Source organism: Pseudonaja textilis, chromosome 5 (genome assembly GCF_049901715.1).
Source record: "Pseudonaja textilis isolate UNSWEBS1 chromosome 5, rPseTex1.2, whole genome shotgun sequence".
In the NCBI taxonomy this organism is placed as follows: domain Eukaryota; kingdom Metazoa; phylum Chordata; class Lepidosauria; order Squamata; family Elapidae; genus Pseudonaja; species Pseudonaja textilis.
In genome coordinates this window covers 70,369,599-70,512,141 of record NC_141994.1, presented here as the reverse complement: position 1 = coordinate 70,512,141, position 142,543 = coordinate 70,369,599, and the positions used below count along the sequence as shown (strand labels likewise).

The window sequence follows — 142,543 nt, the reverse complement described above, 5'->3', positions numbered from 1 at the left end:
AAATCCAATCACCAGTAAATAATGCAAGAAAAAAAACAGATCCAGAAACAAATTAATCACCTTACCTAGAAAGCCGGCTTAGCAAGGCTGCAGCCACACCCTGCTGGTCACACACTGTGGTGGTCTCTCATGGAAAAGATGAGACACAAGCGAGTGTTCTCGGGATGAGAGCCCAGAGCAAAATCCACCGCTCCCTTTTATTGAGATTTTTGTACATGGTAAACGTAGCAAGCATAATCACATGATGGGTTACAATAGTTCAGATATAGTATAGACTTGTGTATTGCTGTCTGAGCTGTTTCCTAGTTCCTTGTGTTTATTCTTATCGTTCTCATTGTGAAATTTCCTTACACTATCTCAGTGACCTTTAAACAAGCATGTATGTACGAAGTATTAGATTGATCATTACCCAAACCCAAGCCAAAGTTTTATTCCCACAACACACCAGGTTTTGGACCTGCAAACAGGTCAGAAAGGCACCCACGCATTTTCCTCAGTGCTGGAATGCAATGCAGCACTGGCAATGTGGCCGGTAGCGCCCTCAGGTGGGGGTGATCCCTGATCAAGCGGCTGCTTTGCTTTCTCCAATCCTTCTACAAAGCTCTCCTGCTCTCCAGTCTTCAAGCTGCTGCTGCAGACTGCTGCGCTGTGCGTTTTGCATCCATGGCGATCCTCTCAGAAAAGCAGGAAAATGAAAGAGAAACCGCAAGCGGTTTCTGCTGCTGCCATGCTGCCGCGCCAATCAGTTGGTTGCCCTTACTGGGCTGATTGCCTGGAGCTGTCCCACATGGTCCTGGCTCCACGCGTTGTGCCTAAAGCTTTTCACACGATTTGGAAGCTCTGGGAGCAGTTTCCAAGCCCCAAAGGTGCCTTTTAAAACTTTTTTTCCTTTCACAATCAGTTCCACTTAAAGCTATAGTGGAGCCCTGTAAAACATGTCTAGTCCTGACTAAGACTGTGTCAAAAACTGGGGAGTGGCCATAGAAAAGGAGTGGAGCTTGAATTTGAATAGATTCGGTCCAACCAGTTTAAGCTGATACAACCCATCCTATCTGGACTCATGTAACCATAGACAGGAAAATGGCAGTGATGGCACCAGAGAGGGATACAGAGATAGGCCTCCATAAGGTCTATGGAGGAGACGAGGTTGCCCTCCCAAACGCTCCAGGATGGGAATGCAAAGTTTGCATTTTAAAACACCTGTATGGGATGAACCTGTTCAAAAACTTCAGGTTGAGAATGGCTCGCCATTCCCCAGATGCCTTTGGGGATCACAAAGAGCCTGGAATAAAACCCAAGCCCCTGTTGGTTAACTGGAAGCGATTGAATGACCCTAATGTCAATAAGGTGTTGAATAGCCAGTTCCACAAGGACCCATTTTGCACTATCCCGAGACACAGGGCAGGTCATAAAATGCTGACTCTAGAAACACCCAGCTGACTCTAGAAACACCCAGGAGTCCAACAACGACGCAGCGTCCACACTAAGGCTGAAAACACCAAACCCCTGTCACGCTGAGGCCATGCAGGACTTAACCTGTCGGGCTCCGCCAGCAGTAAAAGACACTAACATTGGATCCCTCCAGCATGCAAAGCCAGTCTCGTTCAGAGACAATGCGATGGCTATCTGGGGATCCCCTATGACGCTACCTCGCAATGTTAACCAGGAGTTGGAGGCTGAATGGGGGATTCCCAGATGACGTGGCTGCAGCACTCTGATTCATGAACACTTTGGGGGGGGGGTGCCAGCTCCTACTGAGGGGGGATTTATACATCTTATATTACAGGATGGTCACGAGGAGTAGAGGGTGGTAGGTAGAGTGCAGAGCGATCTAGGCAGTGGGACGCAGGATATACAGGAAAAAGTATAATTGGCCATATTAGGAAATGAGGGATAAGTGGGAAACTAGAGTAGAGTGGCGCGCAGGAGTTAGCAGCAATTAAATGGGTGGGGTAATGCTATAAATGACGCCGGAAGGCAAATGCTCCCAGCACTGACCTGGATTGGAATTCAAACCATTATCGCTGGATGGGATGTGTGTTACATGTACAAATAAAGGACTTCAAACCTCGATGTTTGTAGGTTTGTGACTCGGAACTACGAACATCCAAAAGAGCAGCTAACATTACCTTTGCAGCTGGAGCCAGGCCTTTTGGAGCAATCCGACGGCGATATTCTACTTGCCACTATTTCCAGAACTCCCAATAGAGTGGAAGCCTCAACAGGAAAAAGCCACAGGGGCCCAGGTATCACCTGGAACTCTCTACCGGTGGTGGGAAGTGATTCAAACATTTTTACTACTGGTTCTGTGGGTGCAGCGTGGCTTGGTGGGCATGGCAGGCAAAGGATACTGCAAAATCTCCATTTCCTCCCCACCCCAATAACCTGCTTTCCAGTTCCATTCTCCTGTGTAGGGTAACAAAAGAAGACACAGCCAATCAGCTGAGACTGAATGGGAGGCAGAGAATAGATGGGGGTGGGGCCAGTAAGAGGTGGTATTTGCCAGTTCTCCAAACTACTCAAAATTTCCACTACCGGTTCTCCAGAACTGGTCAGTAACTGGCTGAATACCACCTCTGCTCTGAACCATACAACAGGCATTATCACACAAATGAAAGATGTGACATAAGATAAAGTTTCATTAACCTCTGTTCTTTTCAGGTTCAACTCCCAAGAGGTTTTCTAATGCTAATTTGATGCCTGGCAGGTGGGCTACAAAGGGCTTTATACTTTCAACACAATTGTGTATGACCGTCGTGTGTTAGACATGCCGTGAAGCCAATAAACTTCTGCAAGTTTTCTCATCACTGGACTAGAACTAAACAAGTTGTAAACAGTTTGTCCAGTTCCAAAGTTATGGCTTCAGGAATGCATTCTATGGTATCATTTCCACATAAATTAAGTGTGTGACACATCCATGGTCAAAATAAAGTTGTTTCACGTTGCTCAAGTATAGAGCATGAAGAACTGTATATATCCTATATTTTTTTTCTTTTTAAAAAATTTGGTTTTGTAAAAAAAGTTTTTAAGTCTCCCTTTCATGAGCTCCCTGGGCCCCAGAACAATGTACCAGCTGCACACACACCCTCCCCTCAGGCCTGCATCCAGCAGTTTAATAAACATGTCTCACAAGCAACAAAAGGTATCTGCAGCAGTGGTGGGATTCCAATTTTTTTACTCCTGGTTTTGTGGCGTGTCTTGGTGGGCGTGGGGTAGTGGGTGTGGCTTGGGCATGGCAGGGGAAGGTTACTGCAAAATCCCCATTCTGCCCCTACCCCACTAACCTATTTTCCAGCTCTGTTCTGTGCAGGGCAACCAAAGAAGACCCAGCCAATCAGCTGGGACTCAATGGGAGGCGGAGAAGAGATGGGGGCAGGGGCAGTCAATGGTGGGATTTGCCAGTTTTCCGAACTACTAAAAATTTCCGCTACCAGTTCCCCAGAACTGGTCAGAACTGACTGAATACTACCTCTGATCTGCAGTCATAGATTATCCAAAGCTGGAGAAACAGTGCTGTTGGATCCATCTTCAGTATTTCTTTCAAAGATGCCACAGATCTCTCAGGCTTATCAATTCCAGTAAAGTTATTACTAAATCCAATCAAAGCACTAAATGTATTTTTTACTATTGTAACTTTTCAAGCAGGGGTAGGATTCTACCAGTTCGCACCTATTCGCTAGAACCGGTTGTTAACACTCTAAGCAGTTCGGAGAACCGGTTGTTAGAAGAAATTACTGGCCTAATCCTGTAAGAAAGGCAGGAAGGAAACATTCTGGTGTTGCTTACAGAAACTGCCTCTCTGTTAACCCTTATTACATTCTTGGCAGGACTAGACTTCCTGTCTCAGGAACTTCTCTGAAGTTTTTTTCCCCTCCTTTGCTGGTACTTTACTTGTGTGGAGTCACCATTCAAAGTTACAATGGCACTGAAAAAAGTGACTTATGACCATTTTTCACACTTATGACTGTTGCAGCATCCCCACAGTCATAAGAGGCCAGGCGAGGAGATGCGTGCCTCGATGTGATATTGAGTTGGCCACACCCAGCCAATAACATGACCACCAAGCCATGTCTACCCAGTCACATGACCACCAAGCCACGCCCACCACCTAAGCCATGCCCACAGAACCGGTTGTTCAAAAAATTTGAATCCCAACCCCTGCTTTCAAGATACAATCCTTATCAAAATGGCTTAAAAGTAATGTCTATAATACTATCCACCTACCTGCCTATCACTTTTTAAAGTTAGCAAGAAATATAGATGGTTCCCTATGTAACCAAAGTTAACGTTTTGTTCAAAATAAAAAAATAAAGCACTATTATGTACAAAAAGCTACTTTGGAGGATTTAATAACATTTTATTGCTTTTATAATAATAGAAAAAAGACAAAATCTATACAAGCCAATCTGCTTAGAGGGAGCAAGTGTAATCAGATCTTCAAATCATTGATTAAATAGGGTGATACATTTATCTTTCCAATGTTACCTGTAAAATCTTTTAAAAATGCTTCCTTAAAAAGAGAATATGATACTATTGATTATTTGATTTATATTTTTGTTTTCCTCAAATTATCCACCAACACACTTTAAAACACTGATCTCCAAACTTGGCAACTTTGAGACTTGTGGACTTCAATTCCCAGAATTCCCCAGCCAGCCAGCATGGCTGTTTGAGGAATTCTGGGAATTGAAGTCCACAAGTCTCAAAGTTGCCAAGTTTGGAGACTTCTGCTTTAAAAAATAAAAAATAAAACCCACCTTTGCACATCACTGGGAGGCTTTTAATTGGTCCTGGTTTTTGAGTAATAAAAAGGAGGCAACAGATGAAGAAGAGGATTGGTTAGAAGGAAGGGCGGTTACTGAACTATAGATGGTACCTGTCTATAAAGATAGGAAGAATATAGAGAGCAGCACTTCCCAAAAGAAGATGCATACCAACCACGCTATTTTTCCCTTCCAGGAACTACCAGGCAAACCAAAGAAGAACAGGAAGCTGCAATAATCTCACACACACACAAAAACCGTTAAAGATCTTTATGGGCGACCATTCCGTGTACAAAAAGAACTGGGGGGGAAAATAGCATGGGGCACCTCTGCAGTTTCATATCTCTCTTTGCTGGACTCGGGGGCGCGGAGTTTCTCGCGAGAACACCGGCGATTCTCTCTTCCGCTTCAGCTTTTAAGCTGCGGTGGCGGCGTCTCGAGCAATGGGAGTGGGGAGGTGAGGCGACCCACCGGAAAAAAAAGTGGGGGGAGAAAGGGATGGCGCGCGGAGGTGCGTGACGCCCTTCTGCAGCTGTTCTTGCGCGTGCTTGCCAACCTCCCCCGCTTTCCGGCCCTATGGTGCCGGCTGCTCTTCCCCCTCTAGGAGGGCGGCTGGGGGGTGAATGGAGAGGGGAGTGGGGTGAGAAAAGAGCGGGCTGCTGTAGCCACGCCCCATTTATGCTCTATGCTCCCCATTTCCCTCATACTTTTTTTTTGGGGGGGGGGGGCATGTTTTATTTGTAGTTTTTTTTTGTGGATAATGACTGGATTAATATATTTTTTTCACACAGTGCTCACAGTAATAATACAACGACATCTTCAGAGTTTTTATCTTTTCTTAAAAAAATTATTGGATTTTTATTTTTAAATAAATATACATCAGTATCAATACATGGACAGTGTGGCCTCTGGGTATAATTCATTTTTGATACAAACAGCACTAATAATAGTTATTACATTAATCAAACTTATATAATCCTAGTATTGATACAGACATGATTTTTTTGGAGTAGTTACTCAATATTTCAGTGTTCCATTTTTAATGCCAATGGTATTATTTAAGCATACATAGTAATACCATCTTTCAACCTCCAATCTTTCCATCTAATTATCAATTAATGTTCTATTATGTAAAAATTATATCTGCTAATATTCCCCCTATTTCTTATTACTACCTCTATTCTAGCTCCTAGTCAGATCACCATGACTAATCCTAGTATTAATATACATGTTTATATTAAGACATAGTCCTTCATCATTTGGTTGTTCAAAGTCACAATAGACCATTCAATTACTAGTCGTCCTATTATTTAAACATACCTGATAATATCAACTTTCAACCTCCAGTCTTTTCAGTCTTGCCTATTCAAAGCAGAGTTTTAATAAAATGCAAAGCCAGTCTTGGAACTGCAGCATCAGCGGTATTTAAAATGACAGGCAACATGAAGGTCCAAATAACCTTGAAGTGTCTTGCCAACATGACTTGGTTGTTAGCAAGGCGAATTCTTCCTCCTAAATTTTAGGCTTCCTTAAATCTGAATTGCACGGAAGTTCATTTTTAAAAATTAATGATAATGCACGTTGTCACACCCAGGGATGATTTTCGTATATTAATCTGACATTGCGTACAGTACATTAGCAAGCCTCGGAAAAAAAAATAGTTCTACTCTTTTATTTTTATCAAAAACATCCCAAAATTTACAAAATGTATAAAAGCACAGTATATGTCAAAATATTCAGCTTCTTCGGAGTCTTAGTTTCATAATCCTGTTGAAAAGATAGAAGTCAAAGTTTCCACAATTTGCTGGTGTATTTTGCAAAGCCAGAGTAATGGATGAACAATATTTCCGGCAGCTAATTAATACAGTGATTTCAGTATCCTTCCATTGATTAAAATGTAGCTTTAAACCAGGGGCATCAAATTGGCAGCCCGTAGGCCAGATGGTCACATGCAGGCTATTTGCAGGCAATGCCCACCCCAGCTCCACGAAGGGGAAAAACATCATGTAATGGCAACATGACATGGCGAGTTTGACACCCATGCTCTAAACCATTCTGTAAACTAAACCTAGTTCTGCTTTCAACAGTTGTTGGTAGAGAATATTGAAACTTTAACCGAGTTCTGGAGTCTTCTGGGTACCTGTTATCTCTTAAGAAAAAAACCTATGACTTGATCCTCAAAATAGTAGGAGTTACATGCTATGGAGTTTTTCTTTTTCTTCTTGCAGATGCCCCGTCACTGCTCTGCTACTGGCTGTTGCACTCGTGATATACCTGAAACACGCAACCGAGGCATTTCTTTCCATCGGTGAGAAATGGTTTTTATTCTTTGCCTTTGCAGACTCCTATTCCCATGTGAAGCTGAAAGTTGGTAGGATAAAGAATGTAAGTGTCAAGACATAAAACATTTCTATGCATGTTTTAGAGTTGCCATGAACAGAAAGAGGGGGCAGGAAGGAATTGAAAGAGCAGTGCAGCAGTTTGGAACCGAAAGTACATTCCATTTTTATCTTGCAAAGATTATAACTAAGCCACCGGTGCAAATCTCTAATTGGCTATGAACGTGTTTCCTTGGAGAATATGAAGTATGATACATCCAGAGGGGTGGCTGAAAACCAGGGTCAAGGGTGATAGTGAATTACATGTCTCAGAATCAGCGAAAGTATAGGTCATACCGACATGTTAGCTCCTAATAATTCCTTTGACGTTTTTGAAGCTTGGCTCATGATTTAATTAGGGAAACTGCTGGAATCCTGATAGTAAGAACATACACTGTGTGGCCTGCTGGATCAGACCCCAGGCCCACCAACTATACAAGAAAACCACTAGTCTCTCAGAAGATGGCCTTCAGAGGTAGCCACACTGCCATCAAAGCTATTTTACTTGAGGGTGGGAGAGAGATATGCATAATCTTGCATGTGACCTCTGATCTCCAATTAATTAATCACTTAATATCTCTTCTCACAGATTGCCAAAGGACAATCCACGGAGAACCACATGGTTGGAGAATTGTCAGCGGAAGGACATGAGTGGGCAGGGTCTCTGGGACCCTGCCTCTAAATATGTTTATTTTTGCTCCAAGCACTTTGAGAAGAATTGCTTTGAACTAGTGGGCACCAGGTAGGTAATTCCAATATTTGAAAAACATGAAAGAGCATGCAGAGTTAAAGTAGACAGTTTGCAACGTAGACGATATCAATATAGATGATATCCTTCCCATGGAGAGGAATGGTTCTTCCAGTATACCTGTTCCATCTGACTTTCGTTCAGTTTTAAAACACTACGAATATGGGAAACAATTCACTCACAACCCCTTTTTTAAAAATAAAAAGCCTGGAAGGTATAGCCCAGTGCTTTCTCTAGAAATGCTTCCCTACCTTACTGCCAGGAGAAAAGACAGGGTGGGAGATGTTCTGAGTTTTAATCTCATCAACTTTCTGACCAATTTGTGAAAACAGGGCCAGCAGGATATTACCATTCTAAAGGTATGCATCCACCCAAAGGATTACCTTGAGCTGCATTTTAAAGCTGAAAAATTAATAGTCTCGTTCAAGTTCAGCCTCTGGTGATTTTTGTAGGTATGTCAGTGTAATTTTCTTAGCAGCGGTTTGACAGTAGCAATAGCAATAGCACTTACTAGATCAGGGGTGTCAAACTGGATTTCTTCGAAGGCCAGATCAGCATTGTAGTTCTCCGTGGCCGGGGGGGGGGGGCAGAAGAGGCAGAGGGGTGGCTGCCTCCTACAGCATTCTACCAGCCAAAATGGGGCATGGCGGTCCACGCGCAGCCCCCCTGCACCTTGCTTTCATTCTCCATGGCCTTCAGCACTCTGCTGGCCGAAAACGGGCTGCACTCGGTCCCGTTTTTGACCATTTTGGGGGGCCCGTTTTCAGGACAGTTTTGGGCGCGTGGCCTGTTTCAGGCAGTTGGGGGGCACTGTTTTTGGCCTATTTTGGGACCTGTTTCCGTCCTGTTTTGGGGTGGTTTTCAGGCCCATTTTTTATCCATTTTTGGGTGCGTGGGCCCATTTTTGACTCATTTTCTGGCCAGTTCATTGTTTGGGGCCTGTATTCAGGTGGTTTGGGGGCCCATTTTTGGGTGCACGGCCCTATTTTTGGACTTTTCCAGGCAATTTTCGGCTGGTTTTTGAGCTGGTTTTCAGGCCCATTTTCAGGTGGTTTCTGACCCATTTTCAGGTGGTTTGGGGGGCTGTTTTGGGGCCATTTTCAGGGTTGTTTTTGAGCCTTTTTTTGGCCAGCAGCGTGCTGCCCACGGGCCTTGAGTTTGACACCCCTGTACTAGATAGTATTGCCAAAACAGATCATATTGATTATAACTTAACTTGACTTTATTTCATTGTAAGACTTCTGGGTTGTAGATATCAAACAGAATTAGGAAAGGAAAGGGCTAAATATAGGTGGCCAAAATTAATTACTTTATTTAATATGTCTGTACATGAAAAAGCTGGACAAATAATACTCAAAATAGAATGTAACTGGCTAATTCCAAAGCCCTCAGAAGATCTGCCTTCTCCTCCAGCGATCCACAGTCCAGATCCCAGGCTTTCTGAGCCAGTAACTACTTTGATATCTGGGGTTTGTTTCCTTTGTAGCGGCTATCATCGCCTCAAGGAAGGCGCAGTTCCTACGATATTTGAGCCTCAAGCAAAGCCACGCCGGAAGCCTAAATTAAACAGTTCCAAATTTGCAAAATATCAACAGAAGCAGAGGTGAGTCCCACTCTTCTGACCTCATGTTCTCTGTAACCCTGTGCATATTTTATTTAGAAGTAGGTCACAGTACATTCAGTGATGCTTACTTCCTAATAGAGTAAAAAACATAATCTATAGATTAATGTCATTAGTAAGTTTAAAATGAATTTTGTATATAACAGAATGGAATTGTGGAATCTGAGATTGGAACCAGAGAGAAAACTATGGGTTAAGTTAAGAATATTAAAATGTGAAAAACATCAGTGTAATTTAGTGGCTTAATGTAATTTAGTGGCTTAATTGAATCACCTTTTTCTTCTTTTTGCTATATGTATCCCCATCTTCTTATGGTAGAATATAATAGAATTATTTATTGGCCAAGTGTGATTGGACACACAAGGAATTTGTCTTGGTGCAAATGCTCTCAGTGTACATAAGAGAAAAGACACATTCGTCAAGAGTCAAGAATCATCAGGTACAACACTTAATGATAGTCATAGGGTACAATAAGCAATCAAATCATACTAGGAAACAGTCAATGAAAATCGTTAGGATACAAGCAACAAGGTTACAGTCATACAGTCACAAGTGGGAGGGGATGGGTGATAAGGAGTGATAAGATTAATAGTAGTGCAGGCTTAGTAAATTGTTGGACAAGGTTGAGGGAATTATTTGTTTCTATTCTATCTTCTATCTTCTTTTTAGGCATTCAGGCCTGTTTTCTGGGCTGTATTCGGGTGGTTTTCGGCTCAATTTTGGGTGTGCAGCCCTGTTTTTGGCCTGTTTTGTAGTGGTTTTCAGGCCCGTTTTGGGGTGCATGACCCTGTTTTCAGGCCTGTTTTTGGACCTGGTTTCGGGTGGGTTTTGGCCCATTTTTGGGTGTGCGGCCCTGTTTTTGGTCTGATTTCTGGCTGGGGCGGTTTTTGATCCATTTTTGGGCACATGGCTCCATTTTCAGGCCTATTTTGGGGTGGTTTTTGACCCGTTTTCAGCCCGTTTTGGGCACCAAGCTTCACCTCACAACCTTCACTCCATGTTATCTCCTTGTAGTCTATGGGCAGAATATATTCTACGTGGGCAACCTGCACCCGCAGTCATGTTTTCCTCTGCTGGTTACTGTGTGTCACACCTTATGTTAGGTAGCTGTTACTCCTCAGCTGACCTCGATTCTGTCCCTTTTTCACAGCCGTGGCTGCTATCCTGCCGAGGAGACCACTACACTGTGTATGGATGTCTCTTGCTTCCCCATGCAAGAGCTGCCAAGTCCCGGGGCTGCTCCCACTACTGGTGAGCTTCGAAGCCAGCCCAATCTCCCAGGGTCAGAACCAGAGAATTTGGCCACTCTGTCAGACGTACCCCTGGAACGATCACCCGCTGCCACTGGCCAAGAAGAGGCCTCTCAATCTCCGGCTCTCCCAGAACCTGTAGGGGATCCATCTCAACCCGTTTCTCTCTCCCTCTACATGCTGCGACTACCACCCCCGGCTGGTGCCTACATCCAGAATGAGCACAGCTACCAGGTGGGTAGCGCCTTGCTCTGGAAGAGGCGGGCTGAGGCAGCACTTGATGCTCTAGGAAAAGCACAGCGGCAACTGCAGGCTTGCCGCCGACGCGAACAGAGACTCCGCCTGCGCATCTGCGAGTTGCAGCGTGAACGGCGGCCACACGGTGCCGAGACGCACCGGCGGTTTAAGGAACACCTGCAGGTCTTTGAATTGCAGCTCCTGAATGACACTGAGTGACTTGAATCAGCCCAGACTTACCTCGTTTTGTGTGGTGGTGAAGGCAGCGTTGCAAACTGGGGCCGTCATTATTTTCCATCTCCAAGGTGCGTGGTAGCAAAACCTGGGGCTCTACGAACTTGGAAGCCTCTTCGTGCAACCCTGTTTCCCTTTCACCATTCCTGTTTATATCTGTAAGTGAATATTTCTGATTGCCGGAAGACAGATTCAGGAAAGACATTTATTTTGATGATTTCGTTATGGTGCTGCCCTCGAGGGTCATAATACTTCTTTTTTTAAAAGCTGCTTGATATATTGAATTTAGAGCTTGTCATGGTTGCCCAACTGAAGAAGAATCTTTTTGATGCTTTAAGTTATAAGGCTGTATGATAAAGATATTATCACAAAAAAACCTTTTTCCTAGCATATTCCTGCAGGTGCAGGGTCCGCTTATGGTCACACACAAAAAACTCCCCATCAGAACTCAACAAAACCAATATATTTGCATGTATCATATTGCCAGACAAATACGGTAATGGTTTAAATCTGAATTACATAAAGAGAAAAAGTGGCTCTTTATTTTTGGACCTCTGAAGGATAATTTTGTACAAAACATTTTAGCTGTTTTGGTATGTAAGCGGCTAGGCCACAAATTTAGACACGGTTTGAAGCAAAAGTTAATTGCTGGAGCTGAGAGAACGTAAATATGAAATTTCAGGAGAATACTTTAATACTGAAATAATGAAGAGAAAGTTTTGGTTCACAAAATTATGTCAACCCTGTTATGTTTTGAGTAAGAACTTTTCTAGATGTGTGCTCCTCACATAATACTTTTCAGAATATTTTACTCACTATACAAGATGTTTTGGATTCTCATTCTGTTTTGTAATTAGGAAACTACTTGTGTGCAAGAATCTCTTGCTGGATCAAGGGACTGATATTCTGCTCTTAAGTAAAATCATTTTAATATAATTTTATTAAGAAATGTGATTACAATTGTAATAAGTAAAATTTCTGTGGCTTAATGTACAGTTAGTCCCCAAGTTACAACCACAGTGGAATTGCTAAGGGAAACCTGTGTAAAATGAGTTTGTTCCCATTGTACGACTTCCCTTGCCACAGTTGTTAAATGAATCATTGCGTTTGTTAAATTTAGTAATGTGGTTGTTAAGTGAATCTGGATTACCCATTGACTTTGCTTGTCAGAAGGTCACAAAAGGAGATCATATGACCTCGGGACATAGCAACCGTCAAAAATATGAAATAGTTGCCAATTTTGGAGTTTTGATCATGTGACCAAGGGGATGTTGCAGCATAAAAGTGTTACACTTTTATGTGTCACATTTTTGTGTTATGACACAAAAAGTGTCATGTCGCTTTTTTCAGTGCTGCTGTAACTCGAGGACTACCTGTTCTGAGATCAGCCAAGGTTCTGCTGTCTCAAGAGAGCCATCAATATTCTGTCAATAAATAAATGCCTCTCTTTGATTGCAGTTTACTTTTTAAAAGCAACAGCTAAGCCATTTTTCTTATGAATGGAAAATTGGACCTGTAGAATTGTACTCAGTTATATGATTATAATATTCTTGTTGAAGAATGTATACCATAGGAAAATTGTGGGGATTTATAATTTGTAGATTTCAATGTACTAATATTTAATACCATAAAAAAACCTGAACATTGGAGTATCTTCATTTTAGCTAATATGCATCAATTTTCTTTTGTGAAAGTTTTATTTTGCATAAAGATCCTCAAACGAGTCATAATAGTAGAGATTATTTTCAATTAAGAGAATCTTAACAGAATTTTTGACATGATCTCTCCCATAATTTTGAAATTACCTAATCTTTTTAAACCCGTGCAAAAAGAAGTTTGTAGCCTCGTGGATATTGAATTTACTTCAAATTATTATAAATGACAAGGGAGTATAGCAGTATAGCTATATGTAGAAAATCATAAACTATAAACCGTGCTTATCACTGCTGTAGAAAGTGACCCGGTCAACCAGAGGAAATGCTGTGCTTAGCAAATACCAGAACACTGAAGCAAAGACAAGGTCTTTTAATCCATAAATCAATTAGGGTAGTAAACGTTCTCTACATTAAAAAAAAAGTTTCCAGGAAAAAAAGCAAAGTTAAATACATACCAGGACTTAATCTAGAGTAGTCAGACCCAGGAAAAAAGACAATTGGTTTTGCAGCTGCTCACACAGGATAAAGACATTATTTTCCGGGGTGAATTATTTCTCAAAGGCCAGCCCTGGAGGAATTATGACACAACCAAGCTTTCTCAGCTTGAAGTGTGAGTCACCATGCCCCCGTGAAAATACCAGATGTAGCTTCGCTATTTGTATAGCCACCTAAGCTTTAACTGTGTTTCCCCGAAAATAAGACCCACCCTGAAAACAAGCCCTAGCCTGATTTTTGGGGGTGGGTGTAATATAAGCCCTATCCTGAAAACAAGGATAGGGGCTATGGGTATGTTAATAGGAGAGGTGGCAAGCATGCAGGGGCTGACTGTGTCCAGCATCAGCCACAGCACACTGGCTCCTTGGTGCAGCACAAATAAGTGTGAGCGTGAAAAGACAGGCAATCTGGCACGGCTGCCTGACTCATGGGAGGCTTGCATGGCGGCACTGACAGCAGGTGAAGGCATAGGAATAAGGGGAAACAGGCAATCCCAATGCCTTGTGTGGGCGTTTGGGTCAGTGTGACCACAGAAAAGCCAAGAAATGTTGGGATGGCGTGGGCAGCACGTTGGGATTGCCTCTGCCTCCACCTGTCTCTGCTGCAGTTTTCTCCCAGAAGGAGACGAAGCTTTGTCTACTTGCAAAGCTTTGAGTCTCTGTCATTTCTCCGTCCGGGTGAAAAGTGTTTCGCTGCCTAGGGGGTGCTTGGGAATGGAGCTATTAGAGTCCCCTTTGCAAGCAAAGTTTTATCTGCCTCTGGGGGGAAAATGTATGGGCAGCTACCATCAGCCCCGCCCTCTCCGTCCCATAGTCTACTTGCCCACGGCCTCAATATGGGCCAAGGTCTCGGCATGACCTGGCCTCCCAACCGCCCTGCCAGGAGGGCAAGGAGCCCCCATGAGGCGCCATGGCTGAAAAGTGTCATAGCAGCAGCTGGGCCAGCAAGCAAGCAGGGCATGTGGAGGCCAGGCACACCAAGAGCTTGGCCTGTTGCGGCTACGGGCAAGCGGACAGTGGGACAGAGAAGGCAGGGCCAACAGTACCTATGCTCCCACTCCCGTTGGCCCCTGTGCTCGCTGCCTCCTGCACTTAAAAAAAATAAAAAGACCTCCCTGAAAATAATCCCGAGTGCTTATTTTCAAGCCCCAAAGAAAATAAGACCAGGTCTTATTTTCGGGGAAACAGTAGTAGTAAAGTATAAAAAAGGTAAAGGTTCCTCTCGCACATACGTGCTAGTCATTTCCAACTCTAGGGGGCGGTGTTCATCTCCGTCACAAAGCTGAAGAGCCAGTGCTGTCCAAAGATGTCTCCGTGGTCATGTGGCCAGCATGACTAAATGCCGAAGGCGCACATAACACTGTTACCTTCCCACCAAAGGGCTCCCTATTTTTCTACTTGCATTTTTACATGCTTTCGAACTGCTAGGTTGGCAGAAGCTGGGGCAAGTAACGGGAGCTCACTCCGTTACGCGATGCAATAGGTTCCTTTTGTCTGTACCCAATTCAGTGGGCTCTCACCCGCTAGACTGAGGACCTACCTCAGTCTCCTTGGCCTTTAGGCAACCCACACACCTTGGGTAGTAGCCCCAGTTTGTTTTCATACTCTCTCCTGGTCCATTGATGCCCCTTATTATCAGGAGTAAACTACAGTTCTCCTTAATTTCAGGTTGCTTCCCTATACAGAATAGCAAAACCCACAAACCTTTTCACTTCCAGCATCCTTCAAGGTTAACTGCTTCACCACAACCACACCCAGCTGTTTTGCTGCAGGGCTGCTGTTTGTGCTAAGCAGCTAGGTTGGCTGGGAAGAGGTCTTAAATGGGGCAGGACTCCATCAGCTCTGCTGCTAGCTAATCTCAGTCTTTATATTTCCCACAAACATATTTTATTATTGTACTTTCTTTTGCCAGACTTGCTCTATTGTTGGCATTTGCCACCAATGAGATTGGCCAAAATGTATCCTAACATGAATCCAACATGCTAGAAATGCAAACGGAACCAAGGTACCTTCTATCATATGTGGTAGTCATGCTCAGAAGCCCAAAAGTACTGGACCAAAATATGGAGTTGGATAAAAAAAAATAGTGGAAGATCAAATAGAATTTAAAACGGAGTTGTTCCTTTTGGGAATAATTAAAGGGAAATATAGGAAAAAGATTAAATATATTTTACTACATATTTTGACAGCAACAAGGAAACAAAATAACATGCCCTCGGAGGAATCAGTAATTCAGAAAATTCTAGATTGTGCTGAAATGGATAAATTGACGTTAAAATTAAAAGATAAAGAAGAGTCGGAGTATTACAAAATTTGGGATAATTGGTCTAAATGGTTGAACAATATAAGGATAAAGGAGACAAGAAAATTATAGATAAATATATATGAATGCATATAAAGGTATATAAATGTAGATGTTTACATGAGATTGGTTTGTATAATAATTTGTATAATGATGACACAGTACTATTAAAATTAAGATCAATATGTGTAAAAGGTGAAAAAAAATTATTGTTATTAAAACAATACATTTTAACCCATTAAAAGTTCCCAAGAGTACAAACACTAATAGACCCACAATGGGATGTGGTAGCCCTATCTATGTTTAACAATAATGTCCTTTGTTGTCTTGACACCAAGAGCTGTCAGTGGAAGGAGTTACCACAAGGGATGGTTTCTTCCCCTTTCTTGGAAGTTTTCAAACAGGCTAGGCTAAAAAGTCATCAGTTGGAAACAGCACAGCAAATCCTGCAGAGGGTTGGGCTTGATGACCTCTTGAGGTCCATTCCAACCCTGTTTCTAGGAATGCCATTTTTATGCATTCCGCAAATGTTTTTTTTTGTTTTCCTTGGTTATTATTTTTAATTCCCCGTTTCTTCCAGTCTAGACTCCTGGCAGGTGGAGAGCTAGGATAGCAATGAAATAATGATGGTAAATAATAATATGGTAATAATAATGGTTAACATGCAAACAATGCAGTACCATACATCTCAGAGGCAGAAATATGAAATATAAACTACACTCCCACTATATTATCAACCAATTTGTGGAGCCAACCTAATTTTTTCACAAATGGTTTATTTACAAGGGTCTTCAAACGTGGCAGCGTTAAGACTTGTGGACTTCAACTCCCAGAATTCCTAAGCTAACATGGGTGGAGGAGGAATTTTGGGAGTTGAAGTCCTCAAGTCTTAAATCTGTTAAGTTTGAAGACCCCTGATTTACAATGATGGTTCAAAATAAGTGAGAGGAAAAAAGTTTGCACGTGAAGCACTTACAGTCCTTTGCATCATTAGCCGGTTTAAGCGTCGCGCGCACACAACCACATGGCAGAATAAACACATTCTCCGCAGCTTTTCCTCCTACGCCGTTTGCGTAACACCGATCGGGCCGTAACGCCAGCAAACCTCGCCGTTTGCGGCAAGAGCGTTACGGAACATCTTTTTCTCCGCCGTAATGCGCATTGCTACTGAGGGTGGAGTCGGAGTAGCTCCGCCCCTACATGGAACCAAGCTCCACCCACCCCCGCGGCCACCACGGAGTTTGCGCACAAGCGGCCTCTAAGCAGCGGTGGCGACGGTGGCCAAAAAAAGCGAAGGCGCTTCCCGGGCGCGCGCTGAGGAGGAGGAGGAGCCTGATTGGTTCCCGTCGGCCGTGACGCGGGAGCTTGGCTCGGCCGACCAAGAGGCGCTCTTCTCGGCCTCGGGTGCTACGCGAGGCCCCGGTTTGCGGCCCAGACGGAAGGGTAAGAAGAAAAACCACTCTTGCGATGGGGAAGGGCTGGAGGCCGTTTTAACCGAGTCCTGCTGTCAGGAGACTCGCCCTGAATGTTAAAAAAAGGAAGAGGGAAGAACGGAGGGGATTATTCGCAGGTGTGTTGCAGCCCCTCGTGACGGGAATCCTTCCCTCCTCAGAAGTAAGACCTGGTTTTTGCTCCCCAGTTTGGTCCTCCCGGCGACCCAGCGCGTTCCTGAGCGTATGCAGAGAGCCGTCTGTGACAGCCCGCCCCCCACTCCATCATCGACAACGGGGTGTGTGTGTGTGTGTGTAAGACCCCTGACTTTTTTAGAGGGCTGATTTTTAGGAATCTGGGTTAAAAGAAAAAGGGGGAGACTGGATTTATAGTATATTTATTTTTAATTTTTATAAAATTCATGTATTTTTCCTGGCATTGATTGCTAAATCTCTCTCTCTCTCTCTCTCTCTCTCTCTCTCACACACACACACACACACACACACACACAAACAAACAAACACAGGTTCATACTGGTAGATCTTTCCTCCTATCTGGGCTAAAATAAAAGGGAAAAAAATCCAGGTTTCTAGTATATTTATTTTTAATTTTGATTAAATTATGTATTTTTCCTGACATTGATGGCCAAATGACACACACACACACACACACACACACACACACACACACAATGAAGGTTCAAACTGGCAGCTCTTTCCCTCTTGTCTGGGCTTAAAAAAAATCCAGGTTTTGAGTTCATTTATTATTAATTTTGATAAAAAATGTATGTATTTATTTTTCCTGGCATTGCTGTGCTGGCCAATTCTCTCTCTCCCCCCCCCTCCTCCCTCTCAGACAGACAGACAGATTCAAACTGGCAGCTCTTTCCCTCCCTCCTGTCACTATGAACGAATGAGATCCTAACCTTTCGGCTCAACCATAAGCGCCTCCAATCATTTAATTTTAAATTTGGGGCTTCAGGAAACGGGGACTTGGGATGGCGGGGGGTGGGGGCTTTTCAGAGAGAGTCCCAGGTTCAAATCCACCTTTGAAGTAAACAAATTGGGTCCGGTTGCACTAAGCAAGTGGGATGTATACAGGCGTGGGATTCTACCGGTTCTGTCCGGCTCTACAGAACTGGTAGCTCTGAAGAGCAGCAGACATAGAAGCGGTTCTATGTTTGCTGCTGTTTTGGCCCACCCATCTGCCCAGGCTCTTATCTGATTTTTATTTCCTGCTTTTTCAACCTCAGTTGCTTTGCGCTTGAAAAAGCAGGAAAATAGTGCTTTCTGCAATAATGCATGCTGCACGCCCATGCATAGCGCTGCTCAGCTGTCCAGGCAACAAACTGATAAACTTCCACACGAGCGCGCAAAACGTAAATCACCAAACCAGTAGTTACACCGGTTGGATCCCACCGCTGGATGTGTATGAAGAACAAATCAAGCTAATTTCCCTGCAAGGCTACCTTGCTGCAAAATCTTGGTTGCTTTGATCCATCCAGGAAGATCCTTTTAAAAGAACCTGAGCTAGGGGCTTCGGTACGTCCTACAGGAAAAGGAATCCATTTAAAATATTCCAAAATTATAATTGCTTGGAGAGAGTCAGCAACCCAGGGAGGGAGAGAGAGGCGGGGATGGGTGGGAGGAAGGAAAGAAGGATGGGTGGGTGGAAGGATGGATGGATGGGGTCTCCTTGGTGCTGTATGTGCTAGGTGATATTCTTGCAGACATTTCATGAACCAACTAGGTAACATTTCCTAGCGCTAGAAGGGAGTGAACTTTGTGGAGAAGGAGGAGGAGACAATGACAATTGTGGGGTCCTTGGTGCTCTCTGAGCTTGGTGGTTTTCTTGTCGAAGTTTTATGACCAAACTAGGTAACATCATCAGTGCTAGAGTAGAGCGGGATTTGCTGTCATTGTGTATTTATATTCTAGAGCTTGCCTTGTTAGTGTTGATGGGAATGGTGGTGGTGGTTCTTTGGTTGGGCTGTTAACTTCCTTGGCAGTTCCTTGATTGGGGTTTTGTTTGCTATTTGACTGTTAGTCTAGCTGGGTATTAATCCCTGCTCATCTGGGTGTTGATTGTTGTGGAGGTGTTTTGGTCTTTTTGTTCCTTTTCGGCTTGTCAGTTGTCTCTTTTAAATAGTATGTTCGTGGTTGTGTTGTCTGTATGGCCAGTTCCTCAAATAGGTAGTTGGTATGAAGTTAAATATTTCCTTTTTTTGTATTGTATTTTGTATCTGTTGCAATTTGGGGTGGGGAAAAAATTCTTTGGGTTTTTTTTGTCCTGAATTTATCTAACCCATGCCTATTTTGAATGTTTTTAATTATATGTAAATAAAGAAAGGTATATATTTCAATTCTGTATCACATTCTATGTGGTATAGATGAATTTAATATGGTTGATCAAGTAAGAATACAGCTTAGTGCTACTGATGTTTTGCTAATGAGAAAATGACATCTTTTCTGTAGCATAGATTTTAAAATGTCTTGTAATGTTCTGAGATAGTTTCAGAAATTTACATGATGTTTAAATAAGCCAGCTGGGTGATGTTGGGCCGATTTCTCAACCCAGTTCACGTCACAGGTTTCTTATGGGGAAAATAGGAGAAAGGAATGTTATTTATCACAATAATAAAAGCAGGAAATAGATAAAATAAATAAAAATAAAATAAGTAATGTATGTAAGCAGACACTATCCCCCTCTATGGTTCTTTTGAATGTTTTTTTTTCTATTTTCTGTTAAACTTGTTAAGATAAAATATTTAAATGAAAGTATAAAAAAGAATGTGCTGTATATATACACAAAATACAAACCCCTTTTTTTCTGTTTCTTGGTTTTGAACAGGAAAAAAAATGTCCCTCTATGATGATCTGGGAGTAGAAACCAGTGATTCCAAAACAGAAGGCTGGTCCAAAAATTTCAAACTTCTGCAATCTCAGCTGCAAGTGAAAAAAGCTGCTCTAACTCAAGCAAAGGTACGGTAAAAGTCTGCAGAAAAATGCTTATTTTTTGTTTGTTTGTTTGTTTTAATTGTCAACTTCCCAGGGAGCATCACTGCTAAATAAAATGCTTCGTTTAGCAGATAGCTTTGATTAAGGCACTAAGCTAGAAATCAGGAAAGTGTGAGTTCAAGTTCTGCCTTAAGCATGAAAAGCAACTGGGTGACTTTGGGTCAGTCACCAGGAGACGGTGAGTTCTAGTCCCACCTTAGGCATGAAAGCTGGCTGGGTGACTTTGGGCCAGTCACCAAGAGACAGTGAGTTCAAGTCCTGCCTTAATATGAAAACCCAATTGGGTAACTTTGGCCCAATCACCAGGAGACAGTGAGTTCTAGTCCCACTTTAGGCATGAAAGCTGGCTGGCTGACTTTGGGCCAGTAGCTCTCTCTCAGCCCAACCCACCTCGCAGGGTTGTTGTAGGAAAAATAGGAGGAGGACGACATGTTGGATATATTTGCTGCCATGAGTTATTTGTATTAAATAATAAAAGTGGGACACAAATTAATAATACTTCTCATAGATGTTACTTCCAATACTGATTGATAAAAAATAAACTTTCCAGGATTTTTTGGAAGGGGTTCTTATTTGACCCTTTAAGCTCTAGGCACATAGGTCATTTAGAATCACATCATGAAAGACTTTTAACCATCTATGTAAGCAATGGTGGGATTTGGTTTTATTTTAAATTTAAAAATAATGGAACAAGAAAAAATGGGAAGGCCTTCATTGGAGCAGTTTTTTTTTTCTCAGGAATTCCAGTATATTCCAATTGTAGAAGTTTATGAGGTTATTTTTTTCTCAAATGTACAGCCATTTTATGTAAACTCCGGTCTTTCTGTGTTAGGTATCATTGAATTCGTTCATATATCTAAATAGAATATGTTGTATAGTAGCTGGAACAAGATTTCACTTACTTAAGGGGAAAGGATGATTAAATTAAATATTTAAGAGATTATCTTGTCATGTATAGGATTGTATCATGTATCAGTAGGATTCTACTGATGTATCTTTAAATTAAAATATATTGATACACCTTTTGCGATCAAGCTTTTATTTAAATATCATTGTGAATGAACTCAATTTACATGCAATCAAATTGCCTTTTTCTGGTGGCAGTTACTTAGAAGCATGCGTTGTCCTCTTGATGTTTCAATAGTAGAACCTTTGGACTACATTTCCCATCTCCAATGTCTGCCAAATGGGGAAGATAGAAATTATAATTGAAGCTATCAATCCTGTTCTATTCTATTCTATTCTATTCTATTCTATTCTATTCTATTCTATTCTATTCTATTCCCTTTCCTGTTATTCTCTTCTCTGTCTGTGTGATTTTGTGTGCCTGCCTGCCTATCTATCCTATCTATCTATCTATCTATCTATCTATCTATCTATCTATCATGCAATATTGCAGGCTGACTCTGCCCACGGCCAGGAGTTCGATCCTGACCATCTCATCTCAAGGTTGACTCAGCCTTATATCCTTGAAAGGTCGGTAAAATGAAGACCCAGATTGTTGAGGCAATAAGCTGACATTTGTAAACTACTCAGAAAGCGTTGTAAAACATTGTGAAGCGGTATATAAGTCTAAGTGCTATTTCTAAATGCCATTGCTATCTATATCATATTATCTATCTATTAAATTGCCCTTTATAATCTCAGGTTGTGTTGAGAGGAACAAAACGCGGGTCATAGAATAAAATTCTTGGAAGCCCTCTGAAACGCGTGTTTTATTTTGGGGGGGCATTTCATTTTAGAGCCAGAGGTCAAAACAAAGCACAGTCCTTGCTCCTGTCATCGACCTGAAACGAGGCAGCGCTTCGGATGAGCGCCAGATAGCAGACACCCCACCCCACGTGGCAGCTGGCTTAAAGGTGAGATGGGGCTTATAAAATGGGCCACGCAGTATCCTGACCAAGAGGTTGTCAGCCCTTTGAAGGCAGCCTTCCTCTGGAGAAAAATATCTCCCACCAGGACCAGCTAGGGCAGTGTTTCCCAATCTTGGCGACTTCAAGGTGTGTTCAACATCCAGAATTCCACAGAATTGTGGGAGTTGAAGTCCACACACATCAATTGTGAAGTCCACACATTCTGGGATCCTCGTCTGCCCATTGCCAGGAGTTTGTTCCTGACTGTCTCAAAGTTGACTCAGCCTTCCTCCCTTCTGAGGTCGATAAGATGAAGACCCAGATGGTTGAGGGCAATATGACATTGTAAACTGCTCAGAGAGTGCTGTAAGCAACAACTGAATGAAAAACTGCTGGTGACCTTCTACCGATAGAGAGTATTTTAACTTACTGCGTCTCTGTATGGTTTGCTAATCGCACAGTGGCAGATAGGACAGCGCTCCACAGGGTTAACGTCATTGCCCAGAGGATCATTGGTTGCCCTCTCTCCTCTTCAGAAGAGCTTTATAGCTCCCACTGCCTTAAGAAAGTTCAAAACATTCTCAAAGATCCATCTCATCCTGGGCACCCCTTTTTTTGAACTACTACTATCTGGCGGATGGTACAGAATAATAAAAACAAGGACAAATAGGCTAAAAAAACAGCTTCTATTCCAGGGCAGTAGCTCTGTTGAATTCTACTGCATAGTGCAATATTCATGCGATATCAGGGGTTTTCAATTCAATGTATAGAATGTGAAGGATGCGTGTTTGTGTTTATTTTCATATAATGTACACCGAAGATGGTATTTAATTTCGTCGTACGAGGTGCAATGACAATAAAGTAAACTAAACTAAAGCAACGGCCCCCAACCTTTCGGGCACCAGGGATTGGAGAGAGGTTTTATGGCAGACCAGAGAGGACAGAGTTTCGTGTGCTGTCTGCGTCCCACGGATGGAGCTTTGCTTGCTTGCATGGCCCAGTTTCGAGCATGCTGTGGCCCAATGACGACCCACAGAGCAGGTGTCCGGAACCCCCTCTATAAAGCACTGTGGAGTGATATATAAATCTAGGGGCTATTGGTATTGCTGTTGATCCTGGCCTTCCCTAATAGCTTAAAGGCCTGGCTGTGCCAGTTTGGCTTGGGGCTTTAATGCAGGGGCTTCATGCTGAGGGGTGGTTGATTGGTTAACAACAGATCCCACCCTCTTGCCCTCCCATCATATTCCCTCTCCATCCCTTCCCCTCCCCATCTTTTTAGCTGGCTTGATTTTATAGCATTTTATTTACATTATTATAAATTATGCATAATTATCTTTTTATGTTGCCCATATTTACCATTGCGGCAAGATGGGAAGCTAATACATTTTATAATTAAACTAGCAGGGCACCCGTGCTTCGCTACGAAACTATGTGGTCGGGCTTAGTTTTTGAGGAGGGAAATAAGGGTGGGGAACTTCTGCCTCTGCCTTACCAGCATCCCTCGATATTCATCTGGCTAGCGTCCTGTCAGTGTGTGAGAGAGTGGAGGGCTGTTTGGAAACTGAAAGAGTATTTGCTGTGTGAGCAAGAAGGAGACAGCAAGGAGCCTGGGCGTGGCTTAGCTCAACTGCAGTTGGAACAGATTTTTTTTTTCAGGTGGGGACGGGGAGTAGAACTCCTTAGCATCAGAGCGTGTTAATAATAATATAGGAAATACTCTAAATACTCTGATGGTCATTTTAAAAAAACCTTTCTTAATGAGCCCCTAGAAACCAAGAGGAACATATATGCCAAATTTCAAGGTTTTTTTACATACATATATATATACATACATATATATATAAAATATATATATTCAAGGTACCCATATAATAAATATGGGCACCTTGAAATGAATCCCGAAAAATAAATTAGCAAGTGCCATGAAGATGAGGAACTGTCTCCTCAAAAGCAGGATGTCAACCCTGAAGCTGATCTGGCCGCAGCCGTTTTGATGCTTCAGTGTTGCCACACTGGAGCTGAGGGATAGGGAGGGGGGATTAGAGATAGCTGGAGTTGTGTAGTCAAAACAAAATACTTTTCCCCGGGAACCAAGGACGTTCTCATGTCTGGCCAGAAGAAGGAGGAGTGATGTTATCAGACCAGCAGATGCTGCAGTAATTGGGCCATGTGACTGTTTGAGGGAAAAACTTTTACTTTTATTTAGGTGAAAACCAAGGGGCCTCCCAGAGTTGACTTTCACCAGCTATGTGCCAATTTGATTTTTCCAGTAAAGCTATTCTTTGAGGAATCTACCTGCCTCGGGAGTCTTCCTTGCAGTGGATTTATTACTTGGAACCCTGATACTATTTTAGTATTAAAGTACTTTAGTATTAAGTATTAGGACTATTTTAAAATAAAACAGCTGGCTTGAACTAGACAGTTCTGGCATTGGTGCACAGTCTTTTCACTTGAGCACCGTTTCCATCTCATTCTGGCAAATAAACAGAGCATCTCCTTTTAGGCAAGAATTGCATTGGATAATTTTTGTTGTTATGTCTTTCCATGTTTCATCCCAGGATCCTGTCCCCAGTGGATTTTCAGCGGGGGATGTATTGATCCCTTTAGCGGATGAGTATGATCCAATGTTCCCGAACGATTACGAGAAAGTTGTGAAACGCCAGCGAGAAGAACGGCAAAGGCAACGCGAGCTGGAGAGGCAGAAAGAGATTGAAGAAAGGGAGAAGTGAGTGGTTGGTTCTGTCAGTGTGTTGACTTGAATTGTATTTGCACAATATTGGAAAAATGAGGGACCTCCTACAGATGAAAGCATAATTTTAAAAAGTATTAGACCGTGTGGAAATGTTTAATAGTTAAGGATAAAGAGGATACAGGATACTTTTTAACATGGGATTTGTTTTACAAATGGTTAGATCAGGGGTCTTCAAACTTGACAGCTTTAAAGACTTGTGGGCTTCATCTCCCAGAATTCCTCCTCCAGTCATGTTAGCTCGGGAATTCTGGGAGTTGAAGTCCGCAAGTCTTAAACTTGCCAAGTTTGAAGACCCTTGGGTTAGAATAGTAGAAATTAGAAGTTGGAAGAATACTAGTATATACAAGTAAATCTTGTTATTATTATTGATATTATGTATAGGTAAATTGACCCAGACAATACACTTTATTAAGCACTCATGAATGTTGAAGAAAAATGTACAAATAAAATTATTTTTTTTAAAAAAAGTAATCACTTGGCAACAGCTGACTCTACTTTATGGCGATGATCCCCTTTAGCAACTTTCTGATAAGCCGAGTCAGCAGGGAAGCCAGAGTCACTTGATAGTCATGTGACTAACTTAATAACGCCAGCGATTCACTTAACAACTGTGGCAAGAAAGATCATAAAATGGGGCAAAATTCAGTGGAAATTTTGGGCTTAGTTGTAAGTTGAGATTTTGCCTATACGCGCGTATAAGCAGAATCAAATTTTGTATATAAAATCCTTTTTATGAATTGGAACTGTATTTTATCTGATTTTTATGAATGGCTAGTGCAAATAGGCTATTCCTCAGAAACTTTTGAAACACATTGGAATAAACAGTTTAAATGTAGATAGTGGAAACGAAAAGAATTAAGGGCAGAGTTCACTAAGAATTTAGCCAATGTTTGGATTTATTCTATCCAGATTTCCTTTGGGGACAATTGTCATCTTATTTTCTGTTTCCATTTCAAGGAGGCGCAAAGACAGACACGAGGCAAGTGGGTTTTCCAGACGGCCGGATCCAGATTCGGATGAAGATGAAGATTACGAGAGGGAGAGGCGGAAACGAAGTGAGAAACTCTCTTAGTTACCAAGGGCATGCATGAATCAAACTCTCTTGTCTCACGTAACCCGTGGGTGTCTGGTAGCATCTTCTCTAAACAATAAATTTTATTTAAAAGGTTTTCGTGAGCTGCAACATACTTTGCAGAAGATGTCTGCGTTTTAATAAAAAAAAATCTTAGAAAATGTACTACCAGGCTCCTCCTGATTTTGGGCCACCATAGATTGTCTTCCTAAATTTTCTCAAGTGGAGATAGATGAGATCTCCCCTTTTACTGTGGACTTCTAACCCATCTACATCCACTTGAAGCAGCAGAGGCCCATCAAGCTAGTACCTCTCCTTCCTGGCCTGATTTTTATTTGGTGCCTTCTCATTTATGGAAGGTTTTGTCTGACTACATCAGCAGCACTGCAGTGCACCAGCTTATGGATACAATAGAAACCCAGAAAAGCTGGCTTCCCTACTCCGCTCAAATCAGGGATGGTCAAGCACAAAGGATCAGGAGCATTGGCAAGGTGGCAGCGTAGAAGATTTGATTTAGCCAATCTTATACACTAGAATCTGGTTAACTAAAGTTCCACTCTGAATTGGTGCCAGATAAGGGTTAGCAGAATTCATGAAGGACCAGAGTCGGATTGTTTGTGGCAACCCAAGGACTCTAAGCTCATGACTTGTTTAACTCTGTCCCCACCAACTCTGCCTGCTCTTCTCTTACATCGCTAACCCGTTCCAAAAATTGTGTTCTTTTTCAGCCCAAAGCTTAATGGCCCATTTATGGCTACCATGAGAAACAGCTATGATTCACAGCAGGGTGAACCCTGGAGATTGTCAATCATCTCAGGGGCCTGCTTGGGAATTGGTCATAGACCCATTAATTTTTTTGAGTGATCTAAGTGTCTATGGAAGAAGTTCTCATTATTCTAACTACCTAGATTTTTAATGCAGCAAGCTTTGCAGCACAAAAAACCCAAACAAACCACAACCAAGAATTGTGGCCTTTAAAAAAAAAAACTTTATTGAATATACAACTAAAATAATGAACAAACACATACACAACATAGAAAAAAAGTGGGAAAAAACCCACAGAAAATAAACAAAAACAAGCAATTCCGTTATCGACAGTTTGTGGTTCCTTATTTGTTATCATTATTGGTGTCATATTTACGAATAAGTCTTAATGCGAGTATGTACCTACCTCCTTTACAATTTAATAATATTTACTAATATATTCTCTATCTTTGTTCTATCCAGTTATACCAACATTCCCAGCTTTTGTAATATTCTGATGATTCTTTATCCTTAAGTGCTAGGGTCAATTTATCCATCTCTGCACAGGTTGCTATTTTCCGAATAATCATTTCCTCTATTGGAATGTCAGCTTGTTTCCACAGTGTTGGAAACAAGAATTCTGGCCTTTTAAAGATGAATACATTTATGATGCAATAGCTTTCATAGACTAATTTTATTTTACTTCTCCTTTTTCTTATACAGGTATGGGAGGAGCTGCCATTGCGCCACCTACTTCTTTGGTTGAGAAGGACAAAGAACGTACGTACGCATGTAGATAAATTTTTCTTTAAATTGCAGGTAGTCCTCGACTTAGGACCGTATCAGCCTAGAGTCACCTCACAGTGAGATGGGCAGCAAACAAACATAAATAAATAAATGGACCCTGGAATTTCCAGCGTAAATCTTTATGGTCATAAGTCGAGGCACTTACATCACTGGACCCATTTTATGACTTTTTTTGTGACATTAAGGAAACACTATGGTTGTTATAAGCAAATCCATGTATTTGCTATGAGACTTTTTTTGCTAGGAACCAGAAACTTTGGGGGTGGGGGGTTGGAAATTAACTGTCTAAAGATAAGCCAGTTGCCAAGTGTCCAGAATGTGGTTGTGTGACCCTTGAGATACGTGCAGCCATTGGAACTCTCGAACCAGGTCATAAATAGCTTTTGATGAGTCCATTGTAGCCGTTCAGTCGCTAAGCAAGAACTACCTGTCGTCATTCTGGTTTTAAGGATCCAGTTCCAAAATCATGCAATTGCTTTGGACATCTGCCATGGGTCGATTAATTGGCATCCAGCAATGCGAAGAAGCAAATTGCAATGTTTCATAAATTCATAGTTTTATTTAACTGTGGGAACGCTTGAAAGGGATCCTGAGTTCCGAAGTACTCTGGGGTTAATAATTCTCAGACTGAAAAGCAGGCGTGAAACATGCCTACAGATTTGATCGTTGGAAGGACACGAAGGGATGCAGGAATGAGGTAGTGGGATCCTGAAGTCAATTTTAACTGCTGTCTTGCGTTTTATAGCTCTTGAGAGCTGCTTTGTTAGCTTGCAAAGAGTGTGTTAGCCATAAATTAGACAAGAGACAGAAGGAAAGGAAAAGAAAGAAAGGAAAAGAGAAAGAAGGAAGGAAAAAAAAGAAAGAAAAAGAAAGATAGAAAGCAGCTGTGACTAAAGGGATTCTGTCCAATAGGGCAGTGTTGGAGGCCCTTAAAATAAACCTGCTATTTACCAGGGAAAGGGAGGGAGGGAGGAAGAGAGAGAAAGGAAGGAGGGAAAGTAGGTAGGTAGATGTTGTGACTGATTAGATAAAGGGATTCCATCTCATAAATAGGGCAATGATGAAGGCCCTTAAAATAAACCTATATTTTTGTAGAAGAGAATAGAATTCTTTATTGGTCAAATGTGATTGGACACACAAGGAATTTGTCTTCGGTGCATAAGCTCTCAGTACACATTAAAAAAAAATACATTCATCAAGAATCATAAAAAACAGCACTTAGTGATAGTCACAGGATACTAAATAAGCTAAAATCATACTAGGAAACTAAATAAGAACAATATAAATTGTAAAGATATTTGCAAGGTCAAATAAAGCATCGGAATCGATGTTTAGAGATTTTTGCCTTGATGATGATAAAACGTCCCGTCTTCTTTTCCACAGCTTTGTCCCCCTACGAGGAAGAGTCAAGGCCTCGTGGTTCATCATCCAAGGCTGCCATTCCTCCCCCGATGTACGATGAGCCTGAGAGACCTCGTTCCCCAACCGGGCCCAGCAATTCCTTCCTCGCAAACATGGGGTGAGCCTCGGGCAAACTTCCCGCAAAAGACCACTAGGGGGCAGTAGTGAAACGCACTAGGAATTGAGAATATTTTACCAGAGGTCGGGATTCTGGGCATCAGGGCGGTTGTGTGAATTTAAAAAGTTCAGGAACACTTTCTGCTAACCGGGGCTTGGCCTGCTGCTCTCCGAGGTACTGTCCTGGGGCAAGCGATTGGACTGAGATCCCTAAGATTGTTGATGCAACTAATTGCTACTCTCAAGCCATTAAAATGTGGTGATGCAGTTAGCTCACAGATTGGTCTTATTTGCCCTCATTTCACTCGAGACCCTGGCTAATTCTGGAGGATGCACTGAGTCCAGAGATGGAAATTGCATCTGGGCTCTTGTAAAGGAGGAAAGGGAGAATAGCAACACAATGAAGAAGAGATTTTAAACGTTTTAAATCAAAGTTTACCCTTGGCAAGCAAACCCTTTAAAAGGTCCCCAAAGGAGATCACACGATGTAGGGACACAACAACCATTTTATATAGAGAGATACAGATATAGTCAGTTGCCAAGCAGCTGAATTTTGATCATGTGACCGGGGGGCTGCTGCAACAGTTTTTAAAACACCCATAAGTCCCTTCTTCCAGTCGCCATTGCAACTTTTTATTTATTTATTTTATTTATTTATTTGTCAATCACTTACAAGAAAATAGGTATAAGTATAAACATGAGTAAGACAGGAAATAGATATGAATAAATGGGGACAATAGGACAGGGACGGTAGGCATGACTTTGCCCTTATGTATGCCCCTTATAGACCTCTTAGGAATGGGGTGAGGTCAATTGTGGATAGTTTGAGGTTAAAGGAGTGGGGGGGTTAGAGGATGTAACAGCAGAGTCAGGTAGTGCATTCCAGGCATTGACCACTCTGTTGCTGAAGTCGTACTTCCTGCAATCGAGTTTGGAGCGGTTTACATTTAGTTTATATCTGTTGTGCGCTCTAGTGGTGGTGGTGTTAAAAGCTGAGATAACTTGGAACAGTCACTAGAATAACAGAATTGGAAATGACCTTGGAGGTCTTCTAGTTCCAACCCGCTGCTCAAGCAGGAGACCGTATACAATGTCAGGTACTTGTTTGTCCAAACTCTTCTTAAAAACTTCCAGTGTTGGAGCACCCACAACTTCTGAAGGCAAGCAGCAAGCAGGTTGATTGTTCTCCCTGCCCGAGAAGTTTCTCCTTAGCTCTAGGTTGCTTCTCCCCTTGGTGAGTTTCCATTCACCAAACGAACTGTTGCAAGTCGGGGACTCCGCTGCCCTTCAGAGAGCCCTCCAACCACGCCCGCGGGGCTTGACCTCCCACGGGCTCAGCTCATTCTCCCTTCTTGTCTCCAGAGGCACGGTGGCGCACAAGATCATGCAGAAGTATGGCTTCAGAGAAGGGCAGGGCTTGGGGAAGCACGAACAGGGCCTGAGCACCGCCCTGTCGGTAGAGAAGACCAGCAAGAGGGGAGGCAAAATCATCGTTGGAGACGCTGCCGATAAAGGTAAGTTGGAGAGGCCTAGTGGGGTGAAGTGGGAGAGAGGTATCCAAGGTGACCTTTTAACTACCACGTCTCCAGGGAAGGCGGTTGCTATAGGGCAGGGGTGTCGTCAAACTCAGTTTTATCGAGGGCCGCATCAGGGCTGCGGTTGACCTGCAAAGGGGTTGGGGGGCAGGGGAAAACAACTGGGTGGGTATAGCCAGCTTGATGCCACTTACCAAACTGCTGGCATGTTTCCTCTTTTCATTGGGTAGACCGGGCCAAAACCACGCTGGCCCCAATGTGTCCTCTTCACAATGGGTAGACCAGGCCAAAGCAATGTGGGCTGGCCTCTTTAACACTTTCCAGAATGGCCTTGAGTTTGACACTCTTGCTATAGGGATAACACACAGAGTGCTGGACCAATCTTGGCCGTTTTAACTATTAAAGGCTCCATGGTTCCTTCGATCGGTCTTAAACATTCACTTCGTGTCCTCATGTAACTGTCCTGACCAAGGCTTCCCGAGACCGTAATTAAGCACACGCACGGTTAAAACAACTCTTGTTTTACTTCAGCGTTGGGAATCACGTTCGTTCCCAGCCTGTAATGAGTCCCAAACAGTCCCTTCGAGATAAGCACTCACCTTTTGCTCCTTTGAATTGCTGCCAACAGCTAGGGGACCAAATGAATTATAAAAAACCAACCAAAGTACAAAGAACTTCAAGGATTAATCCGAAGAGTGATCGATGTTGCTTCCTACAAAGCTTTCTTCACCTTTGCACTTCCTTTATCACTTAGGGGAAGGGCAATCACCTCCAAGCCTTACTCCCGAATCGCCCCTTTTGTCTCAGCTGCTCTCGCCTTCTGGCAGCTCTGCGCATACGCGCACTGGGAACAGGCTCCCCTTGTTCCTCTGCCTCGCTGCTGCCAAGCTCCGAAGGCTACACTCCACTCCCAGACGGTCCTGGCCCCATCTCTGTATCGGACTGTCCAATTCCGCTGCTGTCTACACAGGCTGCCGGTGAACCACAACAGTAACAGGTTTCAGCAAGCTTGATCTGCTGAAGCCTTTTTTGTGAGTTGTGTTAATTGAAAGTTTGGCCTGTGAGTGAAATTATAATCCTTTCCCTTTGGCCCCTCTGGAAGTTGTAAATCTTTGTCTTGACAATCCAGAAGGCTCCTAGCTTCACCGCATGGAAAGAAAGTTGTCGGGCTTTTGTGCCTGACAAGAGGGCGACAGCGGTAAAATTGGGAGCGATTCCCTCCTTCCTTTTAAACAGATGAACAATTTCTTTCTGCAGTTCCTGCTTTTATGTAAGGAGGAAGCCTCGGCTCAGGAACTCTGGTTATTTACGATGGCTTTTCAGTGCTGCTAAGCTCTAACATCTGCTAGTTAGGTTATATCATTTCAGCTTGATGTATCAAATCGTATATTTTCCCAACTCGGAAGGACATCGGGGATTATCAGAAACAGCTGGGTTTTTTAAAATCTGGATTCTGCCCTGCATTAAGTGCTGATATTAATTCCCTGGAAGGAAAATGTCAGATAAAATGCAGACAATTCATTGTCAAAGTGATGTTAAATGGGATTTTTAAATAACTTTGCCATTATCTATATATATATATAAAAGCAAAATACCATTCATGCATTATCACAAAATCTCCACAATTGTAAAGCCTACAAACTTGAAGTGTGACACGTATGTTCCTCTTGGCTTCTAGGGGCTCACTAAGAAAGGATTTTTTGAAATGACCATCAGAGCATTAGTATTTCCTATATTATTATTATTATTATTATTAACACGCTCTGATACTAAGGAGTTCTACTCCCCCTCCCCACCTGAAAAGAAATCTCTTCCAAATGCAAAACACAAGCAGAGCAGAGGAGTTTTAGCTTCAGTTTTAGTTTCACAGCAGCAAGCAGCTTTAGTACAGAACAGTTGAGCTATGCCACACGCAGGCTTCTTGCTGTCTCCTTCTTGCTCACCCAGCAAATACTGGTTCAGTTTCCAAACAGCCCTCAACTCTCACACACACTGACTGGATGCTAGCCAGATGAATACCAGTGGATGCTGATAGGCAGATGCAAAAATAAATTCCCTTATTTTCGTCCCCCCAAAACTAAGCCCGATCACATAGTTTCGTACTGAAGCACGAGTATCCAGCTAATAGTTAAATATAACAAAGTTTGTGCAAGCTTTTGTTTTGTAATAAAATGAACAGCAAAGACCCTGTACTTACTTTGGTTGTTCATTGGTGAGGGGGAGTTCTGCACAAAATTGGTTTTAGAATGTCTTAAATCATTTTTAATCTTTTTTTTATTAGTTTATAGTATAAAATACAAACGCAAATAGTAGGACACAGAGGGAAGGGGAAGAGAGAGGAGAAAAAGAAAAAAAAAGCCATTGAGTTCTGGCTCCCTCTGTTGCAGTAAAATAAGGCATTAACATTGAACCTCAACTTTTAACTTTTCCATAATAGTATAAACTAGCCATTTCTATAACAACAAATCAATCTAATCAGTCAACCCCAAAATCAGAGTTTTATTTATTTGTACCTCAAGAACAAAAGTCCAGTATTATAACTAATCTGAAGAATCTAGCAATTTGTGCTAGATTTCTTTGGAATCACCAATGACCTCTGATTATCAGCCTTTGATAATCTAGTACTATACAGTGTTTATCAATCTTTGTGACTTTAAGATGTGTGGACTTCAACTCCAATTATGGGAGTTGAAGTCCACACACCTTGAGAAATATTACATTTAATATAAAACCATTACCGCTTTCTTTTCTTTTTTTTCCTCTTCGGGATAGGAGATCCCTCGAAGAAATCGGATTCAAACCCTTTAACAGAAATATTGAAATGCCCAACCAAAGTTGTCTTATTGCGGGTAAGTTTCCCCTGTTTTGGTTCATCAGCCATCGTGAATTGTTGGTTTTCAAGGTTTGGGTTGGCATTAAGCCTGGAGTTTTTGAAGAAGAGATTGGACAGTCATTTATCTGAATTCGTATAGGGCAGGGTCGTCAAAGTCTATTTCATTGAGAGCCGCATCAGGGTTGTGTTTGACCTCGGAGGACTGGGGGGATAGCTGGCATGGGGGTGGCCAGCTCAACATCACTTGTGTCAGGGGTGGGGGCACCTGTGGTAGCTAAGTGCTAAGGCAGGACTTCCCTGAGACCCTCTCTCACTCTCATCTTCTTTCCTGTCATGCCCCTGTGGGAATTTGACTCAGAGAGGGGAGCCGAACAGCTGACAGGGAGTGGGAATGTGGCTCCGTTGGCTGTGGAAGAAACTGGGGAAGGGCAAAGTCCGACTGGGCAGAGCAGGAGAGGGGGAGAGCAAGGGAGAGGGAGTTCAGAGGAAGACCCAGGCCCACCCCCTCTTCATCGTAGGGCACTCAGGGAGGGACAGAGAAGGGAGCAACATGAGTTGCATGGCTTATGGGGGAGGAAAGGGCCCTGATTCCCTTCATTAGCTGCAGCTGGGAACAGAGTGTATAAAAGAGGAAGCTTCGCACAGCAGGATGTGTCATCGTCATGGCTTATCTGTGTTCCTGGCGTCTTCCCAACTGTTTAAAGGCCTGGGAGAGTTTTTCTCCAGCCGAAGGTAACCTGGACATTGGGGACAAAGATGGAGATAATAAAGGGATCCTTATTGCTTATTTGGCTGTGTACCATGCCTCGGATCATCACACTTCCTTTTTTTCTTTTTACGTCCCCTTCCATTCTCCTTTCTTCTTCCTTCCCATCTTCCCATCTTGTTCTTTGCCTTTCTCCTTTCTTGTCCCTTCTTGCATGCTCAAATGCAAAAGGGGAAACATTTCTCCTTTTGTTTCCTTTTTAGTTTGTTTCGATAGTCCTCTGCCAGCGAAAATGGCAGGAGGCCACTGTGGCCGAAAACGGGGCACGGAAGGGCTGTTTGTGGCTCCCTGTGCTCCGTTTTCGCTAGCAGAGGCAGCGTGGGCCGGTCCTTTGCTGTTTCTAAGCACCCTGTGGGCTGAATCTGGCCCTCTGGCCTTGAGTTTGACATCCCTGGTATAGGATTTCCTGCTTGAGCAAAGGGTTGGACTAGAATACCTCCAAGGTCCCTTCTGACTCTGTTATTCTGATATTTTTAGTTTCGATTAGCTGGACGAAGTGACATTAAAATGATCAGAAAGATAAAAAGGACATGACTACGGATATTCCATGATGGCAAATATGTATATTTATTCTCTGAAGCTCCCAAGAGAGTCTCTGATTTCAGTGGAATAGAAATGCGTTTAGTAAATAGACATTAGTCAGAAAAAAATCTCTCCGCATTTAAAGGAAAAGTTTTTAAGTCCAGGAGTAAAAAAACAAAATTTGCATTTCAAACGTAGAGTCTTTTGTTGTTGTTGTTGTTGCAGAATATGGTTGGAGCTGGGGAGGTTGACGAAGACCTTGAAGGCGAAACAAAAGAAGAATGTGAAAAATATGGCAAAGTTGGGAAGTGTGTGATTTTTGAGGTACTGACTGACATCCATTTCACCCACATTTCTTTTTTAAAAAGCAGATTTAAAATATCATCATCCTCTTTCTGAACGAAACTGAGTGTTTACTGGCCGGATGCCCTCCCTGTCGCCAATGCAGGCTTTTTCTCAGCAGATATATTCTCATTGTGTCCAGAGAAAGTAATATCTGCCTCTACCTAGGATCGAACTCATAACCTTCTGCTAGTGAGGCAAGAGCTCCACCTCTAGGCCACCACACCACTCCAGATTTAAAATATCTACATGCAAAAATATATTTAAAAGCAGATTTAAGATATCATCATCCTCTTTTAACGACCCCATAATCCCTTGCGGGGTGGAATCTGGGCAACTGAATGGAACTGAGTGTTTACTGGCCAGATGCCCTCCCTGTCACCAATGCAGAGTTTTTCTCAGCAGATATACTCTCATTGTGTCCAGAGAAAGTAATATCTGCCTCTACCTAGGATCGAACTCACAGCCTCCTGATTGTGAGGCGAAAGCACTACCGCTAGGCCACCACACCACTCCAGATTTAAAATATCTACATGCAAAAATATATTTAAAAGCAGTTCTTCGATGGAGGTTACAAAAATTGGGACATATGGACTGGAAAGAGGAAATCCCTAGAAATAGATTCCAAGCTAGCACACCTGCGTAACGGCTTTATTTGGTTGTTTTATCTGGAAGATTTTTTATATGGCCACCTCCCTTGACACGTTTCTGCCGCTCTTGGAAAACACAATAGCGAGTGAATGAACTTGGCATCTGGTTCAGTGAGGCGAGAACCGTCAACCTTGTGGAGAACAGCAGATGGGCAAAACCCACCTGGATGATGTAGCCTTGAAGATAATCCCGCCTCCACAATTTTCAGTATTTGCATCACCCTGCAGCCTTTTATCTCAACCGATGAGCTCCCTGATGAGGGATAACTGTCCATCATGACTGCTCGGGAACCAGAATGGGACAGTTCGCCACAGGCAACTCCCCAAGGCCAAGCTGCTGCAGGACAATTCAACAGTTCAATTTAATCCTTTAAAACAAAATTTTAAAAACTACTCTTAATTTTTGTCATTCACATTTCTTTTTGTCCTTCCTCTGGCATCCTCTCTTTAATGATTCTATCTCTCCCCTCCCCCGTTTCTTCGATATTACCGTAACTCTTGCCCTGCGATGAGTTGTCCCATGGCTACCGTATTTCTCAGAAAATAAGCCTTAGCATGATTTTTCAGGATGCTCGTAATATAAGCCCTGTGTCAGGATTCCAGCAATCGCCCTAATTAAATCATGATTCTCGAGCCAAACTTCAAAAAAACTTCAAAGGATTTATTAGAGGAGACATACTGGCACTGTTTCCCTCTTCCTCCCTGTGTGTGTCATAAATCACATTCTCCAATTGAGCACGTTCACCCACTGGGTGTCATCATTCACGTTCTCCAATTAAATATATTCACATTCAAAAGCTCTGGTAGTTTAGCTAGAATCTTTTAAAGGTAAGAGTTGGAATGTACTTTCGGTTTCAAACTGCTGCACTGCTCTTCCCAGATTTCCTCCCCCCCGTCCCCACGCCCCATTTTTTTTAATGGCAATGACTAAAACCGGCATAGGAATGTTTTACGAGTTGACGCCCTATCCCGAAAATAAGCCTCCGGTAAAATCATCAGCCAGATGGATGCATTTGCCATATTCCCCCCGCATAATAAAACCTAACCAGAAATAAGCTCTAATGAGTCTTTTAGAGCAAAAATTTATATAAGACCTGCTCTTATTTCTGGAGAAATAATGGTAATTGGTTGCAGCGAGTTGGCCGTAGCAAGTGGACTGCAGCAAGTTGTCCCAGACCGTCAGGGACAACACACAAAAGAAAAGCGGTTATCGCAAAAGCCTAGACTATAAAACATGTATACAAAATAGAGAAGGTGTATTTCATACTTGGCAACTTTAAGGGGAGTGAACGTCAGTTTCCAGAATTCTTCGGCCAGCATGCTGGGAGTTGAAGTCCACTCCCTTTAAAATAGCCAAATTTGAAAAGCGCTCCTCTAGAGCTGCACCGTATTATATTTATACTGTGCTGTAAAGGCCCTGATCTTTGCTGTTTTTTTTTTGATTCAAGATTCCTGGTGCTCCTGATGATGAAGCCGTGAGAATATTTTTGGAATTTGAAAGAGTGGAATCTGCAATTAAAGGTAAAGAATCACGTCATCACTACTTCCTGTAAATTTCGAAACCTGTACAGGTAATTGTTCGGCTTACAACAGTTCCTTTAGGGAACCGTTGAAAGTTACAACGGCACTGAAAAGAGCGGCATATGACTGTTTTTTGCAGTGACGACCCCATGATCAAAATTCAAATCCTTGGCAACTGGTTCATACTTACGATCATTGCTGTGTCCCGGGGTCACGTGACTCCCTTTTGCGACCTGACGAGCAAAACCTGATTCACTTAGCAACCGGCTTACTAACTTATCAACCGGGTTACTAACTTATCAACCGCAGCGATTCACTTAACAACGGTGGCAAGAAAGGTCGTAACATGGGGCAAAACTCATTTAACAAACATCCCACTTAACAGAAATTTCGGACTCAATTGCGGTCGCAAGTAGAGAACGACCTGTATTTGATTGCACAAATGGGAGCAGACATGGATATATACCCAGTGTGATGATCCCAGGCGTGGCACAAAGGCAACCCAGTCAGATAATCAGTAGGAATCCCTTTATTAGCTCCAACCTTGCATCCAATGTCCTGGTTACCTTCTGGTCTGGTGAAAAACTCTCTCAGGAACAGCCTTTGGCTGCAGAGAATCAAGTCCAAAACGTGGCCAACAAAAACAGTAACTATAAGTCCAATCAAGGCAAAATGAAGTAATTAGTCCGGCAGGGCAAGAGAAGGAATTCCAGATGTGGTTGTACGGTAGGAATTCAACACGATTGGGAGGATGCTAGGAACACAGATAAGCAAAGTTAATACAAGATTAACTCACGTTTGTTCCCAGGAGAGCCAGGACTCAGCTTACATCTCTTTTAAACTCTCATTCCCAGGTGTGGCTAATGAAGGGAATCAGGGCCCTTTCCTCCCCCGTAAGCCATGCAACCCACGTTGCTCTCTTCTCCGTTCCTCCCTGCATGCCCTAGGATGAAGAGAGGGTGGGCCTGGGTCTTCCTTTGAATTCTCTCTCCCTTACACTACCTCTCCCCTGCTCTGCCCAGGTGGACTTTGCCCTTCCCCAGTTTCCTCCACAGCCAACGGAGCCACACTCCCACCCCCTGTCAGCTGTTCGTCCTCGGATTCAGACTCCGATAGGGGCACGACACCCACTGCTTTTGTATAGGAAGCCTCCAGTTGTAGCTAGTTTTTTATGTTCTTCTCTGATTAACCTGGCTTGCTTGATGTTAATCTCTCCTCCCGTCCCGTCAGCCCAATGCTCCTGTTTCATCCTTCCTGAAACCTTGGCAGCCCTCGACTTATCATCGCAATTGAGACCAAAACATCCATCATAAATCATGTCGGTCTTAAGTTGTAGTCTTACCCAGCTTAAAAGCGTCTCTGGTGAGAAAAATTGGCCTGCTGGGGAATTCTGGGGGTTGAAGTCCACCCATCTGAAGGCTGCCAATATTGAGAAACCCCTTGTTACCCCCTGCCTCCCCATTTTGACCCAGTTGGATATTCCGCTTACCGTAATTTAAAAACTGTAAATTTAAATTTAATTTAAAAACTGTAAAAACTAAAAACCTCCCCGTGTTTCCTTACCTGAGAATGTGGCTAATTTCCTATTTTGCCTGGGTTTCAGCGGTGGTTGACCTGAATGGAAGATACTTCGGAGGACGGGTGGTCAAGGCCTGTTTCTACAACCTGGATAAATTCCGAGTCTTGGACCTCGCGGAACAAGTCTGATTCTCGTTTCGTCAAACTGGGACACGTCACCATCTGGTGATCTCAAAGAGTTTTCACCTGCATGTGGAGAGCATAGAGGAAAGAGGCGATGTGACGTCTTTTCCGACAAACTGGAACTAATCCTTGATCGGCCTTGATCGGCTTATTCCTTGCAATGGACAGATTTTATTTGTATTTTTATTGTAGTATAAAATTCCTTAAAAGATGCCTGGTTTATTTGATTTGATTCGATTTGATTTTTTCCTTTTAAGAGTCCAGCCTCTGCCTCTTGACTGCTCCACAACGCTCTTTTGATTTGCTGATGGTAAATCTGGATATCTTTCTGGGGTTTTTGTTTTTTTTTCCTTTCTCATCCTCTGCTTTGATTCCCTCACTCAATGCCTGATTTAATGGCCAGCCACAATTTACTTGGTAACCGTGATTTGCCGTTAAACCAGTAGAGAAAATGCAATTTGTTGCTAAATCAGAAATGGTAGAACATTGAAAATACCGAAAACAGGAAGGAGACAACTAATAGTTTGAGCTAATTCAGAAGGTGGTATTCAGCCAGTTACTGACCAGTTCTGGAGAACCGGTAGCGGACATTTTGAGGAGTTCGGAGAACCGGCAAATGCCGCCTCTGACTAGCTCCGCCCCCATCTATACTCCGCCTCCCACCTCTGACTGGCCCCACAACCCCATCTCTTCTCCGCCTCCCATTGAGTCCCATCTGATCAGCTGGGTCTTCTTTGGTTGCCCTGCACAGGAGAACGGAACTGGAAAGCAGGTTAGTGGGGTGGGGAGGGAATGGGGATTTTGCAGTATCCTTCCCCGGCCACGCCCACAAGGCCACGCCCACAGAACGGTTAGTAAACAAAGATTGAATCCCACCACTGAGCTAATTGGTATGGCTAACATTGACAGTAATGAGCAAAGCATCAAAAAGCTGAAACCCCTCCCAAAAATTCTGAATTTTAAGGATGGTTCTCCCAGTGCAGTTGTCTAAAAGGTGCACTAATATATCTATCTATCTATCTATCTATCTATCTATCTTTCTATCTATCTATCTATCTATCTATCTATCTATCTATCTACCTACCTACCTACCTTATTAATCTGGTCAGCATTGTTTGACAATCCAACAAGAGACAAATCATTGTTTCTTAATGACCCCATAGTCCCTTGCGGGGTAGAGTGCGCAACTAAATGTGTTTACTGGCCGGATGCCCTTCCTGTTGCCAGTGCAGAGCTATATATTCAACAGCTATAATCTCAACATGCCCAGAGAGAAAGGGATATATATCTGCCTCTACCTAGGATCGAATTCATAGCCTGATTGTGAGGCAAGAGTTCCGCCTCTAGGTTAGCACACCACTCAACAAGAAACATATCTCTGGTGATAAAAGAAGATTCTGTCTTTTGTTGAACTCTTCAGGAAATTCTTGTTCAAACTTTAGGGAAAAATTTTTTTGTTCTGTGACTAGCTTAGTGCTATTCCCACAGTTAAGTCAGCCACAAGGTAGTCAATCAAATTTGCAACCTGGGTTTGCAAAGCAAGCCAGCTTCTGTGGTTGATTAATTGCACCCTATATTCTGCAGATCCAGAAAACGAGAGTCAATTGAGTAAATTACCATTATTTTACTCACCAAGCATGTTGCCTCAACCCCACATGACTTCCCACACTGGCATAAATGTCTGGTGGTTTTTATAGCATACAAGCCCATGGTTATTTGATTCATGCTTTATTTTTTCAATGGTCGGAATTGCTATTATCCCTTGTCAATAACTCACACTAGCTTTGCATAATAGGATAAGCTAAGATTGTGATTACGTGTGTGGTGTGTTAATGCATGTTGGTGGTAAAGGATGACAATCTCAAAAGATTGTTGGAAGAATAGAAAATCTTAACCCGTTTATCGAGCACAAGAAATCAAATCCTGGATGATTTTAAGCCAAGCAGAATCAAAGCAAAACCTTTTACTCTGCCTAAAAATCATTTTTTTAAAAAAAAAACATCACAATCAAGCTTTTTACGGCAGGATTAAAAAAAAAAAATCCAAACCATGTTTGCTTGGAAGGAAATGTCTTGAGAAGAAATTATTTCACATTAGTTTAGGAGAGCAATGCTTCTCAAATTTGGAAACTTTAAAGATGGGTGTGGACTTCAACTCCCAGAATTCCTCACGCTGGCTGGGGAATTCTGGGACTTGAAGTCCACCCAAATTGCTGAGATGGGGAAATGCTCTGTGCTGGAGTAAAACAGTATGCTACTTCATCTCAGAATGTATGGGTTAGTACTTGGATGGGAGACCACTAGGAAAGCCATTGTTCAGCTTACACAATTGGGTAGCGGCATAGTGCCTCAAGCAAACTAACAATTTATAATTCCAAACTGCAAAAAAAACACCGCATCGCAAACTTCCTCCCATCCTTTTCCCATAGTGCAACTTTTTTTCCCCCAAACCAGGCAACTTCAAGATGGGCTGGCTGAGGGAATTTTGGGAGTTGAAATCCATTCATATAAAAGCTAACCAAGTTTGAGAAAGACCGATGAGCGCAGGGTGTGAATCCAGCCACCAGCTTGACCCAAATAGGAATTTCACAGCTGGTTTCCCATCTCCAATGAGGTAGCCATCTAAAGGCACCCCTAAAGACACCCCCCCCTTGTCTCCATCTATGGAGCCCTTCCCAAGGACCTGGAATAGTCAGGTATGGCTGTTTGCTGGTATTACAGATCAGTCACCAGACGTAAACCCGTTCTAGTAAACCTGCCGTTTGCAATTGACTAATGGTGAAATTGTCAACACCCCATGCCCATTGCTGAAAGATGGTAGTCCAGTCTCTTCTTGAAAGCCTCCAGGGATGAAGCTCCCCCAACTCCTGAAGGCAAGCTGTCCCATTGAATATAGAATAACAAGAGTTGGAAGGCACCTTGGAGGTCATCTAGTCCAACCCCCACTCCCCCCAACCAAGAAGGAGACCTATAGCAGTTCTGACAGATGGCAGTCCAGTCTCTTCTTGAAAGCCTCCAGGGGTGAAGCTCCCACAACTCCTGAAGGCAAGCTATCCCACTGAATATAGAATAACAAGAGTTGGAAGGCACCTTGGAGGTCATCTAGTCCAACCCCACCACCCAAGCAGGAGACCTATAGCAGTTCTGACAGATGGCAGTCCAGTCTCTTCTTGAAAGCCTCCAGGGATGAAGCTCCCACAACTTCTGAAGTCAGCTTCTGTTCCGTGGGTTGATTGTTTTCACTGTCAGAAAAATTCTCCTTATTTCCAGGTCGAATCTCTCCTTGATCGGTTCCAAGGGATGCTCTAATTTCTTTAGGATTGCACCCGAGGATTGCACTCGTTACTATTGGTACCACCTTGCTTACTTTCTATTACTTTTGCGTTGCGTTTCTTCTTCTCCTCCATCCCACGAGGGTCAGGCTCCTCTGCGTGTCACCCCCCCACCCCTGGCGCGCAGAAAGCTCTACCTGCAGCATCTCTGCCTGGCGCGCAGAAAGCCAGGCAGGGAAAAGAGGAAAAGGTACCCGAGCCTGCGAGCTCCTGGGCGGGGCCGCAAATCCGCGCGCGCTCTCGCCGCGATCCAAAGCGGTGACGCGCCGACAGAAAGAATTGACTAAATTCGTCGATTTCCTTCCCGGCGCTCCGGTTCCTTTCTAGGCGGGTTGCGCAAGAAAGGGAGCGGCCGGCCCGGATTCCAGCGGCGTTCCCTCCCCCACCCCCGAAGGCAAAACACCGGTGGGGTTCCACGCGCGACCGCTTCAGCCATGCCTTTCCGGAAAGGTAAGGCTCTCACCTGGGCGGTGGGGGGGGAAGAGGCTGCTCGGGTTGGCAAGGAGGCGGACTGGGGGCGGGGGGCTTTTGACTTCTTCACTCTTCGGTCCCGAAACTGTTAAAAAGCGGCTTCACTTCGTGCGCGGAATTGACTTCCTTCCTTTTTGCGCGGTGTCACTTTGGATTTGGAGCTGCGGGGCGGGCAGTGGGGAAAGCTGACCATTTTCTCTGAAGCGAAAGAGAAAGTTCCTTCCTCTTCTTTAAAACCAAAACAAGACAAGGCTGCCGTGACCTGTAACACACACACACACACACACGCACGCACGCACAGACACTTTTCTTCCTTTCTATTCCTTCTTTTTCTCGGTCTCTCTCATCGTTCTCGCTCTTCCTTTCTTTCTCTCCCTTTCTCCCTCCACCTCTTTTTCTCTCTTCCTCCCTCTTTTCTTTTTCTTTCTCTCTTCCTTCCTTCTTCTTTCTTCCTTTTTCTTCCTCCTTTTTCCTCTCTGTCTCTCTCTTCCTTCCTCTTTCTCTTCCTTCCTCTTTTCTTTCTTTTTCTCTTTCCTTTTTCTTTCTCTTTTCCTCCTTTTTCTCTATCTCTGTCTCTCTTCCTTCCTCTTCCTTCCTCTTCTTTTTCTCTCTTCTTCCTCTTTTTGTCTCTTCCTTCCTTTCTCTCTCTGTCTCTCTTCCTTCCTCTTTTTCTCTTCCTTCCTCTTTTCTTTTTTTCTCTTTCTCTCTTCCTTCCTTTTTCTCTATCTGTCTCTCTCTCTTCCTTCCTCTTTCTCTTCCTTCCTCTTCTTTTTCTCTTTTTCTCTCTTCTTTCCTTTCTTTCTCTCTCTCCTTTTTCTGTCTCCCTTCCTCTCTCTCCCTCTCTTCCTTTCTTTTTATTTTTCTGTCTCTCTTCCCCCACCCCACCCTCAGTGCCTCAGATAGAAAGTCCATTCAGAGAGTGGTAAGGACAGCAGAGAACATTATAGGAAGCTCTCTTCCTGTCACGCAGGATACTGCTTATAAGTGCTAGGTGCTTAGAGCTCAAAGCCTTGTTAGAGACCCCACACACCCACTTCACGGTCTGTTTTTGTTACTTCCCTCTGGAAGTTTCCAAGTATTTCTACCAGGACTACCTGATTATGTAACACTTTGTTCCTTGTGCCATCTGCCTGGTAAACTCCCAAGATTCATTTCTCTCACCATGTACATGCATATATCCGAACGAGACTGTGTTGTTTTTCTGTGTCATATAATATACGTGGGTACGTGCATAATTTTGTATTTATTTATCTTGTGTTTATGTTTATACTAGAGGTGGAGCTGTATGCAACGTAATTTCATTTTAATGTATGCCGATTAGTGTACATTCAAAGTGACAATAAAGCTATTCTATTCTCTTCTCTTTTTTTGCTTTTTTCTTTCTTTTTCTTTCATTTTCCTATCCAATCATTATATTTTTTTATCGTGGCTAGATTTGTAAATCTAGCTGCGATATTATAAAAGATGTTGAGACTCTAGAAAAAGTACAGAGAAGAGCAACCAGGATGATTAGGGGACTGGAGACTAAAACATACAATGAACGGTTGCAGGAACCGGGCCTGGCTAGTCTAGTGAAGAGAAGGACCAGGGGAGACAGGAGAGCAGTCTTCTAATATTTGAGGGGCTGCCACAGAGAGGAGGAAGGGGGTCAAACTATTTTCTAAAGCACCTGAAGGCCAGAGAAGAAGCAATGGGTGGAAACCGACCAAGGAGGGTCGGTGAATGTAAGTCACCTAACAGGTATTTGGGTAGGAAATATATAAACCAGGATAGACATTTTAATACTGTATCTTTAAGAAAATGCAAAAAAAAGAAGCTGTAATTGGGTGTGGTTTCTCAAATGGTCATAAGATGGAGCCAAAAACCTGGGTTGTCTTAATCTTAGTCTCAGAAGAGAATGTGTCTCAGTGAGTCTCTGTTTCCTTCTGTTGGAGAGTATTGCCGTTCCTCCTAATTGACTGCTATTCTTGGATTTGATGTAAGTCTGTTACTGAACTGTTTTTGATACTGGACTTTGTTATTGGGTTATCCCTGGACTGAAAACTGACTGATTTTACCTGTGAATGACTTTGGACTGCTTGTTTGAACTTTGCTTAAACGGTTTGGGAAGTAAAAACCTACATTTACTGTACAGTGTATCTGTGTGCTGTGTGTGTATTATTCAAACACTTCTCTCAATACGTCTCCCTGTATGCGCTTATTCTCCTAACGAGGAATTACCTCAACAGAGAGATTCAACCTGGAAATAAGCAGAAACTTTCTGATAGTGAGAACAATCAACCAATGGAACAGAAGTTGCCTTCAGAAGTTGTGGGTACTTCATCACTGGAAGCTTTCAAGAAGAGACTGGACTCCCATCTGTCAGAAATGGTGTAGCATCCCACTTGGATGGGAGGTTGGACTAGATGACTTACAAGGTCCCTTCCAGCTTTGATTATCTGTTGTCTGTTAAAACGATTTCTAAATGCAGGGAGGCCCATTTTGTCAAATGCAGGTAGTCCTCAAGTGACACCCAGCCACTGAGCCCCAAATTTACGTTGCTAAGTGAAAAAACCTTGATTAAGTGAGTTTGTCCCGTTTTACGACTTTTCTTGCCACCGTTGTTCAGGGCCTCAATTCAGTTAGCAACAGGCTTGTTAAAGCAAATCTGGATTCCGCCTGACCTTAGTGCTTTGTCAGAAGGTTGCAAAAGCGGATCATGTGACCTGGGACTCTGCAACCGTTAACTATGAGTTGCTGAGGGTCTGAATTTTGATTATGTGTCCATGGGAATGCTGCAAAGGACGTACATGTGAAAAACGGTCGTAAGTCACTTTTTTCAGTCCAGTTGTAACTAAAGCCACAAACTTGGCAAGTTTAAGACTTGTGGACTTCAAACTCCCAGAATTCCTCAGGCAGGCAACTTTAAGACTTGCGGACTTCAACTCCCAGAATTCCTCCTCAGGAATTCTGGGAGTTGAAGTCCACAAGTCTTAAACTTGCCAAGTTTGAAGACTCTTGGAGTAGTATAATGTTTTTTAATCCCTGGTGAACTTACTTAAAGATCTTTTTCAGCCTCTGCAGTTTATCTTTAGCAGGGAAATAAAAAGGAGTGTTTATTTGCACAAATGTAAGTTTTTTTTCCTTGTTTTTGCTTTCAGTGCTTATGAAACCATAACAGGAAGCGACATGTCCACGCCCCAAATTCGTTCTGCATTTGGTTCTCGCTCTTGCTGTTCGAAACAAAATTTTAAAAATTAATTTAATTACAGGTTAGCTGAAAGTCAGGCTTTCATGGCAAAATGGTATTACATTTCCCTGAGAAATACCAGCTGCAATTAATGTACTTACATTACTCCTTAATGTACGACCGCATTTGGAGAATGGAATTTCTGTTACTAAGCAAGTTGGTTGTTAAGTGAGTTATACCTTTTTTTTTTGCCATGGCTCAGGAATTCTGGGAGTTGAAAGTCCATAGCTTAAAAAGGGGTCATAGTTGTCCACTTCTGATCTAGATGGATTTTCTTCTGTATAATTCCCTGGTTTTAGGGAAATGGTTCTTTATTTTTACTTTACTTTTAAAACCTGGAGGCTCACTTTCATACCTGAGCTTTTCTCCCATCACTTGGGGTCAGTTCAGACTTCTGGTTTTCTCTTCCTTAAAGTAAAATAAGTTGATATCTCTCTTTCCCCTGCTGGAGGACATCATTGGATCGTTAGACAAAGAGGATTCAAAAGGCGTAGTGTCCTTGGTACTCTCTGAGCTTGATAGTTTTCTTGCAGACGTTTCATTACCAAACTAGGTTACATCATCAGTGTGTTTAAAGGGTCTGTCCCGGGGTGGGGGGATTCAGCCGATTCACGCAAACTGGATGTTAATTTTACATCTGGTTCGGCAAAACAGTAGTTCTGACGACTGGCTGGCCCTGCCCTGCCCCTCCCAGGAGTCCCCACATGGCCTGTTTTGGATCCCAAGTAAGTGCAGGTGGCATGTGGAGCTTGGGGAGGTGGAAAACGGGCCTCTCAGAGGCTTGGGAAGGCCAACCAGGGGCCTATTTCCGGCCTCCACAGAGCCTCCGGAGCCCGGGGAGATGGAAAACGGGCCCTCCACAGGCCATTTTCACTCCCAGGATGGTGCAGGAGGCTGAGTAGGCCCCGCCCACTCAGCAACCAGGCAGAATTGCTAAATTATTTGAAGCCCATCCCTGGTCTGTCCCAATTTGGAAAACCTTTCTTCTAAAACAATGCGGGGGGGGGTAGAAAAGTTTTTGTTGCTCGCTGTTTTCCTGTCACATACAACCTCTCTTTCTCCCGCACACACTCACCGTTTGTTTTGTTTTGTTTTTTGTTTTTGGGTGCAATAGCTAATCAGAAGACCCGTTGTGGGAATTTTCTTTATATTCCCCATCGCTTGACTCATGCTGGCTGGGTTTCCCTGCTCAGACACGTCCCCTGTAATGTTGACAAATACATTCTTTTGGTATGTGCTAATAATGTTGGACGGGCACATGGACGTGGGTCTCCTCCTTCTCCTCACTCGCCCACACAGATTACGAAAAGGGAGTTTCCTTTCTCCCTTCTCACCATGCAGGTGCTCCTGGACTTACAACCGTTTCTTTAGGGACCCTTCAAAGTTCCGACCGTTCAAAGTTACCACGGCACAGAGAGGAGCGACTTGCGACCGCGTTTTTCACACTTAACGCCCACCACAGCATCCCCGTGGTCACGGGATTTACATCCAGATGCGTGACGACAACTGACTCACATTTATGGCGGTTTCAGTGTTCAGGAGTCGTTTTTGCGACCTTCTGACCCACAAAATTAATGCGGGGGAGCCAGATTCACTTAATAACCATGTTACTCATTTAACGATGGCAGAGGCTCACTTAATAAAGGCGGCAAGAAAAGTCATACAACTGGAGAAACTGGCTTATCAGATGTTCCCCTTAACAACATAAATTGTGGGCTCAATTGTGGATGTATGTTGAGGACTACCTGGACAGGTGCTCCTGGACTTACAACTGTTTGTTTAGTGACCCTTCCAAGTTACAACAGCGCAGGAGGCGACTTATGACCATTTTTCACACTTAATGACCATTGCAGCATCCTCACACTGTGCCACGCTTGGGCAATCTCCGATAAGCAAAGTCAATGGGGAAGCCACATTCACTTGACCACCATGTTACTAATTCAACTGCCGTGACTCACTTAACAACGGTTGCAGAAAAGCTCGTAAAATGGGGCAAAACTCCCCACGGTGCAGAATAATTCGTTTCTGAAATGTGACTCAACCTAAGTTAACTTTTAAGATACGTGGACTTCCGTCTTCCAGAATTCTGAAAGTTTGGCTGGGGAATTTTAGCAGTTGAAGTCCACAAGATCTTAAAGTGACCAAGGTTGAGACCAGTGGTGGGATTCAGCCAGTTCGCACCAGTTTGGTAGGACCGGTTGTTAACTTTCTGAGCAGTTTGGTGAACTGGTTGTTGGAAGAAACCGTTAAGGCGGAGAATCGGTTGTTGAATTATTTGAATCCCACCACTGGGTGCTGGGTGCTCAGCTCCGTTACAAAGTCGAAGAGCCAGCGCTGTCTGAAGACGTCTCCGTGGTCATGTGGCCGGCATGACTAAACGCCGAAGGCGCATGGAACACTGTTACCTTCCCACCAAAGTGGTCCCTATTTTTCTACTTGCATTTTTACATATTTTCGAATTGCTAGGTTGGCAGAAGCTGGGACAAGGAACAGGAGCTCACTGTTACACAGCGTAGGGATTCGAACCGCCAAACTGCCGGCCTTTCTGATTGACCAACTCAGCATCTTAGCCACTGAGACACCACTGGTGTTCTTCTTTTATTTTCCTTAAAAACAAGCAAATGCAAAGCTACGGTTAAACACCTCTGGGGGGAAAAAACCCAGGCAAATAAAAATTAAAGCTTATTAAAGCAACTTTAAAGATAACGCTACTGGGAATACTGGTGAATTAAATAAGAGGCAAGCATTTGGAACAATATAATAAAATAGAAAATGTATAAAAGCATTAAGATAAAAAAAGTTGAATATAAAAATTGAATATGTAACTATGGTCATATTTGTATGTAAATGTGGAAATCTGTAATCATGCTGTTCACTAAAAAGAGACGTTTTTAAAATGTGGAAAACTGAAATAAAACTTGTTTAAAAAAAAAAAGTAACACTAAACCTCAAACGCCCAGCTCATGCCACCTGTTGCAAGGGCTGGAAGAATGGAAAACACCAAGATCTTTTTGCACTCCAAGCTAGTTTCAATTTAGTTTCTGAACATCATGTTACCAGAACTAAGTATCGTCATCATCAGGATTTTCTAGTTCCCATTCTCCTTAGCTTATAAATGTCTTGCCTGCCAGTTAGGTCAGTTGGCCATATGACGGGTTGTTCATTTGCAGCTATATTTAAAATTAACACCGAGTACTGCCTCGCAGACGCTTATCATAACTACGAACTCACCTGCTGCTGCCATTTGAGCCCGGGCACCCTTTCCCCTGAATGACACAGTCCCTGTACAGTATTTTTGCAAATCAAATAAACAGCTGTGCAAGGAAAAGAATCTGTTAGCTGGCATGGCAGGCTGCCACTAGGGGGTGGCAAAGGAGAAACCAGAGTGCTGCCCTCTCGTGGCCACTGTCAGATGGCAGCCGAGATCTGCAGGATTTTGCAGCACTTGGCAGAGGCGTGGACTTTTGCAATGCGGCCGGAGGCGATTTTGTGAGATGAAATCCGCGCATCTGCAAGCACCCAAGAAGCTTCTTCAGCTCTGACTGGATGGTAGAGAACGGAAGGGTTTATACTCCTTGCAGATAGCTGGTCATTTGCATCCTTTTAGAGGGTCCTCGAGGGACGCGGTGGCTCAGAGGCTAAGACCCTGAGCTTGTTGATCAGAAAGGTCGGCAGTTTGGCGGTTCGAATCCCTAGCACCCTGTAATGGAGTGAGCTCCCGTCACTGGGCCCAGCTTCTGCCAACCTAACAGTTTGAAAGCATGTCAACATGCAAGTTTGGTGGGCAGGTCACAGTGTTCCGTGCGCCTTCAGCGTTTAGTCATGCCAGCCATATGACCACAGAGACATCTGTGGCTTTGTAACAGAGATGAGCACCCTAGAGACGGAAACGACTAGCACGTATGTGCAAGGGGAACCTTTACCTTTAGAGGGGTCCTCGAAGCACTTCTAGTCTAGTGAAGAGAAGGACCAGTGGAGACAGGATAGCGGTCTTCCAATATTTGAGGGGCTGCCACAGAAAGGAGGAAGGGGTCAAGCAATTTTCTAAAGCGCCTGCAGGCCTGACAAGGAATAATGGATGGAAACTGAACAAGGAGAGATTCAACCTGGAAATAAGGAGAAACTTTCTGACAGTGAGAACAATCAACCCATGGAACAGAAGTTGCCCTTGGAAGTTGTGGGAGCTTCATCACTGGAGACTTTCAAGAAGAGATTGGACTCCCATCTGTCAGAAATGATGTAGGGGGCTGGAGTAGATGACCTAGAAGGTCCTTTCCAACTCTGATTATCTAATTTTTTAAAAAACAAAACAAAACAAAACCTTGGAGGTTTATCTGTGTCCTCAGGGTCACCTGAGTAGTGCAAAGGGTTCCTGTAGTTTGCATTTTTTCCTCTGGGAAATCCATTCCTCCTCCCGCACCATTCCAAGGGTGTCCATCCCAAATTGTACAGCTAAAAGTCTGTAAAGATTCTCAGTCATCCCAGGTCAGGATTCTCCCCAAAGGTGCTTTTTTTTCAGGAGGCAACTGGACTTTTTAATTTTTTTTTCTTTTGAAGACATTTCGCTTCTCATCCCAGAAGCTTCTTCAGCTCCGATAGGATAGCGGGGATAGTTCTCCTTCCTCCTCCCCCCACCCCGCAGCGTGCAAACCTGAGGAGGGGACATGCCACCCCCTCCCTCAAATGCAACCCTCTCCCCAAGCCCTTTCAAACGCGGATTTGTTTGGAGAGAGAAAGAGAGAGAGAGAGCGATCCGGATTCCCCGCCTCCCGTAGATGGGCGGGAATGCTCTTCCACTCGCCGCCGTTAGTGGTGGTGCCCTGCCAAGGGACCTTGCACGCGTCTGCTGCATGGCCCGAGCACGTGCTTTTGCGTGTCCCGGAGAACCCGTTCGCGTGTCTGCTCCGTGCCGGAGGGTGGTTGTTTTGCCCCGAGAAGCCTGAGGAACAAACGCGGAGCTGATAAACAAGCCGAGCGCGGGGCGTGGACCGCTGCAGAGAGCAAAACATATTTTTTGCGAAAGGAGAAAGAGAGAGGGAGAGAGTTTATTTGCAGCTGCCGGCTGTTTGTCTGCGTGTCTGTCTGGTGTGTGTGTCTGTGTGTGTTTAACCACTCCCCGGTCGGTCGAAAATCCTTGCTTCGCGTTTGCGGACTTGGGATCAAGCGGGTTGCAAAGGGTGCAGGGGATGGGGGGCTTTGGATCGCTGCGCGTGCAATAAATTCGTTTCATAAACTGGTAATAAATCTATTTCATCAACTGGCCAGAGGATCGCTTCCCGGAACGGCACGTCCAGTACTCCAAAACTTGTGTACACACAAGCCTCGGCAGTGTGGGTTCCCCCCACCCCTCCGGACGCGTTTTAAACAAGACGGGCTTGAAAAAAGCCATACCTGTTATTGCCCCATGTGGAAAAAAATATTATTTGGGGTGTGTGTGTGTGTGTGTGTGTGCAAAAACCAAAATCTTCTCTAACCCTGGAAAAGTCCTAGCAAATCGAGTCTGGATGGAGTCTCTCCTCGTTTTTCAGACTCAACTTCTTTGTGCATTATCTTTCTTGGTTGCGGGGGCCGAGGTGCGTTTTAAATTCTCAGGACATGCAAAACCAGGATTGGGGCTTTGCCTTCCTAGTTTCGTGCCTTGAGGGAAGGACTTGATCTCAACTGCAGGGACTTCACTTAACAACGGTGGCAAGACAGGTGGTAAAATGCGGGCAAACCTCACTCAACAAACATCTCGTTTAATAACCGAAATATTGGGCTCCCTTTTTGGTTGTAACTTGAGGACGACCTGTATTTTGGGATGAGGAAGGAACTTGGAGTTTTGCAAAAACCAGGAAGGAGGGTGGGTGTCTTCTGTAACCCTGGAAAAGCCAACAGGTGCAAATTAAGTCTGGATGGCCTCATTTTTCAGACTCGCTTCTTATCATTTTTTGGGGTGCATTTTAAATTCTCAGGACATGCAAAACCAGGATTGGGGGTTTGCCTTCCTAGTTTCGTGCCTTTAGTCTATCTGTCTGTCTGTCTGTCTATCTTATCTATCTATCTTATCTTATCTATCTATCCATCCATACACACACACACACACACACACACACACACACCTGTATTTTTCTGCCCTGTCTATATTTAGTAGAAGCTGTAGGCCTCGGCTTACAACAATTCTCTTGGTAGATTGTTCGAAGTTAGAATGGCCCTGAAAAAAAAAGAGACTTATGACCATTTTCCACTCTTATGACCGGTGCAGCATCCCCCATTTAAATTCAAATGCTTGACAATTGGGTCACATTTATGACAGTTGGAGTGTCCTGGGATCCCCTTTTGCGACCTTCTGACAAGCAAAGTCAATGGGGGAAGCCAAATTCACTTAACAGCTGTGTTACTAACTTAACAGTGGCAGCGATTCACTTAGCAACAGTGGCAAGAAAGGTCATAAAATGGAGCAAAACGGGGCTGTCTCATCTTTCCTCAAAAAGTTCCTTTAAAACTTCCAGTGATGGAGCCCCTAAAACTATATATTCAGGAGAAACTTCCTACAGTAAGGACGATTAATCAGCGGAACAACTTGCCTTCAGAAATTGTGGGTGCTCCAACACTGGAGGCTTTTAAGAAGAGACAGGGCAGCCATTTTGTCCAGAATAGTAAAAGGTCTGTTTGAGCAGGGGGTTGGACTAGAAGACCTCTAAGATCCCTTCCAAGTCGATTATTCTGTTTACACCCAGATGGGAAATATTTCTGAGGCTGAAATTCTACAGCTGGCTCCTCAGGTTGAAAAACAACAGTGCTGAATGAAAATGTTTTTAAAATGTTTTTTAAAAAAGAAAAAAAAACCTCGTGAATTCAGTGGGTTTTAAGTTTAACAGCCATGGATAGATTTGTGTTGCCATTCTAGCAACCTACTACCGGTAGTACAAGAAAAAGGAGGCTTTATTCCCAACCAATTAGCATTTAAAAACTATTTATGGTTGCTGGCGAGAAAAAGTGTAAAGCTGGGACAAAGTTGACTTGGCAACTGTCTCTCTTAGCGACAGAAATGTTGGGCTCCATCATGGTCGTCCGTCAAGGACTACCTGTAATGTATCCGTGAAGTCGCCAAGAATTGGGCACAAACTTTAGTGAGTCTTATCTATGAAGATTCTCAGTCCTTCAAGTTTTGATTGCTTTTCCAAAAGGCAACTAAACTTTCTTGTTTTTTCTTTTCTTTGAAAACATTTCACTTCTCATCCAAGAAACTTCTTCAATTCTAAAGAAAGATGGGTAAAAGAGGCCATTTATGTTAACACTGAATAGTCTTCTCTCAAAAGAGATGGGGTGTGGGGGGGGAGATACCACTTATCTTTAGTCTACAACTAGAACTTTGTAGTTCTACAACAACAACTACAACTAGAACTACAACTTTGCAGCAGTTCAAAAAGATTCCACAACCAATTGCACTCAGATTCAGCACAGATAAACCCTCAAGTGGCTTCAAGAGCTCTCAGAGAGAGTACTAACGACCAGATGACTACGTTGACTCGTATCTCTAGATTCAAGCAAAAGTCTTAACATACTGTATTTATAGAGGTGTGAACATCTAGACACACCAATTTTGGAAAATAAAAATAATATTCTTCCTTACCGGGAACTTAGAAGCCCATTTCCTGGATTAAATAGAAATCTATTTTAAGAAAGGGCTGTTTCTTGAGGTCTGCTTTGTTTTTCCTTCTTATGAATTGGGTCAATTGTAAAAAAAAAAAAAAAAAACCTCCAAAATTCATTGCCTAAAAACCATTTGTCACTCTTTTCTAAGAGAAAGGTCCCTGTGGTTCATATTTTTTTGTCTTAACAGAACGCAACTTCCTTTGGAATAATCATGAGTGGTCAAATAGAGTTCAGAATATGACAAGAAGGGGTCCGTTGCTTTGGTGGCTGAGTGAATTGGTTCACTGAGTGACTTGGTTCATTGGAGAACCTCAAGAACATAAATGGAGACAGGTGGCAAGGATCTTTCTCTTCAGCCCTAAATCATTGGATGCCCAATATTTTATTTGCTTGGTGGATGGTTCTTTGCCAAGAGCAGAGAATATTGGTAGCTCAGGGTTGAAATGAGGGCTCCTTGATACTCTCTTGAGCTTGTCTGTTTTCTTGCAGATGTTTCATTATCCAACTAGGTAACTTCATCAGGGATAGTATGGAATGGGCTTTCCTCTCATTTTATAGTCCAGTGGCTTGCCTTATCTGTGTCGGTGGGAGTAATCCTGGTGGTTTGTGGGATGAGCTGTTTACTGTTAGCTTTTTATTTATCCTATCTGATTGTTGCCTGTATGACAGGATGAGAGAGAGGTCTATATACTAACTAAATGAATGACCCATATCAAAACAAATTATCTTCTGTGCAGCCAGAATCTAAAAACAACATTTAACACGGCACAGTACTTAAGCAAAATGGATCGGCTGAGATCAGCATATGTGGGACTGATTGGAATACATTGTGGGGGTGACAAATATGCTATGATTTTAGCCTATATTATTTATCTGTGTATTAAACTAGCTCGATACCTGTGCTTCGCTATGAAACTATGTGATCAAGCTTAGTTTTTGGGGAGGAAAATAACCGGGGGGGGGGGCAGAAATTCTGCCTCTGCCTACCAGCATCCATCAGGATTCATCTGGCTAGCATCCTGTCAGTGTGTGAGAGAGCTGAGGGCTGTTTGGAAACTGAAGCAGTATTTGCTGTGTGAGCAAGGAGACAGCAAGGAGCCTGGGCATGGCTTAGCTCAACTGTTCTGTACTAAAGCTGCTTATTTATTTTATTTTATTTTATTTGGTTTGTCGATTGCTTACAAGATAATAGGTATAAGTAAAAACATAGTTATGAATACATGGGTGCATATAAGAAAAATAAAAGAAACAATAGGACAGGGATGGTAGGCATGTTGATGCGCTTATGCACACCAACATTATGCACAGCTTGCTGCTGTGACGGGTGGCTGCTGTGAAACTGAAACTAAAACTGAAACTCCTCCGCCGCTTGTGTTTTGCATTTGGAACAGGTTTCTTTTCAGGTGAGGGGGAGTAGAACATCTTAGCATCAGAGCGTGTTAATAATAATCTACGAAATACTAATGCTGTGGTGGTCATTTTGAAAAATCCTTTCTTAGTGAGCACCTAGAAGCCAAGAGGAACATACGTGCCAAATTTCAACTTTGTAGGCTTTACGGTTCTGGAGATTTTGTGAAGATGTGTGAGTGGTATTTCGCTTTTATATATAGATAGATAGATAGATTATTATTATTTTTTATTCCAATTTCATTTGAAGTTGTATTTTGTCCAATTCCATTTTAAATTGCTTTTATCAGATTTTAGTCATAATTTGGATGTGGAACGCTGCACTTTGACACGGCCCAAGGGCTAATCAGTAAAGTAATCTGTCAGCTTATTTGACAGTTCCTTAATTGGGGCATGGTTTATTTCTTGGTTGTTAATCTTGGTGTTAATCTATGCTCATCTGGCAATTGATTGCTGGTGGTTTATATCTGATGATTTAAGCAAGGGTTTTCCCCGCTTATAGAGTTGCTTTCCTAGGAATGAGCAACTCTTCTGCAATTCTAATGTTATTTCAAAACGCAATAGGAGAAGGAAGAAGCAATCAAAATGTTCCCTCCGTGGTTGCATTGTTTAGAAATAAAGAGGAAGGAAGTCAGTTTAAGCATCAAAGCTCTTTAGCTGCAGGAAGATTTCAAAACTGGGCACTCAATCTTTCTAATGCTCAGCCTTATGGAGCCCTATCTACTTCTCCTTCTGATGGTCTGGAGATGCATTATAGCTAGTCCTCGATATATGACCACAATCGAGCCCCGAATTTCTGTTGCCAAGTGAGACATTTGCTCAGTGAGCAGTATTTGAGGGGCTGCCACGAGAAAGGGGGTTCAACTTATTTTCCAAAGCACCCAAAGGCAAGGCAAGAAGCAACGGATGGAAACTAATCGAGATGGAATTAAGGAGAAACTTTCTAACAACGAGGACAATTAACCCGTTGAACACCTTGCCTTCAGTGGGTGCTTCATCACTGGAGTTTTTAAGGAAAGGCTGGACAGCCACCTACCTGAAATGGTATAGGATCTCCTGCTTGAGCTGGGGCTGGACTAGAAGACCTCCAAGGTCCCTTCCAGCTCTACTCTGATAGTTTTGGCAGAACTGTCTAGCCAGAGAAAAGAACAAAGCATTTGGCACGTTTCCACCAAGTCAGGAGCTTTGGAAATCTTCCTAAATGTTGAGTTCTCGGACTAGACGTCAGAGAAGCTACCTTCACACTCTCCTTCTCCACTGACACCTCTCAATTTCAAGCTTTTTCAAACAAGGATGTAGAGCCATCGACTCTAGCAAGATGACCTGCCCCTTCCCAGCCTTGGGCACCTACCATGTTGTTAAGCTTGTGTAAAGTGAACACAACATTGTGCTAGTGTCAGCCTTTTCTGCGCATGGATAAATGCTCTTTCTCAGCATGGGATATTGCTGGAGAATCAAAATGCTTTGACTTGTTTGTGTGTCTGAGAAAATGTTAGAGAAGATGCTCAGCGTGTCCCACCTTCCAGCTACCATCTCGGGGCCATTGGCAAAGGGGCCCAAAAGGAGCCTAAATGTGGGGCAAGAACGTCCAAGCCTAACACCATAATATTATCCAAAGGAGGAGAAACAACCCTTCCCCTTTAATTCTTATCCTGGACTGTTCTTATGCTGCACTGATGGTGTTACCTAGTGTGGTAATGAGACATATGTAGGAAAACAACCAAGCTCAGGAAGCAAAGGCCACTCCCTTCTAGCACTGATGATGTTACCCTATTGTACAAATGAAAATTGTCTGCAAGAAAACAAGCAAGTTCAGAGAGCAACCCCACTCCTCCTAAGCACTGATGATGTTACCTAGTGTGGTAGTTAAAGGTTTGCAAGGAATCAACCAAGTTCAGGGAGCACCCCACTCAGTTGAGGTTGTAAGTCAAAGACTGCCTGCTGTATTTCAGCTCAGGCAGTGGTGGGATTCAAATAATTTAACCAGTGGTTCTCTGCCCTAATGACTGGATGGGTGGGTGGGCATGGCCAGGGGTGTGTAACAGGCAGCACTCGGTCTCCTACACCCACGTGGGAGCAAAAATGGTCCGGGGGGGGCACGTTGTACCCCCCCATGCCCCGTTTTGGACCTGTAGGCCTCCTTTCAGCCCCCCGGGAGCAAAAATGGGCCACGGGGGACCACACCACACATCCCTTGCCCCGTTTTGGGCCTAGTAGGCCTCCCTGCATCCCCCTGGGACCAAAAATGGGCCACGGGGGACCACACCACACACCCCGTGCCCCATTTTGGGCCTAGTAGGCCTCCCTGCATCCCCCTGGGACCAAAAATGGGCCACGGAGGGCCCACACTGCACCCCCTGTGCCCCATTTTGGGCCTATAGGCCTCCCTGCAGCGCCCTGGGAGCAAAAACGGGCCATGAGTGGGCCATGCCGCACCCCCCCCGTGCCCCATTTTGGGCCACGTTGAGCACAGCTGATGCTTTGGCAGAAAGTCCCAGGCAGCTGGCCTGGGTCCCAACTGAAGGTGCCCTTTGCGCTGGCTGGTAGAGACGTCTCTACAGGTGTGTAAGATTTACTCTAAGCAAATGGGTTGCACTGACCAGACCTTTGTAAATAAAAAAAAAACCCTGTGCTTGTTACTTAAACTAACAAAAGAGGTATAAAGAGCTTAGCTTCCTTCTCATTATCCCAAAGGTGCTTTTTTCAGGAGGCAACTAGACTTCCTTGTTGTTGTTTTTTCTTTTGAAGATGTTTCGCTTCTCATCCAAGAAGCTTCTTCAGCTCTGACAAGACGGTGGGGAATGGAAGGATTGACACTGTCCTTCCTGTCTGAGCTGAAGAAGCTTCTTGGAAATAAGATGGAAAATATATTTGTGCAAAAATGAGAAGGCAGAGAGAAGGAGATATACAGAAAATAAAATATATGTCATAATATTAGAAAGGGGATTTAGTAGGGGATAATACAAGCTAAGAGGAATCTTTGAATGATTAATGAAATGATATGAATAGATTAAACTAAACATATTGAATATAAGTATATGATCAAGGAAGATAGAGATTGATGGACTGATATAAAATAATTTATGAGAATGTAAAGAACAAAATTTGGCAATAGATAATGATGTGATGTTAGAAAGCTGTATCAGGGACTATGGATATGACTGATTTGAAATGTAAAACACCTGGAACCACACTGTTCTTGCAAAGATGTATTTAAATAATTAAAAAAAAATTCAAGAAAAAGCTTCTTGGATGAGAAGCAAAACGTCTTCAAAAGAAGAAAAAGCAAGCAAGTCCAGTTGCCTTCTGAAAAAGCACCTTTGGGATAACCATGACCTGTATGACTCAGGATCTCTACAGACTTCCTTCTCATTACCAAAGTAGGTCACATCATCAATGCTAGACAGCAGCGGGGGTGTCTCCAACCTTGGTTGTTGTCTTGCAGACGTTTCATTATCAAACTAGGTAGTATCATCCATGCTAGAAGGGAAATGGGTTGTTTTTTTTTCTGAGTTTGGTTGTCTTCTACCTGAAAACAATGGGCTGTGTTTTCTGAATTTAGTTGATTTCAGTGGTGGGATTCAAATCATTTAACAACCAGTTGTCCTCAGGGTCAGATTGGCCATCGTGACGTGGACAATCCCCGTCCTCCAGCTCCGCCGCACATTTGGGATGAGCCTTCCCACAACCGCCAACGTAGGCGAATCGGCTGTTAAATTACACACACACCCGACTACCAGAGTGGATCCTGGGTGCTGCACTGCAGTGGAGAAACAGGCAATGGAGCGGTCAGCATGAGGAAAGGAGGAGAAGCAAGAAGAAGTGGCCTTCTCCTTCCTTTGCGCATGGTACTTTAATAGCGGGGTGGTGGAGGAAGATAATTTAACAACAGGTTCGCATGAACCCGTGCGAAACAACTGAATCCCACCGCTGCTGTATTTATGTTACAGTGTCCCAGAGTCATGTGATTGCCATTCCCAGCTGGCTTCTGACAAGCAAAGTCAGTGGGGGAAGCCGGATTGATGTAACGACCCGATGACTCACTTAACGACTGCTGTGATGCGCTTAACAACTGTGACAAAATAACTGGGCACGACTCAATAACCACTTTGCTTAGCCACAGAAATTCTGATCTCAGCTATGCTCATAAGTCGAGGACTACCTGTAGAGAAATTCACTGGAAAATACCAGTTGGGTGAAAATAATCATAATTGCTTGTGGTCGACTACAGTTCAGGTGCCCAGCAATGCGCCAGCCAGAACCAGTTAGGACTAAATTATTTTTCACCTCCTGCCTCTCTCAACTTCCTCCTAAATATAGCTGCGGGGTAAGCAAATTATATGTTATTCCAGCACAGTCTCTTCATTAGCAGACTCTCGTCTTCCTTTTTCCCCCCTCTTTCTTTTAGCTGTGACCCAACTCTGTTTTTTCTGAGTTTAATTATGCCAGATATTTAACGGCAACCTGGTGCTGTAAAAAGTTTGTTTACAAGGGTGAATTCCCGCTGGCAGACAAGGGATAGTTCCTTATTGCAGTTAAGAGACAAAGTGTTCGGAATGGCTGTTACTCCTGTTTCCAGGAATTGGGTTCCTAACATTTCCTGGTCAGAATTCCAAATAGAGACTTGTCCCCAACTTACAACAGTTCATTTAATTACCATTTGAAGCTACAATGGCACGGAAAAAAAGGGACTTAAGGACCATTTCTCACACGGCTGTTGCGGCGTCCCCATGATCGCGGGATCAAAATTTGGATGCTTGGCAACGGGCATGGATTTGTGACTGGTCGTAAATATGTCGTGTCCAGGGATCATATGATCCCTTTTTGTGACCATTGGACAAGCGAAGTCAAAGAGGAAGCCAGATTTCCTTAATGACTGTATTACTAACATAACAATTGCAATGATTTAACAACTGCAAGCAAGAAAGATTGCAAAATAGGACAAACCTCACGTAACTATCTTGCTTGGAAACATAAATTTTGGGCTCTGTTGAGGACTATTATACTCTCTGCTTCCAAGAGAACATTGGTGGATTTCTGTTCTTAATTTATTTTTTTGCACATCAGTAAGTTGCTTTCTTTCTAATTGCAAAGATTTCTAAAGGTAAAGGTTCCCCTCGTACATCCGTGCTAGTCGTTTCCGGCTCTAGGAGGCAGTGCTCATCTCTGTTACAAAGCCAAAGAGTCAGCGCTGTCCAAAGACGTCTCCGTGGTCATGTGGCCGGCATGACTAAACTCCGAAGCCTCACGGAGAGCTGTTACCTTTCCCACCAAAGTGATCCCTATTTTTCTACTTGCATTTTTTTACGTGCTTTCGAACTACTAGGTTGGCAGAAGCTGGGACAAGTAACAGGAGCTCACTCCGTTATGCGGCTCTAGGGATTTGAACCACCAAGCTGCCGACCTTTCTGATGGACAAGCTCAGCATCTTAGCCACTGAGCTAACGCATTCCTTATTTCTACAGATACTTTAAAAAGAGATCACGTTTCTCTTTCTCTCTTTCCAATCTTCTCTTTTTAAAATCTTAGCTCTCCTTGTCCTAGACATTTTTCCAGCTCTCTGGCGAGTCTTTCTTTCTTTCTTTCTTTCTTTCTTTCTTTCTTTCTTTCTTTCTTTCTTTCTTTCTTTCTTTCTTTCTTTCTTTCTTTCTTTCTTTCTTTCTTTCTTTCTCAGCCTGAGGCTATTATTAAAATGTAGGATGTTTGGCACTTTCCCTGGCCCCTACCAGGCGATTTTATAAAAGAAATCTAGGCTGGATGACCTTCGCATCTTTTATCGTTTCATTATCTCACCCGTGAAGGCGAAAGATCATTTATTTGGTGCCCTCTGAAGAACCGTGTCCAAGTCAACTGTGCTGGGCAAACTGTCAGCCGGGACTCCAAATTGGCGCATCAAAACCCTTTTCAGCTTTTCATTTTCCCATCGGCGTCAGCTGCTTTCCAGGGCTTTACAAAGCAAACTTTTGGCCCGGTTGGAATGACCGAAAGCTTGGCCCCCTCTGCTTTTCATGAGAGTCTCTAAGCATTGGGACGAGCTCCAGAAACCAGTTCTTGTAGGAATCTCAGCCAGATGGAGGGTACTTTCAGACAATGACCCTGAAAAATATATTCTGGAGCTTCACAAACTTTTTCCTGAAAGAGCAGGTTTAAAGTTTAGGACATGTTTTAACAGAACAGAATATTTAAGAGAGTAACAGAGTTGGAAAGGGACCTTGGAGGTCTTCTAGTCATGCAAGGAAAACAGCAGAAGCAGCAGAAGACTTTCTTTCTCTCCCCCAAATTCCTCCAGAAATGAATCTCTGTGGACTTGTCATGCTGGCACAGCCTCTTGGAGCAGGATGCCTTGAAGGGTCCCAAAGACTCATTTCTGGCGGAGTTTTGGGGAGAGAAAGGAAGACTTTTGCTGCTTTCCCTGTGTCCAGCCAAAAGCAGAAGAAGAAAGAAGCGGGAAAAAAGCAGCCCGGTGGCCAGGTGAGGCGTGTGGGGTGAGTAGGGCAAGTTCCCCCACTCCGCCCTTTCCCTCCTCCCCTCACTACCTCGTGTTGTTCACAATGCAAGTGACACAAGTCTTGTGTTCCCATGGGCCGTGTGGGCGGTGCGTGCAGACTGAATTAATTGTTTTGGGGGGTGCTTTGGGGTGACATTTCTCGGCAGACCACCAAAATTTTCTCGCGGACCACCAGTGGTCCCCGGCCCACTGGTTGGCGACCACTGTTCTAGTCCAACCCCCCACTCAGGCCTATACCATTTCAGACAAAGGGCTGTCCAATCTCTTCTTGAAAGCCTTCAGTGCTGGAGCACCCACCATTTCTGAAGACAAGCTGTTCCACTCACTGATGGTTCTCACTGTCAAGAAATTTCTTCTGAGTTCTAGGTTGTGTCTTGTTTTGGTTAGTTTCCATCGGTGGTGGGATTCAATTTTTTTTTTTTTACTACCAGTTCTGTGGGCATGGCTTGGTGGGCATGACAAGGGAAGGATATACTACAAAATCCCCATTCCCTCCCCACCCTACTAACCTGCTTTCCAGCTCCGTTCTCCTTGTGCAGGGCAACCAAAGAAGACCCAGCCTATCAGCTGGGACTCAGGAGGTGGAGAATAGAGAGGGGCAGGGCCAATCAGAGGTGGTATTTGCCGGTTCATCGAACTACTCAAAATTTCCGCTGCCGGTTCTCTAGAACCAGTCAGAACCGGCTGAATTCCACCTCTGGTTTCCATCCACTAAAAAGAACTCTTGTAACTTTGTTCAGTTTTCATCCATTGCTTTCTTGTCTTGCCTTCTGGTGCTATGGAAAATAGGTTGACCTTACTCTCCCTTGTAGCAACCTGTGAGATACTGTGAGATTCTATCGCATCACTTCTAGCCTTTCTTTTCATTAAACTAGACACACCCAGTTCCTGCAACCGTTCTTTATATGTTTTAGCCTCCAGTCCCCTAATGATCTTCTCTGCACTCTTTCTAGAGTCTCAATCATCTTTTTTTTGCACCGTGCGAACCAAAACTGGATGCAGTATTCCAAGTGTGGCCTTATCAAGGCATTATAAAGTGATATTAACATGTCACGTGATCTTGATTCTATCCCTCCGTTGATGCAACCTGGGGTTGCGTTGGCTTTTTTGGCAGCTGCAGTACATCATCTTCCTCACTTCAAAGATGCTCAACGTAGAACAGAGAATGACATGGTTGGAAGGGACCGTTGACTTTGCTTGTCAGAAGGTCACAAAAGGGGATCACATGACCCTGGGACAATGCAACGGTCATAAAGATGAGTCAGTTGCCAAGCATCTGAATTTTGATCATGTGACTGAGAGGATGCTACAAATGGATGCTAGGAATGTTAGGAGTTGAAGTCCATGAATCGTCAAGGGGCTAGGAATTGTGGGAGTTGAAGTCCGCAGGCTGTAAAGGGGCCATAATTGTCTGCTTGGTATGTTGTTCGTGTATCCATGGTCTATTTGATTACAATTTTAATTATCCATTGAAGTCTGTGTCTGACTTATTGGGCTGCAGATCCAAACCAGAGAGTTATAGAGGTGAAGATGACAGACTCAATGATTCTTCTGTAGAACTGAATCAGCAACTCCTTGGCCAGTTTGAGCTTTCTGAGTTGGCGCAGGAAGAACATTCTTTGTTGTGCTTTTTTGATGACATTATTGATGTTAGGTGTCCATTTTATGTCTTGAGATATGATAGGGTACCAATCTGAAAAGCAAAAGCATTTTAGAGTTTGGGTCAGTGATCATTGGCTCACAAGCTACCTGGATCAATAAAACAGAATAGAATAGAACAGAACAGAACAGAATAGAATAGAGAAGAGAAGGGAAACTTTTTATTGGCCAAGGGTGATTGGACACACAAGGAATTTGTCTTTGGCGCCTATGCTCTCAGTATATATTAGTCAAGAGTCAAGAATCATCAGGAACAACACTTAATGTTAGTCATAGGGTACAATAAGCAATCACGTCATACTAGGAAACCGGCAATATAAATCGTAAGGATACAAGCGACAAAGTTACAGTCATACAGTCACAAGTGGGAGGGGATGGGTGATAAGGAGTGATGGGAAGATTAATAGTAATAGTAGTGCAGACTTTGTAAATAGTTGGACAGCGTTGAGGGAATTATTTGTTTAGCAGAGTGACGGCCTTTGGGAAAAAACTGTTTTTGTGTCTAGTTGTTCTGGTGTGCAGTGCTCTAAAGCGTTGTTTTGAGGGAAGGAGTTGAAACAGTTTATGTCCAGGATGTGAGGGGTTTGTAAATATTTTCACAGCCCTCTTTTTGACTCATGCAATATATTGGTCCTTGATGGAAGGCAGGTCGGTAGTTGTTTTTTCTGCAGCCTGCTGGCTTAGGCTAAAATGATACTGACTCTGCAATGAGTCAATGGTCATAAAGAGAAGTCAGTTGCCAAGCATCTGAATTTTGATCACGTGACCATGAGGAATGCTGCAGCTATCGTAAGAGTGAAAAATGTCATACGTCACTTTTTTTCAGCGCCCTTGTAACTGAACGTTCACTGAACAAATGGTTGTAAGTCAAACACTACCTGGGTAAAAACCGAAAAGGGAGTTTTACTTCTTTTAAACTCTTCGCGTCCACATCTCTTGACCCACTTCTGATCATCTTGGAAAATCTTTCAGTAGTTAGAGTGAGGAAAAAAAAAAAAGACGACTCCATCATGTGATTCCAGAGTCGATCCAGGGCTTCTATTCACATGTAAATTGCTACCGCTTTAATTAATCAGCTGAAATCTCAGGCATTCCATCAACTGAAGGTCCGGGAATTAAGGAAGAATGATTCCCTCTTTAACATGCATACAGCAAAATCAGAAAGCCACAAAACGCCCTTTAAGATTCACCCCGCATTTAGGTTGCTGGATTTATTAGATAGATAGATAGATAGATAGATAGATAGATAGATAGATAGATAGATAGATAGATAGATAGATAGATAGATAGATAGATAGATAGATAGATAGATAGATAGATAGATAGATAGATAGACAGATAGACAGACAGACAGACATCTCAAAGACTTTTGTTCCTCAAAAACATATTCTTTTGGGGCGCTTCCTTGTTCAGATCCTGTTGGAAACCTGCATTCCGTTTTTCTGAGAGTATTTTTCTCAACCCTGCCAACTCCAGAGCCCTTTGCCATGGAAATGAAAATCTGGTGTTTTTTTTTTCTTTTTCTTTTTTTCCCCCATATTCTTCTGCTCGCTGATTGAGATGCAAAGAGTTCTGTGCAGTTTGATAGTCTGCTTTTTTGAAGAAGAAAAAAAAATCTGGGTTGCCTGCTGAGGTGAAACGAGACCTCTATGGAGTTGTTGAATTATCACACAGCGGTGCCTTTGTAAGCCAACTTACACAACCCAGCTTCATGAAAGCTACAATTGCACGTGTGAAGCTTGTGTGTATGTGTGTGCGCGCGTGTGTGTATTTTGCCTAGTGCAGGAATAGACAGCTAGGGCCCTTTACGGCTAGCTCAGGAATTCTGGGAGTTAAAGTCCACAGGTCGTAAAAGGAGCTAGTTATTCTGGGAGTTGAAGTCCATGAGTTATAAAGGGTCAAGGAATTGTGGGAGTTGAACTCCACAGGTCGTAAAAGGGGCCAGGAATTGTGGGAGTTGAAGTCCATGAGTTATAAAGGGTCAAGGAATTGTGGGAGTTGAACTCCACAGGTCGTAAAAGGGGCCAGGAATTGTGGGAGTTGAAGTCCATGAGTTATAAAGGGTCAAGGAATTGTGGGAGTTGAAGTCCACAGGTTGTAAAAGGGGTCAGGAATTGTGGGAGTTGAAGTCCACAGGACATAAAGGGGCTAGGAATGCTGGGAGTTGAAGTCCACAGGTTTTAAAGGGCCCATAGTTATCTACCCCTGCCTTGGTGTGTTGTTCGTTTATTTTTATTTATTTTTATTTGTCAATTGCTTACAAGATAATAGGTATAAGTAAAAACATAGTTATGAATACATGGATACATATAAGAAAAATAAAAAATATATATAAAAGAAACAAAGGGACAGGGACGGTAGGCACGTTAGTGCGCTTATGCACGCCCCCTACAGACCTTTTAAGAAAGGGGCGAGGTCAATAGCAGACAGTCTAAGGTTAAAGTTTTTGGGGTTTGGGAAAAAAAACCACAGAGTCAGGTAGAATATTCCAGCCATTGACTTCTCTGTTGCTGAAGTCGTATTTCCTGCAATCAAGTTTGGTGCGATTAACCTTGAGTTTGTATCTATTGTTTGCTCTTGTGTTGTTATGGTTGAAGCTGAAGTATTTGTTTGCAGGTAGGACATTGCAATGTATGATTTTATATACTATACTTAGATTGGACCGGAGTCGGCGTAGTTCTAGGTTTTCTAGGTCTAGAGTTTCAAGTCTGGTGGCATAAGGTATTCTGCAATGAGTAGAGGAGTGGAGAACTCTTCTTGTGAAATGTTTCTGGACTTTTTCAATTGTGTTAATATCAGGTACGTAATGTGGTTCCAGACTGATGAGCTGTATTTGAGTATTGGTCTAGCAAATGTTTTCTATGCTGTAGTTAGTAGTGTAATATTACCAGAGAAAAAGCTACGTAGGATTAGGTTAACAACTCTTAATGCCTTTTTGGCTATGTAGTTACAGTGGGCTCTAGCACTTAGGTCATTAGAGATGAGTACTCCAAGATCCTTGACAGAGTTTGGATCATCAACAAGGTCTTGACTATTCAGCCTGTATTTTATTTTCTGATTTTTTTTGCCAATATGTAGGACAGAGCATTTATTTGTTGAGATTTGAAGTTGCCATTTGTTTGACCATTCTGATATATAGTCAAGGTCTTTTTGAAGGGTAGCAGTATTGTCTGTAGTATTGAACAGATTTACATCATCAGCTAAAAGAATGCAGTTGCTCTTAATATGATCACAGAGGTTATGTAGCGTATGAAAAGAGTTGGTCCTAGAACACTGCCTTGGGGGACACCACTGTTGACAGGTACAGAATTTGATATGACGCTCCCAATTTTGACCTTTTGTTGTCTGTTTGACAGGAATACTTCTATCCAGTTATGCAGGCATCTAGAGATACCCTAAGATTTTAGTTTTAGGAGTAGTTTGTCGTGTACCACTGAATCAAAGGCTTTACAGACGTCTATGTAGATTGCGTCTATTGCTTTGCCCTGATCAAGTTGTGTAGTCCATATGTTTTTATAGTGTAAGAGTTGCAGATTACATGATAGTTTTTTCCTAAAACCAAGTTGTTTATTAGAGAGTAGGTTGTTTGTCTCTAAGTGGAGGATGATGGATTGGTTAATAATTGATTCCATGACTTTACAGGTGACACAGCATAAAGAGATTGGTCTGTAATTTTCAACTAGGCTGGGGTCTCCTTTTTTAAAGATGGGGATGACCGTGGCTTGTGACCATAGTTTCGGCAAGGAGCTGGTCCTGAAAGATTTTTCAAAGATTATGCTTAGAGGTTTAGCTAAGGCAATGGATAGCTTTTTCAAGAAGTAGGCACATATTCCGTCCAGTCCAATAGATAGGGATGGTTTTAGATTGCGTAGTGCTTTTTCAACATTGTCTTCTGTAAAATCAATATGTATTAGATCATTGTAGTTGTCTGTGATTCAACTAGGAAGTACTGGGCATGATCCATTGCTGTTTACAAATACTGAGCCAAATAATATGTTAAAGAGGCTGGCTTTAATAGTGTTGTCGTTGCAGTCTTTACCATTAGGTCCTTTCAGGGGTGGGATGGACCTTGAGTCTTTTAGTTTGTTGTTTACAAAATTGTAAAAAGCGCAGGTGGAATTGGTGTGTAGAAGGTTTTCTTCTTGTTTAATGTGATAATTAGTGCATTCAGTTTTTATCTGGTGGCATAAATTTTTGTATCGGCTTTTGAAGTTGGCAATGTGACCAGATTTGTTTTTCCACCAAAGTGATTTCTTTTTGGATTGAAGCTTCCTTATTGTTTTGGGTATCCATGAACTATTTGATTATAGTTCTAATTATCTATTGAAGTCTGTGTCTGTCTTGTTGGGTTGCAGAATCAACCCAGACAGTTATAGAGGTGCAGATGACAGACTCAATCATTCTTCTGTAGAACTGGATCAGCAGCTCCTTGGGCACTTTGAGCTTTCTGAGTTGGCGCAGGAAGAACATTCTTTGTTGTGCTTTTTTGATGACGTTTTTGATGTTAGGTGTCCATTTTAAGTCTTGAGATATGACAGAACCTAGAAACTTGAAGGTTCATGCCAATCTGCAAAGAATAAGCATTTCAGAGTATGGGTCAGTGATAATTGGCTCACAAGCTAGCTGGATCCATACAACCTGCTGGACTCAGCTAAAATGATATTGATTCTTTTGTGGCTGAGCGTGCAATGGGAATTCAACCATGGCTTAACGTGAAGTCATGCGGTGTTAATCCTATTAAGCCATCATACCATCTTTCTGTTTGGGGGAGAACTCCATTTCCTGCAAATGCAAGAGTTTACATATTAATGAGTTGGAAGGGACTTAGTAGGTCATCTAGTCCAACCCCCGCCCAAGCAGACCCTACACCATTTCTGACAGATGGCAGCCCAGTCTCTTCTTGAAAGCCTCCAGGGATGAAGCTCCCTCAACTTCTTAAGGCAAAATGTTCCATGGGTTGATTGTTCTCACTGTCAGAAAGTTTCTCCTTATTTTCAGGTTAAATCTCTCCTTGTTTAGTTTTCATCCACTCTTCCTTGTCTGGCTTGCTTTGGAGAATAGCTTGACCCCTTCCTTCTCTCTGTGGCAGCCCCTCAAATATTGTAATGCTGCTATCCTGTTTCCCCTGGTCCTTCTCTTCACTAGACTAGCCAGGCCCAGTTCCTGCAACCGTTCATCATATGTTTTAGCCTCCAGTCCCCTCATCATCTTGGTTGGAGTTCTGCGTGGTTAACACAGGTGTGAGCTTTTAGCAAATTGTGTGAACAGAGCTACAAAGCGGCAGACAAAAAGAAAAGTGCATTTGTTCACTAACAAGTAGTCCTCGACTTACAACAGTTCATTTAGTGACCATTCAAAGTTACGACAACATTGAAAAAAGGTGATCGGTGACTATTTTTCAGACTTACGAGCTGAAGTCCACCCACCTTAAAGCATGCTGCCTGAGGAGTTCTGGGAGTTGAAGCCCAAATCTTAAAGCAGGGGTCTTTAAACTTGACAGCTTTGAGGCTTGTGGACTTCAACTCCCAGAATTTCTCCTCCAGTCATGTTAGCTCAGGAATTCTGGGAGTTGAAGTCCACAAGTCTTAAACTTGCCAAGTTTGAAAACCCTTGTCTTAAAGCACGCTGCCTGAGGAATTCTGGGAATTGAATTCCACCCTTCTTAAAGCAGGCTGCTTGAGAAATTCTGGGAGCTGAAGTCCACCCATCTTAAAGTGTCCCAGCTGGGGAATTCTGGGAATTGAAGTCCACCCATCTTAAAGCATGCCAGCTGGGGAATTCTGGGAATTGAAGTCCACCCATCTTAAAGCATGCCAGCTGGGGAATTCTGGGAGTTGAAGTCCACCCATCTTAAAGCGTCCCAGCTGCGGGAATTCTGGGAGCTGAAGCCCATCCATCTTAAAGCACGCTGCCTGAGGAATTCTGAGGACTGAATTCCACCCGTCTTAAAGCATGCTAGCTGGGGAATTCTGGGAGTTGAAGTCCAGAGTCTTAAAGCACGCCGGCTGGGGAATTCTTGGAGTTGACGCGCACCCATCTTAAAGCATGCCAAGACTGAGAAACCCTGAGTCAGCTTAACTCTGTGCACTCCCTTGATTTCTCCCTGCCTAAAGTCCAGAGTGATCCTTTCCCGTGGGACGTGCACTTCAAAATGAAGCTGCTTTTCTCTTCCATTGCATCATTTTACCTTAAGTGACACAGTTAACGGGCAGTAGAAGCTCTGAGCAACAACCTCTTGCGGAGTAAGACTCATTGGGGGGGAAGTTCCCTTTGAGGAAATGAACTAATGGAATGAACTTGTGACCTGGGGGCAGAACTGGGGGACAGCAGAAGATGGTTCAGCTCCTTCTCGCTGATCTCGCAGAATAAGAGAGTTGGAAGGGCCTCGGAGGTCCTCTAGTCCAGCCCCCTCCACAAGCAGGAGACTTTATACCATCTCAGACAATTGACTGTCCAGTCTCTTCTTAAAAACTTCCAGTGAGGGAGCGCCCACGATTTCTGGTGGCAATTTTTGCCGATTAATTGTTCTAACTGTCAGGAAATTCCTCCTTAGTTCTGGGTTGCTTCTCTCCTTGATGAGTTTCCATCCATGGCTTCTTGTCCTGCCTTCAGCTGCTTTGGAAAATAAATTGACACCCCCCCCGCATTCTTTGTGTTAGCCCCTCAAATATTAGAAGGCTGCTATCATGTCTTCCCTAGTCCTTTTTTTCACTACTAGACTATAACCAACTTCTGCAATAGTTCTTCATATGTTTTAGCTTCCAGGCCACTAATCAACGCCTTTCAGATGGGCCCTAAACTCCCTCTCTTTGTATATATACTTTTCTCTCCCAGAGGTGTCACTTCACAGTGACAAAAAAAACCTTCCCGGGGTGTTGGTGCTTTTGGTCTCTGCTCCCTTATATTGTGGAGTCTTAGTGGACAACCAGCTAAATATGAGCCAGCAGTGTGCAGTGGCAGCCAAAAAAGCCAATGCAATCCTAAATTGCATTAACAGAGGGATACAATCAAGATCAAGGGAGGTACTAATACCACTCTATAAAGCCTTAGTAAGACCACACCTAGAGTACTGCATCCAGTTTTGGTCACCACACTATAAAAAAGATGTTGAGACTCTAGTAAAAGTGCAGAGAAGAGCAACCAGGATGATTAGGGGACTGGAGGCTAAAACATATGATGAACGGTTGCAGGAACTGGGCTTGGCTAGTCTAGTGAAGAGAAGGACCAGGGGAGACAGGAGAGCAGTCTTCCAATATTTGAGGGGCTGCCACAGAGAGGAGAAAGGGATCAAGCTATTCTCCAAAGCAGCTGAAGGCCAGACAAGGAATACTGGATGGAAACTGAACAAGGAGAGATTTAACTTGGAAATAAGGAGAAACTTTCTGACGGTGAGAACAATCAACCCATGGAACATTTTGCCTTAAGAAGTTGTGGGAGATTCATCCCTGAGGCTTTCAAGAAAAGATTGGACTGCCATTTGTCAGTAATGGTGTAAGGTCTCCTGGTTGGGCAGGGTTTGGACTACAAAGTCCCTTCTGGTTCACTTCTAGAATTCCTCGTTATCTTCCTGGATGCTGTCCTTTCGTTGGTAGTACAGATGAAAAAGCTACTTGTGCATGTGGACTGATAACTGTAAATTGGCATTGTCAACAGCATTTAAAGAAAATCAATACAAAATGTTTTGTAGATGGCACTTAGCCCCAGCAAGACTGGCCAAAATGTATCCAAACACAAAAGCAGAATGTTGGAAGTGTAAATATAAAGAAGGAACATTCTTCCATATGTGACGACAGTGTCCAGAAGTTAAAAAATATTGGGTGAGGGTACAAAGATGGTTATTAGAAATTACAGAACCCAAATTAAAACTTGAACCAGAAATATTTTTATTAGGAATAATTAAGGGAAAATTGAGCAAGGTCATCCGATGCATCATTATACATATCATAACGGGAGCGAGAATAGCCTTCACACAGGGATGGAACAAAGAAAAGATATCATCTGAAGAAGACTTGACACAAAAAATAATGGATTGTGCAGAGCTAGAAAAATTCACAGTGGAATTAAGAGGCAAGGATAGGTGGTACAAATGGGTGGAGGATGGAAATAAGAGTTGATGTTTAGGTATAAAGGGCGGTGTATGTATTAATAACGACACAAATCCTGTTAATGGGAATAGAGATTTGTATTTTTATTTTTTTTTAAAAAGAAAATATTAAAAAGAAAAAAAGAAAAAGCTACTTGTGCACCTAAGACCTTGACTTGCTTGCCTAGCTGCTCGTAATCACTCAGTATTATTTTCAAGTCCTTTTTTGTGTGTCATTCGTCCCTAAGTGTAGAAAAGGGTAGTAATCTATGGGCCTAGTAATTTGGGTTATGGTTAGGCACAGGAAGATCTTTTACCCAGACACAAATGTTAAGAAAAATGGGAATTTAGAAGTAATAGAATTACAGAGTTGGAAGGGATCTTGGAGGTCTTCTAGTCCAACCCCCTGCTTAGGCAGAAACTCTACACCAGTTCAGACAAATGGTTATCCAACATCTTTTAAACAACTTCCAGTGTTGGAGCATTCACAACTTCTGGAGGCAAGTTGTTCCTCTGATTAATTGTTCTCACTGTCAGGGAATTTCTCCTTAGTTCTAAGTTGCTTCTCTTCTTGATGAGTTTCCATCCATTGCTTCTTGTCCTGCCTTCAGGTGCTTTGGAGAATAGCTTGACTCCCTCTTCTTTGGGGCAGACCCTGAGATATTGGAGCACTGCTATCATGTCTCCCCTAGTTCTTCTTTTCATTAGACTAGACATACCCAGTTCCTGCAACTGTTCTTTGTATGTTTTAGCCTAGAGTCCCCTAATCATCTTGGTTGCTCTTCTCTGCACTCTTTCTAGAGTCTCAACATCTTTTTTTACATCATGGCAACCAAAACTGGATGCAGGGTTCCAAGTGTGGCATTAACAAGGCCTTATAAAGCGGTCTTATGAACACTTCACGTGATCTTGATTCTATCCCTCTGTTGATGCAGCCTAGAACTGTGTTGGCTTTTTTGGCAGCTGCTGCACACTCGCTGGCTTACATTTAAATGGTTGTCCACTAGGACTCCGAGATCCCTTTCACAGTTACTACTATTGAGCAACGTGCCACCTATACTGTACCTGTGCATTTGATTTTTTTTGCCTAAATGTAGAACCTGACTTTTTTCACCATTGAAAAAAGATTTTTGGGAAAGAGATGTTTTGCAAAAAAAGTAAGGATAGCAGCGGCAAGGTTGAAACTGCCTTTTTGGGGGGGGGAGCAGAAATAAACAGAGGACAAGCCCATCTCTCCTCTAGGTGGGTTCAGTCGTCCCTGTTTGTTTTTCTAATTTGCACCTTTTCACCCCAGAGCCATTGCATGATCTCCTGCTTGGCTGAAGCAGCTTAACATGTTGATGCTTCAGCAAAATCAGTTTATTTCGAGCTACGCTGGGTGAGTCATAAGAGGTTTCTGGACACCTTGCCAAGGAATGTCTGCTACTCCCAGCCGAAGGCCGCTTCCGTGCACAAGAGGAACACATGGTTGCATGGTGATTAGACCGAGAACGGCCGCCTGTGCGCTGATGGCTGTCTGTGTGTCTTTGCAACCTGAGGTGAATGGCAAGCAGGCTGGAGGGAACGTGAGGAACATGCCACAGCCACAGGGGAGAGCAGCTGATAGCGTAAACCTTTCTTCTTTTGTTGGCTTGTTCCATCTTAAGGGTTTAACTGATGGGGTGCTTTCACTCAGAGCCGGTAGTCTGACTACACCAGAAGAAATTCTGCAGAAAGGAAGCAGTAAGCCGGAAAGCAAGTCCTAGGCCGCGTTAACAGAGGGATAGAATCAAGATCACGTGAAGTGTTAGTACCACTTTATAAGGCCTTGGTAGTAAGGCCGCACTTGGAATTCTGCATCCAGTTTTGGTCGCCACGATATAAAAAAGATGTTGAGACTCTAGAAAGAGTGCAGAGAAGAGCAACAAAGAGATTTAGAGGACTGGGGGCTAAAACATACGAACAACAGTTGCAGGAATCTGATATGGCTGGTTTAATGAAAAGGACTAGGGGAGACATGATAGCAGTGCTCCAATATCTCAGGGTCTGCCCCAAAGAAGAGGGAGTCAAGCTCTTCTCCAAAGCACCTGAAGGCAGGACAAGAAACAATGGATGGAAACTAATCAAGGAGAGAAGCAACTTAGAACCAAGGAGGAATTTCCTGACAGTGAAAACAATTAATCAGTGGAATTACTTGTCCCCAGAATTTGTGGATGCTCAAACATTAAGAAGAGATTGGATAACCATTTGTCTGAAGTGGTGTAGGGATTCCTGCCTAGGCAGGGGGTTGGACTAGAAGACCTCCAAGGTCCCTTCCAACTCCTATTCTACTCTATTCTGTTCTGTTCTATTCATTTCTGGTTGTATTCTTTTCTACTCTACTCTACTCTACTATTTCTATTTCTATTCCTTCCAAGTTCACTATTTTGTATGTTCTTTAAATGAAAAAGGGTACAAGACGTTTTCCCCACTACAGTATTAGTATTAGTATACACAGCATGTCGCAATCCTTGGACTTCAGGCTATGCGACATGTACAGCTGGATTTTTTTCCCCTGACAAATTGTTGTGAGTCCTGTTGCTCTTTAGATACTTGCTACAGAGCCATCAACATACACACTGCGGGGTTTTTTTTTTTTTCAGATAGGAAGCTGAGATTGGTCTTTGCAGCCAAGAAATTATTTTAGACTGCAATCCGAGCAGTCTGTTGTAATCCTCCCATCAAGTCAATTGTGCAAGATGAAGTTATGGTTTATCCAACTGCTATAAGACTTTGTTCTGGTGAAAAACAGGGCGAACTTTCTGATTTGGGGCAAGTTTTTGTCTTCTCAGCCATATTTGGTGTCTGAGAGAATGGTAAATATTTAAGATTTGCATGTGGAGTTCCGCCATTTTCTATTCACCATTTTTTTTTATTTCCCAGAATGCTCTAGGGTGATCAGATACTGGGAGGCATGATGGGAGATTTTAAATCAGCAGTTGGATTGGTGCCCATATTTAGGTTAAAAGGTTGGGGGAAAGACGCGGGAAGGACCCAAAGCACCTGAGGGCCCAGCTAAGGTGTATGTCTTAGTAGCCACTGTTGAAAGGCTGTCAAAATGCCTTTCTTCTGAGGATTCAATTTTCCCGCTGGGAGAGCTCCGGCGCAAGGATACGGACAACTCCTTGAAAGCTGGATCTTTTTATTTTTCAGGAAGGCGAGAGATAGCAAGAAGTCTAGCTAGCTTTGTATGATAAGTCCCTGATTTTTTATACCTTTTCTCCTTTTGTGTGTGAGTGCTTGTGTTTGTATTTCTTAATGTTTTAAATCCTGTCAGGGGTTGTCTTCATTTCTGCCGGAGGGTAAACTCGGTGGGGTGCGGAAGGCAAACTTTGCAGGGTGGTTTGATTGGATTATCGGTTTCGTCCTATTCTCTTTTAGCTTAATGGTTTCTTATATTTGTTTTGTGGCAATCTTCTGTCTGTCTCCTTTGCAATATATTTTGTGTCTTTTGTCTGTTTGTTTTGCTGATTTGGCATGTCTTGTGTTTGTAAGGGTTTTCTTGTTTCCTTAGTTTTCTTAATTATTTGGGCTTTTGTCTAAGGGGCTTCTTTAATACCTTTTATTTGATTCCTTTACCTATGCAAGTTTGTTTTATGGCTGGCTTGATGTTCCCTTTGGGCTTTTCCTGCTTGGGTGACACCACTGTCCTCGTGAAGTTCCCTTTCCACACCACTATGATAGGAAAGCACTGCTATTAAATAATCCCTTCCTTCCTTCCATCCATTTACCCATGCAGTCATGGACAAATCTGTTCAGATTTTTGGAAGTGGTTTGCCATTGAATGAATCTTATGTCACCCACCTGGCTTTCATGCCTATGCCTGGACTAGAACTCACCATCTCCTGGTGATTGGCCCATCCTCAACCAACTGGCTTGGATGCCTAAGGCAGGACCAGAACTCACCATCTCCTGGTGATTGGCCCAGTGTCAGCCAGCTGACTTTCATGCCTAAGGAGGGACTAGAACTCACTGCCTTCTGGTGATTGGTCCAATGTCAACCAACTGGCTTTCATGCCTAAGGAGGGACTACAACTCACCATCTCCTGGTGATTGGCCCAATGTCAGCCAGCTGACTTTGATACCTAAGGCGGGACTAGAACTCACCCCCTCCTGGTGATTGGCCCAATGTCAACCAACTGGCTTTCATGCCTAAGGAGGGACTAGAACTCACCACCTCCTAGTGATTGGCCCAATGTCAACCAGCCAGTTTGCATGACTTTAGGCAGGACTAGAACTCACCATCTCCCAATTTCTAGCCCGATGCCTTAACTGCTACACTAACTGGCTCTTGTGTTTTGCAATCCCAGTGCAAAACGTTACCCTGGAAAACCACTAGCTACGGCAGGTGACTTGCATGCCTCCTGTCTATCGCCCCTGCCCACGCTGAGTCCAAAATCTCTAAAAACGGACAATTTCAAGTATCTTGAGATGCAAGGTTGGACTAACACCTCATGCACATGGAATTAGCTCCAGGCATTCCTCGTACAGTTAAATGACCTCTCTGGGCGGTCTTAGGATCCCACTAGCCACGGTGGTGACATCACTTGGGAGTTCTTGAAAATTTCCCACCCTGTAATTTCTCTGGTGTAAAAGTTGCACCAGGTTTCTTGAAAGCCCTTCGGGGGCAGCCATCGGCAGCGCTGATAATTTTCCAGAAGCAGCCTGCATTTCAGTACCAAAAATGTGTTATTGTTTTTTCTCTCTCCCTCTTGCCATTTTTCTTCAGGGTAACTTTCCAAAACTATTTCCTTCATTTTTGATTTGAAACTTACGGGCCTTTTCTTCTAGTTTCTTGAAACTAGAAAGTTTACTTCCCTTTGGAAAGGAGAAAAATAAATAGTCTTGTTTTTCTCTCTTCTCCCGTTTCTCCTGTTCGCTTTTTCAGACTTTTTTTTTTCCCATTCTTTCCTGTCTTTGTGGAGAGTGATGAGTTTTGAGGGAGCCAAAAATCCCTCAAAATTTATGTTCCATCCAAAATAGTTTGTACAGAAATCCCTTTTCCTGAATCCAGTGTTCTTATTTCCTAGAAAACACTAATATTGGGGAGGGAGATATTTTACAGGCTCACATGATGTGACATTCCAATTTGTTTACAAGTAGCTTGTTGAATGAGCTACTGCTGGTCAGGTTCTCACAATGCACCACCAGGCCATAAGGTGGGCCTGCAAACTACGATGGCTGTGTTCACGCAGTTTGCCAAGTTATTATAGGACAGGTAGTCCTCTACTTATGACCACAAGAGAATCCCAAATTTCCATTGCCAAGCAAGCCAGTTAAGTGAATTTTCTCCTGTTTTGCAGCCTTTCTTGCCAAAAATTATTCACAGGTTTATTAAGTGAATCTGGTTTCCCCATGGATTTTGCTGGTTGAAAGGTCATCAAAAGTGATCACATGACCCCCAGGACCCAATCATCATAAATAAAGGGATGCTGCAATGGTCATGATGTGAAAAATGGTCATAACTCAGTGGGTTTTTTTTCCATTGCTGTTGTAGCATTGGTCACTAAACAAATGATTGTAAGTCAAGGACTATTTGTATAACATTCTCTGTGAACCTGGCTATTCATGGCATAAAATTAGATACTAGCCAAAACGCCATTGTCTATGCCAAGGGCCTTCAAACTTGGCAAGTTTCAGGCTTGTGGACTTCAACTCCCAGAATTCCTGAGATAACATGGCTGGAGGAAGAATTCTGGGAGTTGAAGTCCACAAGTCTTCAAGTTTGAAGACCCCTGGAATAGATGAAGAGAGGTAGAATAAATAGAGACAAAGATAGATAGAATAGAGAGGGAGGGAGGGAGAAAGATAGAATAGATAGATAGATAGATAGATAGATAGATAGATAGATAGATAGATAGATAGATAGATAGATAGATAGATAGATAGATAGATAGAATAGATCAAGGGTCTTCAAACTTGGCAAGTTTAAAACTTGTGGACTTCAACTCCCAGAATTCCTGAGCTAACATGACTGGAGGAGGAATTCTGGGAGATGAAGTCCACAAGTCTTAAAGCTGTCAAGTTTGAAGACCCCTGGTCTATGCATTCCCTCTGTATATATACTGTCCTATTTCTGTAAGTTTCTCATAATTTCCTTATTTCACTGATGGGTGTGGCATGGGGTGGTATGATGGGGATCAGTGCAGTGGCCTAGAGGTGGAGCTCTCGCCTTATAATCAGGAGGCTGTGAGTTTGATCTCTGGGTAGAGGCAGATAGTTCTCTCTCTCTCTGGGCATGATGAGAATATATCTGCTGAATATAACTCCGCAATGGCAATAGGAAGGGCATCCGGCCATTAAAAAACTGCTATCTCAGTTCAGTTGCAAGGGATTAGGGAGTCATTAAAAAAAGATGGCTGGTGGTTACATAGCATGAAAGTTCAGTAACATAATGCAGTTTATTGCATTTTTTTGTATCCTTAAAATGTGCAGCCAGGCATCTGCCCATCGGCTGAAACACCTTGACCCAGACAGGTGAACAGTATTGGGAAAAATATTGATTTAATGGCAGTGTTTCTGTTTTGCAACAGCTCAGGTGGTCATTGATTTAACAATGGCAATTGGGACTAGAATTTCCAAGGGAGTTTATTAAGTGATTTGTGCCTGATTATTCTAGGACCTTGTTCGCTGGGGTTGTTAACCGGATCCCTGCAGTTGTTAAGTGAATCACTGTGGTCATTAAACGAACCCACCTTCCCCCAGTGACTTTGCTTGTGGGAAAATGGGTGATCAGACAGCCCCGGGATTCAGCCGGGTTTGTCCAGAGTATATTCATGAACTGGAATAGAGCATGGTAAGAAGGTCAGCCAGTGAATAGGCACAGCAACTAAGTCAGCCAATGAGGACTGTTTGGAAACTGAAACTAGAAATAGTCTAGCCGTGGCTTTATATTAAGCTCTGCAGCTCTGTTAAGCTCTGAGTCTGCCTGTTGAAAATGAAACCGCTTCTCTCCTCTGCTGTGTGTCTTGCTTGCCTGCTGAACTAAAGTGAAACTGATGCCTGTTTCTGAGTTGCTGTTCTGCTCTGAACCTGTCACACGTCTGCTTCTGTTTGAGTTTGCTCCCTGTTGGAGAAATCCACAACTGGTATTGTAAAACTTGTTTAATGTGTTTATAAAGAAGTTAAATGAAGCCTCAGCCATCTGTGTTGACTCTTTTGGCACTGAATTAATGCTGCAAAACTAGGAACAGGGGCCAAATTCTGATTGGCTACTCGTGTGATGGTCCTAAGTGTGAAGACCAGACATAAATCGCGTTTTCCAACGCTGTTGTGACTTCAATTGGTGGTTGAATGAATGGGTGTAAGTCGAGGACTACTTGAAGCCTTAGGGATGCTAGAGGAGGGAGATAAGAAGGTAACGCAAACACTTTTTGCTTGGGATCTGCAGAGAGGCAAATCCAGAGGAGAGAAAAAGAAAGTGACTCGATCTAAGGCAGCTCCTGGCGATCCCTGAGACCCTGAAGTGTGTTCTCTTGAAAATAGAGGTACTCCTCGAGTTACAACCACAACCGAGCCCAAAATTTTGCTAAGCGAAACGTTTTGAGTTTTGCCCCTTTTACGACTTTTCTTGCCACCGTTGTTAAGTGAATCATTTAGTAACACGGTTGTTAAGTGAACCTGGCTTCCCCAATAATTTTGCTTGTCAGAAGGTCGCAAAAGGGGATCACGTGACCCCCACCCCCGAGATGCTGCGACCGTCATAAATACGAACCAATGGCCAAGGATCTGGATTTTGGTTGTGTGGCCACAGGGATGCTGCGACCGTCATAAGTGTGGAAAATGGTCATAAGTCCCTTTTTTCAATGCTTTGGTAATTTTGAACGGTCACTAAATGAACCGTTCTAAGTCGAGGACTGCCTGTATGTAGAGAATGGATCAAGAACCAACCGTCTTCTTTAGGCTGGCCGGAAAGGAGGTTATGTGGCCTTATTCTAGAATGCCATATATTCTGTGTAGAGAAAGAGTAAAAGAGAAAGAAGAGAGGAAGAGAGAGAAAAAGAGGGAGGAAGAGAGAGAAAGAGAAAAGGAGGGAGGGAGAGAAAGAGGAGGAAGAGAGAAAGAGAAAAAGAGGGAGAAAGTGAGTAAAAGAGGAAGAAGAGAGGAAGAGAGAAAAGGAGGAAGAGGAAGAAAAGGGAGGAAGAAAGAAAAAGGAAGAGAAGAGAGGAAGAAAGAAAAAGAGGGAGGAAGAGAGAGAGGAAAGAAGGAGGGAGAGAGACAGGGAGAGGAAAGAAGAGAGAGAGAGAAGAGAGAAAGAGAAAAGAGGAAGGGAGAGAGAGAGAAAGAGGAAGGAAGAAAGAGAGAAAAGATAAAGAAAAAAAAGAGGAAGAAGAGAGGGGAAAAAGAGGAAGAAGAGACAGGAAAGGAGGGAGAGAGACAGGGAAAGGAAAGAGGAAAGAAGAAGAAGAGAGGAAGGGAGAGAAAAAGGAAGAGGAAGAAAAAGAGGAAGGGAGAGAGAGAGGAAGCGAGAGAAAAGGAGAAAGAGAAGGAGAAGGAAGAAGGAAACGAGAGAGAGAGAGAGATTCTTGCGCCCGCGGGCGCCCCTCAGTTCAGCCAGGCGCCTGGCGGGGGCAGCAGCGGGAAGCAAAGAATCCCGCCGCCCCTCCCAGCGGCTGCGGGGGGGGGGGAGCGGGAATAGGTCTGGGGGGCGGGGGCGAAGGCAGGGCGGGGCCAGCCCCGTGACGTCACAGTGCCGGCCGGCTCCTAGAAAAAGCAGCGCCGGGGCGGCCGCTCTTCATTTCGCCAGCCACGCCGATCCGGTTTAGCTCCGACGTCCGATCTCAGCCCGGGATAAACCGTGTGGTCGGCGCTCTCCCCACCCGCTCCCTCGTTCGGCGTTTTTTTCCAGAGATTGAAGCCGTTGTGGGAGGCTCCCTCTGCTCGGGACCCCGATTTAGGCTTGGGATTGAAGGGGTCGCCCCCACCTCTCCGCTCGCTTTAGAGCCCCGCCGAGAGCCCCCTCCGGTTCTTGCAAAGGAGAGCAAAGGGAAGGACAAAAAAAAAAAACACCCCGAAACCGACCGAGCGGCCCCTCACTTTTTGTGACCCTCCCCTCCTCGCCCCGCATCCGCAACGAAGGTGGAGTCGGAGCGCGGCGACACCTTGCTCGCCAAGATGCCCATGGAGCTGACGCAGAGCCGGATCCAGAAGATTTGGCTGCCGCCTGACAATCACCCCACGTTGCCGCGCCGACGTGAGTTAAGGGAGCGGGTGGGTGGGTGAGGGGCTCAAGCAAGAGGGGGGGGGGAGGGTCCCGGCCGGATTTGGCTGCAGCGATGGGCGAAAGAGAGAGAGAGAGATGATAGAGAGAGGAAGGGAGAGAGAGAGATGGGGAGAGAGAGAGAAAATGAGAGAGGAAGGGAGGAAGAGAGAGAGATGAAAGCGTGTGTGTGTGAGAGAGAAAGAAATGGGGAGAGAGAGAAAATGAGAGAGGAAGGGAGGAAGAGAGAGAGATGAAAGCGTGTGTGTGTGTGAGAGAGAAAGAAATGGGGAGAGAGAGAAAATGAGAGAGGAAGGGAGGAAGAGAGAGATATGAAAGCGTGTGTGTGTGTGAGAGAGAAAGAAATGGGGAGAGAGAGAAAATGAGAGAGGAAGGGTGTGAGAGGGAGGAAGAGAGAGATGAAGAGAGTGTGTGAGAGAGAAAAAGAAAGGGGAGAGAGAGGGAGAGAGATGATAGGGAGGAAGAGAGAGAGATGGAGAGTGTGTGTGTTAGAGAGAGAAAAGAAAGAGATGGGGAGAGAGAAATGAGAGAGGAGGAAGAGAGATTGTGTGAGAGAGAGAAAAGAAAAGGGGAGAGGGAGAGATGATAGGGAGGAAGAGAGAGAGAGGAGAGTGTGTGTGACAGAGAGAAAGAAAGATGGAGAAAGAGAAATGAGAGAGAGGAAGGGAGAGACAGATGGAGAGTGTGAGAGAGAAAGCGATGGAGGGGGAGAGAGGGAATGTGTGTTAGAGAAAGGTGGAGAGAGAGAGAAAATAATAGAGAGGGTCCAGGGAGAGAAGGAGTGTGTGTGAGAGGAGGGAGGGAGAGATGCCGGCTTTGCTGCCAAGCCAAGCCTGGGGAGGAAGGGGAAGAAGCAAAGCCGGGGAGGAATTGCCGGGAAGAAACGCCGACCTCGGGAAAAGGAGCGCCGATCGGGTGGGAGGGAGGGAGGCCGGTCTCCTGAGGCCGAATGCTCGGATCCAGGAGGGGAATCCGGGGATCTCGGGGCGCGGCGATGCCCAGCGCGAGGGACGGGCGGACGGAGCAGCGACAGCTCCGATGCCGCTGCAGCGTCTCCAGCGGCCGCTTCCTTAGAGCGAGCGGGCGGGCGGGCGGGGGCTGTTGCTTGCAACCCCGAAGCGAGCTCGGGTTTTCCAGTTGCAAAGAGCTCCGTAATCGCCGCCGCCGCCGCGCCGTTGTTTTTGTGAGAAGGGAGGCCGGGGCTTTGCAAGCGAGCCCGGCCGGATCTGGCTGGCGGAGCGCGCGATCTCTGTCTTCTCTCTCTCTCTCTCTCTCTCCCCATCCTGGGCGAGCGTGGCGATGCCGGGCATGGCACGCAGAGCATGGCGGAGGGAGAGGCGGGTCGTCGTCAGCCCTCTGCCGCACGCGGGGGTGGGGTGGGGTGGGGTGGGGACGGGCGGTGCAGGAGGGCTGCCCCGGGCTTCCCCAACCGGCGCCCTCCCCTTCCAAGGTCCTCGCGCTGGAGCGCTGCTTCTAAGAAAAGGAGAACGAATCTCCGGGTGGAAAATGAGGGGGCCATTGGCGAGCTCGGAGCTCGGTGGTTGTCTTGCAGGTGTTTCGTGGCCCAACTAGGTACCATCATCAGTGTTACGAGGGAATAGGGTTTAAGGAAGAAAAGGAGAGGAAGGGAGAAGAAGGAATGAAGGGGAAAGAGGAGGAGGAGGAGGAGGAAGCAAAGGAGAAGAAGAATTGTGTGGCCCTTGGTACTTGGTGGTTTCATTGTAGGCCTTTCATGGCCCAACTGGGTACCATCATCAGTGTTAGGAGGGAATAGGGTTTAAGGAAGAGAAGGGGAAGGGAAGAAGAGGAAGGGAGGAGAAGGAATGAAAGGGAAGGGAGAGAAGGAGGAAGCAAAGGAGGAGAAGAAGGGTGGGGTCCTTGGTGCTTTCTCAGCTTGGTGCTTTTGTTGGCAGATGCTTTCATGACCCAGCTAGGTAACACCTTCAGTGCCAGAAGGGGTTTGAGGAAATGGGAGAAGGAGGAAGAAGAAAGAAAAGGAGAAGAACTGTGGGGTCTCTCTCAACTTAGTGGTTTCCTTGCAGATGTTTCATGACCTAACTAGATAACATCACCCGTTGCTAGTGACGAGACTAGTTTGGGTTTATGAAACATCTGCAAGAATAATCACCAAGTTCAGGGAGCACCAAGGAAAGTGCTCCTGGTTGCTGGACGCGCAACCGTCATCCCTTTGGACGGATGCTTTCAGATTGAGCGAACTGCTGCAGCTGTGGAGGGCCCACCCACCCAAACTCCAGTCCCGGCCGGTGGTTTCTCTTCCCAAGATCCAGAGATGTCTGTGGGGAAGCTGGGGGAAAAGCACACTCTGGGGTGACCGAGTTGGCAAGATGCCCTAAAGAGTGTTGAAAGGGACCTTGTAGGTCATCTAGTCCAACCCCCCGCCCTACACCATTTCTGACAAATGTTAGCCCAATCTCTTCTTTAAAGTCTCAAGTGATGGAGCTCCCACAACTTCCGAGGGCAACTTCTGTTCCATGGGTTGATTGTTCTCACTGCCAGAAAGTTTCTTTCCTTATTTCCAGGTTAAATCTCTCCTTGTTCAGTTACCATTCATTATTCCTTGTCTGGCCTACAGGAGCTTTAGAAAATAGCTTGACCCCAACAGAAGAATTAATTTTACAAAAAATAGCAGACTGTGCAGAAATGGATATGCTGACACTAACAATAGGGAAAAAGAAGAATCTGATTATTACTCAATTTGGCATAGATGGTGCGTGTGGCTTGAAAAGAGAAATAAGAACTGATAAAGATGATTGTACAGGAGAATTTTCAAGAAAGTGATACACAGATAGGTAGATAGAGAAAATAGATGAAGATAGATAATAAATAGGAATTATAAATAAAGACAATAATTACTAAGGGTATATACGAATAGATGATGGAAATATGGATCAATACTGAATGTTGATGCAAATGTTGTTGAAAATGTAGCTACGATTTGTACTGGTGGAAAACAATAAAAATTATTTGGAAAAAAAAAGAAAATAGCTTGATCCCTTTCTCCTCTCTGTGGCAGCCCCTCAAATATTGGAAGACTATCATGCTATCCTGTCTCCCCTAGTCCTTCTCTTTACTAGACTTAGCCAAGCCCAGTTCCTGCAACCGTTCATTGTATGTTTTAACCTCCAGTCCCCTCATCATCCTGGTTGCTCTTCTCTGTACTCTTTCTAAAGTCTCAACATTTTTTTGGTAATGTGGTGACCAAAACTGAATGCAGGACTCTAGGTGTGGTCTTACTAAGGCTTTATAGAGAGGTTATTAGTACCTCACCTTGATCTTGATTGTATCCCTCTGTTGATACAATTTAGGATTGCATTAGCTTTTTTGGCTGCTGCTGCACACTGATTGGCTCCTATTTAGCTGGTTGTCCCCTAAGACTCCAAGATCCCTCTCCCAGTTACTCCTATTGAGCCTGGTTTCACCCAGTCTGTATGTGTCCTTTTGGTTTTTCTTGCCTATGTGTAGGACTTTACTTTTCTCTACATTGAATTTCATTTTGTTAGATGTGTCCCAGTGTTCTAGTCTGTCAAGATCCATCTGGATCTTGAGCCTATCTTCTTGGGTGTTAGCTATTCCTGCCAGCTTGGTATCATCTGCAAATTTGGTAAGTTCCCCGTCTATTCCCTCATCTAAGTGGTTAATGAAGATATTGAAGAGTACTGGGCCTAAGACAGAACCCTGCAAGAGTGGGACTCTTCCATGGGCAATCATGGGCGAAGGGTGGGTTGACTTGCTGCATTGCCCCTCCCTCTCTTTTGCCCTCCCCCCTTAACTACAAGCAGTCCTTCCCTTGCGAACCCTCAATTGAAACTCAAAACTTCTGCTCCTAAGCGAGTTGGGTGTCTGTATGTGTGAAGTGAGTTTTGCTCCATTTGAAGACCTTTTGGCCAAGGTTGTTAAGCAGATCCAACCAGATCGCTGCAGTTCTTAATCAATTCACACATTGGTGAAGTGAATCCTCCCGTTTTTCTCCCCCCAAAAAAAAAAAACAGGCTTTGTCAGACCTCTGTCTGGGAAGAGTAAATAGATGGCGATCCCAGGAAGATTTTGCAATTTTTGATCACTGATTATGGGGGCATTGCAACGGGCCCAAGTGCCCAAATGACACTTTTTCCAATACCGTTTGTACCTCTGGTCACTAAACCAACAGTTGTAAATCAAGAACCACTTGTTGAGAAAAAGTATAGATTTTAGACTCACGGGTCCTTTTTCCTTCCCCTCTGGGGGTTGCTTTGTGATGTGGGGTACCAACCTTTTTCTTCTGTTTGGGTCCCTGCGCCTTTCAAGAACCCCTACAGTGAAGGTGAGCCAGGTGAATGAATCTTTGCTGTCAGGTGATAAGGCCCAATTATTTATTTTCTTGGATGCAGCGGTTTGTGAAAGGTACCAGCAGGATAAGATATCATTTGGCTGTGGCCCTGCACTGTCTAGTAGCCCCGATTAAAGGACACGGATGCTTAGCTGACATGGCTTAATTTATCCTACCTTTGCCCGGACTTTTATCTACAGGGAAGCTGCTTTCAGTAATAGAATTTACAGTTAATGACCGTAATAAAGATGGATTGAGCCATAAGAAGTCAGGGAGGGAGGGAGGGAGACAGAGAGAAAAAAGAGAAAAAGAGGAAGGAAGATACAGGAAAAGAGAGAGAAAAAGAGGAAGAGAGTGTATATTGAAAAAGCACTTTGGGGATTGCCCTATACAGTTAGTCCTTAACTTACGACCACAACTGAGACCCAAGTTTCTCTTGCTAAGCAAGTCACTCTCTTAAGTGAGTTCTGTCCCATTTTTACGGCCTTTCTTGCCACCCTTTTTAAGGGAATCCCTGTTGAGTTAGTAACCGGGTTAAGTGAAATCTGCCTTTCCCCCTTGACTGCTCATCAGAAGGTCGTAAAAAGAGGATCATGTGACCCTGGGACACAGCAACCGTCATAAATATGAGTCCGTTGCCAAGCATCCGGATTTTGATCACGTGACCATCACGGGAAAAATGCAACGGTCGTTAAGTGTGGAAAATGGTCACCACTTAAGTCACTTTTTTTCAGTGGTTTTGCAACTTTTGAGCAGTCACTAAACAAATGAAAGTCAAGGACTGGCTATAATCTTATCTTATGCAGAAATAATCACCAGTACTAACTTCTTGGATTTGATATGTAAGCATGTGTTTGTGTATGTGTGTGTGTGTGTGTGTTACGTGTATGTATATATGCATTTGTGTGTATGTGTTTGGTGTTTGTGCATATATATGTGTGTGTGTGTGTGTGTATACACACAAACAAGGTATCTGTCTATATCTGTTATTGATCTGTGTATATCTATCTATATCTGTCTATCTCTCTATCTCTATCCATCGATCTATATCTGTCGATCTCTCTCTTTCTCTCTATCAATCTATCTCTCTCATCTCTCTATCTCTCTATTTATCTATCTATTGATCTACATCTATATTTATCTCTATCTCTATCTATCAATCTCTATCTATCTATCGATCTCTATCTCTACCCACCTACTTACCTACCTACTTACATCCCTTGTGTGTGAGCTATTAACTAATTATGTAAGTATCTTTTTTGGATGGGCCACAAAGCTGTGTGGATGTGCATAACTGCAAATTCCCACTGAGGAAAGGCTGGGTTGCAGGTGCCACAATCCTCAAAAGCCGCCTCTCTCTCTGATCGGGAGCTGGTCCTGCCAGGTGACTCAGGAGTGGAAAGTGAAACCACAGAGATGGAGGCACCTCCCCTGTGAAAGCCCTGTTTGTCTCAAACCAAGCAGCCAAACCTTTTTCATCCGCTCTTATCCAGGCAGTTGCGAGCTTAGCTTCTATTTTCACACAGTTCCTTGAATCATAACCCGATGTGGTTGGTTGGGTTGGCCCGAATCGGTGATGCCGCCCTAAAAGTTTTGCCAAGTTTAATCTGGCCCTGTGGGGTCCTTGGTGCTCTCTGAGCTGGGTTGTTTTGGTGCAGACATTTCATTACCAAACCAGGTAACATCATCAGTGCATCATCCGTCTAGCCCTGTTGATGTTACCTAGTTTGGTAATGAAACATCTGCAAGAAAACAACCCAGCTCAGAGAGCACCAAGGCCCCTACACAGTTCAACTCGGAGCTAAAGATAATTCTCTTCTAATAAGGACACTTTCAACTTTTTTAAAAAAGAAGACCCAGGGATGAGACGCAACAGATCCTAATACAAATGTTATTATAATGCTATCTTGGTTTTATTTCCAGGATTTCCCTTTTGGTTTCCTGTCCTAATATGTATCTGGGTGAGAATCAGTATTTAACACTGTGTTAATCCATTTATTTCTCAATTTCCTCCTTCCCTTTATTGTCCTTAAAGGTCACGGAGCACTTATCTTATCTTGGAAGGCCTCACAATTGTGTGTGTGTGTGTGTGGGGAAAATCACTTGTTGGAATGATACAAACCTTTGACTGGAGGCAACTTCTTGATTTAAGTTTGGATTGCCTTAGATGCGGAAGGTAGAAATACCTTTTCAAATCCTTCCTGGGCACCAACAGAAAAAAATATTTCTGCAGTGACTCAGGGAGGCAAAGAAGAAATAGTGGGTTGTAAATTCTCCTTTGTTCTCCTCTTCCTCCTCCTCTGAATTGTTTGTGAAAAGAGGTGCTAAAAGAAAACTTTTAGCCCAGGGAATCCCTGTGGATCTTTTCTCCTATTATGCTTGGAAGAAATCTTGAGTTTGGCAGTCTTTTGTCATTCGTCAAAAGCTTGAAAAGACAGGTACATTCCAGAAATCTTGGGCCCATCTAGCCAGAAAAGACTTCATAGATTTGCTAATTTTGTAAACCAAATAGTTGTGTTCATTAAGAAAACTATGGTTTATTGTGTGAAGCACATTTTATCAAGTTCAGAAGCTGTGCCAAACCCGGGCTTTAGAGAAGTACCTGGGTTGGTTTGATCAATTTTTACTTTGCTGCAAAAAATATAATCTTTTCATCCCAACAAAATATATCAAGATATCCTCTGATATTCCAGGATCTGTTTAATCCTCATACCGTATTCCTCTCTACCACCTTCCGTAAGAAAACTGCTTTTCAGTGAACACAACATAACCTTTTTAAGCCTATTTTCTGCAGAGGCAGTAGAATTAAGTGATAGCAATTGGATGCTTCAAGGAGATTCCTGGTTGTGTTGTGTTATCTAAAGGGTGTGAATTCTTTTGTGGCTTCTATCTTCTCTTCCCTCTTAGGAGGTGACAATCCAGGGCCATTGACAGAAGCGACCAAATCATAGAATTGTGGAGTTAGATGGGACTGCAGAGGCCCTATAATCCAGCCTTCTTTAATATGTGGAAGGACCAGTTAAATGATCTTTGATAAGTCTAGCTTCTTCTTAATACTTTCTGAAGTTTAAACTAATCCCTTTGTTTGTTTTAAAAAAGGTTTGATATCTTTTGTTTCACAGGTCAGGTCATTCTGATAAAATTAATGCATTTGTCTGGTACTGGCTTAATACGTTGTGCAAACACAGCCTGACCCATGCCTTTGCAAAGCAATAGAGAAAAATCCCAATTGGGTTTATTTAAATATCAACCTAACATGGATTAGTAGTGTCTTCTTCTTCTTCTTCTTCTTCTTCTTCTTCTTCTTCTTCTTCTTCTTCTTCTTCTTCTTCTTCTTCTTCTTCTTCTTCTTCTTCTTCTTCTTCTTCTTCTTCTTCTTCTTCTTCTTCTTCTTCTTCTTCTTCTTCTTCTCCTCCTTCTCCTTCTCCTCCTTCTCCTCCTCCTCCTCCTCCTAGTTTTTGACGAAAATTGCCTTGAGCTGCTCAGATAGTTTCTCTGTTTAGCTTCTCAGATATACTCCCTCAACTCTGTCAAACTATTTACTAAGTCTGCATTACTATTAATCCTCCCATCCTTCCTTTCCCCCCATCTCCTCCCACTTACGACTGTAACTTGTTGCTTGTATCCTAATGATTTTTATTGACTGTTTCCTAGTATGATTTGATTGCTTATTGTACCCTATGACTATTATTAAGTGCTGTACCTGATGATTCTTGATGAATGTATCTTTTCCTTTATGTACACTGAAAGCATAGGCACCAAGACAAAGTGTCCAATCACACTTGGCCAATAAAGAATTAAACAGTTCTAAAGTTTTATAAGTGGTACAGAAAAAAACCCTCTGAGAACAGAAGCAAAGTGGAAGAGCTGAAAATTGTAGACATTATTTTAAAAGAAGACTCTTTCATCACATTCATAGGCATTCAGAACCACCAACAAAAGCAAGTTGTTTAAAAATATTGGGTCCCTTGTAGAAGTGCTGTATTTTTGTCTGAATGCAAAATTTTGTCCTTTCTCTTTTCAGGGTTTTGTAAATCTATAGCCTCCAGCTCAATCTCACCAATCTTTCTGCAAATTGGGCCTGTCTCAGACCCTTAGCCCTGGGGCTTAATCACAAAGGAAATGCTTCCTTTTGTGTTTAAATCATCCTTCCAAGGATGCTGCTTTGTGTACTTCAGTTCTCTGGGTTTGATTCTTCTGAACCAATTCAAACGAGCCAGCTAAGCGAATTCTACTCCTGCTTTAAATAAAAGGCGAGGGGGGAAGCTGCAAATAGCTACCTTGGATGCAGATAGCTGCCTTGGTGTGCGTGCCAGTTTGTGTGCATCTCCGATGCAAATTGCATGGAAATCCCACAATGGGGCGGTGCTCCCTGGCTTCTCTCTTTTTCCAAGCACCCCGAAGATGCCTTTGGACTGTGAGCTTATTTTGCTGCCACCTCCTAACACTCTGACTCCTCCCCCCTCCTGGGAAGAGGTGGGCCCGGCTTGCAAAGTGATGCTTCAGCTAGGATTCCTAAGGGCGATCCATTTGTTTTCTGCCATATGGCACGTCCACCACGTAAAATCTCTGGAGCTCTACAATTAGGGCTGGCTGAGGATGGAGTTGGAGGAAAGTGGCAGCGTGACTCTCTGCACGCATTCCCTGAACGCAGGGTTGGGCTGGGCCGAAAGCTCAGCACGGTTTCTAAATGCAAAGATACAGCCCTCTGTCTTCCTGAGTCTGAGTTGAGCAATTGCAAGAATGCCTTCAAAATTATTTAAATAATATTTAAAGCCTCAGGATCTCTCTTTTTCCCTTTTTCTAATGCATAGATACATCCCACTGTCTTCCTGAGTCTGAGTTGAGCAATTGCAAGAATGCCTTCAATATATATATATAATATATATATATCTATTTAATATATATATATATTCTTCCTAGAGCAATGTATAAGTCAATATATATATATATATATATAGATAGATAGATAGATAGATAGATAGATAGATAGATTCGCGATTTCTCAAATTTTGATATTTTTTTTCTCTTGGTCTCATTTGTAGGGTGTAAACTTTTAGGGTGTTTAATCTACTCCGTTAGCCCATTCCTGTGAAAAGGTATCTGAACTTCATAATCTAGGGAGGACAAAATACATTTCACATAGGTTTTTTTTTTTTTAATTACATTTGATACAAAGATCAGAGATGCTTCCTGTAAAACCGGCGGTTTGGATGCTTTCAGTTTTTTTCTTCCCAACCCTGTTAGAAAAGGATTTGCTCCCAAATAAAGCTGCTTGTTTGCTTAGCATGACTGCTGGTTTGTAAAATAGCTGCATTTTGAAAGGAACAAAAGTCCAGAGAGTTTAAAACATAACATATTCAGGTTTTAGTCAAATTCCAGGCAAATTTCCTACTGGCTGTAGCAGGTTTCTTGCTAAATGGAAGTGACCTTATCTCAGAGACTGGCACTAAATGGGTATATACCTTGTCTTGAAATTATTTAAAGTGCTAAGGAGAAAATCTTGATATAAATAACCACTCTTCACTATTGTTTTGCCACTGATAAATTATTCACTGATTCTTAGTAGTGAAGCCTTTGATTCCCATGGAAACAACGGGGTTCCATTCCGTGCACTTTTTGTGTTATTTATTACACTAATCCAACAATATTTATAGTGTTGATTCAAGAATAGTAAATGCTTTTAAACTATGCTTTAGATGCGGCCACGCTCATTCATGTCGCTCCTTTTCACACTGTTTCTTGCTCATCTTCCCTATAGGCCAGGTTTGTTAAGTCTGCAAGAGAATTTATTACAAGCCATGAATTATGGTTTATAAAGCATATATATATTCGACATTAATTTTAACTCTCCTTCCTTCCTTCCTTCCTTCCTTCCTTCCTTCCTTCCTTCCTTCCCCCCTGCAGTATGCGGTCCACAGCTCACCAATTCCCCCACCGTAATCGTGATGGTTGGATTGCCGGCTCGCGGGAAAACCTACATTTCCAAAAAACTCACCCGCTACCTCAACTGGATTGGCGTGCCGACGAAAGGTGAGCTCTGAGGCGAATCGTTGTTGTTGTTTTTAATGGGTGGTGTGAAATCAAAATGCTTGCGAAGGAAATAATGTATTTAATAGCCCATGTATTGATGGTGGCTAGAATATTATATGCACAATACTGGAAAAAATGAAATCATACCTCCAGAAACAGAAATAATAAGAAAAATTACAGCATGTGCCAAATCAGATAGCTTAATGTTAGAAATAAAAAACAAAGGAGAGTCTAAATACTATAAAACATGGAATAAATTTTATCAATGGTTATATAGCAGAAGACAATGTTGAAATATTAGTAGTTATGATTATATTAATTAGTAATTAATATATTAAATAAGGATATTATAAACGATGAAGTAAAATGTATATATGTATAACAAGGATGTATTGTGTTGTATTCTTATAATTAAAATTTAAAAATAAATTTTAAAAAGCCTCAGGTTTGAGGCTTTCAACCTGAGGGGATACAGGTAGTCTTCGAGTTATGACCGACATTTCCATTCTTAAGCGAGACAATCGTGGAGTTCTGCTTCCTTTTACGACCTTTCTCGCCACCAATGTTCAGCGAATCATTGCTATTATTAGCTTAGTAACATGGTTGTTAAGTGAATCTGGCTTCCCCATCGATTTTGCTTGTCAGGAGGTTGCTAACGTGGGGACGCTGCAACCGTCATAAATGTGAGTCAGTTCCCAAGCATCCAAATTTTGATCATTATGTAACTGTGGGGATGCTGCAGCGGTCGTAAGTGTGAAAAAATGGTCATAAAGGACTTTTTTCAGTTCCGTTGCAGCTTTGAACAGTCTAAACGGAACGGTTGCAAGTCGGGGACTACCTGTATATGTATGGAACAGTTATTGAAGTGGGGGTGCCCTTAATATCGAAGAATGGATCCTACGGATGTGTATATCATGAGCCTGGCCAGCTTGGCCGCAGCATCCAGTGGGCCTTGGCCGGTCTCTGGATCCTCCGGGCAGGTTCACATCTGGATTGGAGAACTGCCAGGAATTCTGAAGAGTGCCCAGAAAGTTAAAAATAAAACCAAAAAAACACAATGTATCTGACAAGAAGCCTGATTGATGTCTTTGTCCGCTTTGCAGTGTTCAACGTCGGCGAGTATCGGCGTGAGGTTGTGAAACATTACAGCTCTTACAACTTCTTCCGCCCTGACAATGAGGAAGCCATGAAAGTCCGCAAGTAAGTCTCAAATTCCCTTGAGCTTCCTTCCTTCCTTCCTTCCTTCCTTCCTTCCTTCCTTCCTTCCTTCCTTCCTTCCTTCCTTTCTTTCTTCCTTTCTTTCTCTCTCCTTCCTTCCTTCCTTTCTTTCTTTCTTTCTTCTTCTCCTTCCTTATTTCTTTTTCCTTCCTTCCTTCCTTCCCTTTCTTTTCTCTCTCTCTTTCCTTTTTTCCTTCCTTCCTTCCTTTTCCCTTTCTTCTTTCCTTTCCTTCCTTTCCTTTCCTTTCCTTCCCTTTCTTTTCTCTCTCTCTTTCCTTCTTTTTTCCTTCATTCCTTCCTTTCTTTTCCCTTTCTTCTTTCCTTCCCTTTTCTCTTTCTTTTTTCTTTCCTTCTTTTTTTCCTTCCTTCCTTTCCCTTTCTTTTCTCTTTCTTTCCTTCCCTTTCCTTTCCCTTTTATATTTCTTTTTTCCTTCCTTCTTTCCCCTTCTTTTCTCTCTTTCTCTCTCTCTCTTTCTTTCCTCCCCCCCTTCCTTCCTTTTTCTTTCCTTCGTTCCTTCCTTCCTTCCTGCCTGCAGAAAACCACTGAAAAGCTTAACAGACTAGATTTAAATGTGAGGCCACCAGGAAACATCAAGGTTATGAAGTTGGGAAAAGAAAATTTAGGTAGTCCGTCAGTTATGGAGCCTGCCCATCATAATTTTACGTTCTTTTATGCTGCAGCCGTAAAGTAAACATGTCAATCATAAAGCACACACAGTGGTCCTGAAGCCAACCCATTGCTTGCTATGGCAGGGTTTTGGTGAAAGCCAGAAGTCCCCATTTGGGGGCAAAACTATTGTTAAAACACGATCGTATCACCACGGGATGCTGCTAATGTGGCTTTATTGCCAAAAGCCCAACATGCGATCATGTGACTGCGGGGTGGATGGGAAGGGCAGGTGACCCAACCACTGGAACTTTGGACCCAAATGATAAGTCCCTTTTTCCAGGATGGTCGTAACTTTTTGAACTGTGACACTAAGCGAGGATTACCTGTAGCGTGGGTAGACCTTTTCCCACAATGTGAAAAAAGGCCATTATGGGAAAGTCTTTAATCTTCCTGCTTTTTCAGTACTTTGAGAGAGCGGTTCTCGTTCTGAAAATCTGCAGTCTTTATTCTTAAATTTGTAAATGGGGACATTGTCCTTTGTTGAGTGTTTGAACAAGAGGACACAATTGCCTCCTTCTCCTAAGGAGCTGGGGTGGCATCCAAACGCAGGTTTTGTGAAATACAAGCCGGCAGCAGATTCCATGCAGCCCCACGGCCTAAAATATTTTCCTTAGCTGGGCAAAGAAAAAAACAATTTCTTTGCAGAAGTCAGACAATCAGCCAGCAACCTCAGCGGCGTGATAAAGAGGTTATTTTTTTTAATTGCTAACACCAATTCCCCAAATCCAGACTGCAATTGCTATATGCGGGTGAGCTTTCCACCCATGTACCAATGAAGGTGCTAGTCCTCAGGGTTATGGCTGAAGCTCTACATGCACAAACCTCGACAGATAGTCCTGAACTTACAACCATTCATTCTAGCGGCCGTTTGAAGTTACAACGGCACGGAAAAGCATGTCTTAACGGCCGTTTTTCACACTTACGGCCGTTGCAGCATCCTCTTGGTCGGTCACCTGATCCAAATTCCGACGCTTGGCAACTGGTTCGTATTTATGACGGTCGCCATGTCCCAGGGTCATGCGCGATCCCCTTTTGCGACCTTCTGACAAGCACAATCAATGGGGAAACCAGATTCACTTAACAACCAGGTTACTAACTTAACAACCGCAGTGACAAGTCATTTAATTGTCTCATTTAGCAACATAAATTTTGGGCTCCATTTGTGGTTGTAAGACGAGGACTATCTGTCCCTGCCTTGTTTGAGCAGCAGTTCTGGAAAAATATGTGAAAGTCTCATTTTTGATGTTTTAAAATATTATTATTTTGTTCTTCCCGAAGCTAGAAGTAGAGTATCTCATTTTTCTACACTAAGCACCTTTCTGGCAGAAAGTGATACGTTACCTAGAGAGAAACCGGTGAATGGGCAATACCTCTGGTGAGGGGACTGCATCCAAAATTACCTCATCTGAGCTGGGGAGGAAAAAAATGAGGTTGTTCCCAGAGGACCGTCCAAAGATCTCAAGAACCTGGTCTTCAAAAGTCCCACCGGGTGGGACCTACCGGAACTTTCTGTTTCCGGCTTTTGGTGGGCCTCCAGAGTCCCACCAAAAGGTGGGGAGGACATTTTCATCCCCCCCCAAGGCCTTCCCCAGGCCTCGTGGAGGGCAAAAACAGCCTCCCTGGCCTCTGGAGGCCCGCCGGAAGCCGAAAACAGGCCCATTTTGCGACTTCCGGGTTTTTTTTTGGAAGGGCCATTTTTCGCCCTCCCAAGGATCCGGAGGCTTTCCCCAGGGCCTCTGGGAGGATGAAAATGGCCTCTCCCAGGCTTTGGAGGCCCTCCGGAAACCAGAAAAAGGCCGGTTTCCGGACAGTAGGTCGCATGGAGGCTCCTGGAAAGTGGGGCAGGGCAGGAGGTATGGGGTCAGCCGGTTGGTTGAAGTATCAGTTCGGCGAACCAGCTGTAACTTTAACATCCATTTCGCCTGAACCTGGTCCAAACTGATAGAATCCACTCCTACCTGGTGGTCTCCATGTGGCCATCTTGCAGTCCTCTGAATTTTTACAGGTCCAATTGGGCAGCCTTACTGAATAGCCTGAGGGCTGCTACTAAACTCTTGGGTGATCTAAACAGGCTTTCATTTTTTGCGCTTTCCTTACAGACAGTGTGCCTTAAGCGCCTTGAGAGACGTCAAGCTCTACCTCTCGGAAGAAGGTGGACAGATTGCAGTAAGTGACATTCCTTGAAGCGCCTTGGAGAAGACGTCTTGCGAAAGGTGTCTCTGTTTGGGAGAGCCAACCTGGTCTGATTTAAATCGTTTTAATGAACCTCCTCCAGGTCTACCCCGCGGTTTTTTAAATGTGCAGGAATCCCTAAAGATCTCCGAGTCCGAGCTTATGATTCCAATACAGGAGAATATTTCCAACTAGATCGATACCCGTGCTTCGCTACAAAACTATGTGGTCGGGCTTAGTTTTGGGGGAGGAAAAGAAGGAAAAGAAAGAGCATCCATCGGTATTCATCTGGCTAGCGTCCTGTCAGTGTGTGAGAAGCGTTGAGGGCTGTTTGGAAACTGAAACAATATTTGCTGTGTAAGCAAGAAGGAGACAGCAAGGAGTCTGGGCGTGGCTTAGCTCAACTGTTCTGTACTAAAGCTGGCTGCTACTCTGAAACTGAAACTCCTCTCCTCTGCTTGTGTTTTGCATTTGGAACAGGTTTCTTTTCAGGCGGGGAGTGGGAGTAGAACTCCCTAGCATCAGAGAATGTTAATAATAATATAGGAAATACTCTAAATACTCTGATGGCCATTTTGAAAAATCTTAGTGAGCACCTAGAAACCAAGAGGAACGTACATGCCCAATTTCAAGTTTGTAGGATTTACAGTCCTGGAGATTTTGTGATGATGAGTGAGGGGTATTTCGCTTTTTTATATCTATAGATAGATTCAGGGTTGACATGAAGGGTCCTTCATAGTGTCTTGAGTTTGGTTGTTTTCGTGCAGATTCTTCCTAACCCAACTAAGTAACATCATCAGTGCTCATTACTTAGTTTGGATGAATGAAATGTCTGCAAGAAAATAACCCATCTTGGGGAGCACCGAGGACCTCTCAAATTTGTGATGGCCCCAAATTTATGGACATTAGTTTTTTTTTTGAAGAGGAGAAGAGATCAACATTGTCCTGTGGAACTTAAAGATGTGTCCCATTTTAAATAAACAAACAAAACCCTAATTATTTCACCCACCCACCCCGTGTCCATGCTGAAGGAATTGTTTCCAGTTGTGGAAAGCAACTGACAAGGAACTGAACGGTACAGTTATGGAGAACATTGTGGTTTGGCTCTGCTCATCTTCATGTGAAGATGGTTGGGATTCTGGAAAAGTTCGTCTCCTTTTTCTTGAAAACCAACGGACAAAAATGAGCCGTCCGACATCTTTTAAAAATTTTTCTTCCCTCCCCAGGTTTTTGACGCCACCAACACGACCCGCGAGCGAAGATCCATGGTCTTGCATTTTGCCAAAGAAAACGGATACAAAGTGAGTTGACATTCTTGAACCAAAATGCGAGGGATTTTAAGGTTTGGCCCGCTGCTTTTTGTATAGGTTCCTTTCCTGTGGACATAGTTGGCACAAATATTTCCCCGATCCAATGCCCTATTGGCGTGCTAATTTACAACTGCCACGATTCCCAGCAGAGTAAGAATTATGGGCCTTTCCGCCCAGCACATTGGGTAGGAACCCTTTGGAGAACATTGATGTGGCTGTTTGTCTGCTTCTTGGGACAAACAGGTAGTTCTCAATTTACAACCATTCTCTTAGTGTCCAGGAGGCTGTGGGTTCGATCCTAGGTAGAGGCAGATATTCCTTTCTGGGCACGATGAGAATATATCTACCAATCTAATCGTTAAAACCCAAAATCAAAGCTTAACTCTCGTCCACTTCAAGCATGAAGTTCAGAAGCGGTCTCCATGTAGAAAGAAAAGTAATTATAATATTCTTTTCTTTAATCAAAATAGTCCATTTTGCCATTTCAGCCAATTCCATCAACATTTGCAACCCTTCTGTCCATGTTAGGAACTGAAGCGTCCTTCCTATACCAAAGTCACAAGGCCTTAATTCTAATGTCTTCTTCTTACGTTAGGTGTTCTTCATTGAGTCCGTCTGCAATGACCCAACTGTGGTAGCAAGCAACATCATGGTAAGTTTGAAGAGCGTTTCCTTGTCTATCAAGTCTAGCCTGGACCCCAGAAAATCCTTCAGGTTGGGCTGGAGAAATAATATTTTCTGGGAAGGGATCCAGTGGTGGGGTACAAATTTTTTTCCTACCGGTTCTGTGGGCGTGGCTTGGTGGGCGTGGCAGAGGAAGGTTACTGCAAAATCCCCATTCCTTCCCCACCCCACTAACCTGCTTTCCAGCTCCGTTCTAAGTTCTAAGTCAAGGACTACCTGCGGTAGCGAAGCCACGAGGCAGATTGAACGCTGTGGACTCTTATTTTGTCGACAGTGTTTGTCAACCTGGCCAACTCTTTTTAAGATGTGTGGACTTCAACTCCCAAATTCCTCAGCCAGCCATGACCCTCAACCTTGAAGCAAGTCTGCAAACCCGTTTTGTTTGTTGGCTTGTAATCTCTATCCCAAGGCTGTTTTAGAAGGTCAAAGGTACAAGATTGCCTGACTTGACCCATTTTTTTTTATTTTTAAATGGAAAAGATTAGAACAATTTCTCTCTCTTTCCTGCTGGATAGAGAGCAATACAACCGACCTGGCCTCGTTCTAAACTGCAGCAGTGCTGGGATTCACCCAGTTCGCACCAGTTCAGAATGGGTTGTTAACTTTTTGAGCAGCTTGGTGAACTGGTTGTTGGAAGAAATCATTAGGGCAGAGAACCAGTTGTTAAATTATTTGAATCCCACCACTGAACTGCAGTGTTTCGAATATTGGCCGTTTTATGAGGGGGTGGACTTCAACTCCCAGAATCTAGACTCTAGAAAAAGTGCAGAGAAGAGCAACCAGGATGATAAAGGGACTGGAGGCTAAAACATAGGATGAACAGTTACAGGAACTGGGCCTGGCTAGTCTAGGGAAGAGAAGGACCAGGGGAGACAGGATAACAGTCTTCCAATATTTGAGGGGCTGCCACAGACAGGAAGAGATCAAGCTATTTTCCAAAGCACCCGAAGGCCAGACAAGGAATAATAATAGATGGAACCTGAACAAGGGGAGATTTAATCTGGAAATAAGGAGAAACTTTCTGACCGTGAGAACAATCAACCAATGGAACAGAAGTTGCCCTTGGAAGTTGTGGGAGCGCCATCACTTGAGACTTTCAAGAAGAGATTGGACTGCCATTTGGGGGGGGGGGGTTGGACTAGATGACCTATAAGGTCCCTTCCAGCTCTGATTATCTCTTATCTGTAATCCTGGCAGTTTAAAGTCCACACATCTTAAGAACTGCCCAGGTTGACAAACACTGCTTTCGTAACATCCCAAGAACAGGATTGATGTAACGGGCTTGTTGCTCTTCTTAAACCATTGAACATTTCCTTTTTAATTTTTAAGGAGGTCAAGCTGTCCAGCCCAGATTATAAGGACTGCAACTCGACAGACGCCATGGAAGATTTCATGAAGAGAATCAGCTGCTATCAATCCAGTTACCAGCCTCTTGATCCGGACGGATACGACAGGTAAAGAAACACCAGGGTAACAACTACTGGTTCAGCTAAGGTTCAGATTTGCACCCACGCCACTCAAAGTAACTTGTCGGTAGCGTGAATGCTGCTTCTCTGCTGAAGATGCAGGTTGTCCTAAGTTAACACCTATTTGTTTAGGGACAATTGAACGTTACAATAGCGTGGAATAAAGGGATATGCAATCAGTCCTTGTGTCAGGATTCCAGCAATCACCCTAATTAAATCGGACATGCAATCAGTCCTTGTGTCAGGATTCCAGCCATCGCCCTAATTAAATCATGATTCTTGAGTCGAACTTCAACCAACTTCAAAGGATTTATTAGAGGCGACGTATTGGCACTGCCCTGAATGAAGCCAACTCTGGCATGCGTAATTTACAGTCCCCTGTGACCCTGTTTCCTCCCTTCCCCCCTGGGTGTGTCATAAATCAGATTCTCCAATTGAGCACGTTCACGGGCTGGGTGTCATTCACGTTTTCCAATTAAATATATTCCCGGGCAAAAGCTCTGGTAGTTTAGTTGCAATCTTTTAAAGATAAGAGTTGGAATGTACTTTCGATTTCAAACTGCGGCACTGCCCTTCCAGATTTCGTTCCTTCTCCCCCCTGCCCCCATTTTATGGCAACTACTAAAACAGGCATAGGAATGTTTTATGAGTTGACACCTTGAAGTCTCATGGAGTAGGGTTTGTGGTGTTGGAGAAAGTGGAAGACTGCGATGACCCGGGGGCACGGTACAGAGGCAACACAGTCAGCTGATCGTTCAAACTGTCCCTTTATTGCTTCAAATTTTCCCCAAATATTCCCACGTTTCTGGCATGTCCCAGAGCAAAGTGATCTCTGTCTCTCTGTCTCTGTCTCTGTCTCTCTCTTTCTCTCTCTCTCTCTCTCTCTCTCTCTCTCTCTCTCTCTCTCTCTCTCTCTCTCTCTCTCTCTCTCTCTCTCTCTCTCTCTCTCTCTCTCTCTCTCTGTCTCTCTCTCTCTCTCTCTCTCTCTCTCTCTCTCTCTCACACACACACACACACACACACACACACACACGGCTGCGAGTAGTCCAGCACAAAGCTGGGAGCACAACAGCTGCAAAACAAGAAATCCAGCAGGACAAGGGAAAGAAGTCAGTGAGCCCAGGAAGCGAAGGGACAAGGCAATTAATCCAGGAAGCCAGAAATACAACAGAAAGTCCAGGAAACGTCCAACGTCTGCAACGGCACACAATTCTCCATGAATTCAGCGTTTGTTCCCGACAAATGCCCCTCCCCGTGGCGTCTCCTTACGTCTCGGTCCCCAGGTGTGCCTTGTGGAGAGGGGCGGGGCACTCTCCTTCCGAGTAGTTGGGTCAGCCTGCGCCGTTCCTGCCTTCCCTCCACTCTCTATACTCGAGGATCAGGAAGGAGCGGTCCCTGCTCCTCGCCTGAGCTCTGTCTCTCCCTTCCTCCCTGCCTACAAGCCGTCCCAATCCTGAAAGGGCCTGGCCTGCCTCGTTTTGCTTCTCCCCATTTTCCAACGAAGCCTCCCTGTCGAATCTGCTCCAGTTCTGGCTCCTTTTACCTCTACGGATTCAGGTTCCAACGGGGGGCATGGCCAGGACTGTAAGGGTCCTTGTTATTCTCTGAGCTGGGTGGTTTGCTTTCAAGCATTTCATTACCCCACTAGGTAACATCATCAGCGCTCTGAGAGAGGGTTTGATCTGACTGTTTGGCTTTGTGGGCTACTCCACAGTGCTACGATGGCAATCCTGTGTGTTTTCGTCCCCTTAGAGAGTTGTCGCTCATCAAAGTGATCGATGTCGGTCGAAGGTACTTGGTGAACAAAGTCCAGGATCACATCCAAAGCCGGATTGTCTACTACCTGATGAACATCCACGTGCAGCCCCGGACGATCTACTTGTGTCGGCACGGCGAGAGTGAATTCAACCTCAAAGGGAAGATCGGGGGTGACTCGGGGCTCTCCAGCAGAGGCAAGAAGGTATGCGTGTCGTTTACTTCTGAGTAAATGGGCCCGGGGAGTGGGGTGGTAGGAGCATCAGCCAGAATTGCCTTTCGCAAAGAAGGGGCAAAACCCCTTCACAAAACCCCCGCAAAAGTCCACTGAAAACATCTTACAATGCTTGTGGCGGTCGCCAAGGTTCACCAGTTTCCCCAAAAGTATTTCTTGAGAAATCTTGCTCTAGAGAAAAGAAGAATTTCTCTTCAGTTTGTTCCTCCATAAAAATCATTTTGGGAGGTAGAGAGGAACTCTTTAAGAACTTTCTGGAGAACTTTGTGGTTGTCATAAAAGACTTTGAATGAGTTCTATCTTTCCTAACTCCTTGAGGGAAGGTCTCCCTTGAATAGCTCAGCTTCTGTTGACGTTCAGGACACGTCCTTGTAGTTTATGGAAGTAATTTTCAGGATATATATATACTTTTTTCTCCAATTTTCCTGTCTGGCCCACAGCCTTGGGCTGGCTAGACCAAATACTTTGGCCCTGACAAACAGTTCGCCAAAACTCGCAGGAGCTGAGTCATCACTTTCTGCATGTCCTTCCTCTTCTAGTTTGCCAGCGAGCTGAACAATTTTGTCAAGGAGCAAAACCTGAATGATCTCAAAGTCTGGACCAGCCATCTCAAGAGGACAATCCAGACGGCAGAAGCTCTTGATCTGCCATACGAGCAGTGGAAGGCTTTGAATGAAATTGATGCTGTAAGAACCTTTTTGTGTTTTTGGATTGCAGAAGAAACCAAAGGGGTTTTGATGGGGAAAGCTGTCATTTTCTTCCTCCTCCCATCTCTCTCTCTCTTTCTTTCTTTCTTTCTTTCTTTCTTTCTTTCTTTCTTTCTTTCTTTCTTTCTTTCTTTCTTTCTTTCTTTCTTTCTTTCTTTCTTTCTTTCTTTCTTTCTTTCTTTCTCACCGCTCTTCCGTTACCGGGAAATAAATCTGCCCCTTCCAATTTCCTGTCCGTTCTGAGTGTGAAAACTCAGTCTGTCAACACAAATTTCCACTCAGTCTGTAAACACGAGATACGAACAAGCTGGACAGGTGCAGAAGCACAAGGGCACAAAGCCAGCCTGTTTGGAGAGAGAGAGGATAAGAAGTTCTTATCTAAAGTTGGAAGGAAAAAAGAGAATGCAGGAGAATTTGGAACTTCTTTCGACATAAGCAGCAGGGATGGCCAAACCTGGCAACTTTTAAGACTTGTGGACTTCCAACTCCCACAATTCCTCAGTCAGCCAGTCAATTAATCTGAATAACCAGGCTGCTTATGTAGAACTAGCTCGATACCTTTGCTTCGCTACGAAACTATGTCATCAGGCTTAGTTTTGGAGGAGAAAAATAAGGGGGGAAAATTGTGCTTCCGCCTAGCAGTATTCATCTGGCTAGCGTCCTGTCAGTGTGTGAGAGAGATGAGGGCTGTTTGGAAACTGAAACTTTTCTGTGTGATCAAGAAGGAGACAGCAAGGCGCCTGGGCATGGCTTAGCTCAACCGTTTTGTACTAAAGCAGGTTGCTGCTCTGAAACTGAAACTCCTATGCTTGGGTTTTGCATTTACAACAGATTTCTTTTTAGGTGGGGAGGAGGAGTAGAACTCCTTAGCATTAGAGCGTGTTAATAATAATATGCGAAATACTAACGCTCTGATGGTCATTTCAAAAAATCCTTTCTTTAGTGAGCACTTACAAATCAAGAGGAACATATGTGCCAAATTTCAAGTTTGTAGGCGTTACGGTTCTAGAGATTTTGTGATGATGCATCAGTGGTATTTTTTTATGTATATATATAGATTCTAAGAGTTGAAGGCCACAGAGCTGGAAGTTGTCCTGGTAGGGAAACAGGCTGGTTTTGTACCAACTGGCAGATACATTCTAGGACAGAGGTGACCAATCTTGGCAAATTTTAAGATTTCTGGACTTCAGTTCCCAGAATTCCCCAGCCAGGCGGAAGTTGCCAAGTTTGAAGCCCCTAATATATATAGAAAATACAGCAGATGTTGAAATTCTTTGATTTAAGGCTGCTGAGCACATCCTGGTATAAAGATTGGCAGAATTAGGAGAAAGAGCTATGTGGATTATTATTATTATTATTATTATTATTATTATTATTATTATTATTATTATTATTTCTTCCTCTTCTTCTTCTTCCTCTTCCTCCTCCTCCTCTTCTCCTCCTCCTCTCTTTTCCTTCCTCCTTCTCTTTCCTCCTCCTCCTTCATCATCATTATCACCTCTTTATTCTTGTAGGGTGTGTGTGAAGATATGACTTACGATGAAATCAAAGAAACATATCCGGAAGAATTTGCTCTACGTGACCAAGACAAATACTATTACCGCTATCCATCCGGAGAGGTTTGTGTTTGGGCACACCAAATATATATATATATTTAACCATCGGGTGGGATGGATGCCCAAGCAATAATAGGCTAGTGCTGATCACTTGGAACATGAAATTGGGAGCCTTGATGTTTCCTCCCACCCCATCTGGCTCTTGGGCCAATGTTGGAATGATTAAAACAATTGTGCAATAATCCTCGACTTACAACCGTTCGTTTAGCGGCTGTTCGAAGTTACACCTGCGCTAAAAAAAAGTGACTTAGAAAACTGATCCTCATACAGGTAGACCTCGACTTACAACCACAATTGGTCCCAAAATTTCTGTGGCCAAGTGAGACATGGTTGTTCAGTGAATCACTGCAGGTGTTGAGTAACATGGTTGTTAAGTGAATCTGGCTTTCCCCATTGACTTTGCTTGTCAGAAGGTCTCCAAAGGGGAGCATGTGACCTCGGCACCCTATGCAACCGTCATAAATACACTGTCAGGGCTCCGACAAATCCACCCCCATTCAAATCATAAGTCTCTAGCCACATCTCTCAAGAGTTTTTTTTAAAAAAGATTTATTAGGAGTGGGCCATGTCAGTGTTAGCTGCGTGCAGCCGACTCTAAAATACATCATTCATTTCCCCCTTGACCCTGATCTTCCCCCCACCCCCTGGATTCTCCAATGGGACACATCCATAGCCAAGAGTCATCAATCATGCTCTCCAGTAATCTTGCGCGCCAACAGCTTTGGCTGCCTAGCAATTATCCGAAGCATTTAAGGAATGCACTGCCTTCCCCACTCCCTTTCTGCTGGCAACTAAAAGACCAAAGGAGTATTTTTTTAGTTGACATCACATGACTGTGGGGGAATACTGCAACAGTCCTAAGTGTGAAAAAACAGTCAAGGGCTCCCTGTACCAAAGGAGGCCAGGAGATCCCTCTTACAGGATCCAAGATTGCCCATATCCGGCACTGCATCGTTTTTTGCTTCCTCTAATCAGGGATCTCCAGCCTTCCTTGACCATGTTAAGACTCAATTCCCAGAATTCCTCAGCCAGCCAAATCATCTCATTAACCTGGGCATTTCTCTAGAATTCTGGGAGTTGATGCTGGCGGAGGAATTCTGGGAGTTGAAGTCCACAAGTCTTCAAAGTAGCCAAGATTGGAGATCCTTGCTCCTCTGCGGCTCCTCTATTTCTGCCAAAAGACTAACCTGTAACTCATCACCTTCTCTTGGTCTGTTTCCCCGCCCCTCCCCGCTCCAGTCCTATCAAGATCTGGTGCAGAGGCTGGAACCGGTGATCATGGAGCTGGAAAGACAAGAAAATGTCCTTGTGATTTGTCATCAGGCCGTCATGCGTTGCCTGTTGGCTTACTTCCTCGACAAAAGCGCAGGTGGGTATTACATTTGTTTTGCTACGGGTTCGGTGGGCGTGGCTTGGTGGGTGTGGCATGCTTGGGTGGGTGTGGCATGCTTGGTGGGCGTGGCAGGGGAAGGATACTGCAAAATCCCCATTTCCCTCCCCACCCCACTAACCCGCTTTCCAGCTCCGTTCTCCTGTGCAGGGCAACCCAAGAAGACCCAGCCAATCAGCTGGGACTCGATGGGAGGCGGAGAATAGATGGGGGCGGGGCCAGTCAGAGGCGGGATTTGCCGGTTCTCGAAACCTGCTGAATACCCACCTCTGGTCTCTACACTCTCTGCAACTTCCCTGGGGCAGGAATGGAAGAAATGAATTTAGGATGGGTGCTGTGATCCTTGCAAGGGGGGGTGGGAACTGACTCCAACCACCCACCCACCTCCCAAACAGGAGAGAAAATTTAAAGCAGCCCCTGGAACCAAAGAAACTTCGATGCATGAGAAGCGAAATGTTTTCAAAGGGGCGGAGGGGAACCCAAGAAAATTTAGTTGTCTTTTGGAGGAAAAAAAAAAACTCCTTTGGGATTTTCCCAAAGGTGCTTTTTTCTTTCAAGAGGCACCTGGACTTTCTTGTTTTTTCTTCTTTTGAAGACGTTTCGCTTCTCATCCCAGAAGCTTCCTCAGCATTGACAGGATGGTGAGAAATGGAAGGGTTTATATTCCTTGCAGACAGAACTGGTCACTTGCATCGTTTTTAGAGGGCCCTTAAGGCCACTTGGAGGTTTATCTGTATCCTCAGGGTCACCTGAGTGGTGTAAATGGTTCCCGTAACCTGCCATTGTTCCTCTGGGAAATCCATTCCTCCCCCTACATCATTCACAGGGTGTCCATCCCAAATTGTATAGCTAAAAGTCTGTACAGTTTCTCAGTCATCCCAGGTCAGGATTGTCCCAAAGGTGCTTTTATAAAATGAGGCAACTGGACTTTCTTGCTTTTTCTTCTTTTGAAGACGTTTCGCTTCTCATCCAAGAAGCTTCTTCAGCTCCTGAAAAGCCTTTGGGATTTGAAGTGGGTTTCCCCACCACCCACCCCTCCCCAAACGGGACAATTTCAATTCCCAGAATTCCCCGGGCACCAATTCTGAATTGTGGGAGTTGGAAGTTTGAAAAGGGCTGGATTAAAAGAGAGTGTTAAAAAGCAGGATTGGTGGGGGTACCATTTGTGGCCAGGTGTAGCAGGAATGCATTTCTAATCCTTTATTTCTTTTTTTTTCCCTCCCCCTTTCAGAAGAAATGCCCTACCTGAAATGTCCTCTCCACACAGTCCTGAAGCTGAGTCCTGTAGCTTACGGTGAGCAAATCCATTTTATTACAGAGCCGGCTGTGTTCACACAACACGCTCGGCTTGGCTAAAAATCAGGCAGGCAAGGCAGTTGCTGTGGTTACAGACGCTCCTTAACAACCGTTCGTTTTGTGACCACGGTTCCAAAAGCACTGAAAAAAAAAAAAAGCAACTTGTGACTGTTTTTCCACACTTACGACCATTGCCCCATGGTCAGCTGATCAAAATTCGGATGCTTGGCAACTGGTTCATATTTATGATGGTTGCCGTATCCCGGGATCACGTGTTCCTCCCCCTTTTTTGGGGGGGGGGCGGGGCGACCTCCTGATGAACCGCCAGATTTACTCCACGGCCGCGCTACTAACTTAAACAACAGCGGTGATTCATTTAATAACTGGCAAGAAAGGTTGTAAAAAGGGAACAAAGTTCACTTAACGGCCGTCTGGCTTAGCGAACAGAAATCTCAAGCTCCAATGATGGTCGCAAATCAATCTGTACGGGAAAGTTGGCTTGGAAGATCTTCCAAGCTACAAAGGAAGCATTGACAACATGTCTGTTTAGCAGGAAAATAGAGGGTTTGCTGCCTTCCCTTGCCCCATTTGTTTACACTTTTATCTTGGGAGTTAAGATAAGGTTGGAGGCGGTTCGGCTCAAGATGTTCTGCGGAACGCAAAAGGATCGATTGAGCATTGATTGTATAAGCCCCAATCAATACCCCATAATCCTAGCTTAGTTTATTTGCACTGATGGTTTTATCCAGGGGTGGCTTCAAAAAAATTTAGCAAAGGGTTCTCTGCCCCGTGGCTGGGTAGGCGTGGCCTAGTCGGCCTCCTGCACCACGGCAGCGGGTGGGGGGCTTGTTTGCACTACCCGGACTCCGCAGGCTTTCCTCGAGCCTCTGGGAGAGTAAAAACGGGCCCCCCAGGCTCCGGAGTCTCTCTGGAAGCTGGAAACGGGTCCATTTCCGGCCTTCCTGAACTTCCGGGAAGCCCGTTTTTCGTCCTCCCCAAGCCTCCCCACGCGCCCTGCACTTACCTGAATCCAAAACGGGCCGCGTGGGGGGACTCCTGGACGGGGCCAGCCAGGAGTGGGATTTGGGGGGTTGTTCAAACTGTGCAGAATCTCAGCTAGGGGATCCCCTGCGAACCCCTACAACCCACCCCTGGTTTAACCCAGGAAAATTGTACCTGTGCCTCACTCCCTATTTGTTTTCCCCATTTTGTTTTTGGCAGAATAACCAGCGTTATCACAGAGCAGTGCATATAAAACTCTCAGGACTGTTCCCTAATTTTTAAAAAATAAATAAAAATAAAACGCTGCTGTTCTTACACTTTCGATATCCTTGCCTTTTTCTCTCTGGCGTTCCCCAAGGACAAAAGGCTTTTTTTCCTGGGCGCTGTTTGAACCCCCTGCTGGTTCAACGTGGCTTTTAAGGATTAATTGCCCCAAAGCAGAGGGTAATCCCACGGATAATATGTTAACTTAAAAAAATATGGATTTGTGCGGGAATGAATAAGCTTACTATGGAGTTGCAAGAGAAAGAAAAAAGAGAATTCTATACGGTCTGGGAAAAAAATCTATATAATTGGATAGATGACAAGAATAATAGTTAATATATAATGTAAATATGAATAATGTAGATATGAATAATGGAAGATGGGAAAAAAACGATGCCACAAGGCATTGCAAAAAATGCAAACATGATTTGTGTTTTTTTTTAATTGTAAAACTTTAATAAAAATTATTTTTTTAAAAATAGAATTAATTGCCCAACTGATTTAATTTGAGCTACATTTAATGCCTCCTCCTCCAAGTCCTTGAGTCTGTTTTGATCTCATAATCTGATTCAAACAGCGGCAGCTGAAGTGCTGCAATGCACCTCATCCTGCCACATCTTTCTTCCCTCTCTCTCTCTCTATAAGGTTGCCGAGTGGAATCCATCTATCTGAACGTCGAAGCTGTGAATACTCACCGGGACAGACCAGAGGTGAGTGCTGCTGGCTTGCTAAGGGGCTATTCCCTCCCCCTCCCCACCTCATGCACTCATAGCATAGGCACCTATTCCCAAAAGTTCAGCATCAGATCCTGTTCTGACCCAAACCCTTTTCCAATAAAACAAATAATAACCAAAGGAAACAGAAATCTTTTAATGAATCTTACGAGTCCCTGGTTAAAAGGCTGCTGCAAACTAATTAACTTTGATTAAGCACTAACCTCGCCAAAACTGTGCGAGACTGCCAAGAATCACAAATAAGAAATCTTTCACAACACAAGAGTCTTCAAATACCAACTTCAGACACTGTAATGTCCACGAGGCTGAGTTTCAAAACGTCTTTGCTTCCTGCAAAGAACGTTTGCTTCACAGCTGGCTTTTATCTTCTTGAAGGAGGGGTCATTACCTTACAGCCGAGTCACCCATACTGCTGCAGATGCTCTTTCCTGCGAGTAATCCTGCGCGCGCACACACTCGGCACAGGCTCATTGGGAACCTCTTCTTCGCTACTGCCAGCCCCCACAATCTCTGAAGGCAGCAATCCATTTCCTAATGGTCCTGGCCCCTCATCTGAGTCCTCGCTCTCTTCAGCCGTCCGCACCTGCTGCCAGCTAACCACAACAAATCCCCTTTCTTGCTCTGCGAAGGATTCACAGTTCAGTTGTTGGTTTTTCCAGCTGCAGGGGTGGGGATCTTATTTACAACCCTTTTGCTCACCATGCCTTGGTTAGGCCACATTTGAAATACGGCATCCAGTTTTGGGTTGCCATGATGTAAAAAAGATATTGAGACTCTAGAACAGGGCTCTTCAAACTTGACAGCTTTAAGTCTTATGGACTTCAACTCCCAGAATTCCTCCTCCAGTCATCTTAGCTCAGGAATTCTGGGAGTTGAAGTTTACAAGTCTTAAACTTGCCAAGTTTGAAGACCCTTGCTCTAGAAAGAGTTCAGAGAAGGGAAACCAGGAGGATTAAGGGGTAAAACATATAAAGAACAGTTGCTGGAACTGGGTATGTCTAGTCTGATGAAAAGAAGGATTCAGAGTGACATGATAGCAGAATTCCAATATTTGAGGGGCTGCTACAAAGAAGAGAGAGTCAAGCTATTCTCCAAAGCACTTAAGGCAGGACAAGAAGCAATGGGTGGAAACTAATCAAGGAGAGAAGCAACCTAGAACTAAGGAGAAATTTCTTGACAGTTAGAACAAATAATCAGTAGAACAACTTGCCTCCAGAACGTGTAAATGCTCCAATACTGGAAAGTTTTAAGAAAAGATGGGATAACCATTTGTCTGAAATGATAAGGTTTCCTGCCTAAGCAGGGGGTTAGACTAGAAGATCTCCAAGTTCCCTTCCAACTTTGTTAGTTCTGTTCTATTCTTTCATCACTGTGGCCGGTAAATAAGGAATAAGAATGGATTCAATCAAAGGCCTTTTTTTTCCTGTGGCTTAAAGCCTGGCTGTGCATTTTTAAAACAATCTGTATTCAACAGTTAACCAATGTTTGAGCTGAAAGGCAAGATTTTAAACTGGGTTTTGCATAAAAGGAAGTGGATATTATGCAAGGCTTTAAAAGTGTTGGTAAAAGATAAGACAGTGGTCATATTTGAACTTCTGTGGCTTTAGTTTGCTGTCCAGGTACCTTCCTCCTCGGTGAAAGCAGCCACTTCTCAACTATCAATGTCATTGGCTATTTAGTTTACCTTTCAAAATTTATTTTTAATGCAGCTTATCTCACTGTTGAAGCCAGGCACTAAGTCAGAGGTCTCCAAACTTGGCCACTTTAAGACTTGTGGACTTCAACCCCAGCTATGCTGGCTGGCGAATTCTGGGACTTAAAAGTCCACAAGTAAATTTTGGGGACTCCTGCGCTAAGTCTTTTATTAGTAAAAAGCTGCTGGTTTCCGTCCCACATTGTGTAGGGAAAGGACAATCAAGTTTAATTGAACGTTGATTTCAGTCTGGCTCCGCCTACCTCTTTAGTCTGACCCCACCTCCTTTTTTGCGGGGGGCGGGGTGAGACACCCCTCTCTGGATCAAACAATGACCTCAGACTTCATTGCAATTTCCCCAAATCTTTCCATCCTCTTTGACGGCCTGTAAAAACTAGAAAAACTGGTTCTTCTTGGGCTTCTCAAATCCCAGTTTTCCTGCAATTGTAGAACATCAAGCTTGGATAGCACCTCCGAGGTCATCTAGTCCGACCCTCTGAGAAAAAAAAAAAACCCGCTCTCTCTTTTTCGCTTTTGAGTGCATGACGCCGAACTGATAACCCGGGTTTTTTTTTTTTAAATTAAAAATTGCTCCCTTTTTGTTTTTCTTCACATTCTCCCTTTATTGTTATTTTTTCTTATCTTTCTCTCGCTCCGATCTAGGATGCAAAGAAGGGGCCCCATGCGCTCATGAGGCGCAATAGCGTGGTCCCTCTGGCCAGTCCAGACCCCGTCAAAAAACCTCGCATGAACAGGTTTGAGGAACATGCCGCTGCCTCGGCCGCCTTACCAGTCCATACCTGCCTATCTCCAGAAGGCCCCATCCAACTTCCTGCACAAGTTGGTTCCTTTTTTCTTTCGTTGTTGTTGTGGTTGTTGTTGTATTTTTGTGGTGATGGTTGATGGTGGTGTCGTAACTTCCAGCATGCCTGACCCGTCCCGTTCGTGTGACATCTTAGCAGGCCGTGCTCGGTCTTGCTTCGTTTTTTTATTTGAACGAGTTGGACAGCCCAGGATTCTCCTTGCTGGCCTTCTCTTGGTATCATTGGAGGGTTCAAATGTTCTCGGCTAGCTAACCTAACGAACTTGCACCTGCATCAGCAGTGGGATCCTACCTGCGCGCACATCTTAATGCGCATGCAACTAACCTATGCGCATGCAGCTTTCCCCACACCGGCTGAGGCCTGCAGCGCCAATCAGCTGAGAGAGGATAAAGAAGAGAAAAGCGCAGGGGCAGGTGGGATAGAAAACCGATCCTGCGCTTTTGTCTTCTTTCTCCTCTCGGCTGATGTGGGAGACCTTTTTTTACTACCAGTTCGTCTGAACCGGTCCAAACCACCACTGACCTGCATGTGTGACTTGCTTCATCTCGCACGAATGTGGACAGTCCTCGACTTACAACCTCAATGGCTGTTCTGACTCAAATCCTTTTCCAATAAGATAAACAATAACCAAAGGAACAGAAACCTTTTAATGGTTCTTACGAATCCCCGGTTAAAAGGCTGCTGCAAACTTAATTAACTTTGATAAGCACAAACCTTGCCAAAACTGTACGAGACTGCCAAGAATCACAGATAAGAAATATTTCACGACACAGGAGTCTTCAAATTCCAACTTAAGATACTGCAATGTCCACGAGGCTGAGTTTCAAAACGTCTTTGCTTCCTGCAAAGAATGTGCAATTCACAGCTGGCTTTTATCTTGAAGGAGGGGCCATTGCCTTGCAGCCTTACTCCCGAGTCACCCGTACTGCTACAGCTGCTCTTTCCTACGAGCGATCCTGCATGTAAGCGCACTTGGCACAGGCTCCTCGGGAACCTCCTCATCGCTGCTGCCAGCCCCCACCATCTCTGAAGGCAGCAGTCCACTCCCTAATGGTCCTGGCCCCTCATCTGAGTCCTTGCTCTCCTCAGCCGTCCGCGCTTGCTGCCGGCTAACCACAACAATGGCGACCAGAATTTCCGTTGTTAAGCAAGGCGGTGGCTGAGGTGGATCGCGCCTGGTTTGGCGACCCTTTTTGCCTCAGTTAAGCAACTTGCTGCCGTCACTGAGCAAGTTGCTGCAGTTGTTAAATGAATCAGGTAGTCATTAAATGAATCATGCCATCCTTAAGCAAATCTGGCTCCCTTTTCCCCACCACATGGACTCAGCTTTTCAGAAGTCAGCCCGGAAGGTCATAAATAACGATCACACAACCCCGGGATGCTGCTTCTGTCATAATTACAGGCTAGTTATTAAAGCACTTAAATTTTGATCACATGACCGCAGGGATGCTGCTACTTGCCGTTGTAAATGCAAGAACCGGTTGGAAGTCCCTTTTTTTCCCCCAGCACCATTGTAATTTCGGATAGTCACTAAACAGATGGTTGGAAGTCGAGGACTGCCTATAATCCCAGGGAGTCATTTTTTTTTTCCTTGAACGCTTTTGTTGAACATGCATTGAAGAATGTTGGTTTGGTTTGCATGTTGCCTTTTTAATCCGTGTCCCCACGCTTGTAAGTTGATTACGGTGCCCACGACCCATTCTCAAAAAACTCTAGTAGGCCCTGATTGTCTGTGGAGATTCTCCGTCATCCAGGTCATGGTTGTCCCAAAGGGGCTTTTTCAGGGGGCAATGGGACTTTCTGGGTTTTTTCTTCATTTGAAGCCGTTTCGCTTCTCCTCCAAGAAGCTTCTTCAGTTCTGACTGCATTTCCCCATTATCCTGTCAGATCTGAAGAAGCTTCTTGGAGGAGAAGCGAAACGGCTTCAAAAGAAGAAAAAATAAAGTCCAGTTGCCTCCTGAAAAAGTACCTTTGGGTTAGGCCCAAAGGATTTCATTGGCATCAGATTAATGACTGATTGAGGAAAATATTTGTAGCTCAGAGTTGAAATGAGGGGTCCTGAGCTTGGTGGTTTTTCTTGCAGACATTTCATGACCCAGCTAGGTAACATCATCAGTGATAATAGGAAGAATGGCTTGCTTCTGGCACTCCCTCCTAGTGCTGATGATATTATCTAGTTGGGTCATGAAATGTCTGTAAGAAAACCAACCAAGCTCAGAGACCACCAAGGAGCCCTTCTCAAATCAATTGCTTGTATTTTATTTTTATTTTATTTTATTGGGGTGGGTGTGTGATTCTTTTAGAGATCCAGACCAGTGAATGAAGGGCTCCTCCATCAAAAAACATGGCACTCTTGTGTTTTATACAACAATTTTTTTTAAAAAAAGGAACTGTTTTGCATTTGGCTGCTAGTCCTCAACCCAGAGACGATCCTATTGCAAATGTTTTGTCTGTTGGCTTGTAATCTCTGTCCCAAGGCTGTTTCAGAAGGCCAAAGGAACAAGGTTGCCCTGACTCACCCTATTCTTTATTTTTATTTTATTTTTTTAATGGGGAAGGTTAGAACAATTATCTCTGCCTGATAGCGAGCAAGCGGGGCCTCATTTCAAACTGCAGTGTTTTGAATCTTGGCCATTTTATGAGGGGTGGACTTCAACTCCCAGAATCCTCCAGCTAGCCATGCCTGGCTGCGGAATTCTGGGAGTTAAAGTCCACCCTTCTTAAAATGGCTGAAGTTGAGAAATGCTGTTCTTATAAAAAGTCTGAAACATCCCAATTAGCTGCCCTTATCTGAAAAAACAAACAAACTCTTAGTTGCTGGTTTTTCTGTATTTCGATGTTTCTTCTCCATGCACGGAAGTTGGTGCCGAAGCAGCTGCTTCATGTGTCTCTTGGTTTATCTGCTTCTACCGCATTGCTTACCACCTCTGGGCTGCCATTTTCTGATTGCTAACCTTTCATGCACCTTCATTGATTTCTTTCCCTTTATTTTATTCCTTTTCTCTCTCTTTTCTTTTTGTCTCTTTACAGCCATTACTGGGGAAGGCTTGCCTGTAAGTAATTTTTTTTTTTTTAGTGTTGGTGGTATTGGTTTTAACCTGTTTCTTTGCTGCCTGGCTGTACCTTTGCTTCTTACTCATTTGTTAAATTTATATGCTGATAAGGTGACTTTTGGTTTGGCTGCCAAGAATCCATGCTGAGCTTTTGATTTTCCATCTGGCTGTTGCATTTCTGTCATTAATCATTGGAAAATAATTTCCTGTTTTCATGCACCGAGAGAATACCACTTTGGCCTACCAGATAAATAGATTGATAGAAAGATTGCTAGATGGATGGGTGGACTGATAGATACAGACAGACAAACAGATCCTAAATAGATGAGGTAGGATAGATAGATAGATAGATAGATAGATAGATAGATAGATAGATAGATAGATAGATAGATAGATAGATGATGGATGGATAGATGGATGGAGAGAGAGACAGACAGGCAGATCCTAGATAGATGAGGGAGGACAGACAGACAGACAGACAGACAGACAGACAGACAGATAGATAGATAGATAGATAGATGATGGATGCATGGATAGATGGATGGAGAGAGAGACAGACAGGCAGATCCTAGATAGATGAGGGAGGATAGATAGATAGATAACAGCTGTGTGAAAAAGTCCTGCACGCTTTCAGTTTTAAACTGTATTTACACATGTTTAATCCGCTTTTCACTCATAGAAACCACGCAAAATTGGTACTTCGATGAAAATTTCTGTAGTCAGATTGCGATGCATAATTTTTATTCATATAACCAAAGTCTTTTTAAGGCACCACATTGTCACCCAAGATCACATGCAAAAAAGGCTTATATAGTCTATGCCAAAGCAATGCCGCCTGGTGATAAGCAATAAAGGCTGGCCAATTTCATATTAGTTACCTAAACGGTCTTTTTCAGGGCCACAAACAATAAAAATGTTAACAAAACACTTGCCTTGGCCTTAGTAATTGCAACACATATGCCACTGGGTATGCATCAGTTAATCTATTTTCATAGGCACTGTAAGCATGCAAGAAAATTCACAATCCCCATCCAAACAGCACCAAATTGCAAAAGGCTTATGCTTTTCACTTAAAAACCACCAGTATTTATTTAAATATGACAATATTTGCATAGCAGTTGGCATAAAATATCATAAAATCAATGGCCTATCCAAAAAATGTCATAAACCGTAAAGAATGCAGGACTTTTTCACACAGCTGTCGGAAGGGCGGAAACCTTGAGCCGGTCAGGATCAAACTCCTGGCAGTGGGCAGTTTCCTCGCAATACTGCATTCTAACCACTGCGCCATCGTGGGAAATTAACTCACCTAACTGTCTTGCTTAGCAACAGAAATGTTGGGCTCAATTGTCACAAGTCGAAGACGACCTGTGTTCCTGTAACGCCGCAAGGGAAGTTAAGAAACTGAATTTTGTTAGGAATTAATTCTGCCAGCGTCTTTTCCTGGGTTATAGCAAAGCGAGGGCACAAAAGGGCAACAGAGAAGACCTGGCTTAAAAGATGGATATGGAAGGCAAATTTAATGTTGGGGTGCTGGCACCCACATCCCTACTTTGAGCAAATGCTGGGGCAAACCTTTCTCTCGCACCCGTAACAGGTGGCCATCTTTTTCATCAGCTCCTTGTCTTCTTGGTTCTTCTTGTACTGAAATACGGATGTAGATATTTCAGCTTCACTCATTTTTTTATTTCCAAAGGGGGTTTGCTGTGCTGTGTGGCATTTGGAGTAGCCTTACTTCCTTGTGTTGGAGTAACAGGTGTTGCAAACATTTTGGGTTTCTCTCCTTCCCTCCCTTCTCCTCTCCCTGACCTCCTCTCCTCCCCTCCTGTCTCCACCCTTCCCTTCTCTTCCCTTCTTTCTCTCCTTCTTTCCTTTCTCTCTCCTTCTTTCCTTTCTCTCTCCTTCTCCCCTCCTCTCCACCCCTCCCCTTTTCCTTCCCCTTCTCCTCCCTCTTCCCCTCTCTTCTCTTCCCTTCTTTCCTCCTTCTTTCCTTTCTCTCTCCTTCTCCCCTCCTCTCCACCCCTCCCTTTTCCTTCCCCTTCTCCTCCCCTCTTCCCCTCTCTTCTCTTCCCTTCTTTCCTCCTTCTTTCCTTTCTCTCTCCTTCTCCCCTCCTCTCCACCCCTCCCCTTTCCTTCCCCCTTCCCCTCTCTTCTCCCCTTCCCTCCTTTCGCTCCTTCTTTCCTTCCTCTCTCCTCCCTCCTCCTCTCTCCACCCTTCCCTTCTCCTTCCCCTTCCCTCCTTTCACTCCTTCTCTCCTCTCTCTCTCCTTCCCTTACCTCCCCTACCTGTTTCCCTCGCTTTCTCCATCACTCCTCTCCTCTCTTCCCCTCCTCTCTCTCCTTCCCTCCCCTCTTCTTCCTCCCCTCTCCTCCCCTCCTCTAAGGGCTGAACTGTGGGGTCCTTGGTGCTCTCTTAAGCCTGCTGGCTTTCTTGCAGACATTTCATTACCAAGCTAGGTCACAACATCAGTTTTATGTTAGTAGGCAAGAAGTTTAAAAACACAATCAATTGTCTGCAGATCAGAAATGGTTTGACTGTTTGGTAGAATTCGAAGAGACATGGAAAACTCTGGTACAGACAACAGGAACCCTGCATGCACATCCTAACAACCTTTTTCTCCTGGCTTGGTGTCACCTCCCGTTTGTCCCCTCTCTAGATAATTTTCCTTAGTGTGGCGGTGCTTGTGTCTTCTGCATGTCATTCTAGCTCTGCTGCTTCTCCTCCCCTTTCTCCAAACCCAAAGCTACCAGCTCATGTTGGTCGTCTTCTCTTTTTCCTACCTTTGCCCGCAGAACCTGAACCCTCCGCACACACAACCTTGAATCTCTTTCGGCGGTACGCCGGGAACCGCAGGCGGAAGCCAAGCGCCGTGGCATCATTCATCCCCGAAACTTTGCAGCCTGCTCCACAACATCTCCGTTGGACTCCAGTTGACTTGTTGATGATCTCCATCGCTGGTTTATCTTGCCTTCTTGGACTTGAGAAAATGGAGTTGGCGGAAGGAGGAAACACCAGAGAGAGAGAGAGAGAGAGAAAGAAAAGAAAGAGAGAGAGAGAGATGGAGAGAGAAAAATAAAGGAAAAGAAAGAGACTCATTTCATCAGCATATAAACTGTGGATCTGAACCTAACTTTAAAGCTGGTTTTTGTTTTTTTTTCCCATCTACTCCAATTTGGTAGACTCCAGCAAGCACCAAAGTGTTCCTGTACACACCATACGTCCTACGTGTCTCGGTGGTTATTACTCTGTTGTTGTTTTTTAAGCAACCAGCTTGCCTTGTAGAAGATCACTGCTGATTCCAGCATCTCAAAGATAAAGGGTTAGGGACAGCCTAGGTTGGGCTTGTGGCTAAGACGGAGGCGAAGGGGAGATGAAAAGTGTTAACATTCATAAGTCCGTTCCATCTGTTCATTTCCACCTTAGATGTTCCCTGTGAGAGAAAGGATTCTCCCCTGAATTGTAACTGTCCTTGCCGAACTGGTCCAAGACAAGAGTCGATCAGTTGATCCCAGACCCGGCAGAGAAGAGAGAGAGGAGAGGCAAAGTTTGTCTTAATTCCACAAGCTAAAGCGCACAAACCACGCACTTTTGTCAGTGAGAGCCTCTCCTCTTTTTTTAGGGGCGCATAAACACTTCCATCTCCAAAACATCCGCGTCTCCGCAAAGACTGTGTCCTAACCCTGCTTTGGGGATGTGTGTGGCTTGTTGGGAAGGTCTGTTTGGAGACCAACGAAGCCGTAAGAAGCATCTTTATGTAACAAGCATCTCGCGGTGCAAACAGGGTATGTTCCTATCGACCGAAGAATGAGCCTCCGGCAACCAAATCCTTCGTGGAAATCTGCAAATTTACAGAGGGCAAGGCCTGTTTTGTTTTTGTTTTTCCCCAGTTTCCCAAATTTGTTTTTTTAGCCACTGGAAACGGTTTCCGACCCTCCTGTTCGAGGCTCCGCCGTGCGTCCAGCATAAATCTGTCTTGGCAACTTTTTCATACTGAGGAGAGAAGGAAAAGATTCCAGGGCTACAGTTTTGTCCTAAAATGTGTTGCCAATAAAAGCTGCGCAGCGAAGAACAGCTGGTGTACCCCCAACACGTTAGAATAGCATGTTAAGAGCAAAGTTAAGGTTAGTTTCCTTCAGGTGGATCGAGTTATTATGGGCCTCCAGGGACACCCCCCCCCTTTTTTTAACATGTTGAAATAATTATTCTTAGTAGTAGTAGAGTATTATTTTAAATGATTGTTTTTGCTAGTTTTGAAGGACATAGGAATAACAAGCTTCCTTTCCTTTTATGACCAGAATTTCTCAGCCGTTCTCCTGTTTTCCCAGGGGCCACTCAATTCCCAGTTTTCAATCAGGCTCCAATAAAGTGGACACTTAAAAATAGAAAAAAATACCAGCGTAATTTAAAATACCTGAACGTAATTTAGGTCTTTGGGAACTTGATGTCCTTCGAGCGAATTTTTCGACGTGACCCGCATCTTCTCGAGCTTTGGAAAGCGGTGTTGACGCTGACAGGATGAGGTGTGACTGATGCAAGAAATACTGGTCCGGTTTCGAACGCAAGCCCACTTTTAAGACTCAAATGTTCTGTCACAGGGTCCCTGGAAAAAAAACAAAAACTCCAGGATGAGGTCGGAATTGGACAATTGGTGGGCAAGACAAGGTTCCATGGCGGACAGTTGCATGGGCGAAAAAGTTGATTTTATTTTCCCAATAAAGGATTGTTTGACCCAAGGCCTAAGTGTTGACTTGCTATTCCGAGATGGTTTATATGTGTGCGGTAAGACTCCATGTAGATAGGAGTAGATGGCTCCTTTATGACTCGTGGACTTCAACTCCCAGAATTCCTGAGCCAGCCATGCAGGAATTCTGGGAGTTGAAGTCCACAAGTCAGGCTATCGTTCCTTTACCCCAGGTGGTATAAATGAAAAAGCTTTTTCTGCTTGTGAAGATTAACTTCTTTTAATTTTGTTATGTTTTTAAGGAGTTTTTTTTTAAATTTTGAATGTTTTCAGGGCCTCAGAAGTGCCTGAGCACGCAAGATTTTTTCTTTTTTTTTCTTTTAAAAACAAAACCCTTACCTAAGTGAATGGCCTCCACTTCCCACCCGCAAATATTTCCTTTTGAAATTCTGCAACGACAAAAATTGAGCAAATGGTTGCAAACAAACTAACCTCTCCTATCCTTCCCCCCCCAAAAAGCCCCCCCCACCCACCCAAATTGTGTTTTGTAACAGGCCAACTGTTTTCTTACAAGTGCTGTCCACTTGAAAGAGATGGAAATAAGGAAATGGGGAATGATAAAAGGGCGTTTCCCACCTCTCTGGAAGACATAAATCTCAATACAAAATGGATTTTTCCTGTTTGAAAGAAGGGAGAAAGCTTGAAAGGCTGTTAATTACCATGTTGTGGGATTGTGTAGGAGGTTTGTGGCTGCAGTATGTGGAAAATGAGAAGAGGGCATGGCACAGAAATCCCATTTAAATGCCATTTAAAATCATGGCAATGGTTTTTCCTCGGGTTGGGGGCTTTTTTTCCCCCTCTGATACTTGAAGTTAGATTTTTTTAACCATTTTTAAGAGCAAGAGGCTATTTATTTATTTAATCTCGCAGAACCATGGATTCACACACACACACACCCCGTTTTCCGCTAATAAATTTTGTATTGAAAATTTAAGTTTTGTATGTCTGTACGGGATGATTTTTAATCTACTCCTCATCCCTGAAGGTGAAGAGCAGCGGGGCTTATAAAACAGGTCTGCCCCTTTTTTGGAAATTTGTATATATTTTGCAATTGACGGACCAATTAAAATGCCACCTTTAACTAGAACCATCGGAATTGAAAGTTTTTTGTTCCTCAGATTTCTGTTGAGGATAGTGGACGATGGATGTGAGTTGGGCGGAATCAGTTGGTGTTTAGAACACGGGTGAGGTATTTACATGTCATAATTTCATTTTGGCCATGTCAACTTTTGGCTGGAATTGGGTAGGTCTACTTTAATGACAAGAAGGACTAGGGCAAGTGTCTTCAAAGTTGGCAAGTTTAAGACTTGTGGACTTCAACTCCCAGAATTCCTGAGCTAACATGACTGGAGGAGGAATTCTGGGAGTTGAAGTCCACAAGTCTTAAAGCTGTCAAGTTTGAAGACCCCTGGACTAGAGGGTGACATGATAGGAATATTCTGATATTTGACCGACTGCCACAAAGAAGAGGGGGTGTCAACCTATTCTCTAAACCCGTGATGGTGAACCTAAGGCACGCGTGCCACAAGTGACATGAAGAGCCATTTGTGCCAGCATGCAAGCCGCAGGCAAACATACCTCACTGCTCAGGCATGCGCCTTACAGCTGATTTTTTTTTCAGTCACTTTGAGGCCTTTTTCAGCCTCTCAGAGGCTGGGGAAAAGCCTCTGCAAGGCTTTTCAGGCCGAATTATAGGCTCGTTTCGTCATTTCCTGTAATACCAGAAGTGACGAAATGGGCCTATAATTCATCCTGAAAAGTCCTGAAAAGTTGCAGGAATCGGATATGGGTCGTTTAATGAAAAGAAGGACTAGGGGAGACATGATAGCAGTGCTCCAATATCTCAGGGACTGCCCCAAAGAAGAGGGAGTCAAGCTATTCTCCAAAGCACCTGAGGGAAGGACAAGAAGCAATGGATGGAAACTCATCAAGGAGAGAAGCAACTTAGAACTAAAGAGAAGTTTCTTGATGGTTAGAACAATTACTCCATGAAACAACTTGCCTCCAAAAGTTGTGAATGCTCCAACACGAAATTTTTAAAAAGTTGTTGGATAACCCTTTGAATTGGTGTAGGGTTTCCTGCTAAGCAGAGGGTTAGACTAGAAGACCTCCAAGGTCCCCCTGTTATTCTAGGGTAAAGAGGGAAAATAGCATTGACTTCCAATTCATTTTAGTGCTGTTGAATAAGACAGGAACATTACAGCTTCGACGTTGTACTTGTATGTACTTGATATCCACTAATCATCTCTATAATCAACCTATCGAATCGGCAAAACCCAAAGTCAAAATTTCATTTCCATCTCACGCACAAAATGCAGGTTTCTATCTACAGGTAATAGCAATAGCACTTAGACTTCCATACTGCTTTACAGCCCTCTCTAAGCGGTTTATAGAGTCAGCCTCTTGCCCACAACAATCTGGGTCCTCATTTTACCCACCTCGGAAGGATGGAAGGCTGAGTCAACCTTGAGCCTGGTGAGATTTGAACTGCCAAATTGCAGGCAGCTGGCTGCAGCGGAAGTAGCCTGCAGTAAATGAATGTTTGTTAGTTGTGGTGCTGCCTGTAGAAAGCCCAAAATGCAGAAGGAGTTTCCAAGCAGAACCGGATTTGGTGTAGATAAGTCCTCAGTTTATGACCACAATCAAACCCAGAACTTCCGTGGCTAAGCAAGACGGTTGTTTAGGTGAATTTTGCCCCATTTTTCCATCTTCCCTGCCATCATTGTTAAGTGAATCAGTGCAGTTGTTAAGTAAGGAACACGGCTGTGAAGTGAGTCCGGCTTTTTTGTTGACTTCACTGGTCAGACGGTCGCAAAAGGGGCTCGTGTGACCCTGGGATACAGCAAGCGTCATAAATACATCAGTTGCCAAGTGTCTGAATTTTGATCATGTCACCATATGGATGCTGCAACGGTCGTAAGTGTGAAAAACGGTCATAAGTCCCTTTTTTCAATGCCGATGTAGCTTCGAGCAATCACTGAAATGAACTTAAATATGAGCCAGCGGCAGCCCAAAAAAAGCCAATGCAATCCTAACCAAGAGAGGAACTAATAACATCAATCTATAAAGCCTTAATAAGACCACACCTAAAGTACTGGATCCAGTTTTGGTCACCACACTATAAAAAAGATGTTGAGTAGAATAAAATGACAGCGTTGGAAGGGACCTTGGAGGTCTTCTAGTCAAACCCCCTGCCTAGGCAGGAAACTACACCACTTCAGACAAATGGTTATCCAACATCTTTTTAAAAACTTCCAATGTTGGAGCATTCACAACTTCTGGTGGCAAGTTGTTCCACTGATTAATTCTTCTGTCAGGAAATTTCTCCTTAGTTCTAAGTTGCTTCTCTCCTTGATGCTGAGACTAGAAAAAGTGCAGAGAAGAGCCACCAGGATGACGAGGGGACTGGAGGCTAAAACATATGAAGAATGGTTCCAGGAACTGGGCCTGGCTAGTCTAGTGAAGAGAAGGACCAGGGGAGACAGGACAGCAGTCTTCCAATATTTGAGGGGCTGCCACAGAGAGGAGGAAGGGGACAAGCTATTTTCTGAAGCACCTGAAGGCCAGACAAGGAATAATAGACAGAAACTGAACAAGGAGAGATTCAAGCTGGAAATGAGGATAAATTTTCTGACAGGGAGAGCAATCAACCCATGAAACAGTTTTGCCTTCAGAAGTTGTGGGAGCTTCATCCCTGGAATCTTTCAAGAAGAGACTGGACTGCCACCTGTCTGAAATGGTGTAGGCAGGGTCTCCTGCTTGGGCGGTGGGTTGGACTAGATGACCTACAAAGTCCCTTCCAACTGTGTTAGTCTGTTAAATCTGTTTTAAGTCAACAACAATCTGTACTGTAAAGGAGAGGAGGTGGCTATGGTTGCCAACTTGCTGTGTTTCGATACACACTTGGGCACTCATGAGTGTGGGTGTCCCAATTTTACTTCCAGAGCCTATTTCTCAATTATCAGAGAAACTTGCAGGATCAGTTTCAGGGCTGACAATAGGAACAGTCGCTCTGTCCCATTTTTAAGAGCAAGCCGAGATCCGAAATGTTTGCTTACGGCTCGGTTACCATCTTTCATCTCAAGGGCTGGTTTTTTTGGCAGGACAAAGAGTCCTTCAAAGGTATTTTCAATAATCTTCCAAAATAGGAGCATCTTTGTTCTTTATAAACCTTTGCTGATTAAAGCTGGGTTTTAAAAGCAAGTATGCTTTACGACTGGAATTTTCCAGCCAAGCAAACCAAAAGGCCTGGCAATTCCAGAAATAATATTTTTTAAAAAATTCATCTACAACATACAGTGTTAGACCTGCAGCAACCACAATAGCACTTAGACTTTTATGCCACTTTTACAGTGCTTCACAGCCCCCTCTAAACAGTTTTACAGAGGCAGCCTCTTGCCCCCAACAATCTGGGTTTTCATTTTACCCACCTCGGAAGGACGGAAGTCTGAGTCAACCTTAAGCCTGGTGAGATTTGATGTGATGACCTGGGGCATGGCACAAAAGCAACAAAGTCACAAAAATAGGTAAAGTCCCTTTAATACCTCCAACTTGTCCCCCGATGTCCAGTTATCATCGGCTGGAGAAAAAACTCTCCCAAGAATAGTTTTTAAAGGGAAGAAATTCGGTCCAAACCCAAAGTACATATAAATTATAAATAAAAACCAACACAAACCATGCTGCAGCAATTAATGAGACAGGGCAGGATAAGGAATTGCAGACTTCAAAAGATAACAAAACACATGCCAGAACCCAGATAAGTCTTGACAAATCAAAATAATTCACGCGTTGCTTCCAGCAACTTTGCTGTGTCTAGTTTTTTAAAGTTTTCCCAGCTGCAGCCAATGAAGGGGATCAGGGCCCTTTCCTCCCCCGTAAACCACGCAACCCACGTTGCTCCCTTATCCATTCCTCCCTGCATGCCCTAGGATGAAGAGGGGGTGGGCCTGGGTCTTCCTCTGAATGCCCAGCCGGACTGTGCTCTTTCCCAGTTTCCTCCACAGTCACCAGAGCCACACTCCCACTTCCTGTCAGCTGTTCCACCTCTCCCTCGGAATCAGATTCCAACAGGGGCATGACATTTGAACTGCCAACTTGCAGGCAGCTGGCATTCAGCAGAAGCAGCCTGCAGTACTGCGCCACCGAGGCTGGGATCAATAGTCATCCTTTTGATCCTAGATCACCGTACCTGTTATAAATCCACCCTGGTTGCCCAGTGCCTGAATTTCAGTCACATACCCATGAAGATGCTGCAGTGGCCATAAATCTAAGGATCGCTCCTAAGTACAATGCAGGGGTGCAAGTCTAAGGATCGCTCCTAAACACAATGCAGGGTTTGCATGGAGGCTCTGGGAGGGTGAAAAATGGCCTTCCCAGAAGTTCTGGAAGTCCGGAAATGGGCCTGTTTCCAGCTTCCGGAGCCCAGGGGAGACCGTTTTCGCCCTCCCAGAGTCCTGAGGGAAGCGTTCGGACTCTGAGGGAGGTGGAAAATGGCTCCCCTGGAAGTTCCAGTAGGCCACACCCACCATGGACACGCCCACCCGGCAACCGGGCAGAGAGCCAGTTGTTGGGATTTGGGGAATTCCACCCCTGCTCCTAAGTCATTTTTTTCAGTCTCTTGCAACTTTGGTTGCTAAATGAACTATTATAAGTTGAGGATTACCTGGAATACGTAGGTGGGAGACCACTTGGAGACCCCCAGGAGCTGTCAGATAAACTAGGAAGTTGGAAAAAAAAAATACCATCCTGGAAGAAGAGTAACCACTGTTATGAGAAAACAAGGTGGAGGCATTTGTGTAAACATCAGAAGTAAACTCGAGGGAGTTTTTATTTACTCAAAAGGTAAGAGACGCTTACTGTGACCTGCAAAGATTATTAATTTAAGGAAATGACCGGTCTCGGGCAGGTTGATTTGTTCCTGTAACCTCACAACCCCCAGAAAGCCAGATCCTCATTTTATTTTTCTGCACGATGGATCAGACGCTTAAGAACCCCGTGCCCTATCAGCCACAGCCAGTGATTAGGGATTGTGTGGAATTGTAGTCCGAATAAAAAAAAAGCCACCTGTGAGTCTGTTTTGTGGAGAGGAGTAGGAATAGGATAGAGCAGGACAGGACAGGACAGGACAGAACAGGAACAGGGACAGAATGGAATAGAACAGGAATGGAAAGGAATAGGGACAGGATAGGATAGGACAGAGTTGAAATCTATGCATCTTACAATTAACTGTTGAGGATGAGAGACATTGTGCTGGCTGGGGAATTCTGGGAGTTGAAGTCCACACCTCTTCAAGTTAGAATTCAACCTTGGACAACTCCCCACCAGGCCCTCCAAGATCAGGAAGAGACTGTCCCACAAACGAAATTCTGTGGCTCTGTTTGAATAAGGACTAGTGACATGATTGCTCGCGTTTGAATATGCAGGCACAAAGCAGCCAACGCCTTGGGCCGGTGAGGCATCTTAACTCTCGAGGGAAGAGCTTTCAAACTTTCCTTGCGGTTGTTTTTCTTCTTCTACACAGATACCCAAGAGGCCTCTTGGTTTGTTTGCGTGAAATATTACATCATAACTATTTTGAATTCTTTCTTTAGAAAAACTTTCCTTAGAGCATACCTTGGTAAAGCATCTGCAGCAATGACTTTTGGAGAACCCTTTTTTTTTCCAAATCTTCCTCATTTAAGAAAACCCAGTTATGTATTATCACTGCAAGGCAGCGCGTTCTTCTAAAATCCCATTTTTAAAAGGAAGGTGCCGTAGCTTAAATACCCAGAATTTTATACTGGGAAGTTAATTTTGCATGAAGCAGAAAAGCGACCACCGGGAAATTCAATGGCACTTTGAGCTAAACTGGAAAGTAACAGGATAGCAGAATAACAGAGTTGGAAGGGACCTTGGAGGTCTTCTAGTCCAACCCCCTGCTCAGGCAGGAAACCCTATAATCGTCCAGACAAAAGGTTGTCCAATCTCTTCTTTAAAAACTTCCAGTGTTGGAGCATCCACAACAGTGGTGGGATTCAAATATTTTTACTACTGGTTCTGTGGGTTTGGTGGGCGCGGCAGGGGAAGGACACTATAAAATCTCCAGTCAGAGGTAGGATTTGCAGGTTCTTCGAACTACTCAAAATTTTCCTTTACTGGTTCTTCAGAACTGGTCAGAACCTGCTGAATGCCACCTCTGATCCACAACTTCTGGAGGCAAGTTGTTCCACTGGTTAATTGTTCCCACTGTCAGGAAATTCCTCCTTAGTTCTAAGTTGCTTCTCTCCTTAATGAGTTTCCATCCATTGCTACTTGTCCTGCCTGCTTTGGAGAAGAGATTTAGAATAGAATAGAATAGAATAGAATAGAATAGAATAGAATAGAATAGAATAGAATAGAATAGAATAGAAAATGGAATAGAATAGAATAGAAAATGGAATGGAATAGAATAGAATAGAATAGAATAGAATAGAATAGAATAGAATAGAATAGAATAGAATAGAATAGAATAGAATAGAATAGAAAATGGAATGGAATGGAATGGAATGGAATGGAATGGAATAGAATAGAATAGAATAGAATAGAATAGAATAGAATAGAATAGAATAGAATAGAATAGAATAGAAAATGGAATAGAATAGAATAGAAAATGGAATGGAATAGAATAGAAAAGAAAATGGAATGGAATGGAATGGAATGGAATAGAATAGAATAGAATAGAATAGAATAGAATAGAATAGAATAGAATAGAATAGAATAGAATAGTCCACAACTTCTGGAGGCAAGTTGTTCCAGTGATTAATTGTTCTAACTGTCAAGAAATTTCCCCCTAGTTCTAGGTTGCTTCTCTTTGATCAGTTTCCACCCATTGCTTCTTGTCCTGCCTTCAGGTGCTTTGGAGAATAAATTGACCCCCTTTTCTTTGTGGCAGCCTCTGAGATATTGGAATCCTGCTATCATGTCATCCCTAGTCTTTCTTCTCATTAAACAATTTCAACAACTGTTCTTTATATGTTTTAGCCTCCAGCCCCCTAATCCTCTTTGTTGGTCTTCTCTGCACTCTTTCCAGAGTCTCAACATTTCTTTTCTTCTTTTTTTTTACATCGTGGCAACCAAAACTGGATGCAGTATTCCAAGTGTGGTCCTACCAAGGCATTATAAATTGGTATTAATCAGTATATTACAAAGTGCTGAAATCTGGATAGAAAACATGAAAAGCACAAGTAGAGGAAGCGAAGTATAAACGTGAGAAGGAACTGGGTGTCCTTCACAACAACAAATTAAGCATGACTCAGCAGATAGATTCTTCTGCAAAACAATGAATTAATTGATTAATTGCAATCCATCACGAGTCCAAACTCTTGGAAGAATAAATAGTTCCAGTGACCAACTCAGATTGTATCCCACAGTCTGCGGAGAGACAGGATGTTGTAAGCAAGACAACAGTAATGGAAAAAAAGTTAAGCTTAAAACAAGGAAAGATCAGCAGCCTCATTAAAGTTGATTGGAGCTTGCAGTTGATTGCTGCCTGCTGATAATCAAAGACAAAGTAGATTATCTCTTCATTGAGATAATTAGAGATACCATTTATCTGTAATATGTTAATGGAATGGCACTGTGGGTTGTGGTTCAGCTGTCATTGCACAATCCATCGAACAAAGAACTCGCCAGGCTCCTTTTAACACATATTGGCTGAGTCCAGTTTTGGGTTATCAAACCTCACAACAGGCAAGGGGGACATAGAGAATGGGAGGAGGAGAGAGGGCGCATAGACGGTTTTACTTTCTGGGTACTCGTGACAAAAAATTTCTTCTCAATGATCTACCTCAACGTAGCCCTTCAGGCTCTTTCTGTAACCAAGTCCATCCACCTTGGTGTGTGTGTGTATGTGTGTGTGTATGTATATGTAGATAGATAGATAGATAGATAGATAGATAGATAGATAGACAGACAGACAGAATATGGTAACAGAATACGAAGAGATAGATGGTGGGTAGAGATAGATAGATAGATAGATAGATAGATAGATAGATAGATAGATAGATAGATAGATAGATAGATAGATAGATAGATAGATAGATAGATAGATATGGATGGATGGATGGAGGGAGAGAGAGAGAGAAGGATGATAGATAGATACCTAGATATAGATATACTGACAGAATATATAGATGGAATATGGCAATAGAATACAAAGAGGAAGACAGAAAGATAGATAGATAGATAGATAGATAGATAGATAGATAGATAGATAGATAGATAGATAGATAGATGGATGGATGGATGGATGGATGGATGGATGGATGGATGGATGGATGGATGGATGGATAGATAGATAGATAGATAGATAGATAGATAGATAGATAGATAGATAGATAGATAGATGAGAGAAATAAAGTGGTAGATGATAGAGATATATAGACAGAATATAGGTAGAAGAGAGAGAGAGAGAGATAAGAACAGATAGACAGACAGACAGATAGACACAATATAGTAAGAGAATACCTGTGTGTGTGTGTGTATTTTCTGTTATTATATTCTGTTTTCTGGTGCTGATCATCATTTTTTTTTCCTCTTTCCTTCCACCTTTCCCAGGATTAAAGCTTTTTCTAGATAATTCAGTCTATCCAAAATAGAATAATTTGAGCCTGGTGATTGAACACTGCTGTCATTGGGACAACCAACAAACTCACTAATCGTGGTAAACAATAGCTGGGTTCACACAACCATGTGGTAAGAGATTACACTTTGCTTCAGTGAGTTATGTGGTGTTTTGGGTCAATTTTTGGATGTAGAAATTTAGTTTACCTTATCAGAACTCTTTAATTAGAGGCAATCTTCCAAGGCTGCTGTGTTTTTGACATCTGTATATTGCCAGGAAATTCAAAATGTGAATCTTTATTTTTCTAGCCAGTAACCAACTAAAGCGATGGGGAAAAACCTCCACTCTTTAAATTCCTTATCAATGCCAATAAAGACACAATAGATTAGTATTAATTGCATGAAAAGTTAAACAATAGACAGTCAGTCAGAAGGTAAACAAATCTTATCATTTTGTCTCCATTTGCCAAGGATTTGGCATGAAAGATAAGGCCCCGCCATGCCTTTGTCTTTCCAAGGATCGCAGATCCATGGAAAGCTAGAAAAGAAATAAAGATGTATTTATTTGTTCTATTTTTATCCCTCCTTTATTCCTTTAGAGGTTACTCAAGGAGTAGAAAACATGTAATTCTCCTTCCTCTTCTATTTTTGCCACAAAATTTTTGTGAAGTTGGTTGGGCTGAGAGAAAATGACTAGCCCAATTGGTTTTTATGGCTAAGGCAAGTCTAGAACTCACAGTCTTCTGGTGATTGACCCAGAGTCACACAGCCAGCTTTCAGGCCTAAGGCAGGACTAGAACTCACCATTTCCTATCATAGCGATTTGCACAAAATAACCCAGTCAGTTTTCAGGCCTAAGGTGGAACCTGAACTCACTACCACCTGGCAATTGGTCCAAAGTCATCCAGCCTGTTTTCATGCCTAAGGTGGAACTAGAACTCACCATCGCCTAGTGATTGACCCAAAGTCACCCAGCCAGCTTTCAGGCCTAAGGCAGGACTAGAACTCACCATTTCCTACTGTAGTGATTGGCGCAAAATAACCCAGTCAGTTTTCAGGCCTAAGGTGGAACCTGAACTCACTACCACCTGGCAGTTGGTCCAAAGTCATCCAGCCTGTTTTCATGCCTAAGGTGGAACTAGAACTCACCATCACCTAGTGATTGACCCAAAGTCACCCAGCCAGCTTTCATGCCTAAGGTGGAACTAGAACTCACCATCACCTAGTGATTGACCCAAAGTCACCCAGCCAGCTTTTGTGCCTAAGGTGGAACTAGAACTCACCATCTCCTAGTGATTGGCCCAAAGTCACCCAGCCAGCTTTCATACCTAAGGTGGAACTAGAACTCACTATCTCCTAGTGATTGGCCCAAAGTCACCCAGCCAGCTTTCATGCCTAAGGTGGAACTAGAACTCACCATCACCTAGTGATTGACCCAAAGTCACCCAGCCAGCTTTTGTGCCTAAGGTGGAACTAGAACTCACCATCTCCTAGTGATTGGCCCAAAGTCACCCAGCCAGCTTTCATACCTAAGGTGGAACTAGAACTCACCATCTCCTAGTGATTGGCCCAAAGTCACCTAGCCAGTTTTCATACCTAAGGTGGAACTAGAACTCACCATCTCCTAGTGATTGGCCCAAAGTCACCCAGCCAGCTTTCGTGCCTAAGGTGGAACTAGAACTCAACATCGCCTAGTGATTGGCCCAAAGTCACCCAGCCAACTTTCAGGCCTAAGGTGGAACTAGAACAAAATCTCCCAGTTTTTAGGCCAGCACCTTCACCAGTACACCAAACTGGCTCTGATGCTGAACCAACCTTAAGAAGAGGGAGTCAGGCTCTTCTCCCAAGCACCTCCAAGGCAGGACAAGAGGCAATGGATGGAAACTCATCAAGGAGAGAAGCAACCCAGAACTCGGGAGGCATAAACTGACAGCGGGAACAATTCGTGGAACAACTTCCCTCGAGAAGTTGTGAGCGCTCCAACACTGGAGTTTTTGTAGGAAGAAATTGGACAACCATCTGTCCCCAGCGGTACATAGAGTCTCCTGCTTGAGCAGAGGGTTAGACTAGAAGACCTCCAAGGTCCCTTCCAACTCAGTTATTATTTTAGGCAAGGAGGAAAAGGGAGGAGGGGGGAAAATGCATTGGATTAATAACATACCAGGAAAAGGCCATGGAAATCCTTGAAGGTTCTCTCTCTCTCTCTCCTCCCTCCCTCCCCTCCCTCCCTCTCTCTCTCTCTCTCTCTCTCTCTCCTTTTTTTCCTCCTTTTGAAGAATCCCCTTTCACACACACACCCCACTTTCAGCTCCTTCTTTGGGGAACCTGAATTGCTTGTCTCGCTGAAATGTTTTTCTTTTTCAGAAAGCAACTTTCCCACGGCTTTAAAAATAAGTCCCTCCAAAGGAGAAAACGCTGGGGTGGCTGGAAGACATCGTGCCCAATTTGGCAGCTTCTGGAGAGGCTGGCATACCATCCCCACAGAGTCCCCAACCCTTTTTTGGAGGTCTTCCAGCCGGGCCTCTACAAGGAGGGATAATCCCAAAACAAAATGATTCCATTAATTCTCACAGCTGAATTCTCACAGCTTTTCTTGCATCTGCGGTCAAGATATTGCTCCCTCCTCATAGCTACAGGAAGTCCTTGACTTACAGCCATTCGGTTTAGTGTCCGTTCAAAATTACAACGTCACTGTGCAGAGAACTCATGACCGTTTTTCACAGTTATGACCTTTGCAGCAGTCCCAAACATCTAAAGTGAACATTAACTAAGCTTTCTTGGTAGCAGAAATGTTGCGGCTGGCTCTTTACCACACCTGTGTGGTACACGTGTGTGGTACAGGTAGTTCTGTAGCTACCTGTCCTGTTAGAGTTAGGTAAAGGTAAAGGTTCCCCTCACATACACGTGCTAGTCATTTCTAGCTCTAATGGGCGGTGCTCATCTCCGTTACGAAGCTGAAGAGCCAGTGCTGTCCAAAGATGTCTCCGTGGTCATGTGGCCGGCATAACTAAATGCCCAAGGTGCACAGAACATTGTGACCTTCCCACCAAAGGGATCCCTATTTTTCTACTTGCATTTTTTTTAAAAAACAATTTTATTAGTTTTTAAAGACAAACAAAACAATCAAAACATAAAAACATCCAGCTTTCTTTCATAAATATACAAACAGTGTGTCGGTTGGTTTACCAGTTTTTGTGCATTCATTTCGTAGTCTCAATTACAGTTACATTACATAATAACTCATATTATCAATCAGAAATTATATACCCTAGTATCACTATTAAACAATCATTTGACTATGATTTTATTCATCGTACTTTGTGAGATAACTATAATTTACTTTATTTTATAACAAATCATATAATCATACCAAATCTATCCTGAAGACATTTTATAAATGTGATAACAAATAAAAAAGAAAAAAAATCTCTTTATATATTCATTATTATCTAAAATTCTAAATATTCTATTATTGTATTTTATCATCCAACCATTGATAGAAAACGTCCCAAATTTTATAAAATTGTTTATCCTCTTGTTCTCTAATTTCAAATGTCAATCTACTCATTTCAGCACATTCCAATATTTTCTTAATAATTTCTTCCTGCAATGGTATTTTCTCATTTTTCCAGTTTTTAGCAAATACAATCCTAGCCGCTGTTTACTTGCATTTTTTTTTAACGTGCTTTCAAACTGCTAGGTTAGCAGAAACTGGGACAAGGAACAGGAACTCACTCCATTACGCGGTGCTAGGGATTCGAACCGCCAAACTGCCGACCTTTCTGATCGACAAGCTCAGCGTCTTAGCCACTGAGCCACCGCGTCCCTTAACAGCTGGGTACTAACTGATCAATTGCAGTAATTAACTTAGCAACAGAGGCAAGAAAGGTCAAAGAATGGGGCAAAATTAACAAATGTCTTACTTAATGACATAAATTTTGGGCTCAATTGTGGTTGTACATTGAGGACTATCTTTATATGGGACTTTAAGTACAAGTATTTAAGTGCTAAGGAAGGAAGGGAGAAAGAGTTAGGGAGGGAGGGAGGGAAGGAAGGAAGGAAGGAAGGAAGGAAGGGCCATGGTGGCACAGTGGTTAGAATGCAGTAGTGCAGGTTAATTCTGCTGACTGCCAACTGCCACCAGTTCAACAGTTCGATCTTAACTGGCTCAAGATCGATTCAGACTTCCATCCTTCCTAGGTCGGTAAAACAAGGACCCAGATTGTTGTGGGGCAAGAGCAGAGGTGGTATTCAGCAGATTCTGACCAGTTCTGGAGAACCAGTAGTGGAAATTTTGAGTAGTTCGGAGAACCAGCCAATCCCACTTCTGACTGGCCCCGCCTCCATCTCTTCTCTGCCTCCGGAGTCCCAGCTGATCGGCTGGGTCTTCTTTGGTTACCCTGCACAGGAGAACGGAGCTGGAAAGCAGGTTAGTGGGATGGGGAGAGAATGGGGATTTTGCAGTATCCTTCCCCTGCCATGCCCACCAAGCCACACCACACCCACCAAGCCATGCCCACAGAACTGGTAGTAAAAATTTTTGAATCCCACCACTGGGCAAGAGGCTGACTCTGTAAACCGCTTAGAGAGGGCTTCACAGAGTTTTACCGCTTCACAGAGTTTTACAAGTCTAAGTGCTATTGCTATAAATGAAAAAAAAATCCCAAGGGATTTACAAGCGTGTCACAGAAATTATTAATTTTCCAATGTATCATTCACTTATGGTAAATCTCTAAGTGCATTATAGTTAAAAGTTTAAAAACTTTGAATCATAATATGAATCATACCACGAAATCATAAACAACGGTAAAATTTATCCTTGGTGCTAAAAACCTGTTCTAATTTAGGAAGACTTATATAACGGAAATATTAAGATAGGGTCTAAAGAGAAATCCTCATTTTGCTCATGGTACAAACCCGTGTATTGAATTGTAACCTTGTTTTTCAATTTCATCTCAAATCCATGTCAAATTTAGTTTAAGACAGGAATATATCTGAATATCAAGGCTGCCACAATTTGGTTATTCCAAAGAAAGAGTAGTGTTGCATGCTTTGCAATAAGAGGTATAAAATACAGATAGTCCTCCACTTATGACCATCTGTTCAACAACTCCAGGATTCCTCCCCCCCCCCAGGAATCCCATTCTCCACATAACAACAGGGAGAGCTGGGACTGTGTGGACACCTCGCTTAATGACCCCAAGATTCACAATTCCAGATTCAGTTATGATCATAGGGCTAGCAGGATCCTCACATCAAACAGCATGGAGAAATCTAATTCAGCACGTTTTTATGGGAATCTATACAGCAGAACGAAGTGACGGACTTTAATAACGTGTAGTAAAATGATTGTGGTTTTAAAAGAGACATTCAATTTTTGTTTCATTAGGAAGATTTTTAAGATATGTTGACATATTAGTCTGGGTAACTACCCAGAAAATAAGACCCTGCCCTATATATATATATTTTGCCACCAATAAAGGCACCAGGTCTTATTTTCGGGAATGTCCTCCACTGACTAATCTCAGTTGCAAGCGTCGCCTCCGGCTTCCTTTTTGCTGTCAGAGGCCTTCAGGAACTTCTTCTGCAGCCAGCAAGGCTTTCCTGAAGGCCTCTGCAGCTGATAAAAGAGCTCTGGATCGATCCAGAGCTTTGTTATCAGCTCCAGAGGCCTTCAGCTGCAGAAGAAATGGGCTGGCAAGGCAGATGTTGGGGTGTGCGTGGCCTGGCTACAACTGTCCAAACGTAAGTAGTAGGGCAGCTCCACTCCTCTATCCCCACACTAGCTTAATTTTTATCAGTTCATTCTAGAATGGGTGGGATCTTAATTAGGGCTTAATTTTTGGGCATAGGGCTTATTTTGGGCACATGTGTAAAAATCAAGCTAGGGCTTACTTTCAGGGCAGGTCATATTTTGGGGGAAACAGGGTATAGAAAGCAGACCATTTGATTTTCCGTTAGGCATAATCTATGAAGGGCAGGATCAGCCTGGAGAAAAAAATGCATGGGTTTTTTTTTTCCTACCGGATTTTATCCAAGGCGTTTTGAATAATTCTATTTTTGTTTAATGTCTGAGAAAAAAAGATACAGAGTGGTTGCAAAGTAGGATGGAAAATCCGAATGCTGTTTTGATACTCATGTAAAATGTAAGCTTCAGAAAATAAAAATCAGAAAAACCAGTCTAGTGTCTGCTGCTTTGACCTTCAGCCCCATTTCTTTATTTTCTCTAAAACATTAGACACAACAAATGGTTTTCAGGGTGTTTTGTGAGACGTTTTGGATTTGCCCTCAATGGAAAATATTTCATCCGTTATCCCATAAAGCCAAGAATATTTACTTTTCTAATTGCATGGCCTTACTCTCCTTTACCCTCACCCTAAATTGCCTTTTTCTCCAGAGTTTGGACAGCGAGAGGACAAGATTTCTTGAAAGAAATCTTGAAAGTGAAAGAGATCATGGTTGCCTATGGAAGGGGATAATTACTAAGATTACAAACAACTGGACATTTTAAAAAATATCCTCGAATGCGATCCTTGAATTACAAAGTTTATTTAATGACCATTTGAAGTTACAATGGCATTCAAGAAAAAGACTTATACAGGTGCAGAGATTAGTAACTTAATAACAAAAGAAGATTAACAAAATAGAAATAAATACAGGTATATAGATATATGTAAGAATGTTTCGGCAGAATCTCATCTGCCATCATCAGGCTTCTGTATTGTGTTCGTCTGTGTCTTTAAAAGCACAACTACAATGACGTGGGAAAATACCCGAACAAAGCTGAATACCATACATGTAAGTACCCGCGAAAACTTAAGAAAACATATATGTAAGAATATATACTGTAAGCAATTTCATTATCGGACTGTACATGAATATAGACTAAAATGTATAGAGTGATCAATGTAATAGAGTGTTATGGTACAAACAGGTGGGATTTAAATTTTTTAACAACCGGTACTGTGGGCGTGGCTAGGTGGGCATAGCCATGTGACTGGGTGGGCATGGCTTCTCCTTCTTTTTGCAGCATCCACCCCCTGTTTTTTGCCTCCTGGGCCTCAGGAAAACTTCCTGGGCAAAGCAGTAAGACAGCGAGGGGAATCCAGACACAGCTGATCATCGGAACAGCTGATCATCGGAAGGAGGTAAAAAGAAATACTTTAAGGAGTGACTGGGCGGGCGAGAATGCGGTCAGTGATTTTGTGCATGCGCGATAAGGACTTACTGGGAGGGGAAGGGAGGGAAGGGGCGGGCGGAGAGGGGTGGGGCCAGCCAGGGGCACGATTTGCTGGTTCTCCAAACTGGGCAGAATCATAACAACCAGTTCTATAGAACCGGTCTGAACCGGTAGAATTCCACCCCTGGGTACAAATATGAAAACAATAGTTATAATTATGACACATAATATTATGTATTTAAAAGAGTCTATACTGTACGACTATGAGAAAATTGGTTAAAACCAGGGAATATAACAAGGAGACATTTCCTGACAGTGAGAACCCATGGAACAGACGTTGCCTTCAGAACTTGTGGGAGCTTCATCCCTGGAGGCTTTCAAGAAGAGATTGGACTGTTCTCTGTTGGAAATGGTGTAGGGTCTCCTGCTTGGGCGGGGAGGGGGTTGGACTAAACGGCCTACAAGGTCCTTTCCAACTCTGTTAATCTGTAATTAATCTGTAATTTTTTTAAAAAAAATTCACCTTCCAATTCTGTTTTACGGGCAGGCGGAGAACAGAAAGCAAAAGCGACTTGGAATTTCCCTCTGTCCGTCAATCTCTTAAGGTGCTTTTAGTCACATTTTCTCACCCTCATGACTCATTTCTCCAAATGCAGGGGAACTGCAGAGCTTCGTGCAAAACCTAACGTGGGTCACATAGACAATATTCTCATCAGGCAACACAACTTCCCATAAAGCAAACAGGAACCCAATTAACTGTAGGAAGTTGGGCAGAGGAAAAAAGATGGTCACATGACCACCAAGCCACACCCACAAATTAGGCCAGGCCCAAGAACCAGTTGTTAAGAAATCTGAATCCCATCCCTGCCTCTGTGTGTTTGTGTGTTTGTGTGTGTGTGAGAGAGAGGGAGGAAGGGAGAGAAAGAGAGGTTAGATCATCTCTCTCTCTCTCTCTCCCACCAACGTCAGCAAGCCACCGTCAGTCAAAATTCATATTAGTGGTCCCCGGGATTTAAAACTATGAGTTTGGTGGTCCCTGAGGTCCAAAAGGTTGGCGACCCCTGGACTAGAAGACCCCCAAGGCCCCTTCCAAATCCTATAATTCTATAATCTAACGTTAAAACAAACGATACCAAGTGACATTCAAATGAGTATTACAGTAATTATTTCTGTTTATGGAACCTGATCTAACATGGCTTCGTCGTGTTTCGTTTTTAAAATCAACGGCAACCTGAGTTTACCTTGATGGAGATGGCTTTGCTGGAGGGATAAATCTTCCTAAAATTTTGCAAAGAGTGAAGTCACCTTCAAATATTCGGGACCAGAGAAAAGCGATGAAGTTTGCATTCGCTCAGAGGATGCTAAGCCCGTTAAGGATTCTGCTCCATGAAGCTCCATGTATTTGGAAGGAAGGCAAGATGTTAAATGTAAGGTTGAAATGGAAAACATGACTAAGGAGGCCTCAATTAAGAGGCAGCAGGTTTTTCCAGGTGCACAGGGTCATGCTGCAGAATCAGACTATTCCTGAACTGGTAAATATGATACACACGTTTGCTCCATTTGCAAGCATGTACTGTCCTATCTGGTTATGTAAGCTAGTAACACACCCCTAGGGTTCCTAACAGGAACCTTAGATCCAGCTAAATAACAATTGCATAAGCATATGATTATTTATTGACCTATGTCGACATAATGACGACATAAATATAACCAGTAGTCTCTGAATTATGACTACAATAGGAACAATTTGGGATCGACACCATTTGAATGGTGAGGGAGTAGAAATGGAGGAAAAATTGCCGACTACAAGAACCAGGAGCACCATTCAGGTGGACCTGAGGACACAGGTAAACCTCCAAGCGGCCTCAATGACCTTCTAAAAGGATGCAAATGACCAGCTGTCTGCAAGGAGTATAAATCCTTCCATTCAGTTAGAGGTGAAGAGGCTTCTTGGATGAGAAGCAAAACGTCTTCATAGAAAACCCAGAAAGTCCAGTTGCCTCCTGAAAAAAACACCTTTGGGACAACCACGACCTGGATGATGGAGAATCTCTGTAGACTTTTGCAATTGGAACTGGAATTTCCATTGCTAACCAAGGCAGTTGTTAAGTGAACTACCAATTATAGGACCTTGTATGCCGTGGTCATTAAGCAAATCACTGCCATTGTTAAGTGAATCATGTGGCCATTCAGCAAATTCTGGCTTTCCCCACTAATTTTGCTTGTGGGAGGCTGGCTGGGAAGATCGGAAATGATGATTGTGATCCGTGCAACCGTCATAAGTCCATGCCAGTTGCCAAGCGCCGGAATTATAATCACGTGACTCTTGGGGATGTTACCATGGTCATAAGTTGGAGGAGTGGTTGTAAGTCACTATTTTCAGTGCCACTGTAACTTTGAACTGTCACTAAACAAAAAATTGTATGTCAAGGAAGGATTACATCTGAAGAAAATATTGTCCCATCTATTGTACTAGCTCAATACTCAGGCTTCCCTACGAAACTATGTGGTCGGGCTTAGTTTTGGGGGAGGAAAATAAGGGGAAAAAACTTCTGCCTCTGCCTACCAACATCCATCGGTATTCATGTGGCAGTGTGTGAGAGAGTTGAGGGCTGTATGGAAACTGAAACAGTATTTGCTGTGTGAGCAAGGAGACAGCAAGGAGCCTGGGCGTGGCTTAGCTCAACTGTTCTATACTAAAGCTGCTTGGTGCTGTGAAACTGAAACTCCTCCCTTCTGCTTGTGTTTTGCATTTGAAACAGATTTCTTTTCAGGTGGGGAGGGGGAGTAGAACTCCTTAGCATCAGAGCGTGTTAATAATAATAATATAGGAAATACTAATGCTCTGATGGTCATTTCAAAAATCCTTTCTTAGTGAGCCCCTAGAAGCCAAAAGGAACACGGGAGGGAGGAATTCATTCCGGTATATCTAGTTCGACAAAATACAATTCTTTTGCTGGTTCAAGGTCACTGAGTGTGGCGCGTAATGAAATGGGAATCTTACTTTAGGACAGACGGTGATTGGGCCATGTGATGTGATGATGGCTAAGGAGGGATGGATTTATAGTTTTGAATTTTGCAAGGAAGCCCCAAACTTTCAGATTCAGGAATCCACAGATGTGCCAGTTACTATCCAAATAAAATGAAAAGATGTCTGTCCCGGAGTTATTGGTTGGAGGGTTGCTGGAACGCTGACAGTTTTAAGATGTAGGTGGACTTCAACTCCCAGAATTCCCCAGCCAGCTAGGTTATGCCTGTCCCCGTGCCGTGTTATGCTGGCTGGGGAATTCTGGGAAGTGAAGTCTACACATCTTTAAACTCTTCAAGGTTGAAAAACACCGATCCAAGGGACACTTCAGCTGGGACAACAAATTCTGTCAATTAATTCTTGCCACAGTAGACTGTTTAGCTAAGAGGCTCGACCAATTTATGGAGGATGAAAGCCAAGTTTTTCAACTTTGGCAACTTTTCAGACATTATTTGATTATTATTCTGCATTATCAGTAGCCGAGCTGATGTCTCTAAGGGAGGCCTGGGTTTCTTGCAAACAAGAAGTTATAAACCGACCGAGCGACGGCGGAAGACTTTGTTTTATCGCTAATGATGAATAAGGATGGATGACCTTATCTGCCCCCAGGCCACAATTTGGTAAATGCAGTTCAGCAACTCTTTGCATTTCACAATCTTTTAGTGGAATTGGATGGTTTTGACTGTGTTCCCAGTGCCCAGTGCTAAGTAAATGAAAGCCCAGGTTATCTGCAGTCAATCTTGCCTTGAGGGCTTGCTTCAATGTGCTATTTCCACTCCAAATCCTTCTTCCCTCAACCTCCTTATTTACAAATAAGGCAGTTTATCGGTGGCATTTGTCACTGGCAAGATTAGCAAAAATGTTTAGCAATATGTCTGCCAAGTGTTGGAAGTGTAAGACTCCAGGTATTTATTATCATATGTGGTGCACTTGCATGAAAGCAAGAAAATATTGGAGGAAAATACATACATGGTTGGAAAAGATGATCAAGCAACATATAGATCTGAAACCAGAAATAGTTTTGTTAGGTATAATGCCGGAGGGCTATGATAAAGGGACTTATATATCTAGTTTTGCATGCATTGACGGCAGTAAGGATTATATTTACACAATATTGGAAAAATGAGAACACTCCATGAGATGAGGATGTAATTCAGAAAATACTAGACTGCGCAGAGATGGATAGATTGACACTAAAAACAAAGGACAGAGAAGACACAGAATATTACTTAACATGGAATAGATTTTGCAAGTGGTTAGAGATAAGAGGAAGAAATTAATGATTGCTATGTATGAATTAAATATAAAGATGGTTTATAATTATAAATAATATGCCAATATAGCCAACGGAATTACAAATAAGCTAATATAAAGAGAAACTTAGTTAAAACTATTCTGTTACACTATTATTATGGTTATTAGTATATAAGTTAATATTTCTTTTTGTTCTTTCTTTGCTTTTCTGTAAAGGATATGCACTGTGTTCAAAATGTCTTTCTTTTCTTTTCTTTTCTTTTCTTTTCTTTTCTTTTCTTTTCTTTTCTTTTCTTTTCTTTTCTTTTCTTTTCTTCTTTCTTTCTTTCTTTCTTTCTTTCTTTCTTTCTTTCTTTCTTTCTTTCTTTCTTTCCTTCCTTCCTTCCTTCCTTCCTTCCTTCCTTCCTTCTTTCTTTCTTTCTTTCTTTCTTTCTTTCTTTCTTTCTTTCTTTCTTTCTGTGCACGCAAGCAGGGATACCCTTCGCAAGGGACGCAGAGCAGGTTAGGTGACTGGAGCCTGTAGGAAATGGGGTCAAACCGTCACATGTTGCTTGGGTTGCCGACACCCACTCTAAGTCAACACAATTCAGACAGAATTAATTGTGCGATCCTTTCAGCCACACACACACACACACACACACACACACCGCATTTTTTTTCTCCAGCAGGCACGTTTTTTTTTTTCTTAGATTCCGCTGCATTCACCCCAGACAAACACGACTTTCTACCCAGCAGGTTTCAGCAGGATGACGGCAACGTTTCCCACTCAGATCAAGTGGGAAATATTTCTCCTCATGTGATTTCAAGCAGAGGCTGATTCATCCTTTCTCGTGACATTCACTCTGAAGCCAAGAAACAAGGAGACCGTCCTATCGGCTCCCTGTGGCTACAATGCTAAGGTTTTGTTTCGCACCCCTCCCCGCAAGAAATTACCGATCTATGGGGCTGACTGGCATTTTTTTTTGGAGGTCACTCATCTGAAAGCAACAGGTTGCAAATGTCTGGTTCTTTCCTAGATCTTTCTGCTGTCTGAGTTTGATACTCTTCCGTATCTGGGCTGTGAGAATTCAAACGGCCACAAGATGGCAGCAAAGAGAGACAGAAAAATAAATCTGGCATTTTTGCTGCCACCTATTGGTTTTACCAAGGGACGCAGTGGCTCAGTGGCTAAGACACTGAGCTTGTCAATCAGAAAGGTATGGATTATATTGATCGCAATTACATCATTAAAGGTTTTCTTTTTTTAAAAAAAATGGCAATCCAATCTGGCATTGGTTATGTAACTAGTTTGGGAAACATCTGCAAGAAAATAACCCAGCTCAGAGACCCCAAAGGAGCTCTCAATATTAAACGAATCTGACATTACCTTTTTTTTAAAAAAAAACTTTGTTTTTCCCCTGAAGGATAGACTGCCTTGGAACATGGAGGCTTCATTGGAGTTAATAGTCTAGACTTTGTGTATGAGGAACTTCGAAATCTCTAACCTCTAAGCAGCTGCCCCACCTCCTGATAATTAACACCCCCTGGGCTATGAGCAGAGGATCAGCTGACTTCACCATAATAAAGGTGAGCACACCTGGTGTCTTTGTTCCCAGCTGAAATCCTTGCGGTCACACATGCGATTAAAAATTCAGGAAACGGTTCTCCTGCAAGAAGGAAGTGTGTATTCTGAGTGGTGAGTCGAGTTCACCCGTCTTGCACGCTCACTCAGAGATCGGGAGAATAATATCTTGGCTGTGGATCTGCCCTCAGCTGGGCTTCTGAAAGCGTTTTGCTCTCCTTCCTGTTTCTCTCCAAGTACCCAAGTTGGATCTAATGAGGCTTGTTCAGAAGCCCGATTCCTGCAGGAGAGGATTCCTGTGCTCAGGAGCACCGGCAGGAGGAGGGGCAGAAAAGTTGACAGAGGCGACTTATAGGGGAGATGGGCTGCAGAATTTAATAAATAATGATGATAATAACATGGCAGTCATGGTCACACAAAAGAACCCTTCTCTCTCTCTCTCTCTCTCTCTCTCCTTCTCCTCCTCCTCCTTCTTCCTTCCCTCCCTCCCTCTTTCTTCTTTCTTTTCTTTTTTCTTCCTTCCTTCCCTTTTTTCCTTTTCCTTCCCTCTTTCTTTTTTCTTCTTTTTTCCTTCCTTTCTTCCTCCCTCCCTCTTTCTTTCTTTTTTCTTCCTTCCTTTTCTCTTTCTTCCTCTTTCTTTCTTTCTTTCTTTTCTTTCTTTCTTTCCTTCCTTCCTTCCTTCCTTCCTTCCTTCCTTCCTTCCTTCCTTCCTTCTTTTCTTTCTTTCTTTCTTTCTTTTTTTTCTTTCTTTCTTTCTTCTTCCTTCCTTCTTTCTTTTTCTCTTCCTCCTTTCCTCTTTCTTTCTTTCTTTTTTTCTTTCTTCTTCCTTCCTTCTTTTTCTCTTCCTTCCTCTTTCTTTCTTTCTTTCTTTCTTTCTTTCTTTCTTTCTTTCTTTCTTTCTTTCTTTCTTCTTTTTCTCTTCCTCCCTCCCTCCCTTTCCTTCCTTCCTTCCTTCCTTCCTTCCTTCCTTCCTTCCTTCCTTCCTTCCTTCCTTCTTTCCTTCCTTTCCAGTCTTTAACATTTTTATAAACAAGTCAGGGCAGCATATCCAACAACACACCAATACTTTGGATAGATGAGAAAACAAAGGAATGGATTGTACAATAAATCAACCCAGAGGTGCCACTTTCTTATTATTCATTTATAGCCCATCTTTTCACTACTTTTCAAATAACTCAAAGTGGCAAACATATCCAACACACCTTCCTTCCTCCTTTCCCGCCACAACAACCCTGTGAGGTGGGTAGGGTTGAGTGTGAGGGATTGGCCGAAGGTGACCAGGTTGGCTTCTCTGCCTCAGGAGGGACTAGAAGTCATCATCTCCTGGTGATTGGCCCAGTTGGCTTTCATGGCTAATGCAGGACTAGAACTTACAGTCTCCCGGTGATTGGTTAAAGACAACCAGCTGACTTCCCTCCCTGAGGTGGGATTAGAACTCACAATCTGCTGGTGATTGGCCCGAAGTCACTTAGCTAATATTCATGCCTTAAGATGAGACATGATCTTAAGATGAGACTCAAGACTCTCCTCATGATTGGCCCAAAGTCACCCAGCCAGCTAAGGTAGAACTTGAACTCATGATCCCTTGCTTTCTAGCCCGATGCCTTAACCCCCAGACTAACATGAATTACAATCTTTTGATACCTCCCCCTGAAAGCTATTCCCTCTCTGTACTGCTCAAAAGAGGGCCACTCCGATGCACCCAGAGATGTTGGATTGCAAAGACCATAATTCCCAGCCAGAATGGCCAACGGGAACATCAGCAGAAGTTGCAGCTTCACCTATCTAGGGGGTTGAACGGCTGGAGAAGTGGTTACCTGGGCCAGAAAGCAAGTTTGCAATTCAGCATGATTTATTTCCTTTCGATTTATTTCAATATAACAAATTTAGCAGGCTTCATACAACATGCTTAGGCTAGGCTAGCATGAAGTTGGTCAGCTATGGTTTATGAGTTAGATAGAAAAAAAACCCAGTCAGTTGTGTGAGCCAGCCTGTCACATTAAACGACACTGTATATATATTTTTCTTGTTGGAGCATAGCCCACTGCACAAACATAATATTGTGTGCTTTGATCACCTAATGAACAAATTATGCTAGCCTGAAGGGTGTCACCTGAGTGTCCTCTTTAACCTGGTTACTGGGTTAGCACAAGACTCTGAGTCACAGACTGATATCATGCAATACACAAATCTGTCCCAAAATCTAAAGTAAACATTAACTAAGCTTTCCTGGTAGCAGAAATGTTGTGGCTGGCTCTTTACCACACCTGTGTGGTACACATTTGTGGTACAGGTAGTCCTGTAACTTACCTGTCCTGTAAGAGGTAGTTAAAGATAAAGGTTCCCCTTGCACATACGTGCTAGCTGTTTCCGGCTCTAGGGGGTCGTGCTCAGCTCCGTTTCAAAGCTGAAGAGCCAGCGCTGTCCAAAGATGTCTCCG

General features: G+C 43.4%; 3 protein-coding genes and 1 long non-coding RNA gene across 11 annotated transcripts; 3 read left to right on the top strand and 1 right to left on the bottom strand.

Annotated features, from left to right (window-relative positions):
- The first annotated feature begins 5,133 nt into the window (after positions 1 to 5,133).
- On the top strand, positions 5,134 to 12,954 carry LOC113450400 (THAP domain-containing protein 7-like). 3 transcript variants are annotated; one of them, XM_087935335.1, is made up of 5 exons: positions 5,134 to 5,220; positions 6,992 to 7,148; positions 7,731 to 7,883; positions 9,376 to 9,492; positions 10,661 to 12,954. In XM_087935335.1, exons 3-5 carry the CDS (start codon positions 7,789 to 7,791, stop codon positions 11,214 to 11,216), a joined length of 768 nt encoding a protein of 255 aa, XP_087791461.1. In that variant the 5' UTR covers positions 5,134 to 5,220; positions 6,992 to 7,148; positions 7,731 to 7,788; the 3' UTR covers positions 11,217 to 12,954. The 3 variants fall into 3 exon arrangements, with proteins under 3 accessions (XP_087791461.1, XP_087791459.1, XP_087791460.1); XM_087935333.1 differs by having other exon boundaries at positions 5,141 to 5,220; positions 6,992 to 7,071; XM_087935334.1 differs by having other exon boundaries at positions 5,169 to 5,274; positions 6,992 to 7,071.
- Positions 12,955 to 16,930: 3,976 nt separating this feature from the next.
- RBM17 (RNA binding motif protein 17) lies at positions 16,931 to 38,957 on the top strand. Of its 2 annotated transcripts, none has more exons than XM_087935331.1 (12): positions 16,931 to 17,296; positions 19,964 to 20,094; positions 21,873 to 21,989; positions 24,542 to 24,708; positions 25,693 to 25,790; positions 27,275 to 27,331; positions 28,742 to 28,877; positions 30,239 to 30,390; positions 33,184 to 33,260; positions 34,758 to 34,856; positions 36,973 to 37,045; positions 38,649 to 38,957. In XM_087935331.1, exons 2-12 carry the CDS (start codon positions 19,972 to 19,974, stop codon positions 38,750 to 38,752), a joined length of 1,203 nt encoding a protein of 400 aa, XP_087791457.1. In that variant the 5' UTR covers positions 16,931 to 17,296; positions 19,964 to 19,971; the 3' UTR covers positions 38,753 to 38,957. The 2 variants fall into 2 exon arrangements, with proteins under 2 accessions (XP_087791457.1, XP_087791458.1); XM_087935332.1 differs by having other exon boundaries at positions 16,949 to 17,126; positions 19,966 to 20,094.
- Positions 34,554 to 38,737, bottom strand: LOC148125683 (uncharacterized). Its single transcript, XR_015743948.1, has 4 exons — positions 38,609 to 38,737; positions 37,236 to 37,988; positions 35,688 to 35,892; positions 34,554 to 34,790 (listed from the first exon to the last, which is right to left on the bottom strand). It is a non-coding gene; the product is annotated as an uncharacterized LOC148125683 (long non-coding RNA).
- Positions 38,958 to 42,346: 3,389 nt separating the features above from the next.
- On the top strand, positions 42,347 to 117,493 carry PFKFB3 (6-phosphofructo-2-kinase/fructose-2,6-biphosphatase 3). Of its 5 annotated transcripts, none has more exons than XM_026721580.2 (16): positions 42,347 to 42,527; positions 90,545 to 90,670; positions 91,774 to 91,870; positions 94,658 to 94,724; positions 95,957 to 96,031; positions 96,636 to 96,692; positions 98,054 to 98,178; positions 99,943 to 100,150; positions 100,720 to 100,866; positions 102,402 to 102,506; positions 103,743 to 103,872; positions 105,125 to 105,187; positions 107,101 to 107,165; positions 109,546 to 109,722; positions 112,737 to 112,759; positions 115,553 to 117,493. In XM_026721580.2, exons 1-16 carry the CDS (start codon positions 42,512 to 42,514, stop codon positions 115,557 to 115,559), a joined length of 1,488 nt encoding a protein of 495 aa, XP_026577365.1. In that variant the 5' UTR covers positions 42,347 to 42,511; the 3' UTR covers positions 115,560 to 117,493. The 5 variants fall into 5 exon arrangements, with proteins under 5 accessions (XP_026577365.1, XP_026577366.1, XP_087791454.1 ...); XM_087935328.1 differs by lacking the exon at positions 42,347 to 42,527 and adding an exon at positions 79,826 to 80,283; XM_026721581.2 differs by lacking the exon at positions 112,737 to 112,759.
- Positions 117,494 to 142,543: the final 25,050 nt, after the last annotated feature.

Coding starts and splice junctions, on each gene's coding strand:
- LOC113450400 (XM_087935333.1), top strand. CDS start 6,992: ATGCCCCGTCACTGCTCTGCTACTGGCTGTTGCACTCGTGATATACCT. Junction 7,072..7,730: donor CGAGGCATTTCTTTCCATCG/GTGAGAAATGGT, acceptor CTCTTCTCACAG/ATTGCCAAAGGACAATCCAC. Junction 7,884..9,375: donor TTTGAACTAGTGGGCACCAG/GTAGGTAATTCC, acceptor TTTCCTTTGTAG/CGGCTATCATCGCCTCAAGG.
- RBM17 (XM_087935331.1), top strand. CDS start 19,972: ATGTCCCTCTATGATGATCTGGGAGTAGAAACCAGTGATTCCAAAACA. Junction 34,857..36,972: donor GGAAGTGTGTGATTTTTGAG/GTACTGACTGAC, acceptor TTTTGATTCAAG/ATTCCTGGTGCTCCTGATGA. Junction 37,046..38,648: donor AGTGGAATCTGCAATTAAAG/GTAAAGAATCAC, acceptor CCTGGGTTTCAG/CGGTGGTTGACCTGAATGGA.
- PFKFB3 (XM_087935329.1), top strand. CDS start 80,205: ATGCCCATGGAGCTGACGCAGAGCCGGATCCAGAAGATTTGGCTGCCG. Junction 98,179..99,942: donor GATCCGGACGGATACGACAG/GTAAAGAAACAC, acceptor TCGTCCCCTTAG/AGAGTTGTCGCTCATCAAAG. Junction 107,166..109,545: donor CTCACCGGGACAGACCAGAG/GTGAGTGCTGCT, acceptor GCTCCGATCTAG/GATGCAAAGAAGGGGCCCCA.